The sequence below is a fragment of the Dipodomys merriami genome, unplaced genomic scaffold, assembly GCF_024711535.1.
Source record: "Dipodomys merriami isolate MVZ:Mamm:240054 unplaced genomic scaffold, mDipMer1.0.p SCAF_3, whole genome shotgun sequence".
Classification (NCBI taxonomy): Eukaryota; Metazoa; Chordata; class Mammalia; order Rodentia; family Heteromyidae; genus Dipodomys; species Dipodomys merriami.
In genome coordinates this window covers 73,900,014-74,027,320 of record NW_027204492.1, presented here as the reverse complement: position 1 = coordinate 74,027,320, position 127,307 = coordinate 73,900,014, and the positions used below count along the sequence as shown (strand labels likewise).

The 127,307-nt window shown below is 44.0% G+C and overlaps 2 protein-coding genes across 5 annotated transcripts; one reads left to right on the top strand and one right to left on the bottom strand.

The window, feature by feature from the left end:
• Positions 1-7,350: 7,350 nt before the first annotated feature.
• On the bottom strand, positions 7,351-100,298 carry Nhsl2 (NHS like 2). 4 transcript variants are annotated; one of them, XM_070040327.1, is made up of 8 exons: positions 85,962-86,684; positions 21,918-22,073; positions 19,720-19,847; positions 19,241-19,433; positions 16,482-16,613; positions 12,763-15,090; positions 9,913-10,045; positions 7,351-9,129 (listed from the first exon to the last, which is right to left on the bottom strand). In XM_070040327.1, exons 1-8 carry the CDS (start codon positions 86,002-86,004, stop codon positions 8,805-8,807), a joined length of 3,438 nt encoding a protein of 1,145 aa, XP_069896428.1. In that variant the 5' UTR covers positions 86,005-86,684; the 3' UTR covers positions 7,351-8,804. The 4 variants fall into 4 exon arrangements, with proteins under 4 accessions (XP_069896428.1, XP_069896429.1, XP_069896430.1 ...); XM_070040328.1 differs by lacking the exons at positions 16,482-16,613; positions 19,241-19,433; positions 19,720-19,847; XM_070040329.1 differs by lacking the exons at positions 16,482-16,613; positions 19,241-19,433; positions 19,720-19,847; positions 21,918-22,073; positions 85,962-86,684 and adding an exon at positions 100,232-100,298.
• On the top strand, positions 22,228-26,806 carry Rtl5 (retrotransposon Gag like 5). Its single transcript, XM_070040331.1, has 2 exons — positions 22,228-26,003; positions 26,421-26,806. The coding sequence occupies exon 1, from the start codon at positions 22,619-22,621 to the stop codon at positions 24,341-24,343; it is 1,725 nt and encodes a 574-aa protein (XP_069896432.1). The 5' UTR covers positions 22,228-22,618; the 3' UTR covers positions 24,344-26,003; positions 26,421-26,806.
• Positions 100,299-127,307: the final 27,009 nt, after the last annotated feature.

Sequence of the window (127,307 nt, the reverse complement as noted above, 5' to 3'; positions counted from 1 at the left end):
AGAGAAGATCAGGAACTCTAAGTCCCTTCTGGCCTAGCCCTGTGCCAGAGCTCTGAGAATGCTGGCTGGTGTTCACAAGCGTGTGTGTAAGTGTGTGGTTTGTTAGGCAAAATGACCCTCACAGTCCAAGTGGAGAAACCTCACTTCACACAAGCATACAGCTTCTCATCCCTCCTACAGTATGGTAGGTGGAGTTGAAAGCTGGGAAGAGAGAGAAGTAAAGGTTTTAAGACTCACCTTAGAGGTTTAGAAAACAGGACAATGTGGTTTGCTAATGTCTCCTAGCTGTGGTGCTGCATGGGCACCCCTAGGTGCCTATCATGAAGGTTTAGCAGCCCAAGGGATAGGTACCCCATAAGTTTTCTTGTGAGTACTGAGTGTGCTGTCTAGCACTAGGTACAAATGACATGCAGAAACAGACACACACAGCCAGGTGCTGGAGGCTCAAGTCTGTAATTCTAGAAACTCATGAGGCTAAGATCTGAGGATCATGGTTTGAAGCTAGCTGGAGCAGGAAAGTTTGTGAGACTATCTGTAACAAACTACCAAAAAAGCCAGAAATGGAGCTGTGGCTCGGGTGGTAGACTGCTAATCTTGAGCAAAAAGCTCAGGGACAATGGCCAGGCCTTAAGTTCAAGCCCCAGAACCAGCATACACACACACACACACACACACACACACACACACACACACACACACACACACACACACACACACACACACACACACACACACACACTCAGAGCCTTAAAACCAGCTTTTGGAACCTGAAAAGCTGGTGATTTCTCTTGGAAATGATAGATTGGACTAGAATCTAATGGCGCAAAGCTACCAAGCTTTTCAAGGCCAGCTCTAAACTTGGGATGGCAGCATGGGAAAGGACAGGGTGGCCCAACATGTTGGCAGAGCAGACATTGAGGGGGAAGGAGAGCAGTCAGAGGACAAAAGAACTGAGAAAATTCAGACTCCTATTCTTTCCTGCCAGCTGACCCCAAACCTGGGGAAGCAGAGGCCATTGAAATGACAAGGACTGATCCAGAGAAGAGAATAAGAGAATGAAAATTTCTACACTGAGGTAGTCAGTAATGAAAGTGAGTGTGAGAACCAGCCCACAAAGGATACCTTACTGAAGAGTAATATTTGTTATATGCAGCCCCTCTTCACCTGTCCATGTGCAGTCAGACTGACCTTCCAGAGATGTAAGGCAGTAAAACCCAGCATGTGGTAAACATGGGGCAGGTTGCAGAAATGCCTGTCCCCAAATAGTCTGGATTAAGGGGTCAACAAACCCTGACAAGTGGGCCAAATCAAGCCTGAAGCTTTGCCTGGCCTACGGGCTAAGAATGGGCTTTCATGTTTTCCCGGGGTTATATAATAACATTAGCAACAAATAAAACTATGCTTTAGGGACTTCATGTGCTTCAAAAAATATAAAAAAATGACTCTGGCCCTTCGCAGAAAACTGTCAATGCCTGGGATACATGACGGAGAAAATCCTCCCAATCTCTAGGGAGAATCCTCATAGCATGAATGAAAAGGGAAAGTAGAGGAAGTTCAGGAAAAATGGGAATAGAAAGAACTAGAAATAAGGCTCATATGATTAGCATAGCACTCAAGTTGCCTTGCTTGTGTCCATGGAATAGCGAAGTACACATGAACTATGGAAGTAGCCCCAAGAGTACGTAAGAGAGTCACATTAAGGAACACTAGGCAAAGAATGTTCTGGAAGAGAGATTCCATGTAGTGTTCCGCATTAATTAGGAAACTTTGTTACTATCTAAGATGGAGAGGAAGTTTGAGCCCAGGGATTGAGAAAATATCAAGCCAGGTGAAATTTCTTGAAGATAGTTCATGAGTACTTAACCATATGAAGACTTCTCAAAAAGGATTAGGAAGGGAAGGTTATAGTAGATTCTAAAAATGTTAATATTGGTTTGCCCTACTTTAAATAAACATCAAATACAAAAGTTCTCATTTTAAAAATAAGTAGAGACATTAAAGGACAATGATAGTAGGCATCTTGATTTTTTAAAAGAAGCTCTCAGAAGATTCTATTATATTGGGAAGCTTCCCAACTAAAAATAAAGTTTGATCTATAAAAATCCATTCTTTATACAATTTTTAGGGAAAAGATTCATTGTACAAAGTAGGGCACAGATACTGAATGTGGAGGGAAATTGAAGTTTTTAAACTGAAATAAAGTTTATCTTTGGATTCATGAACTAAAGAACTTAGCACATTTTGGTAAAGTGCATATGTGTGTGTGCGTGCGTGTGTGTGTGTGTGTGTGTGTGTGTGTGTGTGTGTGTGTGTGTGTGTGTGTGTGTGTTGTTATACCTGGGAAATTCATGTCACAAAAATAGAAGCCAGCTGTGGTGTTTTTAAATAACTGCAATACTTTAAATGACAAAACAGCCCAGAAGCAGGAGACCTGGAATTGGGGCTGGGTCCTGCCTCAGACTTACTGACTTTAGGTAAAGCGACTAGACCTTTCTGGGCCTTAAGTTTCCTCATCGATGCAATGAGAGAAGTTGGTCCCTTTCACTTCTAACATTCTGTGGCTACAGATAAATACAGAAATAAGATAAATACAACAATATAGAAGTAGGAAATATTCCCCCCAAAGTAATCTTTGGAGTCAGTAGAAAAGGGTAGCAATGAAATATAATAAAAAGAATAAAATTTTAACTACTAGCCAGAGTAAATATATCTCATTTAAAAATGAATGGTAAGGATTAAAATTTACAGTTCATCAGGAGACATGGAAACACACATTTTGATACTTTTCACCATCTTACACACGTGGAGGAAGGAATGGATTTGAGGTGACAGTACACCGAGCGCAGTGCCGCATTTGCATGCATAACATTTTATAAAATCAGACATTTAAAAAAAAGCTCAAGACCACATAGGAATAAATTTCTATAAAGCTTGGTATTACAAAGAGGATTGACTGGGTGTCCTGGTTTCATTTTCTCAAGGGTTCATTACTTCCAAATTATACCCTTTAATCTTAAAATCCAAGATAATGCTTTGAGAGCTCTTCTAGACACAGGCCATGATGGGCATTTATGGGTGGGCAATTCCAAGCAAGCCTAATACCTTTCCCTTTTCTCTACATCTGAGCTAAAAATATTAGGGGTTGGAGGTGTGGCTCAGGTGGTAGAGTGCCAGCCAATGAGCAAAGCCAAGTGTCAGCGAGCTCGAGTCCCGGTGGTCTCGGACAAAAAATATTAGGGCAAATGTGCTGGTTAAGTCAAACCAAAGGTTTTGCAGCTTGAACAAGGATTTGATTTAATCCAATAATTTTTTGTGCCTGTCTTGGGGCTTGAACTCAGGGCCTTGGCATTGTCCCTGAGCTTTTTTGCTTAAGGGTAGAACTCTATCACTTGAGCCACAGCTCCACTTCAGGATTATTGGTGGCTAATTGGAGACAAGATTCTCACAGACTTTGAACTGTAAATCCTCAGATCTCAGCCTCCTGAATAGCTAGGATTACAAGAGTGAGCCAATGGCACCTGACTCCAATAATTTTTTAATACCAGAAAAATGGGTGCCTGACCAAGGTAATGGTGTCCATCTCTTGGCCAGAGATTAACTAATTACCATAATGACAGACAAAACAATGGGAAAGATTCAGATGCTTAGGTTGTTGTGGCTATAGTGATTCAGGGGCTTGAAGAACTAACACCACTGGATCGTTCCTTCTCTCCCTTTTCTACTCCCTCTCTCCCCAGGGATGCTGCTGTTTCTGGTCCTGACACACTTTAAGAACCCCTGATCTAGATTGGGGTTTTACTGAAACATATAGACCTCCTTCCCCTAACCTACTACTCATGTAAAATTCTTTTGGCTGTACTTATTAAAGTGCCTCAAATAGGAATCTGTAACTATAGACTATTTCAGACAGAAATCTGTTTCAAAGTATTCTAGGACTTTGCTTATTTCATATCATTGTTTAAGTCATTACACTCAGTTTTCCCTTTGACAAAGGCACTTCTTTGTACCTCATCACCACTCTCTTGTCTTTTCAGATCCTTAATATCTTTGCCACTTCTAGCTGAAATACATGCAAAAGCTTTGGAGGAACTGGGGCTGTGGTGTAGACATGGTCTTGTTCTCTCACCAAGTTGCAGTGATGAATGGAAAAAATGTGTGTGTGGGGATGGGTGGGTAGGGACCGAGGCCTGTAGATTCCATAAGGTTGTTCTGATAAGTTTAGTAATCACTGGACGACTGGTAACAATTGGACAGTTTCACCTCTCACAAACAGGATACATTTTTTTTCACAAACTCTTTAAATCTTTGTGTTCTTTTACTCAAATGGTAATTAATTGTATTTATGGAACCATGTTAATGTACAATATGAAGGATCTAGGCTTTCTCAGTGGCTTTCCAGTAGCTTATCCTGAGAGTTCATTGGCAGTAACCATATTGACTAGCAATGAATATCTGGATAATCTGACCATCAGCTATGAACTACAACGATTTCCAGAAGACAAAGATATTTTCACCACTCTGCAGGGAGCTGTCAGAAAATCTGGCCCTTCCATGGTACAAAATGGACTTCTACAACTAGCTGATGCCTAACATTCTGCAAGCAGCACTTCATTCCTTTGGCTTAAGGCTTTCCCCCTGTTAAAATACAAGTGACCCGGGGCTGGGAAAGTGGCTCAGTGGTAGAGTGCTTGCCTCGCATGCATGAGGCCCTGGGTTCGATTCCTCAGCACCACATAAGCAGGAAAAAACCGGAAGTAGTGGGGTGGTTAAAGTGGTAGAGTGAGTGCTAGCCTTGAGCTCAAGAGCTGAGGGACAGCACCCAGGCCAGAGTTCAGGCCCTACCACTGACCAAAACCCCCCCCCCCCCAAAAAAAAACAAAAAACAAAAAACAAGCGACCCTCAAGAGAGGTAGCATTAAGCCTCATCATCTCAAAGTAAATGAATTTATCCCTTTCCTGAGAGCATGTTTTTCTTAGGAGGAAAAGAAAGTAGGAGGCACTGAGGAGAGTTGGTGCTGGGACATAATGATTAGGGAGCATGGAGCAGAAAGAGACAGGATTGTATAATAGAATTCATTGCTTAGCTGCAGGCTATCCCTGGGGGTTGGGGTGGGGTAACACCACTGAAACAGGTTTTGGAGCAGGTTACCCCGAAATCTGCTGCTTTCTGATAATACTGAAAATTCTTTAATGCATAGGCATACAAAGGCTTCTTGCGATGAATGAAAAAATAGCAATAAAACATTTGGTGCGACAATAGATAGGGAGTTATCTCCCCCAAATCAGAACCACCACACTGGGAAGAAGAGAAACTTAGGCTATGTTACAGAGTGAAAAATCACAGGGCCCGGACGAGGCTAAGGCACTTGCAGGGCCCTGAGAGCAGGCGCCTCAAATTTTGTGCTCTTGTAGGCACCTAGGTAGCCTCACCTTAGTCCTGGCCCTGGCAAATCATATTAAAGTGAAAGCTCACCATTGGCAAACATGGAAGGCTGAACCAGTGAGGAACATGGCATTGGGCTTGAACTTGTCCTTTTCCTAGTTCAGGGATGAGGAAGGGGGCAGGTGCATGGGCAGATATGTTCAGAGATGGGTACACAGAGATCAGATCTGTGTCATTCAAGTGGGTGTCAGGCAAAATGCTTGTTGGAAGAGCCTTAGAGACTCAGTTATTGGTCACATGATCAGATTGGTTGATCAAAGTGTAATCACTGGGCTAATATAATCTAGCTGACTGCCTGTGACCTTGCCTCATTCACATAGTTGAGATATTGACCATAGATGTAGTTCATGTGGGAACAAGTCGGGGGGGGGGGGTCAGGTAAGAGGTCTAGGCAGGCCAAGTAGTACAGGAAAAGGAGAAGAGACACCAATCAAGCCAGCCTTACTCCTTACACTATCTTGCTTAATACTACCAAGTACAATGCCTTTACTTCTGATTAGATTGAAGCCAATCTAGCTGCTATTGGTTGGAACTAGAGGACAAGAAAGGGTTAGGAAAGTCTTAAAGTGGAAGCTGACTTCCTGGGGTCAAGTTCGTTCTCTCCAACCATATTCTACCTTTAGAGATTAGTCTCATAATTATTTGTACTAGTCATAGTGGTGGCAGGAGCTTCTTTGAAAGCTTTCCTAAGCAGGGCTTGTTGCTTTTCTTCTCCAGCCTCAAAAGATACAAGTGGCCCAGAAGTGCCTGGGTAGGGGAAAGAGCTAGGTTTATGCTAATCCAGGGTAGAAAAGAGGTTGAGTGTCAGGAGTAGGAAAGGTGCTTGCTAATCAATGACTGGTAGTTTTTTTAGTTTGGGGTTGCTTGGGGCTAGGTCCACTTGCCACATAATATTAATTTAATATTTCCAGTCTTAGCTGTTATGTCTGACTGTACATTCTGTTCCCCAAATCCTCTGCCAATGGGGACACCACTGGGCATTTGGGAGACAGTGATTTTACAGAAGATATTCTAAAATTTCCAGGCAAGAGAGAGTGAGGGAAGGAGTGACATTGTCCAAAAAGAAATGTACTCTTTGCCTGACTTATGTAACTGTAACCCCTCAGTACATCACCTTCATAATAACAATTAAAAATTAGAAAGAAGTTCTAAGCAAATAGGAGTTTATAGAGGAAAGCAGGAATGCGGGTGATGGAAAAACATCAAGGTGTCTGGGCATTCAGCTTTAAAGCTTCCAGAAAAATCAGCAGAAGTACCAAGTCTTAGACTATGTAAGTTCCATACTTGCATACTTGAAAGTTCAGCTGTTCATACTAGTTTTCAAGGAACAGGACCTGGCAGCCCTTCACTTTTGTGAGACAAAAGCATAAGCTCCTTCATTTCCCTACAGAGAACAATGTTTCATCCTTTGGAACTCCGAGTCCAGGGCAGATAAGTGAAACATTCATGTACAAATGAAGGCCTGGATATCTTATTTTACTTCTAGCAACACCCCCCCCCCTCAGAAACTTGGTTAAGACCTTCAAACCAAATAGTTCAAATAATTGTAAAAGCAGCTGGTATTTCCCTAGATGTTTATTAAGTGGCTTCTTTCTAAATGAAAGTGCTGATTGCCAGGCAGTTGGTAGGCTTGGCCTATTCCTTATTGGTCTAGAATTCAGAAGCAGACCAACCAAGAACCTGGGCCTAAGGCTTCTACATGAGAGTCAAGTTTCAGTACTTAGTATGGTTTTTCAGCTGTTTCATTTAGCTAGAGCATGGGTAGTTGAACTAAGAGCTTGCTTCTCATTGGTGGGAATGTGATCTATCAAAAGAGAGAACTGCTTGTCATTGAAAGTCTGTGTCCTCTCTCCTTGCTGACCGCCCCCCTCCCCGCCCGGCCTCCCCCTTCCATCCCCACCCAGGAACTTGACCAATTTGTTGGGTCAAGGAACATTCTTTGTGAAGTGGGCTACAATCTTGTTTAGTTTTCCTTTTGACCTCTTGGGACTCATATAATATATTCCCAACACTGATTAGCAGGTTTTCTTTGTTCAATGCTTCATCTGTCTTTCCACAACTCTCCCCCATTGCAGAAATCAGGGTTATGGAAATCAGATGAACCATTGTTCTTGCTCTGCTTAGAAAACTGACAAGAGTAGTTAGCGCCTGTTAGAGTTGGAGGGGAAAGAATCACAATGATTATTTTTGGAACTCTTACAGCATTCCATTTCCCCAAGTTCTAACATTCTCCTCCAATATGGTTAACTGAAAGTTGGTCAACTAGCAGCACATAAATGGCAAAAAGTAGCCCTTTTTGTGTTATGGGCTATTGTAATTTGTAAGGCTGCCTTTTAGACTTGGGTAGATCTTTTTAGTTTATAAGTTCTTGATTTTTGGAACAGAGTCAGATGATTTCCTTTTATCTGAATTGAATATGTGGGGTAAGATGCACTTACTTTCTATCCTCCTTGAGCCTTTGTTGATGCTGATCGTTCACCTAAGTACCTCCTGTAATGAATCCTATATGCAAATGAAATGCGTTCTTGGAGTGCAGCATGAGCTGGGCACAGATCCTGGATGTCCACGATGTCAGACATTTGAAGGACCTCAAGGAGCATTTGTGAGTTATCTTGGTTAGATCAGAGTGAACAAATTCCTGGTCCATTTGTTGGCTAAGCTTGGTTCATCCAAAGCCACCCAGTCAGGCTCTTTCCTAGCTAATGGTGGGGTGGGGGAATTTAAAAGTTTATTGAGACTCATCACCCTGATCTCCGCATAGACAATCAAACTGAAAAAGGCATGAAGTTTCAGGACAGACTCACATTCATATTTTGCACCACAAAAGCCATCCAATCAACCTCATGCCAAAATAAGAGCACACTTGTGAAACTCTCACTAGAAGAGAGCCACACTGTGGTTGAGGAGGCTTAGGTGTCTTTCTATGACCCTACACAAGAGAGTGGATAATTGGAAATGATGCCTTCTCCCACCTGCCCCTGTTGGGCAGGCCCTAGTCTGCTCCCCCATCGTGCTTCTCAGGGATAGGACTCAAGGGATAGAGCAGCCAGGACATTGACTAAAAAGGGGCACACACACCCTCACGTCAGGATTTCTTCTTAGTTCAAAGCACTGGGGGAGAATAAGGAACTCCCTAGTCACTCATGACAAGGGTGTAAGAGTGGGAATGCAGAATGTCTGAAGACTTTTCAAGTGCTTGATGATCTCAGCTCTAGTTGAATTGGCCTCTCTGCCATCCAGAGTGTGAGTTAATGTAAAAGAAATGTAGGCTATTTTGTTATGCTTGTGGTTTCTTTCTAAACCCATTTCTCTTCCCCCTTCTGTACTCAAGCCTAGTAAGCCCTGCTCTTGAAGCTGAGGCTTATGTACTAGGGTTGTCGGTGGTTTCATAGTCTTTTGAAAACTGAGCAATGATTCGTCGAGCCAGTGGGTTAGTGGTCTTCAACAGCTCAGCAGCTGAGGGGCGGGACCTGGGAGTTGCTTTACTTCCCTTCTTCTGGAGCAAGGCCTTGAAATCATCATTTCTGCCAGCATCTAGGCTGGTGCTGCCACTTGGTCCTGAGGCAATGGAAGAAGACTCACTGATGGGAGAATCGGCTGTGTTTTTCACTGGTGAGTGGGAGCTTGGCCTGCTGCCTGCAAAACCCTCTCCAGGCTCCTTCCAGCCAAGCAGCTTTCTTTTGGACCTAAATAAGAGACGATCTGGTCTGAATAAATTCTGGGAACAAATATTTAGCAATGCTTTGTACAACTCCTTGCCTAAGGATGTGCTTGAATACATGCACACGATAGTCTTGCAAGCATACTATTGATCAGCTTTCTTTTACCATTAGGTCCCCAGTTTCCTCATTGTACCCCTCTCCTGCCTTTCAATGCCCACAGCTGGAGTCATTTGACTAGTGCCTGCAAGGTGAGTCCTACCAAGCTTCTGGGACCAGGCCAAATGTATGGAGTTGAGGCTAAAGGCTTAGATTAGGGGTTAATCCTGTTCTGAACTGGTGTTCCAGCTCTAATAACTGGGCTCTTAGATCAAGGTTCCTTGTCATTGATCCCCTACCTTGTACCCCTGTGCCTCATCTGCTCCCCCTTTGCCTAAGTCCCTGCTTTGGCTTGCTGCCCAGTGCCCCACATTACTTCTTGAGATTTTTGTGCTACTAGGAATTCTGTAAAGGGTTAAATGTCTCTGACTGCAGACAGAACTGTGAGAGCAGATGGAGCCACAATAGGCCAAGCAGTTGCTAGGAGACAAGGGGCCTCTCTCAGCACCTGGTCCTCCCTCTTCTCCCCTCCTCCACTTTACCCAAAGACGTCAGTGAATTTGAGATGTGAGGCCCCAGACAGGGCTCACATACGTGGATATTTGGGCTCCAGTTGCAATTCTAATGGCTGCTTAGAGATAGCAGTTTTTCTTTAGGTAGAAACAGGAAACGCAATTGCAATTAGAACCAAGAACAAAAAATAGTCCAGACCTGTGTATCACAGTAAACAAATCTTCAGTTGTGCGTGAAGCCACAAACACGTCATCCTCTTCCTCCGCAATCCATTCAGCTGTTTTATCACTGATTAAACTTTTCTCTTCAGTGTTTGGTTCCACAGTACTCCCTAGGCATAAAAACCAGAAGGCGTGACTTTGACCACAGCAGATATGGCAAAGCACATCCATTTTCATGTTAGTTCATTTGCTGTTTAAAGCATCTCTGGAAGGGTAGCAGAGAGGGGATTTTTAATGTCTCCATTTTAAAAAGAGAAACATGAAGTTCTTTTTATTTTATTTTATTTTTTGGGGTCTGGTCGTGGGGCCTGAACTCTGGATCTGGGCACTGTCCCTCAGCTCTTCAGCTCAAGGCTAGTGCTCTACCACTTGAGCCACAGCGCCACTTCTGGCTTTTTTCTTTTTGCTTATGTGGTGCTGAGGAATCGAACCCAGGGCCTCAGGCATGCAAGGCAAGCGTCTACCACTGAGCCACCTTCCCAGCCCCAGAAACATGAAGTTCTGAAGGTTAATGATTTGCCCTCAGTGGAGTGGGGGGGAGGGAAGGAGGAGGGAGGAGAGACAGAGAGATTGGTCAGTCATTCTCACCAACAGGTGACATTTTTTTTTATTTGTATATTTGTTTGCTTGATGCTGGAGATGGAATCCAGGGCCTTACCCATGCTAGAAAGCTCTCTCACTGAACCACACCACAGTCCCTTATTTCATAGTAATATACCATCTTAAAAAAAATTACAGGACCAAATGCCAGTGGCTCACATCTGTAATCCTAGCTACTTAAGAGGCTGAGGATTTTCATTCAAAGTCGGCCCAGGTGGGAAAGTGGTAGAGATTTTTAGCTCTAATTAAGCTCCAAAAAGCAAGAAATGAAGCTGTGGCTTAAGTGTAAGAACAAAAAACAAGCTCTGAGTTCAAGCCCCAGGATGGGCACAAAAAAATCACAGAGCTGAGGGTGGGTATCAACAGAAGTTTAACAAGAATGAATATTGTCCAAGTCATTTATTTGCATATAATAACACAGAACAATGAAACATGTTGAAATTGTTTTAAGAAGGAGGGGAGAAGGGAGAATGATAGAGGTGGTGAAGTTGATGTATACATGAACAGAAATGTCACAACTAAACTCCCTCTGTGCACCTAAATGCTGATACAAAACTTTAATTTAAAAAATGCCCAAGATAATAAAAAATATCACTGAGCTGAAAGCAATTTAAAGTAATGACTCTCCCATAGCAGGTGAGAGAGGAACTTTTCTGAATCTCAGAGGGAGCCCGTGGAGTCTTAGAAAGCATATTCTAAAATAACTTGTGGCTTTGATGTGGTTGCTTGTTTTAGTTACAGTGATTAACTTATACTAAGAGTCCAGATGAGCTTAAAGAAGGCTAGGAACCACCAGAAGATGCTCATGACTGTAATCCCTGCTACTCAGAAGCAGACAGAGATGGGAAGAACTGTGAGTCAAGATCACCCTGAGCAAAAAATTAATGAACTCTTATATCAATTAATAAACTGGGGGTTGTAGGTATACCTATGATCTAGCCTCACTATGCTTGAGGCCCTAGGTAGGAGAATGAATCACTGGTCTAAGTCTGGCCCCAGGCAAAAAAATGACTAAAACCTAAAGGGCTAGGGGTTTGACTCAAGTGGTTGAGAGCCTGCCTAGCATGTGCAAAACCCTAAGTTTCAAACCTCAGTATCACCAACCAACAAACCAACAAACAAAAGAAAAAATGTCATGGGATTTTGATGTTCAATGTAAAAATTTCAAAAAGGAAGAGAAACATGGATGGGTCTTGAGAACATTAAGTAAAATAAGCTAGTCACACCAAAGAAAGACTGAATCCACTTATCAGAAGTACACAGTTATCAAACTTACAGACTCAAGAGTAGAATAGTAGCTAGCATCCAGAAGGAGGAGGAAAGGTATAGCACAGGAGTATGGAATTTGAGTTTTGCAAGATGAAATGTGAGTGTATATAAACAGGAATGGACTGCATGCTTAAACTTGTTACAGGATTATAATTAAAACATCATCACAAAAAGAGAGGAGAACAGTGAGGCACCAGTGGCTCATGCCTTTAATCTTAGCTACTCAGGTGGCTGAGATCTGGGGATCAAGATTCCAAGCCAGTGTAGGCAGGAAAGTCTGTGAGACTCTCTATCTCCAATTAACCACTAAAAAACTGGAAACAGAGCCATGGCCCAAGTGGTAGATTGACAGCCTTGATCAGTAAAGCTAAGGGACAGTGTCTAGGTTCTGTGTTAAAGCCTCAGTACCAGTACAAAAAGGAGACTAGCCTAGTCTTATGGGTTCAGGAAGAATCAGCCTCACACCATCTAAAGAAGTGAGCTCCCTTTCCTCTGGAAGGCTCCAGGAAAGGGTGGATGCCTTCCCATCTGCCATGACACCGGAACATGTTCTGGGAGGGTACTGAGTCAGGTATCAAACTGAATTTATTGCCCCTAATAAAAAAAAAACTATTGTGTGGTGAGGAGGTGTCCTAGGACAGGGAATGCACACCAGTTTGAGTAGATGGGATCCTGAAGTTCTAGGATGCTAAGGCCTAGCTTGATTTAATCACCTAGCACTTGAACCAAGGGTTGGCATTGGACACCTGGGTGTCCCAGGTAAGTCCTGATGCCAAGGGCAGTAAAAGGGTGACCTGTGGTTCCTGTTCCGAGTAATTCATATCCTCAAAAATACCCCTATTTTTTGGCCATGGATGAGGATGACTATTTTGAAATAACTGCTACTGTTACTGGCATTCTACTCTCATGCTCATCCCTCCTGAGATTATAAGAAAAAGGTGGCAGCCAGTTTACTAACCTGAAGAGTGTGCCTCTTGCCCCCTGTCAGCCTGAAGAGTTGAAATCATCCTTTTACCAGGAGATGGAGGGTCATTGCGAGTGGGGGGATGCTTGCCTTCTTCCTCTAGGGTGATGATGGGGCTTAGAGGCAGCCTTGTTTCTACCACATAGGCCTCTAGCTGAGCTCCAGGAGAGGTGAGAGGCAGATAGAGCACACTGGGCTTTTTTGGTACTGGAGGTGGGATCTTGCTGGTCTTTTTCTCAGCTTCTTCCTGGCTCTGGAGGCTTATTCTTTGAGGCAATGCTCTCCCTTTGGGGCTATCATCCTCCATGCTTGCCCGGGGAGGCTGTTGTGTTCCTGAGAAGAAAGCACCAGAGGAACTGGCAAAAGGCGTGAAAGCAAGAGAGGAGAGGACAGTTGACTCCCCTGGGCTTCGTCCATCGGGGAAGCTGGAGGACTTTGGTTTCCTCAACACTGTGTAGCTGTCTTGAGAGAGTGGTCTCACATGTTGAATAGAACTCTTAGGGGTCATAGCCAAAGTTGGTGAAGCTAGTGGGTGTTCCTCAGGGACTGATGGCGGCTTGTGGATCAAGCTTGGAGGCCTTCGGGCCAGAGGGGGCTTCTCAGCTACAGGAGGTTTCACTTTTCTCTCAGGCAATGTGAAGACTTCTTCGGCTCCAGGTTCCTCTGGATAGTCTGGGATCTCAGTGTCCTCTTCTGGCTCAGATTTGCTGACTGACCTCAGGCGAATGGAACGAAGGTCAGACTGAGTAACCATGGGCATGATGGGCTGGTTGGGGCTAGTTTTCTGGGCCAATTTGGCTCCAAAGTTGGTATCAGAGTGATGACGGCTCACCTTGGTTTTACTGCGAATGGAGATACTCATCCCGGATAGATCCAGGCTGGTCGGAGAGGTCAGTGGTAGGTCAAATGACAGGCGTGACTTGGAAATTTTCTCCATTGGTGATGTTGGAGGCAGTGATGACTTCCTCTCGGGTACCACTGGACGTACTCGAACACTGCTGCTTGGAGGGGGTAAGTGGCCCAAAGTCAAGGACATGGAGACTGTGGGTGTAGGTGTCTCTGATTGACTGGAATAGCCACTGGAGGGTGACATCAGTCCTGTAGGCCTTCCTGGAGAGGATACCTCCCTAGCCTCCACCTCAATGGAGAGTTGGGAAGGTGTTGTGGCTCTGGAGGTGGAAGGTGAGGCAAGAGACTCAGAGCTGCCCTGAACTTGAGTGCACTCGATGACTGTGGTGCCAGTGGCAGTGCTAGAGCTAGACAAGGATTGATAGGTGTCACCAGACTTCCAGTCAGTAAGATACCAGGGGTGGGAGAAATGAGTACCTTCTGGATCTTTGAGGGTTGGCACCGCTGGGTGACCCTGAGCATCTGGGTGGAGTGAGTGAGGATGTCCTTGATTTTCTAAGGACAGGCAAAGGCTCCTGGGTCTCTGGTCCTTGAGCAATGCTGTTCCACCTTCTGGTAAGAGGATGGGCTCATCTTTGACCAGAGAGACACTGCGCATTGGTGGGCAAGGCTTCTTTTTGGCCTTCTTGAGTGAGATGCTTTTGGACCTCTGTCTTCTGTGCCGGGCCTCTTGCTCGGCATTAAGTGACATGATGTTATCAGCACTGTTACTGCCTTCTGAGATTGTGCTGGCATACGGTAGGGCACAAGCCTCGCTGGTCTTGTGCTCTTCATCATAGCTCCCTACTGTGGTACCTGAGTCTGTGGGCACAGACAGTGATCGCTCCCGGAATCTATTGGCTCCACCTGGGCCTGTCTCTAGCCTCAAAGTACCACTGGTCAGAAGGCCAATCTTGGGAGGTCTTCCTAGTGTTTGTCTTCGTTGACTAGGATGCTCTGAGTATTTGGTTACCCCACTGCATCCTGCCGGGTTATCATGAGTGACAAAGAGAGTAGCAGCCTCCTTAGGAACCAGAGGTTGGAAGGTGTTCACCCAAGAATTCCCCAAGGAAGGAGCTTTTCCATTTTCATTGACTTGATTACTCTGGTTGTTGGCACTTGGAGTCATATAGGTGAAAGTATCTCCCTTCCTAGAAGGGGAGAACGTTGATTCTGTGGGTCCATTGCAAGAACTGGGGACACTATATACCATCCCCCTGCTCTCCATGCTGGGAAGATCTGGATCTCCACGTACTTGGTGAGAGTCCCCGGACTGACTGGAAGGATTTCTCAGTCCTGGTGAAGTCAAATTTGGAAATCGTGCTTCTTGCCCAATGGTAACTATTCCATGAATCCCTGGTGGGGCCGAGTGGCTGGGCCTGGCATCCGAGGTGGCAGAGAGGGTCACACTGTCTGCAGGGCTGTTGCTGTGACCTGAAAGAGGAGGGAAAACATAAGAGCATTATGGAGAAGCAGCAAACGATACTCCCCCATCAGCTGTTTTGAGATAGCAGCAGTTACTTTTTTTTTTTTTTTTTTTTGCAAAGAAGCATTTGCCAATAGCTTTGTCAGATTTCCTTCGTTCTTCCTTCTACAAATGAGTATGCTAGGAGACTTGGTCTTTTGCCCACCACTACATAATGAGTCACAGATTGCCCTTGGATTGGCCAGATAGCTGCCAAAGTCTTTGTAGCTTTGATTATTTCTTTCAGAGTACAAGTGCTATGTGGGACTACCTTGGATTTCCCCGTCTGCTCTCCCTCAAGCTCTTTGAACCATTATAGACATCATCGTACATCAATCCTGGTGACAAACTGATTAAGAACTTTTAATCCCAGCAGTGAACCAGGAGTCCATTATAATTGAACACTAGGTGCCCAGTTGAGATTCTGGAATCTGTTACTCTTAATCTTCAAAATATACCTACCAATGTGATGACACCATTCAGATGATCTCAAGTTCAAGAACCTTTCTGATATACACAAGACTGTTCTATCATTATTATTATTGCTGCTATGATTACTATCTTTGTGATGATAATTTAGACTAACAACCACCATTGATAGAACAACAACTATATCTCAGGCACAGACTCTACAACAGCTCTGAATCCTCACCAAGACTCTCCTGGGTTGATATGATCCTCACAAGATGTAGATGGTGAAGCTGGGGCTCACAGACTATATAACTTGGTTAAGGCCTTATAAAGAGACTAGGACGGGGGCAGGGGGAGGATGGGATGGGAAGGGGAAACAAAGGAGGAGGCTACAATGCTTGATAAGAAATTTATTCATTATCTTACCCATGTAATTGTAACCCCTCTGTACAGTGTTTTCACAATAAAAAAAATAAAAAAATAAAGAGACCAGGGCTCATACCAATTTTTCTCTTGTCTGAGTATTTCCTTCTTTCTTTTCAGTGATGGGGATGGAATCTAGGCCCTCATATATGCTAAGCAAATGTTTTACCACTGAGTCACACCCACCCCCAGCCCTGATCTATGCTTTTTGGACAGCAATGGTCTGTTAAGATGGTATTTTTAGTCATGATCCCTTTCCTTATCTATGTGCATAAATTTGGCATATGTGGTTATATTACATTTACAATGGAAGACCATCATGTGATGACTTTATTACCCTACTCTCCATACTTAGTTGCTGAACTTGACCTTGGTTGTCCTTTATCACACTGGCTTTCTCAGGACATTCAAAGCCCCTTTCTTCTGAATTACTCTTGTTCCTCATCCTCATAATGTTACTAAGTGGCAGGACTAGTTGAACAGTTGAGGTAGGGTCTGGGAAAGGGATCAGCCGCATTGGGGTCACCTTGTTCTCGCTGGGAAAAGTTAGAGATTCCAATAATGGTCCGCCTCCGCCTCAGGGTGGACTTGGGGTTCACAGCTGTCTCTGTATTAAACAACGAGTGTCGCAAACTTGCATGTTTATCAAACTGCTGCCCTGTAGCCAAAATAAAGACACTTGGATGCATCCTGGTTTCTGTTTAAAGTATAGTGGAAACTGGCCTTAAGTAGAGAGAAGGGATGATGGCAGTAGCATAAGCATGAATAGCATCAATGTGGTTGGCACGTCTTCCCCATCCCTCCCAATTAGGTGGTGGGTATTTATGCTGGGTCTCAGAGGTACACCCAGGTCACCTATAAGTTTTTAACCTTGGCTTAATATTAAAACTAACAGAAAGCTTTGAAACCCCTAAACCGGATTCCATTCCAGAAGACTGAACTCTCTGGGAGTAGAGTCTAGATAGAAGTATTTTCTAAGAGTCTTCAGGTGATTATTCAGTTGTACAGCTAGAAGAGAAACATAAATACAAAGTGATAGGATGAGACTAGATTTACTTGTGTGTAATCTTTTCTCTTTTTCTTATTTTTGCATTGCTGGGGATGGAACATAGATAGGGCCTTGCTCCTGCCAGGCCAGTCCTCTTCAACTAAGCCACACCCTCAACCCTTGGTTTTCAGAGACAGAGTTTCACTATGTTACCATTGATGTATTATTTTGGTCAGTTGTGGGGCTTGAACTCAGGGCCTGGGTGCTCTCCCTGAGCATCTTGTGCTCAAGGCTAGTGTTCTACCACTTGAGCCACAGCACCAATTCTCAGGGTCTCACTATGTAGCCCAGGCTAGCCTCAAATTTTCAATCCTCTTGCATCAGCCTCTCAAGGGCTGAGATTGTAAGCTACAATGTCTAGTTTGGTTGTGATCTTTTCTCAGTTAAAAAAAAAAACTTATAGGGGCTGGGCGCTGGTGGGCTGTCATCCTAGCTACTCAAGAGGCTGAGATCTGAGGGTTGTGGTTAAAAGCCAGCCTGAGCAGAAAGGTCCGTGAGACTCTTAGCTCCAATTAACCACCAGAAAACTAAAGTGGTGTTGTAGCTCAAAGTGGTAGAGCACTAGCCTTGAGCTGATGAGCTCAGGGACAGCTCCTAGGCCCAGAGTTCAAGCCCTATAACCAACAAAAAATATCGTTATAGGGGCCAGGGGAAGCTTGCAATCTCCAAGAAGTTGTCCCACTGACCTCCACACAAACACTTGGTCACATTCAACCCAAACTGGCTGCTTCAGGGTGTGTGAGCCCTGTCTCTCTTAAAGTACTGGATTGGCCTTTGGCTCCTGAGAACTTGCTGGGACAGTGACAAGGTGAGGTGGGATATGGAGCCATCCATATATGTGTCTCACCTCCTTGTCTCCCAATTAGCAGCTGGCTTGGCAGACCCTTCCTGTCCAGCTGCACTATTGCATGCCTTGCTCAAGTACTTAGTTCTTTGGATAAAACTCAGGAACAGCCTCATTGAGAGTAAGAGGTTTTTAGAAAATGAATTGCTTTGCAAGTCTCTTCTCTTATGACCTTACATTTCTTGGCATACTTCCCTAGGCTATGGGCTCTACTTCATCGTCTATCTTCTCATTTTTTTCTAGATGAATAATAGCAGTGGATAGCCCCATATTCAGGGAACATCATCACAAATGCCAGCGCTGTTCTCCTTTACGTTGACCAACTTTTTTCAGCATTGCAAAGCCAGTGCTGGCTTGCACACTCCCTGTAGGTTCCTTTGGGTTAATAAAGTTTGGATTTCATCAAGTCCCTCCTTGTCTCCTTCTCTGGGTCTGGGATCTGTTTATTAGCTTTTTTCCTCAAGGCTGGGTGCTTTACTACTTAAGCCACAGCCACAATTCCAGCTTTCTTGTAGTTGATTAGAAGTAAGTGTCTTACAGTCTTTCTTGCCACGTTGTCTTTGAACCTTGATCCTTATATCTCAGTCTCCCAAGTAACTAAGATTACAGACCTGAGACATTGGCTTTGGCAAGACCCTTTTTCTATTTGTTATGTAGGGCATGAAGTGGGGAGCAACAATGAATATGACAGAGGCTGGGAAGGTGGCTCAGTGATAGAGCTCTTGCCTTGCATGCATGAGGCCCTGGGTTTGATTCCTCAGCACCACATAAACAAAAAGAAAAAAGCCGGAAGTGGCACTGTGGCTCAAGTGGCAGAGCACTAGCCTTGAGCTGAAGAGATGAGGGATAGTGCCCAGGCTCAGAGTTCAGGCCCCATGACTGGACCCCCTCCAAAAAAAATGAATTGACATAGTGTTTCCCTAGAGTCATAGCCAGAAGGGTTACATACATTGTCTTCATATTATCCATATCCTTTAGTATGTTTGGTATTTTTGGCCTTCAAACCTTTCCCTTTCCTCCTCCTACTTCCTCTTTTTGTGTGTGAAAAACTTACCAAACAAATTGAAGAGGCCTACCTTCTTGGAAGAGTTAGTATCTAATGAAAGAACAAACTAAAGATAATCCACAAATTTTGTTTCCATATAAGCTTCTAAGGGCATTCAAGTTCCTAACATTGTGGAACATTCTGTTCCACGAGAATGAAGGAAGAGCAGCCAGAGCCCCCTCTTCTGCATTCCTTCATTCCCTGACAAGAGCCATGATTGTGACAGTGCAGGGTGAGCTGATAGCAAAGAGAATGGATCTCCCTCCCCAGCAGTTAGTGAAAGTACATTTGGAAAATGGGTTGTGGTGGCACGGAGAGAAGCAAATAGATGATGCTAAGTAACTCTACCAGAAATGTTGATGGGCACAAGATCAGACTGAGTGGAGCAGGGCTGAGGCCACCACTTCCCTTCCAAGATTGGCAGAGGGAAGGGGCCATTCCAGGCAGTTTGCTTGTCGGCTGGAGAAAGGCTCAGGGGGGGTTCCAGGGCCCTCACACCCTGGATAGTAGTCTCATCCTCACTCAGCTGCCGATTTGTAGTCTGTTGGGAGAGAGGGTGATATTTGAAAGGGTGTGCTTCTGAAGTGATCAGTGCTCTGACAGGATGACTGCTTAGGCAGTGGTAGGAGGCTTGATCTGGGAGGAAGGAAGAAGGGACAGGTTGTCAGCTGAGTACCTGCTGTGCAGGGCTCATTCTGGCAGGGTTTCAGTTAGCTCTGCTGGTGAACAGAGGTGAGCAGCAGCTCTAGGTGGAAATGTAAGCATTTCAAGGTTCCCTGTCAGTGGGTGCACGCTGGCTCTCCCAGGTGGGGGAAGAGGCAACTCACCATCAATACAAACTCCAGACGCCTGGCAGACTGGGGCCTTGTGTTGTGAGTGAGGTCAGGGGCCTCATCAGAAGAGCGGAAGGTCTGCCCCAGAAGTCTGGCCTCGGAGTACTGTTCCTCATATTCTTCTGAAAAATAGCACAGTGGAGACACACTCTAGGGGGCCGTGGCCAAGTGCTAGGCTGAGGAGGACCATAAAGACAGGGTTCCTGCACTAGCTGCTAGGACTGACTCATATTGCTTCACTGGGTTATTTTCCTGGTGTTTGAACCACTTAGATGTGGAAGTGAAAAAGTCCTGCTTCATAAATAGCCAGAGAAAGAAAAATATGAATAAATTCAAGCCTTGTTGCTTTGAGGACCAAACCGTCATCTCTATGACCCCCATACAAGTGCTCTACACAGATGCAGAAGATATTGACTTTTTCTTTTTCTTTCTTTCTTTCTTTCTTTCTTTCTTTCTTTCTTTCTTTCTTTCTTTTCTTTCTCTCTCTTTCTCTCTCTCTTTCTTTCTTTCTTTCTTTCTTTCTTTCTTTCTTTCTTTCTTTCTTTCTTTCTTTCTTTCTTTCTTTCTTTCTTTCTTTTTGCTACAAGGTCTTCTCTTTGAAGCTCTATAGTTCTTCAGATTTTCTGCAACACTAACAAGGAACTGATCTTTGTGAAAGAAGAATTTGCCCTGGGAAGTTATCTGGAGCTTTCTCTTTGGAACCAAGAACTTTTTAAAAATTTCTAATACAGAACTTTTATTTTTAATTTTAAGGCAGAGATCTCACTATGTAGTCAGGCTGGACTTCAACTTGTGATTCTCTTGCCTTAGCCTCTCAAGTGCTGAGATTATAGGGATGCACCAGCAAGCCCAGATGCAAGAACTCTTACTTGAGCTTTTGTACGCATTGTTCCACTGTGGGTGGGGTCAGGACTAAGAAGGAGAGGGAAGATAATTGTGCAGAAGAAGGTGAAGTTCATGGGCATCATCAAAGAGTAAGAAGGATGCATAAGATTTGAATGGGGTTGACTGAAGTGATGATGTAGATAAGAAGGAAGTACAAGAAAAGAACATTCATGACTATGTACATTTGAACAGATATCTAGTATTATGGAGATTTGGGCTTGTTCTCGGGGGTCTCCAGTTTAATGCCTTATTCTGTACTCAGACCCCTTCTAAGATGTTTATCCAGCCTCAGGGCACATACCTAAAGGGAGGGAGGCGATTCCCCCCTCCAAATATGGCTCACTGCCTCTATGGACAATTGGGTCTGTCCAGCATGTTAGAAAAGTTTGTTACCTGGAGGCAGAATCTTCCTCCCTTTGGGTGTCTATTCAATGGCCTTAACTTTACCCCTGGCAGCAGCACAGAACATACTGACTCAATGTGTGGTGACACTTGGTTATCTGAACACAAGGCTTGTGGTGTTCCTTGACTTCTTGTTGAGATTATGATGGTTGGCAGTCCAATTGGGAGGCTCACTTGGCATCATTGGGGGGATGTAGCTCCATGCCAGGTGCCTTTAGAAACCCAAGGCTAGTACCAAGTTGTTCATTTATGAGGTGCTGAGGATGGACTCCAGGGCACCCCTGGGCTTCTGACATGCTAGGCTAGTGCTTAAACATTGAGTTACATCCCCAGCTCAGAGATGTGATGTACTTGGAGAAGCTCAGTCTGGCTAGGAGTACAATATAGGAAACTTTGGGTACTATTTATTGGCCTTAACATTGGTGAGGCAGTAGCTACCCAGGAGATATGTGGACAAGCCTATTGTAGGAGCAGAGTGAAAACCAGAGTTGAAAATCCTGACATTGATGTTCCTTTTATGTTCTGGTGCCAGGATTCCAAAGGCAGGGGCAACTGTGGAGAGGTCTGGAGGGCCCATATTGTGGAATTTTCCCAAAACACCCTGTTCACACTAAGAAGGACTTGACTCATTGCCCTGCCTCAGCTGCTACCCTGTTCCCTCATGGTCTACTGAGTTGAACAATGGGGGAGCGGGTAGGACAAACTTGGAAACAGAGTCATTTAGAATCATCAGTCTGGAAGGTGAAAAAAAGAGATGGAAAACATGTGCTTTGATTTTCGACAGCTATGAAACTGTTCTTCTTTCTCTCACTGGTCACGGGACTCTTTTTTCTTGCCTCCCTCCTGCTGCTGTGCTGCTCAACTGGCCTTTGGGCTCTGGCAGCAGCCCCCCTCCCTCTCAGTACCTTGTAATAGGCTCTGGAGATTGAGCTGCGCCTCGCGAAGCAGTTCCTCTACACTCGGGGGCCTGCCCGAGGAGAGGAAAACGTTCACTGGCTGTTGCCATGACGACCTCGAGTGGGCAGTCGCTGTCGAATTTTCCCGACCCGAGTTAGCTGCAGCTAGGGAAGGAGAGAGTCAGTGAGAGGCACAGCCGAGGGGGGGGAAGTATTGGGTGGGTGGGGGAGCAGCGGCCCCAGCCAATGGGTGTTCATGGTTGCCGATGATCCGCCCCTTATGGGCGTGGCGTATGTAGATGCCTGGCTGCATTTAAAAGGCCCAGGAAATCGCGGTCCGCAAGATTTTTCCTCGACAGATCCTGCCGCAGTCCGCTCCCTCCCCGCTGTGCCGGCATCGGAGCTTCGGTACTCCTGATCGCTACCACTGCTACCGAGTCGCCACGCCAGTGTCCAATACCTCATGCCTGCTGGCCTGCTCTGCCTTCTGTGAACCCGCCAACGAGGTAACGCGTCCAGGGCCGAGCGGCGGGGCCCTGCGCCCCCAAGCTCCCTAGGTGCTCGCCCCAGTGGGTGTAGCCCGGCCTCGCTGTGCCCCTCCGCCGCACTTCGGTCTCCTCTCGCTTCCTGCCACCCCATTTCTGCCTGCTCCAGCGGCCCATAGCTCCCTTCCCCCACTGCCAGAGCCTCAGAACCCCAAGCTAGTTGAGATGTCTGAGGCGGCAGGAAATCTCAATAGCCTCCGCATGGCAAATGTGGCCCTGCGAGAAGAATTAAATGCCCTTCGTGGGGAGAATGCCAGTTTGGGCCTGCAGCTAGGAAGAGCCCTGGCCGAGGTTAATTCTTTGCGGAGCAATGTCTCAAGCTACATACGCTGGCCAGTGCCCATAGTGCCTGTCCTTACTGAAGAGAACTTTGAGTTCCCGCTCAATGAAATTGACCCCACTCCCGAGGAAGAAGTGCCCTTCTTGTGCTGGCCTCCCCCACGCACGGATCCAGAGTATGTCTCAGATGATCTTTTGATTAACGTGGTACAGGATTACACCAACCCTGACGGGTCCACTGACCCTCCTCTGTCAGTCAGTTCATCCCCCTCTGAGCTGCTGTGCCCTGTGTCCAAGGAGCCGCCCCCGCAGGCCCTTCTGCCACTCCTGGAGCGGCCCGACATAGAGCCTTTTTCAGGCGACCCAGTCTATCTGGCGGAATTTCTGATGCAGTTGGAGACCTTTATAGCTGATCATGAGGATCATTTCTCTGGAGGTGCTGAAAAGGTGGCCTTTCTGATCTCCTATTTCACAGGGGAAGCTAGGGACTGGGCTATCTCAGTTACCCAGGAGGGAAGCTCCCTGCATGCCAACTTCCCGCTCTTCCTGGATGAAATCCGTAAAGAATTCTGTGGCCCCATCCCCCCGCGTGTGGCTAAAAAGGCCATCCGCAAGCTCAAGCAGGGAGACTGTACCCTGGGCAGCTATGCAGATGCTTTTCAGTTTCTAGCCCAATTCTTGCCTTGGGATGACTGTCGCCTCCAAAACCAATTCCTCAAAGGCCTGTCGGAATTCTTCCGAAAGGAGCTTTTGTGGTCCACTGAAATGGCTGACCTGGATGAGCTGATTCTCGAGTGTGTGGAAATAGAAAGGAAGGTACGTGTACCCAAGCCAATCCCACTTCCTGGGGTTCGCAATGTCTTCTTCTCTTTTACTCCCAACCCCAATGAGGATGAAAATGAAGATGAGGAGCACTACTGTGAGGATGAGGGTGAAGAGGAAAGTGGTAACAGGCTTTACCTGAAGGACATGGGGCAACACATGAGGGTTTTCCACCAGGAGATGAGGGAAGAGGAAGAGGAGGAAGAAATGAGGAAGGAGGAGGAAGAAATAAAGGATGAGGAGGAGGATGAAGATCAGGATGAGGAGGGGGATGAGGAGGAGGAGGAAGAGGAGGAAGAGGAGGAGATGAAACAGAAAGAGGAGATGAGGAGGATTATGGATGATGATGAGAATGAGGATGAAGATGTAATTGAGGTGGGGAGCGTGGATCCAGAGCAGGAGCAAGAGAGTGTGGAGATCCATCACTCAGCCCACCATCACTACCATCACCACTACCACCATGGCTTACCAGAGGAGCTGATGGAAATGGAGGAGCCTGTCCTTGTGGACACTTCTACCCAGACTAGCTCCTCAATTGGCTACCATGCTGAGAATTTCCTGGTCATGTCACCTCCCATAATACATTCCAGCCGACGGAGGAACCAGAATCGAGTCCCACTTCTGGAGGGCCTTCCAGGTACCAATTCGCCGTTTTATAGCTCTCCACCACTGATTCGCCGTGCAGGTCGCTTGGGTCAACGCCAAATTCGAAGGCGCCCTCCAGTGCTATTTCGCCTCACTCCAAGACAGGGGGGCCACCGAGCTGCTCGTGGCCGAATTCGCGTGTGAATGCAGGGGTGAGTTGGCCACCCAGAACACACCCTTCTATTGCGTCCCCTGCCCCTGCTACTGCTGCCAGATCTACCCTGACTACTGACCAGTCCTTATAGGAGTTCCAGGCTTGCAGAACCTGAAGAAGACCTGCAGAATTTCAGACCGTCTTGCAGCCCTGACCAGAGAGTGACATATGTCCAGCTAAAGTCACCTGGGAAAGGAGAAGTCAGCAGTAGCTCTCTTCTTGCCATGTGTTTGGCTCATTCCCACTACAAGCTGGAGAGCAAGTTTCTGGGCCTCAATGAACTGGTCACTCCTTTGTGTCCCCCTCTAGTTGTTCCAAACCCTTGCCTCTCGTGACTTTCTCTGCCCTGTGTTCTACACTTTTATCCTGATTGGCTGACTGAGACTTCACCCAATGCCTCACTGATCTGCCCCAATGATTGAAAGGACAGGTTACACTGAACTCCCAAAGCTGCTGTGGCCACTCCCTAGATAGAACTGATAGCAAGCAGGATGGAATCAAGAAATATATCTAGAAGCCCACACTTGTGTCATGCCATACTTTCAGCCAAAGGGTCTTGGAGAGAAATCTACAGTGAGAGTATACAAAGCTGTATGCCAAATGGACACCTTGACTGAGACTTATTTGCATCTGGCTGACTATGGCAGGCTGGATCTATTTCCAGTTTCTGCACTTACCTCCTCTCAAGACTCTTATCAAGGCTCTTGGGCTAGTTTGGCCAAACATAGGGCCTTCTATAATCACACTGACCTCCTGGACACCCCTCTGCAGACAAAGCTCAACACCACGGTCTCCACTCTCTTTCTTGATGCTGCCTAAAGGGGGTAGGCATTTGGGAGTGGGCAAGGAGGAGGAAGAGGCTGCACAAGTAATTTTGACATTCCTAAGGGTGACTCTTGCCTTATGGACAGGGTCCTCCTCCTCCTGCCAGGCCTTGGACTGCAGCCCCCAGCTGAAAGCCTGTGGCAGGAGCCTGTCTCCTAGAAGTGGTAGAAGTGGCTCTTGCTGTAGAGAGAAGCCACACTGACAGACAGAGAGAGAGAGCCCCCTCTACAACCTGCTCTGAGCTTCTTCCAATTCTAAGGATTCTTAGATCTGAGGGGAGAGAGGAAGGTTGGTGCTAGAAACTGCATCACTGCAGCCTTGTGGCCAGATACATTCATGGCTCTCATTTGAGGGTCAGTCCCCCAGTCTACTGCTGCACTTTGATTTTCACAGCGTGGCTTAAGGGGTGACTACCTAGTGGCTTAAGGGGGTGACTGTCTTGTATGCAATGCTGTAGCTTCTGGGAGCAAATGTAGATACCCTTATAAACAGATCTCCTGTTCACCAGAAAACACTGCTTCTTCAGTGAAAACTGCACATTTACTATGTCACTTCTAGTTGCAAAATGCCAGCCAAAACTACTGCTGGCCTGGCTTGCCCCTAGACACTGAACTGTCTGCATAAGTGCAACCCAAGTGTCTGACTAGAAAGAAGAAAGTATAGTAAATGGAGTCTCTGTGCCCCACTGGAGTCTGACAGATAACTTCAGCCCAACTTTAGGATTTTGGGCCTGGAGGCCAGAGGAAGGAGCTGGAGGAAGAGGAGTCACAGAGAGACCCAGTCCTCAGACTGGTTTTGGGTGAGATCTCTGATCATCTATAGGAGGTAAGACTCTTTTTTTAATCACTTGTTTCTCAGCCTGGAGATCAGTGGAATTAGGCTCCTATAACTTGTTGCTGTCTTTTCAAAAGGTCTCACAAATAGAAGGGTAATATATAATCATTATAGAAAATTTGGAAAATAGGGAACACTCTTAAGGACAAAATATCCTCCCCCATTAAGAATCCCACCCATAGATGCATACTTGCTGCGTTTCATTCTAGCATGTTCTTTCAAAGTTGAGATCATCTTGCCAGCTCTAGCTGCTCATCAGCAGAGTTTAAAATGGCTGCCACCAATGTAATTGGGCAAACTGAAGTATTAAGTAACTTCTTGTTAGACATTTAAATGGTCTGTTACTCCCTCATTCCCACTAGAGCAGGAGTGAACAACCTTATGAAAATGGTTTTGTCTGTTTTTCAGCTTATTTCCTCAGGTGAGAATTCCAGAAGGGGAACTGCTGTTCTTCAAAGCTGTGGACACTGTTTGCTGATGTCATCATGCTGGCCTTGCTGCCCATGTGCTTGTGGAGATGTGCAAAGGACAGGTGCCTTGCACTCCCCTCCAAGGACACCTCAGCACAGGCCCTGCCTGTTCCCATGGTGCTTCTCACCCTGAACCTACATAGCCTCAGCCAGGGAGAGAGCAGATGAACAATGAGCTGGTATCCAGACCTCCGGGGACAGAGAGGGCTTGGATTTTACTTTGACTTTTTTCTCCCTTTCCCAGATCTTCAATACTTGTTGTGATGTGACAGCCACAAGAGCCGTAAGAAGAACTGTGGGCTTTGGGTACTTCCTTGGGTTTGAGGGAGGGTTGAGGGTGGGCGGGTGGGAAATGCATGCAAGGGGATGGGAGCAACCCAAGGATTCCCAGAGGCTCGGGAAGAAACCACTTTGAAACAAATGTGTTATTGTTACTATTGTGTTATTGTTGTATTACTTCCGTTGTGAAGATAAGAAATTGCTCTGTATGCTAAAGCTTTCTCTCCTCAATAAAAATATAAAGGGTGTGTAATGATTGTGTCTGTCTGTGTTAGTGCTTTTGTTGTTGTTGTTGTTGTGGGGCTTGAACTTGAGGCCTGGGCACTGTCCCTGAGCTTTTGTGCTCAAGGCTAGCACTCTACCACTTGAGCCACAACTCTACTTCTGTCTGTGTTATTGAGCAAACATAGACAGAGACCAATACACAGAAGGTGGTTACTTTCTAGGCACCTAGACCGAAGCCGTGCTAGATGGGGGCCTTGAAATCTTGAATGAAGAAACTGAGGCCAAGATAGGCTCAAGGGACCAGCTTACATCCTATACATAAATGGGTAGTAGGGAAGGAAGGAAGTTGTTGGGAAGGAAGTGGAATCACTAGACACACACACACAGACACACACACACACACACACACAGACACACACACACACACACAGAGGACTTGGAGTGGGAGGGAGGAAAATCAGGAAGGGAAGGCGCTTCCATTTTTGGGCAGTAGATGGCGCCATGGGATGCCAATGAGATAGCTAGAGCTGATTTGGATGCAAATCCCCAGAGCAGTTCACACAAGATCTCCTTGTTCCAGGCAGACTGTGCGCTCAGAAGAAACTGAATCCCATTCTAGACTTTGCTTATGTTTCCAAGACATAAATTGGACTTTTTTTCCTGGAGAAGGAGGTGGGAATGAGTCCTTACTAGTTACTTGTGAGTGCCGGGCTGGGCATTTGAAGTCTATTATCCTATTTCAGCCTCATAACCATCCTAGGATAGTAGGCCCTATTTTCTCCCCTTGCCCCCATCTCGCAGATAAGTATATTGAAATTTAGAAGTCATTACCCACAGATGTCAACTAGGAGTGTACACAGCTCTGCTCATTAGCTCCAGGGACACAGCCTCATTCAATGCCCTACTGTCCCCCCCCCAGGAACAAAAAATAGTTTTATATCAAATACAATATCAAGTTGTCATTGCATGTAAACACAGTGATTCTTGGTAAAGAGCTGAGGCCAAAATACCACAAAAATGGCCATGGAGTAATTACCGCGTAAAAAAAAAAACACAAAAAAACAACAAAAAAAAAAACGTATAAAAGACCAGAGTCCCCTGACCCTTCCTCCTGCGGATGCCATCCCATGGAGAGCACCAAACCAGAGACAGCAGGTAGCTGTGGAGAGGCTGCTCAGCGGAGGCCCCCGGATTGGGCAAGGCCCGTGGCCGAGGGGTGGATCACCACAGCCCTTCCTGTCCATGTGGAAGCTCTGGTGTGTCTGCCTCCTGGAGCCAGAGCCGGAGTGGAGCTGGAGCTGGCACTGGCATCTGCTCCAGGTGGGTCCTGGTGCTGAGGTCTGAGGTCCCTTTGGATCAAGGGTTGTCTGGGTTCTCCTGGTTTTGGACCCTCCCCAAACCTGGCAAACCCAAGCAGGAGAAAACCTCAACACTGGCATGCGGGCCTACCGAGGGTGGCAGAGGTGCCCGGAGGTTCACTACGCCTGGACGCCAGGGAAGGGCGCATGCCCTACTGTCTTAACAGGCTATGTTGGTGTCCTGGTTCCTCCCTTCCCTGCCTCCTCCCTACTTCAGGATTCTAGTTAAAAAAACCCTAGTTTCACAGGCATGTCTGCTTTGGCACTCTGAGAAGAAGGGCGGGGGAAATTAGCATGCTTCTGGGTAGATGTTCTGCATTGCTAGAATCATTTAATTACGCAAGTAATGGTGTCTCCTTTTAGAGATCTTATGTTCCATAGGGGAACCTCAGACTAAAAACGAAGGAACCAGTCAAATGGTAGTTCTGTCCTTTTGGGAAGCTCTTTCCCAGTTGGACTGGTCAAGTGTGAGTGCTGGCCATAGGGCTGACTGGGCCTCATGGAGAGAGGAAGGGATAAGGGGCCATGACTGTTTCAGTAATCACTTAGGCTCCCTTGGAGGCTTCAAGGGTGGGGATCAGAAAGCTATCCAGTAGGGAGGGAAGGGATGGTAGGGGAAAAACAAAGGAGGAGGCAACAATGATTGATAAAAAATGTACTCATTACCTTGCTCATGTAACTGTAACCCCTCTGTACGGTATTTTTATGAAAAAACTTAAAAAAGCTATCCAGTAGCTCTGAAATTTCCCTTGATGTGGCAGGTAGGGGTAAGTGAGTCCAGGCTGTGCAAGGGACAATCAGATCACGTGTGGTTAAAGTAATAAAAGAGGGTGAGCATTGCCTCAGTCCTGCAGCCATAAGCACTGTGGGGACAGGGAAGAAAGTTCACAGTTCCAATGCAGTCCTGCAACTGAGTCCAGCTGGCATCTTACACAGTACCTTTCCCTCTTGGGTCACACCTTCCTAACTTGATTAGTCACCTTGAGTCCACAGGATGACAATATGTGGCAAGTAAGCAGTAAATCTCAACACTGTGGTACAATAAATAAATAGATGAGGAAACAGGCTGCTGGATGGAGACCTTGAGGGAGCCTGTTAAGGAAATTTAAGGATGGAGTAAAGCTTAGAGGACTGGAAGATTCGAACCACAATGGAAGTAGGGGCCAAAATATCTCTTTCATAGAAGACTTAGAAAACCAAATGCTTATGCACTTCTCACTCTGCCTGAGTGAGAAGGGTGAGTGAGACAAGGCTGAGCAGAAGCTCATGAGAAAGAGCATATGATGGCTGGGAGCTGGTGGCTCATGCCTATAATCCTAGCTACACACGAGATTGAGATCTGAGGATCATATTTCAAAGCCATTCCAGGCAGGAAAGTTTGTAAGACTCTGATTTCCAATTAACCACCAAAAAAAAAAAAAAAAAAAAAAAAAAAAAAAAAAAAAAGCCCACAGTGGAACTATGTCTCAAGTGGTAGAATGCTAGCCTGGAGCAACAAAAAGCTCAGGGACAGTGGCCAGGTCCTGAGTTCAAGCCCCAGAACTGGCACCAAAAAAAAAAAAAGAGAAAAGAAAGAAAAAGAAAAAGAAAAAGGAAGTGTATGATCATGGAGGCAGGCAGAGCTCGGTGTGTACCAATGGACTGGTGGGCTTTCCAAGCTATTAATGCCTTCCTGGGCTACTGTCACTATCCAGAGGTGGTAAGGTCCCAGCTGGGGTCCTGGCTGCCAGTCTCCAGGTACCAGATGGCACTTCACAGAAGCCTTTACCTTCCATGAGTAAGAAATTACCAGAACACAAGAAAGAAAGAGGAGACCAATGCGAGCAGTACAGGGGTGACAAAAATGGCGAGGGGTTCCCCAAACCCTGTTCTCAATACATAGAGGAGGGCAGAGAAAATCTGTAACACATTTCTCTGTTCTTTTTACTGAGGAAACAAGAGTCTATGAGGTCAACCTAATGGCTCAAGGTCACCTCCAAAAGTCTGACATCCAGGATCATAGCTCTTCCATCATTTAGGCCCATCAGATCAGAATTGCCTAGAATTCCATTTTTCAAAAGCACTCTAAGCAATTTAATGCCAGCCCAGCCCAGTGTAGAATAGAGGCTTGGGTACAGGTATCCCAGGTGACATTTAATGGCTAGTTTGGTTCTGAGCCTTCCCATATAACTCTTGAACAGAAATGGACCCAGAGATAGAGATCTAACATATAGTAAGTGATCAGGAAATACATTTATATATACACACACATCTATATGTCTATAGACATCATATGTCTATATGTATATCTAAGTATGTATCTGTGTGTATAGGTACTATGGTTTGATATAAGCTCACCATAATTGGACATTTTCTCTTCTTTTTTTTTTTTTGCCAGTCCTGGGGCTTGAACTTAGGGCCTTCTTTTGCTCAAGGCTAGTTAGCACTCTACCACTTGAGCCACAGAGACACTTCTGTTTATGTAGTACTAAGGAATCGAACCCAGGGCTTCATGCATGCTAGGCAAGCACTCTACCACTGAGCCACTTTCCCAGACCTAATTGGACTTTCTGATACCCTCCTGAGAAAGGTTGCCTCAGAATGGGTGCAGATGTCTGGCCCCAAGAAGCCAGGTCTACTGAAACCAAAACCTACCATTATGGCCAGATCTGGCTCTTGGGACTGGAGGAGGGCCAGCAATTACAAGACTATCTCCAAATGGAGGGAGGTGGGCACCACCTCTGGCTAGCACTTCCTGTATCCTTCCCAGATGGTGAAAACTTAGGCTACTTCTCCCCAGAGACTCCAGGGAGAAACACAAAGCCCTGAGTTCTCACTTGCCTGGGTTGCCTTGGTAACAGTAGGACCTACTTAGAAGAAAACAGTCTCTTAAAGGCTTTAAAGGGTGGATATTTCCTTTGACAGAGCTGACCCTGCACTGATCCCTACATCTCCCTCCTCTTCCTGTCTGCCACGCACCGAGGTGGAACCTGGGCCCCTCACCTCAGCCTATCTCCCCAAGGGGTTAGGGCAGATGATGCACTCAGGTCCTGGCTGCTCCTGGGAGGAAGAGGCTGATATGCAAGACAAGTTCTGGCAATGGCTCTGTGTGGCTCAGGAAAGTCATGCCTTCTCTGGGGGACCTGAGGACAATGGAACCCAAGGAGGGCAGTGTCCCCAGCAATTCCTGTCTTCCTACTTGCTGTGCAGGGATGAAGCCTGTTTGGGTGTGGGGGCATCTAGAGAGTTACTGAAGTTTCAGCCCCTTTTCGTCTGCCCCTATCCCACTTTAGTCTTTCTTCATTTTCCTTCTGGACCATTAAAGTAGCTTTCCATGTCCTTAGTCTATTCTGCCTCATATGTAGCCTCTATAATCTCAGCTCCTTTGGATCCATCCACCTTCCATTAGCCTGGGTGATAGTGTTGCAGAGGTGTGTGTGTGTGGGGGGGGGTGGTGTGGTCCTCTGACCTCACAGATTTGGTCTTCAATGGACATCAATGTCCTTCCTCAGGACAAAGCTTGTGAACCTAATTCTGGTGTCCTTTGCTACCTGAACTACCTATGCTGACTCATTTGCTCAGGCCATATTCCTTCCTTCTTCTATTAGTCCTAACTCCAGATACTCTGAATTCCTTCATCTCCTCATACATGCCTCTGGACCTTTGCACATCTCATTCCCTGAATCTTAAAAAGTCACCAACAGCTGGGCACTGGTGGCTCACGCCTATAATCCTAGCTACCCAGGAGGCTGATATCTGAGGATCACAGTTCAAAGCCAGCCCAGGCAGGAAAGTCTGTGAGACTCTTATCTCCAATAAAAACCACCAAAAACCAGAAGTGGCACTGTGGCTCAAGGGGTAGAGCGCTCACCTTGAGCTGAAGAGCTGAGGGACAGCACCCAGACCCAGAGTTCAAGTGCTATGACTGACCCCCCCCCCCCACCAAAAAAAGTCACCAGCAGCTGGGCACTGGTGGCTCATGCTTGTAATCTTAGCTACTCAGGAGGCTGAGATCTGAGGATCGTAGTTCAAAGCCAGCCCAGGCAGGAAAGTCTGTGAGACTCTAGTTAATCACGAAACCACCAAAAAGCCAGAAATGGAGCTCTGGCTCAAGTGGTAGAGCACAAGCTTTGAGCAAAAAAGCTCAGAGACAGCACTCAAGTCCTGAAATCAAGCCTTAGGGCTATCATACAAAAAATTACAAACATACCAATATGGTAACACATGCCTGTAGTCTGAGTTACTGTAGATTCAGCTACTTGGGAGAGTGAAGCAGGATGGTCACTTAAGCCCAGTAGTTCAAGAGTTGCTTGTGCAATACAGCAAGACCCTTGTTTCAGAAAGGGAAAAGGGAAAGGGAAAGGGAAAGGGAAAGGGAAAGGGAAGGAGAGGAGAGGAGAGGAGAGGAGAGGAGAGGAGAGGAAAGGAAAGGAAAGGAAAGGAAAGGAAAGGAAAGGAAAGGAAAGGAAAGGAAAGGAAAGGAAAGGAAAGGAAAGGAAAGGAAAGGAAAACTGCAAATACTTCTGGCCCCACTCCAACTCAAAAATTTAATTCAAAGATTACTTCCAGCTGAGGGCTGGTGATTTATGCCTGAAATACTAGCTACTCAGGAGGCTGAGATCTTAGGATTGTGGTTCAAAGGCAGTGTGGGCAGACAAATCTGAGAGACTTTGATCTATAATTAGTCAACAAAAAGCCAGAATGAGAGGCATGGCTCAAGTGGTACAGCATACAAGAGATGAAGGCAAGCAAGAGCTGAAGTTGAAGACCCAGTACTGACACACAAAAAAGAATAATAAGGAATAGAGATCTGAAGCTTCCCCATGAATGCAAATGTTTCTGAATCCTACAGTAAAATAGGCAAAAGTTTTGTAGCTGTATATGAGATCTGGGTGTGGTAACCAATGCTTGTAATTCCAGTATTTGGGAGGCTACACAGCAAGATCCTATCTCAAAAAAGCAAAAAACAAGGGGTTGGGGATGTAGCTTACTGGTAGAGTTACTTGTCTAACATGAATGAAGCCCCAATCAAATCTTCCTTAGTACCACATAAAGAAAAAGCCGGAAGTGGTGCTGTGGCTAAAGTGGCAGAGTGCTAGCCTTGAGCAAAAGAAGTTCAGGGACAGTGCTCAGGCCCTGAGTTCAAGCCCCAGGACTGGCAAAATGAGCAAAAAAACAAAACAAAACAAAGCCTGTAATCTCAGCTACTCAACAAGGAGAGAATGGGAAGATGGTTCAAGACCAGTGCAGGCAAAAAGTTAATTAAACCTCATCTCAACCAACAAGTTATGTATGGTAGTTTATTTTTGTATTCCCAGCTTCAAAGGAGACATAGGTATGGGAGGACTATGATTCTATGCTTGTCCTAAGAAAAAATGGGAGACTCTACCTGAAAAACAACTAAAGCAAAAATGTACTGGAGGCATGATTCAAATGATAGATCACATGCTTAGTAAGTGTGAAGTCTGAGTTCAAATCCTACCATCAGGAAAAAAAAAAGAAAAGAAAAGGAAAATAGAAAAGTAAAAGGCCCAAGGAACTGGAGAGCTCCAAGATCCAGGGCAAAGTCTTCATTTTTTTATTGTGAAAATACCATACAGAGGAGTTACAATTACATGGGCAAGATAATGAGTACATTTCTTATCAAGCATTGTTGCCTCCTCCTTTGTTTCCCCTTCCTATCCCTTCCCATCTCCCCAAACAAGACCATAGTAAAGCTACCAGCACAACTATGTTTATTGCAGCATTATTTACCATAGCTAAGATATGGAACCAACCCAGATGCCCCTCAGTACATGAATGGATACACAATGGAATTCTATGCCTCCATCAGAAAGATGACATTGCCTCATTTGTTAGGAAAAGTCTTCATTTTTGTGGGACATGTACTCCTCTGGCAGTGTAGTGAAACCTCTGGACCCCTTCTCAAAATAATGTTTTCACATGCATAAACAAAAATACATCAAATTACAAAGGAAATCAATCATATTGAAACTATCATAAAACCTTATCATTTTGTAGCCAGTTATGTCATTACTAATGTATTAATCACAAGTGTATAGATGAGAAGGTGAGGTGATGGGTTTAGTGACTTTTGAAGTTGCAACAATGTTGATGTGATTTCTGGTGATGATCAAGTCACAGATAAAACTTTTTTTGGTGCTAGTCTTAGGGCTTGAACTCAAGCGCTCTACCACTTGAGCCACAGCTCCACTTTCAGCTTTTTGGTAGTTAATTGGAGGTAAGAATCTCATAGACTTTCCTTCCTGCACTGGCTTCGAATGGTGAACTGAGATCTTCAGAGTTAGAGTTACAGGTATGAGCCAATAGCACCCAGCTTGATACTGTTAATACTTTCATAGTTTCCTGCTTACATTCCTAACTTGAGGAAATGCTCAATTTCTGTTGATGGTTCTTGGAGAAACAATCAAATCACTTTCGAATCCACATTTCTAATGGTTCCCATACATAGCTGGAAGTCTATGGAGAGCAGTTTAAGAAGCTCTGACCCAGAGTGTTAGACAAAGGACAATGGATGTCTTGTGGGCTGTGGGGACAAGCTGGGGGCTGGCAAAAGGACAACTGTGGTGGTTTCTCTTTCAAGACCTGTTTACAGCAATCATGAGGTCTGGCAGTCCCCTCTTCCTCTTGGTCTGAAGTCAAGGGTGGGAGTGATGGTAGTGAAGGGTGGGGCATTACACTTGGTTAAAGTTTCAGGCCCACCACACACTCATCCCAAAGGCAGACTTTTGCCATTTCCATGCCAGGGAATGTTGCTAGGGTTTGCTCCATTTTTAAATTGAGACCTGTTTTGTAGGGGCAATTGATTTCTCATCAGTCTAGAAATAATCTTGAAGTGGATTTGCTATTGGCCCTGACATTTTCTGAAATAAGTGTTTTACTCTAGCACCCAAGCCAAACTTGGGGTTTTCAGAGAGAGTGGGTGGGGAAGATTATCAACGGGGTCAGGTACCCCAGAATACTTGTCATAATCAGCATTTGTGCCAAATCCCAAATGCCTTTTCCTTATTTCCTGACTTTCCCACCTATCAGCTGAGTCCCTTGCTGACCAGGGCAGTATCCTTTGGGCTGTGATCAAGTAGACATATGGTCAGAACAGCAGGAGGACTTGGCTGGTCTTACTTGTCTTTGACCCCATTCAGAACTCAACTTTGCCAATTCTCAGAAAGACCACACCCCCAGATCTTCCCATGATACTTTGCTGGGGGGGGCACGTGGCCTGGACCTGCTTCTTTCTGCTCTTCTGCAAGCCCTCATACATACTTAGAAATGAGCACTACTTGGCTGAGGGACAAGCTGCAGCTCGATTCCCACAGTGAGAGGTTAGGATTGTGACAGCCTTGTGCACTGGAGCCATTGGCTAGTAAAGAGGCTAGTTCTCAATGGAATATGCCTCAGTTAGCACAGAGCAGTATACATTGGGGTTCAGGCTGACAGCTCCACATGCAGAAATGTGAAGGAGACTTAACTTTCTTTTCTTTCTTTTTTTCCCCAGTTGTGGGGCTTGAACTCTGGGCTTGGGCGCTGTCCCTCAGTTCTTCAGCTCAAGGTGAGCGCTTTACCACTTGAGTCACGGAGCCACTTACGGTTTTCTAGTGGCTTATTGGAGAAAAGAGTCTCACGGTCTTTCCTGCCCGGGCTGGCTTTGAACTGTGATCCTCAGATCTCAGCCTCCTGAGTAGCTAGGATTACAGGTGCGAGCCACCAGTGCCCGGCTTAACTTACTTTCTTGACTATAAAAGACACATATGCATATTCTTATTTTCTGAAACATAGGCAGAAGTAGGCTGAATGGGATTTTGAAAAAACCCTGAATTACCAAGATTAGTTAAGAATAAATGAAGGAAGCCACCCCCCTCCAGTCAGTACAATCAGAAGTGAAAGAGAGGACATTATAATTGATCATATAGAAATAAAAAAATATTAAGCCAGGTGCTAGAGGCTCTTATCTGCAATTGTAGTAACTCAAGAGATTAAGACACAGTAGGTCACAGTTTGAAGCCAGCTTGGATAGAAAGTCTATAAAATTACATTCTAATTAACAAGCAGAACCTGGGGTAGAGATGTTGCTCAAGTTGGGTAGAGGTGTTGCTCACTGAGCAAACAAGCCCAGCAAGTGTGAAGTTCTGAGTTCAAGCCCAAGTGCTGACCAAAAAAAAAAAAATAGAAAGCAATATACTACAAACAATTGTATGACAATAAGTTAGACAACTTAGATGAAATGGCTAAATGTCCAGGAAGACACAAATTATCAGAATAACTAAAAATAAATGGAAAATCCAAATAAACCCACAAAAACAGAGATTGAATTATTAATCAAAACTATGCACTAGGGACTGGGAAGGTGGCTCAGTGGTAGAGCGCTTGCCTTGCATGCCTGAGGCCCTGGGTTCGATTCCTCAGCACCACATAAGCAAAAAGAAAAAAGCCGGAAGTGGCACTGTGGCTCAAGTGGTAGAGCGCTAGCCTTGAGCTGAAGAGCTGAGGGACAGCACCCAGACCTAGAGTTCAGGCCCCACGACCAGACCCCCCCCCCAAAAAAAAACAAACAAACAAAACCCTACACACTAAAAGGCCAGACATAGATGGCTTCATTGGTAGAATTTACCAAACATTTAAAGAATTCCTATTCTTTACAAACCTTTTCAAAATATAGAGGAGGAGGTAATACTTCTCAAGTTATTATACTAGTCCTGTCTTACTGTGATACCAATAATGACAAAGACATCACAAGAAGAGCTCAGAGCAATAGCTATTATGAATCGATGCAAAATCCTCAACCAAATACTAGCAAAGAAAAGTTAGCAATATATAAAAAAGCTTATATATCATGACCAAGTTGGATTTATCCCAGGATGCAAGGTTGTTTTAACACTAAAAATCAGTGTAATGCATTATATCAATAGAATAAAAACAAAAATATGATCATCTTGGTAGAGATAGAAAAAGTATTTGTAAAAATATCAAGATCCGTTCATGGCAAACTACATCCAACAAACTAGAAAAGACAGGAATTTCCTCAATCTGACACGTACTATTCATGAGAAAGCCACAATAACACTACATTTAACATCACTTTTAATGATAAAGTACAGATGTTTTCCTCCTAATATTAGGAACAAGAGTGCTCACACTTACCATTTCCATTCAACATTGTACTAGAAGTTGTAGAAAGAATAATTAGACAAGAAAAGAAATAAAAGCATACACATCAGAAGGGAAGAAGTAAATTATTCTTGCAGAGATGTCACGATCTCATACAGAGAAATTTATAAACATTCTATTAAAAATCTATTAGAACTAATGTTTAGTAGGGCTGCAAACAATGAACTTAATATAAAACTGTATTGCTATATACTTGCAATAAACAATTCCATTCCCAGTATCTCAAGAGAATAAATATATAGGGATATGTTAAAAAAAAAAACAACAACTGTGAATACTGGGCTGGTAGAGTGTTTGCCTAGCATGCACAAATCCCTGGGTTTGATTCCTCATTACCATATAAACAGAAAAGGCCGGAAGTGGTGCTGTGGCTCAAGTGGTAGAGTGCTAGCCTTGAGCAAAAGAAGGTCTGGGACAGTGCCCAGGCCCTGTGTTCAAGCCCCAGGACTGGCCAAAAACAAAAACAAAAACAAAAAACAAAAACTTGTGTACAGTGAAAGCTATGCAACATGAAAAAGTTAAAGACTGAACCAAATGGAAAGATATACCACGTTCATGGATCAAAACACTTAATATTGTCAAGATGCCAATACTGAAATTGAGTTATACATTCAACACAATTCCTATCACCATGCTAATTTCTTGATAAAAATGGACCAAATGAAATTCTACAGTTCTACAATTCTGAAATTCTACAATTTCAGAAAAGAACAGATAGATGACTCATACTTTCCTATCTCAAAATTTATACATAGATAGAATAAATAAAATAATGTTGCTCCCAGAACTTGAGGGGAAAAGGGTGAAAAAGTGAAGCAGTGGACCTAACTGGACATTAATGGAAGTGAACTACACAACTTGTGGGTGGAGATGGGAAGGAAAGACTGAGAGAATGAGGGAACAGAAGACACTATAGGAAAGGAAATGTACTCATACCTGACTCATGTAATTGTAATCCCTCTGTAGATCACCTCTATAATAACAATAAAGTAAATTAATTTAAAATAACAAAAATGTTGCTAACCCAAGGAAAGATGTATAGATCTATGTAACAGAATTGAGAGTCCAGAATAAGCCATTATATCTATGATCTGTTGATTTTTGAAAAGGATGTCAATCTCTTTCAATGGGAATAGTCTTTTTTTTCCATTAGCTTACATTAGTTATACAGGGGAGTGATTTAAAATGAAAACTTTCTATTACAAATAATGCCATAAAGAAAGTGAAAATAGAATATGAAAAATGTAAGAAGATATTTGAAAATATGCAGAACATAAGAAATTAATCTGAAAAAATCATATGCCTGAAAAAAGACCATGTCTAGAATATCTAAACATCTTTTACAAATCAATAATAGTAAGACAAATAACCCAAATAAAAATTGGCAAAAGACCTTAAAAGACATTTCTCCAAAGAAGATTCACATTTGGTCAACAATCCCATGAAAAGATGTTCAACCTAATTAGTTATCAAGGAAATAAAACCATAATGGATACCACTTCACACACACTAGGGTAACTATATTCAGAACAATCAGACATGTAGACAAACTGAGATCCTTCACATGAGATGGTTAAGAATGGTGCAGCCACTTTAGATGAATCTGGAAGTCCCTCCAAATCTTAAACACAATTAGCTTTTGGCTCAACACTTCCATTCTTAGGTTTATACTCAAGGTACCTGAACATACAGTTCACACACACACACACACACACACACACACACACACACACACACACACACACACACACACACACACACACTCACATAAAGCTGGGTGCCTGTAATCCTAGCTACTGAGGAGTCTGAGATATGAGGATTGAGATTCAAAGCCAGCCAGAGCTGATAAATCCAGGAGACTTATTTCCAATTAACCAGCAAAAAGCCAGAGGTAGAGGTACAGCTCAAGGGGTAGAGTACCAGCCTTGAGTGGAAAAGGCAAGTGAGAATTCCAGGTCCTGAGTTCAAGCCTCAGTCTTGGTATACACAAAGTAAGTTCTACTATAACAGCACATCTATATTAATAGGTATAAGACCATTAAAAAGTGAAAATGAAGTTCTAGTATATCACAATATATCCATATTAACAGGTATAAGACCATTAAAGAGTGAAAAGAAATATAGGGTAGAGACAAGGACCACATTCAGACCTACCACTTGAGCCACGATTTTACTTCTGTTTTTTTTTCTGATTAATTGGAGATAAGAGTCTCATGGATTTGCCCTGCACAGGGCTGGCTCTGGTTTCAAATCATGATCCTCAGATTACAGCCTCCTTGAATAGCTAGGACTACAGGCATGAGATACTAGTGCCCAGTGTTTTTTAAACTTCTCAAATCACAGGAACTTTATTATCTAGTTAGACTCATGAATCACTATTATGCTGAGGGAGAAGACATAAGTCCCATGTACCATTATTTCCAATAATAACAGTTGTTAACGTTTATATATACAGACCTTCCAATATTTCAGACATGGCCCTAGCCACAAATTTAATCTCTACAACACCCTATGAAGCAGTGCTATTATTTCCATCCTATCACAGATAAGAAAAGGAGACATTGAACAGTGAGAGTGCTTTTCCAAGGTCATCTTGCTATAACTCAGAACACTGGAACCAAAGTTTGTGCTTAGAACTCCTTCAGATGATATCAAACTTTAGCATTCATGACAGTTTCTGGGGAATACATGAGCTGATTGTATGGTTCAAGTGGTAGAGCACTTGTCTAGCAAGTGCCAGAAAAGCACAGACTATGCAGCACAACTTTCAGATACTCCAAGTGAGGAAGACTGCTGTGTTACTGGAATGTGTGTGTCTAATAGGTTACCAAGGAACCCAACACCAAGGTTGCTTCTGAAAGGGTCAATTTTTGAGAATTATTAAGCTATTTTGCTGTCCATCCTCTAACAGTAGCACACAGGTCAAACCAGTACTTGCAGTATTCAGGAAGGCAGCACAACTTCTCATCTGCCTCACCCTTGCAGAATGTCCCTTGCACAGCTCCACATCAAGGGCGTTGTCTTATTCACACCAGCCTCAGACTCAATTAGCTAAATGCAATCTCATCCATTAAAAGCATTGATAAATCAGTCCCTGGCTGTCAGGTTGCCCCAGCTGCTGCTGAATTAATGCCCATGCTGTCACTTGCCTGGTGCCTACAGCCAATTGATCTCACAGGTTAATAAGATTAACTCAAGATTAACTCAGCCAGACTGCCTGCAGCCTCCTGTGTCCCCCAAAACTTAAGGAGGTTCAGGCTCATCCTTGGAAGAAGAAAGCTGTTTCTCTCTAAAGAGAGTATCATTCTAGGAGAGTAAAGGCTCCTCATTTGACTAGGAAACAAACTGCTTACAAGTTTGGGTGGTGTCTTCCTAGGGAAAGAGGGCAGCAACCTTGGAGTTGGACACATCTAGCTTTGACATGCTACTTCAACATGACCTAACCTGTCGTCTCTGAATTGAAGTTTCCTCATTGATAAAACAGGTCCATAGTCTGTATCTGGCTGGTCTGGATTCCTAGAAGGGAAAGGATCATAGGGCCCACAATAATATTGGGAATACGGTATCCATGATCCATCAGTGTTCTTGACAATGAGTTTTCTCTTTAAAAAAATCTCTTGAAGCCAGGTGCTGGTGGCTCACACCTATAATCCTAGCTACTCAGGAAGCTGAGATCTGATGATCACGGTTCAAAGGCAGCCCGGGCAGGAAAGTCAGTGAGACTCTTATCTCCAATAAACCACTAGAAAACCAGAAGTGGTGCTGTGGCTCAAGTGGTAGAGCACAGCTGAAGAGCTGGAGGACAGCGCCCAGGCCCAGAGTTCAAGCCCCACGACCGACAAAAATAAAAATAACAATAAAAATAAATCTCTTGAATGGTGGGGCTCTGGTGGTAGAGTTGAGCCAGTCTTGAGCAAAAAAGTCAAGAGAGACTGTAAGGCCCTGAGTTCAAGCTTCAACATTATCATAAAAAAAGATTCAAAATTCAAAATCCCTTAGGCTAAGGAGATCACACACACACACACACGAATCTCCATAATATTTGCCTAAGACCTTATGGCCTTGCTCATCATGGCGGTCATCTCTGCTAGGCAGTCCTCAGAGAGTGGATGTTTTCATGTTCCACCCAGGTTCCACCTCAAGGACAAATGACTTACTTTTCTAACTGGTAGTGAAGGCATTTTGTTATTAATCCTCTTGGGGAATCACCTTGTCAAATGTCTCTCCTGCTTCTCCAGCAGCAACTTCACCCCAACTCAGAGCAATTCTAGGGGATTGGCTCAGCTGCATAGTTTCCCCTCGGGCTAACAGAGGGCTATTGCTGGGATAATGTAGTAATTTATGTAGTCCTGATTCCTCAGCCATTGCTCCCAGTTGAGGATCCCAAGAGCCTCCCAAACAAACTTCCTGCACACTGAAGTTAGCCTCAGATTGCTTTCTGGGGTGTCCAACGTCCCTTGGCAATTTGCAGGGTGAAAGGTGAGTCAACACACATTCTGCCATTGGCCCAACACAGCTCAGAGATACAGCTCACTGCCACTCTACTCTCTTTACCCACTAATGGTTTGTAAGCAATTTCTCTTAAAAATCAACTTAAGTGGTTCATGCTTGTACTCCTACCCACTCTGGAGGCTGAGAGCTGAGGACAGTGACTGAAAGCCAGCCTGTGGAGATAAGTCCATGAGATTCATATCTCAACCACTAAAAAGCTGGATGTGGAGCTGTGGCCCAAGTGGTAGAGTGCTAGTCCTGAGCAAGCAGCAAAAAAGACAGTGCCTGGACCCTGAGTTCAAGTTCCAGAATTGATATATACACAAAATAATGTCAACTTACCATTTTTCTATCATACCTTTCTTTTTTATTCTTATGTCAAAACCAAAAGATATTTATCAGAGTTAAAAATCAGGACACACTACCTGGAAAAGGATTATTGTGCACAGTCCTACTATCATAGACAAGTGCTGCTGAGACCTTGAGTACATCCTTCTGGAATGTTTCCTAGGCTTCACAAAGATGAGAATACTACTGTAAATATTGTCTTGTTTGCTTAGACTTTCTCTCATGCCTGTAATCCCAGCTAGTTGGGAAGCAGAGATAGGAGGAGCTAACTTTAAGGCCAACCTGGGTAAAGAGTTAATAAGACCCTATTTTGAAAACAAACCAATTGTGGTGTCATATACCTATAATCCCAGGTGCTTGAGAGGCAGAAGTAGAAAGGTATATTCCAAGACTTGCCCTGAACAAAGTCAAGAGTATATATAAAATAAATAGAGCAAAAAGGGCTAGGGACATGGCTAAAACTAGTAGAGTCTCAAGTTCAAACCCTATTACCCCCCCCCCCCCCCCCCGCAAAAAGAGACTGGTCTTGGTTGCTCATGTCTGTGATCTCAGCTTCTCAGGATGCAGAGATGGAGAGGAACTAAGTTCAAGAATATCCCAGACATGGGAAGTGGTGCTGTGGCTCAAAATGATAGAGCACTAGCCTTGAGCTGAAGAGCTCAGGGACAGTGTCCAAGCCTAGAGTTCAAGCCCCACAACTGAGAAAAAACAAAACCAAAACAACAACAAAAAAAGAGTAGCCCAGACAAAAAATAAGAAAAACCTCATAGCAACAATAATGAGGATGGATATGGTGACCCTGGCCTTTCATTCTAGCCACTCAGGAGGCATAAGTAGAACAACTGTGGTCCAGAACTGCTTGTGGGAAAAATGAGACCTTTTCTTAGAAATAGACAAAGTAAAATGGGTTGATGGCATGGCTCAAGTACTAAGTGCAACTTCCTAGCAAGCATGAGACTTAGTGTTCAAATCCTAGTATGGCAAAAAGAAATGAAAAGACAAAGACAGAAAGACAGAAAGACAGACAGACAGACAGACAGAAAGGAAGGAAGGAAGAAAGAAAGAAAGAAAGAAAGAAAGAAAGAAAGAAAGAAAGAAAGAAAGAAAGAAAGAAAGAAAGAAAGAAAGAAAGAAAGAAAAGAAAGAAAGGAAGAAAGAAAGAAAGAAAGAAAGAAAGAAAAGAAAGAAAGAAAGGAAGGAAGGAAGGAAGGAAGGAAGGAAGGAAAGAGAGAGAGAAAAAAGAAAGAAAGAAAAAAAGAAAGGAGGGAGGAAGGAAGAATAAAAGAAAGAAAACAGAAAGGGTGAATGTGATTAAAGTACATTATATGCATTTATGAGAATTATCACAATGAAATTCCTATACTACTCAATTAATACGTACTAATAAACATGACTTTTCAAAAAGAAAATAAAGCTGGGGTGTGTGGCTCAACTAGTGCAGTACTTGTGTAGGACACACAAGGCCTTAAGTTTAAACCCTAGTATTGCCAAAAAAAGTATAAGATTTTATTCTTTACCACAAGGAGTGATCTGGAAGCTTTCTCACCAAAAATAGCGGGGAGTATTATTGGGAAATGCCCAGATGAAGCTGTAGCCATTAAAGAAATGTGAAAAGGGTACATATACAAATGGAGAAATTATTTGTTAGTCATGTATCTGGTAAAATATCTGTCTAAAGTATCACAAAGAACTTTCACATTGGATACCAGTTGCTTACACTTGTAATTCTAGCTACTCAAGAGGCTGAGATATGAGAATCCCAGTTTGAAGCCAGCAGTAAAGTCCACAAGACTTATCTTCAGTTAACCACCAAAATCTGGATGTGGCTTGGGCCTACTTATAGGAAAGTTTTCTCTGCCCCCTGCCTCCTGCCCCGTGTGCCGGTATTGGGGACTTGAACTCAAGGCTTACACTGTTTAATGTGTGCCCTGTACTGGAATTTAAGGTCTTAAATATTAGAGAGCACGTCCATTTTGATCACTGGTATATCCACAGTTAGTGGAATGTCATAGGTGCTCAATAAATGCATGGTGAATGAGAAATGAAGGTACTAGATACAAGATACAAGATACCACCAGGGTTCTATTTCTGCTGCAATTCTTCTTCATCTTTGCTTTTCCCCCTCTTTCTTTCTTTCTTTTTTTTTCTTTCCTTTCCTTTCCTTTTTTTGTTTTGTCAGTCTCAGGGCTTGAACTCAGGGCTTGGGTGCTATCCTTAAGCTCTTTCTGCTCAAGGCTAGTGCTCTACAACTTTGAGCCACAGATCCATTTCCAGTTTTCTGGTGGTTAATTGGAGTCTCATCGACTTTCCTACCCAGGCTGGCTTTGAATCGCCAAGCTCAGATCTCAGCCTCCTAAGTAGCTAGGATTATAGGCGTAAACTACCAGTACTCAGCTTCCTCCCTCCCTCCTTCCCTCCCTCCCTTCTTTCCTTCCTTCCTTCCTTCCTCCCTTTCATCTCACCATTTAGTCTGGAAGGCATGATCATCCTCCTGCTTCCATTTTCTGGCTGCTAGGATGGCAGACATGCACCACCACACCCAGTTCCTGTCAATCTTCAATTTAGTTTTGATAGAGTTTACCACAAGGTATCAGCTGCTACCCAATCACAGACTAGCATACTGGCTGCAGTCTCAGATATAGGAGACTGTGGTTGACAGCTAGCTTTTGTCCTTCCCACTGGTTGGGAACCTCCTGAGGTGAGGGGGCATAGGCATCATCTCTACTGAAAGGATGCCTGCCTAGCAAGTTCAAGGCCCTCAGTTCAAATCTTAATACCATAAAAAACCCAGAGAGTAGTTATTACTGTTTTAATTTCAGCTTCTGCCTATCTTTCCCTGATTCCAGAAACCTGAGGTTCCTCTTGCAGCAGAGCACAGCATCCACCTGCTCACATGCATATGGGGTTGTGCTGGCCCCCTTGGATGGGCATCCTCCTCAGTTACCTTTGGTTTGCATGCTCCTTAACGGTCTCAGCATGTATCTCCACAGGAATGGCGTGGAGAGTGGCTCCCTACCACTTTGGACAAGGCCACCTGGGTGGGGCAGTGGGATCCTCAATTGGCCTTCAGCCTCATTCCCTGGGCAGAGCCAGGGGCTGGAGAAATATATCTACAAATTGTTTGTCAGTATCTGGAAAATTCTCAGTCCCCAAACATTGCACATAACCTCCACGGCCAAGTTACTTTCCTAATTCTGGTTGCCATGACAATGTGACTTAATGATGGAGCAATTTTTTTTCTTAAAATAATTCCACCCGTTTCCATATCAACAGGGATTTATTTTGGTTCCGCACACAGAGAGGGCTTGATAGCCAGCACCTGACAGCCCTTTCTGCACTTAGAGAGGAACTGAGATTTCCAGGGGACCATTTGAGAAGTGGCACAGGGACCTTGGTATACCGATGTGGCCATGGCTTTTGAAGAAGATAACATACTGTGGGCATCTCACAAATTCCTCTTTGGAGTTGTTGAGGTGAGAGGATGAAAAACAGGGAAGAAAAAGGCTGTTCGGGTGTATCCCGAAGTCTAGGACTTATATAAAAAAATGTCCTGAGCTGGGAGTGGTGGCTTGTGATCCCAGCACTTAGGATTGAAAGTTGGAAGACAGTTTGGGCAACATAGCAAGACTCTGTCTCAAAAAAAAACAACAAACAATAAAACCATAACAAAACAACCTGCCCTATTGCTGGGTCTCTCTCACGAGACCACAGGACAGGAGGGGTGACAAGAGGAGGCAGGGCTGCACAGTGCCCATAGCAAGTGACCATCTGTGTTTAAACTGGCTTTATGTGACAATTCCTTCACCAACTAACTCAATTCACCAGACATTACTAAGAAGCTACTAGAGATCAGCCCTATGCAGGAGAATGGGGATGGGAAAACCAAGATGTATCCCTTCCCTTGGGAGCCACAGTATGGTGATAAAGATTCTACAGGTATTGGAACTCCTGAATCCCCAAGGGAATTTATTGTAAAGCAAGCTGGGATGTATTGGGTGTTGTGCAGAATTCTGCCTTTCTCACATGCTCCCAAGCCCTCATGGCTTTCTTTGAGTAACCAAGAGCTAGGCAATTCAGACACTGGTGGACAAAACAGGAAACATTTCCCCTTCAGTTCCTACAATCCTTTGAGGAATGCTCTGTTCTGTGGATTTCAGCTATACAGTATGTCTGCTGGAATGGGCAACTGCTGTCTGAGCAGGGAAGTCTGCTTTGCTTTCTGAGGTACTTCTCTAAGTCTCTGGGGGTTTAATAAATAAGGAGAATAAGATAGAACTGCCAGGGTAGTTAACAAACCCAGCTGTTTGGCTGCGAGGCCAGGAAATTGCTGAGGAAGTCTAGGTCAGTGATCTGAAAATGTCTTCAAATTCAAAGCCCTGGACCTTCTCAATAACCACTGTGCTTGAATGCATACTTTGGAGTGCTTCATTCTGAGGGAGCTATGTAACCCAGGAGTGAAATCCTAACCCTGTCTCTTCCTGAGTATCATAATCTTGAACAAGTAGTTACTGCTTGTGCCTTGTATACAAAATGTACATAATGATCGCATCTATTTTACAGGAAAGTTCTGTGTGTGTGTGTGTGTGTGTGTGTGTGTGTGTGTGTGTGTGTGTGTGTGTGTGTATGTGTGTGTGTGTGTGTGTGTGTACGTGTGCGCACACTAGTACTGGGCATTTGAACTCACTTGGCTTTTTTGCTCAAAGCTGGCACTCTACCACTTGAGCCACAGCTCTCCCTCTAGCTTTCTGCTGGTTAATTGGAGATAAGATTCTCACATTTTTTCATGGACTGGCTTCAAAGTGTGATCCTCAGATCTCAACTTGTGTATGTGTGTATGTGTGTGTGTGTGTGTGTGTGCACATGCGTGCAAGTGTGCACACATGTACTTGTCCTGGAGCTTGAACTCAGGGCCTAGATGCTATCCTTGAGCTTTTTTTGCTCAAGGATAGTGCTATACTACTTGAGCCACAGCTCCATTTCCAGTTTTTTGATGGTTAATTGGAGATAAGAATCTCATGGATTTCCTTGCCTGGGCTGGCTTTGGGTAGTAACCTTAGATCTCAGCCTCCTGAGTAAGTAGGATTATAGGCGTGAGCCACGGGAACCCAGCAGATCTCAGCCTCTTGAGGAGCTAAGGATTATAAGTATGAGCCATCAGTGTCCAGTTATAGGAATGTTCTTAAAGATTAACTGAATTGGCATTTATAAAGGGCCTGACACATAATAGGTACCAAAATAATGAGTTCATTCATTCAACAAATACAGAATACTATCTGAGCACTGAACATATTAACAATGGGGACATGACAAGGAAGAGGATGGACGCTCCTGCCCTCATGGAGATCATATCATATCAGAAAGATGCAAAGTATGAGGCAGCCATAAAGACAGGGGATAAAAAGAGCATGTTTGTCAGGAGAAAGCAAGTGCAAAGGCCCTGTGGTGGGAAGGGAAAGCATGACTGTAGGAGCCAATACACTTTAAGCTGTGAGGGAAGGAGAGCATGGTATGAAAAGATGACTCAGAGGTGGGCAAAAGCCATACTACTTGAAAGTCTTGGATCAGATCAGATCTAACTTGGATCAGATAGCTAGAACTGCTTAATGCTATTGGAGGCTCTGGGTTTGGGATACAAATGTGACCTGAGTGCTCTCCATCATGGCCCACAGTGCTAGGAACCATACTCATCATTTCCTTCTATACCTGGTTGACTTCTCCCCAAGTTTCTTGAACTTGAAAGCCCATTGGTGTCAAGTGTAGCTGCACAGGGTGCATGCATTACTAGTCTGCTACAGTTAGCTAGAGCTGGACAGCACAGGTTTGTGTTCCAGATTTCCTCTTCCAGCCTGTATGGAACCTATGAACATAGGTTCAAATCCTTGCTTTCACTTATTAGCAGTGTGGCTCTTGAAAAATCATATCAACCCCATAGATCTCAGCCTGCTCACCTGTGGAATGGTATACAAACGATCTACTCACAGAAGTTGTGATGATTAAATGAGTGACAGTGAGAGAATTGCAGTAGCCCTCTCCCTGATGCCTATAAAATGTTGCTGAAAGCCTGTGGCCAAGCGGTGGGTAATCTTTGGTTTTGTGACTGAATTGTTAAAGGATGGCGAGTGCTGCCGGGAGTCACAGAACCCCAGAAAAAGGGCAGTTAACTGTGGTGATCACGAGCACAGAGAACATGCAGTTACCACAGTGTGCAGATTTTCCCTTTCATCTTTAGGAATCTCCAAAACGTGTCCATCAGACTCTAAATCCCTCTCAAATCTCTTCCTTCTTGCATTCATTGGTATGTCCCAAAATTAAAACCCTGTTTGTTCTCATGTAAACAGTTGCAAGCCAGGTGTTTGTGGCTCACGCCTGTAATACTAACTACTCAGGAGGCTGAAATCTGAGAATTGAAGTTCCATGCCAGCCAGGGCAGAAAGGTCGATGACACTCTTAATTCCAAATAATCAGCAAAAAACCTGGAAGTGGAAGTGTGACTCAAGTGGTAGAGCCTCGAATAAAATGGACAAGTGAGAAAGCAAGGTCCTCAATTCAAGCCGCAGTACTGGTGTGTGCATATACAAATATGCACACACAGAACAGTTCTAAGAACTTCCTGATTACTTCTCTTCCTTTATCAGATCTTGTGCTCCTGCCATCCAGCCTCCATGGGGGCCATGAGGAGGCATCTAGACACATGAGTCATATGAGATCATTTTTTGCCTCAGGATAAAAGCCAGATCCTCCACCCAGCAGCATGGCCTCCCCAACCTGGCCTCTACCTCTTCTTAATACCCCACACTACTTCCTTTGAGAGCCCCACTCCTGCCCCAGCTCTTTCCTTGCCCCACAATGCTTTTTCCCCCACCCCAACTCTTTCTGCACTTAGTAGCAGTTTATCCATTCTCTTAGGATCTCTTTAAAGGTTTCCTAACTTAACCTGATTGCACTTGGTGATTCCTTCCTCCTGAACCCCACAGGACTGTCTTCTCTTTATTGGTGCTCATGGATCCTTGTCTTATACCAGGTAGTGAGACATCTGAGAACAGAGAACAGCCCTGTGAGCAGAGCTACAACATGGTACATCATCACAGTCCCAGTATTCAAGTTGAACTGGAAAAGCATCAGCCCACCCACAAGGGGCAGCACTCCTCACTTTTAACTGATGCCTCCATTGCCATCTTTGAGTCTTTTTTAAAAGTACATTGCCAATTAACAAATTTGTAACATTATTTTGGTACTGGGGATTGATCCATAGGTTTTGCACGTTAGGTGGATTTTTTTTGTGCTGGTCTTGGGTCTTGAACTCAGGGTCAGGACACTGTCCCTGAGCTTTTTTGCTCAAGGCTGGAGCTCTGCTGCTTAAGCCACAGCTCCACTAAAGGCTTCTTGGTGGTTGAGATAAGAGTTTTACATATTTTCCTTCCCTGGATTGGCTTTGAACTGTAATTCTCAGATCTCAGCCTCCTGAATAGCTAGGATTAAAGGAGAGAGCCACGGATGCCTGGCACCCCAGATTAAACACACTTTTTGGGGTTTTAACTCAAGGTCTTATGCTTTCCAGGGAGGTATTTTACCACTTGAACCAGCCCTATTTGGCTTCATTATTTTTCAAATAGGGTCTTGCTTTTTGTCCAGGCTAGCTTCTTCTATTTATACTTCCCTCATAGCTGTGATGGCATGCACGTGCCATTATGCCCAGTTTTATTTCCTTTCAGTTCTAGAGTTTGAATTCAAGGCTTTGGACTGGCAGTCTACTACTTGAGCCATGAATTCATCCTTGCTTTTGCTGGTTATCTTGGAGATGGGTTCTTTGAGAACTTGTTTTTTGCCCGGAGTTGGGCCTCAGATTGTAACCTTCCATATCTCAGCCTCTTGAATAGCTAGGATTATGGGCATGAGCCACTCATGTTTTCACTATGCCCAGATTTTTATTGGTTCAGATGAGGTCTCATGAGAACCTTTTGCCTGGACCAGCCTTTACCCGTGATCCTCCTGAATAGCTGGAATTACTGTGTCTGGCCACCCCTGGATTCTTAAATTATTTTTAATCTATGTAGACCACAAAAAACCTGACTCTTTATGCCACACTTGGACTTTCAGCCTATAAGTTTGCAAATTAAGAACCCATTTTTGTGTGTGAGTGGAATGAAGAAAAGAAGAAAGTAAAGGAGAAAGGAAGGAAGGAAGGAAGGAAGGAAGGAAGGAAGGAAGGAAGGAAGGAAGGAAGGAAGGAGGGAGGGAAGGAGGGAGGGAGGGAGGGAAGGAGGGAGAGAGGGAGGAAGGGAAGAAACTTATCTGGTTTCAGGTTTCCTATTGATACTCTACATTTCAAACGTTGGGGAGAATTCATCCCTAGTCAGTTCAGAAGCTATTTGATTTGCCGTTTTGGTGCAAGGACATGAAAGTCAAAATCAAAAGCCCAATTTTTCTATTATTCCCTTTGAAAATAAAGCTTAACTTCCTTTTACTTGGTGGTTCTAACAATATCAGGTCTTCTGTCAACCCACAGGCCTTGAGAGCAGGCTAACTGCAATGCCGTGTCACCCTCGTTTTGAGATGTGAATCGCCCTAGAAAGGAAGGCCATAGAGGACACAGAGCCCATTTCTCTGCTGGTGGATTTGCTTAGCCTGGTAATCTTGTATGCACAAATTGTGCAGAGGATAGCAATGGTCCCATTCTTGCCAACTCTCCCATCCCATGCCAACTAGTTACACCCCAAACGAGAGCAGCTGGAGCTGAGGTATCAAGGACTTTCATTCCTTTCAGGATCCAGATCACTGCCCGCCCCTGACGGAGGGGGAATCCCTTAACTTACTTGGTGGGATAACCCAGAGGTCTTCAGGAGGGAATTTCATTTCCTATAAGTCTGGCACAGCAGACAATGAGCTGCTGTACCCTGTTTAGGGTTCAAGACCAGGTCCTTGTTTCCCAGCTGGCAGAAGGTGTTAGTGAATGGCCCAGAGTGGAGGCAGTCACCAAGGTCACCCCCACTCCCTGGGGAGAGCCTCAAACCAGAGTCTAGTCAGTAGGTTGTAGCATGGATAGAGGACAGGCCCAGCTTCTTGGTTGCAGTGGGGATCATGTGAAGAACCACTGGAGCTCCAGAATTCCCCACGGAGTGGGGCCTCTACAAGACCGTTCAACTCCAGCCTCTAACAAATCCTGCTCCCTACTCTTTTCAGGGACTGTAGAGTAGCCTACTTTTTAGACTCTAACAAATCTCCTACATGCTCATCTGTTTTCTGGAGAAGTTAGTGTATGGTAGTGACCTGCCTTGGCCCCTTTTCTCTCTTGCCCTTTTTCTTTGTTGACTGCAATTGTTCTAAATGATTCTGTGATCATCTGGAAAAATGATTCCCAAATCTTCTCAGTTGCCATGGCTGCTGTGCTCCCAGTCTGCTCACTTGCATCTCCCAGAGCCTGGGGGACATCTTCACCTAGGTGTCTATTTCTCTTAGTCTTAAATTTACTGCATTAAAGATAGAACAATCTTCCACTACCCTAAACCTCCGATTCCCTGATGTCTCTATTTCTGCCAGTGCTGCTCCACCTCCTAGATCCTAGGCTGGAGAGCTCAGTATTATCCAGAACAGCCTCTTGCTTAGGCTCATTTAGTGTCACCTTCACCCCTACAGAACACAAAAGCCCACTTCTAAGTATTCAGGGTCCTCTGTCCCTATTGACCCCAATCAGCCAGCTTTCCTGCCAAACATATAATCTAAGATTTCTTAACATTTTGTGGCTTGGTTTCCTTTGAGAGTCTAATGAAACCTACAGACTCCTCCTCAATGTTTTTTACAAGCATAAAACAAACACATTGGGTAACAAAGGAAGACAGTTGGACTTAAAATTGTCACTATAAATGTTTTAAAATTTAAGCTTGGCATCAGCAACTCACATCTGTAATTGTAGCTATTTTGGATGCTGAGATCTGAGGATGGTAGTGAAAGCCAGCCTAAGAAGGAAAGTCCCTGAGACTCTTATCTCCAATTAACTACCAAAAAGCCAGAAGTACGGTTGAGAACACTATTCTTGAGCCAAAAAGTTAAGGTACGGCACTCAGGCCCTAAATTCAAGCCCCAGTACCTGCCCCCCCCACATACATTATGGCATAGTCACATATTTTTCATTATTAATATATTAAGTAATAGGATTTAGTGGCTAGTCCAGAACTATAAATATTTGAAGTATTCTTGAGTGAACAAGATTCAAGATGTCAGCAATAATATAATGTTAACTATTAGACACAGGCACAGATACTGCTAATGTTGCTGTAGTGTTCTGCTTGAGCTTCTCATGGAAGTAAAGCTAAACTTTAATCAGAGGTTCATAGAATTAAAAGATGTCACTTTTCTTTCCTATTCAAGTATATGGAATCCTGGCTTGGCACCTATGTGCCATGGGGGAATCTACATGGTGGCTTTCACTTCATCTCTGTATTTCCTTAAACAAATGCCATAACATTTGATGCTGGAATCTGGCATTTGGCACTGGGCCAAGTTGGCCCCACTTTCCATGCAGAGCTTTCTGCCACAGTTTAGGGCTGGGACCCACAGCAGCACAATCTTACTGCCTGCCCAGAGTAGAACTATCAGGGCAGTTCTCACAGGCTAGCTTTCCCACCCTTCCTGCCCTAAGAGTTCAGGCTCAGTTTCAGTGGCTTACTTCTCTCCACCCACACAATCAAAATGACTTCCTCAAGGCCACCAGGCTAGTGTGAAGCATCTGGTTGAAGTAGTCATCACTAAGATTCCATTCAGAGCTATGGAGATCCCACCTTTCTGCCTACGTTCTTCTCCCAATCCTGGCAGCTGGGACTCATCCAGTTTAGGCTTACAGGGTGATTTTGATACTTAGCATATTGTTTGGCAGTACCAGAATTTGAACTTTACACTTGCTAGGCAGGGGCTCAACCACCTGAGTACATCCCTGGATTTCTTTGAGGAGGGTCTTATATCTATCCCCAAGCTTCTGTGGACTGAGATTTTCCTATTTAAGTTTCACATGTAGCTGGGATGACAGGCATACACTACCATCTATTTGTATCTTGCTACCAGATGTAAAGTGTCCAGCAATACATGAGTTAGTTCTGTTCAATAAGTAACTCTTACTCCAAGTGACAATTGTGCCCTAAGTGGAAATACTAAATAGACACTGCATAGAAGATTGCTTAGTGCTTCAGGAATCCTTGTTGGCCTTGGTATCCCTCCCAGCTTCCCCTGATTTGAAATCCCCATGAGTTTCCAGCTTGCATAGGGATTGACTAACAGATAGATGGGGAGGCAGAAGTCCCTCTTTCATTGTGGCCACTGAAGTGATTAGTTCCAAATATAAACTTTGTCAGGCCAAGGCCTTTGCTAAATCAAGAGATGCTACCTGGGCTGGGCTGGGTGCTGGTGGCTCATGCCTACAAACTTTGGAGCCTGAAATCTGAGGATCATGGTTTGACATTAGCCAGGGCAGGAAAGTTCATGAGACTCAAGTCCAATTAACCACCAAAAAAAGGCCAGAAATGGAGCTGTATCTCAAGTGGTGGAGCTTGAGCAAAACAAACAAACACACAAACAAACAAACAAACAAACAAACTCAGGGATAGAGACCAGGCCATGAATTCGAGTCCCAGGAGTGGTGCCAAACTAATAAAGAAAGAAAAGAAAGAGAAAGAGATGCTACCTGGGCCTGACAAATGCTACCAGGGAGGGTGAATGTGGCAGATAGCAGCTTCCACTTTCTGTCACCTGGGAGCACTGAGGGCTCAGCTTCCAGAGAATGAAGATCCATTTTGGGAAGCTTCTGCCTTGCAACCAGAGCCAGGGCATGGGTACCTTCACCTGGGCTGCAGATATGCTAGCTCTTGCTACACTCTTGGGAAGGAACCTTTTCTAAGTAGGAGCTGTCATGAGCTACCCTGATGCTCAACTCTTGGCTTTCCATGAACCAGTGTAGTGGCCTAAAATATTTGGTCCCCATTTCCCAGGCCAAAATGATCCAGGAAATACGTGAAGCCTCTGCTTGGTAGAAAGGGCTTCTCTTATTTAGTTTGATCTGCATTCTGATGGAAAGGATTAGTCACTAATTGCAGAAATAATATTCTGTCACTTTCAAATCATGTCTCTGACACATAATGAATACTTACATAGGGCTACTTATTATGGTGCATTCTAAAGCACTCTTTTATATTAGGTCAAAGCACATGAAATTGCAGGTATTCGATGGCTTTAAGAAATTCCATAGGACTCAATATAATACGTTTATTTTTTTGGCAATACTGGGGATGGAACACAGAACTTTGTGCTGTCAGGAAGATGTTCTGCCACTTGAACCACACCCCAACCTTTTCACTTTTTTGGGGATAGATCTAAGATACTCTTATTCGCACTTTCTGTACAGCTGAGTTCATAGAGATTCATCAGCATGCCCAGTTATTGGTTCAGATGGGGTCTTGTTAGCTTTTCTGCTGAGTTGTCCTCAAACCACAATCCTCCTGATAGCTACCTCCAGAGCAGCTGGGATTACAGGCATAACCCATAGCTCCTGGCCTTAATGTAATATAGTTTTTCATCTGTTTCTCACAGAATTCCTGGATAGGTACATTTAGCCCTATTTTACAGAATACTAAATCATGGCAAGGTGAAAAGATTATATGATAACTGGTAGTCTTAAGACTTTAATTAAGTCTGTCAACCTTCATGCTCTCAATTCTTTTTTTTTTTTTTTTTTTTGTCGGTTGTGGGGCTTGAACTCTGGGACTGGGCGTTGTCCCTCAGCTCTTCATGGCAAGCGCTCTACCGCTTAAGCCACAGTGCCACTTGCGGTTTTCTAGTGGTTTATTGGAGATAAGAGTCTCACAGACTTTCCTGCCTGGGCTGGCTTTGAACCGTGATCCTCAGATCTCAGCCTCCTGAGTAGCTAGGATTACAGGCGTGTCATGCTCTCAATTCTTGAGATAGCATAGAAGACTCAAAGTAATCATGTGAGGAGAAATAAGGCTTCAAGATTAGTTTCCTAGCTAACGCTAGAAGTTACCTGGCTGGTTTTTCTTGTGACTTTTTTAGAGGAGAGGATGCATGGGGGCCTGCCATAGAAGGCTCCAAGGTGATGTGATGATAAAGTTAGTTTGCGGGCATTAAGAGCAAGGCAGTATTCAAAGCTAATCCATGGATGAATGCCTCCATGTGGGCATCCATCCATGGAAGAGAACTCCATTGGGAAGCTCCCATGTACATGAAGGGCAGACATTAGCCTGACTCTGTCCCCTGGCCAGCTGGAAGAGGGGGCTGGAAAGGTGTAAGCTCAGGGGCGAAGCCACCATATGTCTGGGATTTTGAGTTTCTATGAGACTGCCCTGTTTTCCTTCCATGGGCCTGATTTTTCTAGGAGGCTACAGCCTGTGGGAGCAGACACAAAGAAGCCGGGTTGTGGCCTGATGATTCTTTTTTTTTTGGGGGGGGTCCAGTCGTGGGGCCTGAACTCTGGGCCTGGGCGCTGTCCCTCAGCTCTTCAGCTCAAGGCTAGCGCTCTACCACTTGAGCCACAGCGCCACTTCTGGCTTTTTTCTTATGTGGTGCTGAGGAATCGAACCCAGGGCCTCAGGCATGCAAGGCAAGTGCTCTACCACTGAGCCACCTTCCCAGCCCATGGCCTGATGTTTCATGAGTCTGGTACCCCTGAGGGGTTTCTGACTGGAGGGTAAGAGGAGGAATGGAGGGATTGTGCTGTACTCTCCAGGCAGTGGAGGAACTGGGCATATTGGGCTAGTGACCAAAAGCTCCCTTCCAGGCTGCCAGGATGCAACTCTTTTCTACTAAGGCAGAACTGCTCAGAACCCCTGGCTAGCCCTTGGCTTGGTACTGATAGCCAGCCAGCTGAGGAGGGCAGGGCAGGGAAGAGGGGAGGTTTGGAAGTCACCAAGCAGTGGGCATGGGGCCACCACCTTTGCCCAAGGACTGCAAGTGGCATTTCAGGGGATAATCACATTTCTCTACTTCTTGCCAACCCCAGGGGGCCAAGTCCTCTAGCCTATTGGGGTGTTCAAATGCTTTCCAAACCTGGCTTGGTGAACTCAAGCTAAGGTCAAAGCTAACTGCTCTGTCCCCAGACTCCACCCACACTGCCAGCACCCGACAGACACCAGACTCCAAGAGTAAGTCCCCTCACAGCACATAGCCGTGCCTCTGCTCACCATTCCAGGCCTCCATGGCTGTCACCACTGCCTCCCAGGATCACACAGGCTGAAGATTTCCAGGCTGAGTAACCTGTGATGTGGGTTCCTCCCACCACACCCTCCAGGGCTTTCTTCATAGCCTAGTTACCACACCATTCTGCTTTTGAAAAATAAAGGAACTGAGCCTTGGGGCTTGAGAACAATAAGTGCAAGAAGCTATGAAGAGAGACTTCTGGATGCAGAAAAAGGGGAACCTGTGACAGGCCTCAGATCCTCATCTCCAGAGAACCAGCCCTTTTTTCTTCTCTGTGACCAGAGCAGAGCCTGATCAGTGCAGAGGGTGGAGGGAGGTGAGGGGTTGGCCTGCTGTGGGCTCTTCTGCTCAGCATTCAGCATATGGGGTTCATTGGAGATCCAAGCAAGGCCCCAGGAGTTTCCCAGAGTAGTAAAGTTGAGTTTTTTATCCTCAGCATCTGTCTGCTAATCTATTCTTACCAAACATAGAGGCTCGCAGCCTCATTAAAATTTTTTTCTTGCCAGTCCTGGGGCTTGAACTCAGGGCCTGGGCACTATTCCAGAGCTTTTTTTGCTCAAGGCAAGCACTCTACTACTTGAGCCACAATGTCACTTCTGGCATTTTCTGTGTATGTGGTACTGAGGAATCAAACCCAGAGCTTCATGCATGCTAGGTAAGCACTCTACCACTGAGCCATATTCCCAGACCTCATAGCCTCTCACTTTAGACCTCTCTGCTTACTTGACCTCTGTCCACTCCAGTAGCCAACTTGACTTAAGATGCAACAAAGAATGTAAAATATCTCATAAATAAATTCTTCTACTTAATACTTTGGATCTTATTTTTACATACTGGGTCAAATAAAATATTATTAAAATTAATTGTACCCTTATTTTTGCAGTGCTGGGGATGAAACCAGAGATAGACGAAACACATGCTAATCAAGCACTATACTGCTGAGCTGTAGTACACTCCCAGCTCTCTTCTTAGTTTTTACTGGAGATGAGGGGTATTAGAGCCTAAACTTGCATGTGGATAGATGAAAGAAAATAACGGTTCCACACCAACTCTGCCCATCTAATCACTTACGTGTAATAAAGGGGATATTTCCAATCAGTGGAGGAATATGTATGTAACTAGCTCTAGAAATGTCAGACTTTTCTATGTGGCTTGTCCTTGGGTTTACATCATACTTCTAGGGGCCAGGGTGCTGCATGTCCACCAATAGGTAGGGTCTACATGCCACCCACATGGTGAGATTACATGAAGAAAGGTAAAGGCTGGCGCTGAAGCTCAGTTGTAGAGCACTTGCCTAGTTAACAGTAAGTTCAAAAATAAAGGGAAATCAATGGGCCAGTGTGTAGATAGGGCCACTTCATGTGTGGATATATGGAGGAAACATGGCTAGAAAGACTCAGGAATTGTTCTCATTTGGACCTGTGAAGACTGTAAGATGGGCTTGGAGGGAGATAGAAGAAAGACGGACATTTATTTATCAATTAAAACTTTCAGTACTATTTGGGAGTACTAGGTTTTGAACTCAGGGCTTCAAGCTTGCTAGGCAGATGCTGTATTGGTGAGTCATGCCTCCAGCCTTTTGTTACACTAGTTATTTTGTAGGTAGGGTCTTGCTTTCTGCCCATACCACAATCTGCTTATTTGAAGTTTCTCAAGGTAGCTGGGATGACAGGTGTGTGTACCACTATGCCCAGCAATTGACTGAAAATCATGTAAATTTCCCCCCTCATTTTTGAAATTTTTTTAATTTTGATTTTTAAATTAGCATACTTTTTGTCATTTGAAGGGGTTTCAGTGTGATATTTCCATACATGCACACAATTCACTTTGAACAAACTTCTAAAAATAGCCTTTTAATTCCTGGTACTAGAGTTTGAACTTGGGCTTCATATTTGCCAGGCACTGCCACTTAGCTTTCTTCACTCAAAGCTAGCTTTCCTCCACTTCAGCCACAGTTCCACTTTTGGCTTTTTGGTGGTTAATTGGGGTAAGAGTCTCATGGGCTTTCCTGCTTGGACTGGCTTTGAACCACGATCCTCAGATCTCAGCCTCTTGAGTAGCTAGGATGATAGGTGCGATCCACTGGTGCGTAGGTTGGCCCTAACCTTTTACCCCACATTGACCTTGAACTGTGATCCTCCTGATATCCTTCTGAGTAGTCTCAGAATCATAAGCAAATGCCACCAGTTCCTGGTGCCATTTGTTATTAAAGCAGAGATAAACTTGCCCAATGCAAATTCATCCTACCATTTTGTCACTTTCATGTGAATGTAGGCTTACTTAGAGAAAAATAACAACTCAGGAAAGTAAGTTTGTGTGTGTGTGTGTGTGTGTGTGTGTGTGTGTGTGTGTGTGTGTGTGTGTGTGTGTGTGATCTTTTTCCTTTGTTGTTCCAGGGGTGGATAAACTTAGAGTAAATGCAGGGGACTTTGGAGAGTGGCTTGATCTAAGGTCGGGAAACCAATTTAATTGCCACCTGCAGTTAAAAATCACTAAGAGGGACAAGTGTCCTGAAAAGAGAGTTACAGAGGTTGGAAAAGGAGGAAATCCCTTCAGCTTCTGCGAAACAGATATAACCAGAGATTTGTTTGCTCCAAGGAAGATGGGAACCTCAGCCCTTAGAGCTTAATTGAAAGAGGAAAAAAAAGAGGTCTGGAGTGATTGCCAAATATATAATAGCTTCTGAAGGGTAGGCCTGCCAGGCTGGAGACATGGAGGCCCTTCCAGTGAGTGAGGAAACAGGCCCTGTGGGAGAAGGTAAAGTTTCTTTACATTCTTTCTCAATGCACATGGAATAAGCTGCTTCAGATAAAGAAGGGCCTTGACTGTCTACTGAGACTTTTCTACTGATCCCAAAACCCTGCCTCCACCTCACTTAAAAAAGAAAAAAACACCCCCAAAAGACTCAGGAGCCAGCAGTACAGTAAGGAGCAAGAACACTGGACCAGGAGTCAGGGGACTGCTCTGGTCCTGAACTTGCAGATGATATACATAATAGGTGCGAGAAATTGTCTTGCAATCTTTAAAGGGTGGCTAACTGGAGTTAAAAGTGATGAACTGTTATGGAACTCAAGTTTGTCTGTGGCCCTTCCTGTCTCCTTCCTGTTCAGACCCTCTTCTGGCCTCTTACAAGAAAATCTCTTGGGCTAACGGTTTAAGAGAAAATTGAGTTGAAAGAGCATATATTGGTCCCCTGAATATATTTTTTGTTTTGGTACTGGAGCTTGAATTCAGGGCCTAAGCACTGTCCTTTAGTTTTTTCACTTGATGCTGGTGCTCTACCCCTTGAGCAACACCCTCACTTCCAACTTTTTTGGTGATTGATTGGAAATATAAGTCTTATGAACTTATTTTCAGTAAATGTTCAAATCTCAGTTTTGTGAGTAGCTAGGATTACAGGTGTGAGGCACCAGCACCTGGTGGAAACTTAGGAAGCAAAGGCTATAGCTTTAAAGGGAAATCTAACTCAAGTAGTAGAGCATCTGTGCAGCAAATGTGAAAGCCCTGAGTTCAAATAACTACTGGCCAAGGTTAAAAAAAAGAAAGTGGGGAGGAGATATGTATCTAACATACAGCCACAATGTAATATATTTGGCTTAATTATTCTCCCAAAGGCACACTTTACTGAATGCTTAGTGAAGATCAAATCTAGCAACTGATTAGCAGACTGAAAGACTGGCACTTCTCTGCTTTAACAAAGAAGGGAAGAAATGCATTCTCCTCACAGTGTCCTTCAAGAGGTTTCTGTCTCACTCCTCAAAGTCAGACTACCATCAAGTTCTATTGATTCTACACTGAAAATCTATCTATTACCCAACCGTTTCCCAGCAGTCCCTTGTCTAGGCTACCATTTCAGCCTCCTTTCCTTCCCTCTGGCTCTGCACATCCATCACAAACAGCTTTTATTCACTCATTTGTTACTTTTTCAATGCTGGGAATGTAACCTGAAACATGTGTTAGGCAAGTGCTCTACCACTGAACCATCCCCACCCCATCCCACATGAGATCAGCTCATTATCATTTTTAAATTGGTGATAAGATTTGAATTTACGGTCTTGCTGGGCAGGCATACTATTACATGAGTCATGTTCATAGTTAGCTTTTTCAAATAGCAATCCTGCCACATCTCTTTTCTGCTTGCATTTTTGCATGAGATGATTCCTTGGGTAATGTACGCCTACTCTCCTGGGTTGAAAGCTCCCATGTGAGGCAGGGACTGTCTGTGTTGCTCACCTCCAGTTCCCGGGCTCAGCCTCCTGTTTGGCATATAGCATAATATGTGTATATATATATATATATATATATATATATATATATATATATATATATTTCTTTGTTGAAGTAAGGGATTGCTGCTAACAGCTTACATTCACACAGTGCTTTGTGGTTGTTTCTTTTCCTGAGATCAGAACTTCAACTTGGTATCTGATACTTTCACTCATTGGCTGGTACTCTACCACCTAAGTCATGCCTCCAACTCCTCACACAGTGTTTGGAAAGCAAGAAATATCTAATCAAATGTGCAAAATAGCTCTGTGCCTAGCTCTTATTTGTCTGGTTTTACAAATGGTGAAATTGTCTACATGGTCAGAGTTAATGCAGCAAATATAAAAATCCAGGTCTGTGTGTGTCAAAATTTTTCCTGCTATACCATGCTACAGAGGTGCAACACCCATAGAAACACTTTGAAATTATGAGCTATCTAAGACAACACAAGTCTTCAGGACTCAGACACAGGTCCTGTGGGGACTTCCTGCTAACCAGAGGGGGGTGTCTGATTCTAAATCAGGCTTTCCTGGATGACTTAGAAAGGCAATCTAACTACAGTGACCTTATTTTCAGAATCTCAAATTAGGATTCTTGGTCTGAGACTACTTGAAACTGGGACTTTTCTGGAAAATCCAGGGCAAAGATTTGCTGTATACATTCTACCTGGCTGCTACATAATATGCACTTCTGAGCAAATTCTTTCCCAGCCACTTTAGTTCATCACATCTCAAAAAATATTCTTTAAAAAAAGAACAAAAGAAGAAACAGGAAAAAACAAACCTGAACTGCTTTCTGGGCCTTGCACCAAATTTTTTCCACCTACTCTTTCTATGTGTTTGCTTAATTACTTCCTTCATTTCTCTAATCTTTTCTCTTACAACTTTCTGGTCTGCCAGAGGACCTAGAGGTCCTGCTTCTTGATGGATGTCATAAGTGGTTGAGAGAAATCCTAAGTGAAATCGCCTGGAGACCATTGCAACAGAGGCTATAGCAATGGGGGCCAAGCACTGAGACAGCCCTTCCTATCCTCCTGATTTTGGCTTTGGACCAAGTAGTGCTGATCAGCCCTCATGGTCCTATAGTCAGTCCAATCAGGTGACACTGCTTGCAGGAGGCATTGTGGCAACATATTGGTTCTAGAAGAAGCTTTGCAATGTTGTTGCTTCACTGTACACTATGTTGAAATGGTGAACTCATGGTAAAGGCTGTTGTCAAATTGAGGGTTAGATCTAACATTTGCTCTAAGCACTCTGTATATGTGCACACACATGAGCACCCATGCATGTGGGCATGCACCAGTACTAGGACTAAAACTCAGGACCTTGCACTCTCACTTGTATTTTTCAGTCATAGATGACGGTATACCACCTGAGTCACACCTCCAGTCTAACTTTTTGCTGGTTAATTGGAGATGGAGTTTCTTACACTTTGCTTCGTGGTCTGGCTTCAAACTGTGACCTTCAGATCTCAGCCTCCTGAGTAGCTAGGATTATATAGGTATGAGCCACTAGTACTTGATCCAAGCATTCTTCACATTTAGTTCACGGATACCTAGAACCTGTCTGTGCCTCATTTTTTTTTCATGTACAACAGAGGAGCAGTAGGGATGGAGGCATGGTTCAAGGTCCTGAGTTCAAAACTCAAGTGCCACCAAAACAATTTGGCCAGAAGTGGTGGCTCAATCTACAACCCCAACTACTCAAGAAGCGGAAATTGGGGTGACATTGTTCAAAAGGAAATATACTTATTACCTGACTTATGAAATGGTAACCCCTCTGAATGACACCTTAATAATAACAATAAAAATATATATTAAAAAAGAATTGGAAATGGATGGGCCTAGAACAAATCATGTTAAGAGAGGTAAGCCAAGCTCAGAGAGACAAACATTGCATGTTTTTTCTCATATACAGAAACTAAATCTAAAATATAATGGCACATGATAAATTATATAGGACTCTAGGCATTTACACATAGTGAGACCAAAGGAGGATACTCTTAGGGGAGGAACACAAAGGCACAATGCCTGTGTATCTCTGATCATATAATATAATATTTATCAAAATGAAAATAAAACATGGAGAATGGGAGTACCATAGTTTGAAAGCAACCCGTGCAAAAAGTGAGATATACATAGTAAAGAAATAAGCCAGGTGTAGTAGGACATGCCTGTAATTGCAGGGTTGTGCTTTAAGTCTGGCCCAGGTAAAAACAGGAGACTGTATTAAAAAGGGAATGACCAGAGTCCCCCACCTGCAGGGAAGGTGAATTTATTGGCAATCAATTCCAAGGAGAAAAGGGAAATGGTTGAGAGAAGAATATACAATTCAACTTATAGAACTATCAGAGGAGACAGAATTTGGAAGTATTTGAAAAGAACATTAGCAAGCTGATGAGCTGTGGTGCCTTGTCTCAACACTAAACATCTCACAGAAAGAAAAGGCCTTCTCCCTTTAGTTAGGAACAGCATAAGTGGAAATGTTTGTGGCTTTAAGTTGACTGGGAAATCCCAAACTAGTACCTAGAAATGCAAGCATGTTTGCATTTGTGAAAGCTTAATGGACTCAGGATAAAAAAGGTTTAACTTAAAAAAATAAAAACAGCTTAGGATGATGATGGTGATCCATGCCTATAACCCCAGCACCCAGTAAGTTGGGGCAGAAGACTCACCAAGTTTGAGGCCTTTCTGTTATGGGAATGGTGGAGTAGAGGGTATTTGGCTGCTGAGGAGGTTCAGTGGAGGCTTTTGGCATTATCTGTGACAAATAGGATTATATAAAACTAAAATGCTTCTGTACAGCAAAGGAAATGATTAACAGCATGAAGAGACAAAGGATGGATGGGAGAAAATATTTACCAATTACATATTTCACAAGGGGTTGGTATACAAAGTTTAACAAGGGAGAGAAAGAGAAGAAGAGAAAGAAACAGAAATCAGAATGTGGAAGAGGAAAAGGGAAGAAAAAGTAAAGAAAAGAAAGAGAAAGAAAAGCTTGGTGTGGTGGTTCATGCTTATAATCCTAGTTTCCCAGGAGGCTGTGATTGAGAGAATGGCAGTATGAGATCAGACTGGGCAAAAGGTTCAGTAGATTCCATCTCCCAACCAATAAAAATATGGGCTTGGTTATGTGTACCTATCTTCCCAACTATGCATGAAGCATAAGTAAGATCATGGTATAGGTCAGCCTGATCAAACATATGAGATTTTATCTGAAAAATAACAAAAGCACTAATGGCTGGGGTTGTGGCTTAAGTGGTAGAGCATCTACCTACAAGTGGTAGAGCACTTCAAGTGTTAGAGCACCTAGCAAGTTCAAGGCCCTAAGTTCAAACCCTAGGATCACCAGAAGAAAATGGGCTAAAGAACTGAATAGACAGCTCTGTAAGGATGATAAGCAGAACAACAAAGATAAAAGGTAAAAAATACTGGTGAAAACGGAACCCCTGCACGCTGTTGGTGAGAATGTTAAATAACTACAGCTATTATGAAGAACAATATAGAGGTTCCTCTGAAACTTAAAAACAGAATTACTGCTGGGTGCTGGTGGAGCATGTTTGTAATTCTAGCTATTCAGAAGGTTGAGATCTGAGGATTGTGGTTCAAAGCCAGCCCAGGCAGGAAAGTCTGTGGGACTCTTATCTCCAATAAACCACCAAAAAAACAGATGTGGTGCTGTGGCTCAAGTGGTAGAGTGCTAGCCTTGAGCTGAAGAGCTGAGGGACAGTCCCCAGGCCCAGAATTCAAGCCTCATGACCGACAAAAAAAAAAAAAAAAAAAAAGAAAAAGAAAAAAGAAAAATTAGAAGTACCACACAATCCAGGAATCCCACGGCTGGGTATATGTTCAGAGGAAATGAAATCAGTATTCACAGAGGAACTGACACACCCATGTTTATACCAGCAGTATTCACAATAGCTGAGGGGATAGAGGCAATCTTCGGGTCCATCAACAGATGAATAGAGAAAGAAAATGTGGCATATACTCAGAATGGAATAGTATTCTCTCTTATAAAAGGAAGGAGTAACAAGTTCAACAAGAAATATACTCACAACCTTATTTATATAACTGTAATCCTGTATATCACTTTGACAATAAAATTAAAAAAAAAATAAAAGAAAGTCCTGTTATTTGTGGCAACATGGGTAGACCTAGAAATAAAGGTTAGTAAAATAAACCAAACACAGAAAAACAAATACTGTATGATTCCACTTATATATAGAATCTAAAACAAGCTCTACATCTATGAGCTGTAGATGTAGAGAGTAAAATTAAGAGTTAGAATAAAATTAAGAATGAGGAGGGTAAGGAAAAATGAGTATGGGGAGAGATTGGTTAACTGGCCCGAAGACACAGCTAGTTAGGAGGAAGAAGTTCTGTTATATTAGTATGTACAAGAGTGGTTATAATTCGTACTGGATCCAATATGCTAAGGATGTAGCAAAATAATAGAGTATTTTCCCATCCCCAGCACCACAAAACAAAACAAAGCAATATTGTACCATGTAAATTAAAGTACCTAGAAAAGGGTATTTTGAATGTTCTAATCAAAAAGAAATGACAAATGTGTGAGATGACAGATACCCTACATAGCCCAAGTTAATCATGACACAATGAACAAATTCACCAATATACTACATACTATGGCATTAATGTGTACACTATTATCTGTCAATTAAAAATAAATAAACAGGCCAGGCACTGGTGGCTCATGCCTGTAATCCTAGCTACTCAGGAGGCTGAGATCTGAGGATCGCAGTTTGAAGCCAGCCCGGGCAGAAAAGCCCGTGAAACTCATATCTCCAAAAAAATCTGGAAATGGTGCTGTAGCTCAAGTGGTAGAGTGCTAGCCTTGAGCATAGACAGGCTCAGGGACAGTGCTCAGGCCTTGAATTCAAGCCCCAAGACCAGCAAAAAAAGAAAGAAGGAAGGAAGGAAGGAAGGAAGGAAGGAAGGAAGGAAGGAAGGAAGGAAGGAAGGAAGGAAGGAAGGAAGGAAGGAAGGAAGGGAGGGAGGAAGGGAGGGAGGAAGGGAGGGAGGAAGGGAGGGAGGAAGGGAGGGAGGAAGGGAGGGAGGAAGGAAGGAAGGAAGGAAGGAAGGAAGGAAGGAAGGAAGGAAGGAAGGAAGGAAGGAAGGAAGGAAGGAAGGAAGGAGGCAGGCAGGCAGGCAGGCTGGGAGTACAGTTTGATGGAACTGTGTTTGTCTAGCATATGCAAAACTGAGTTCAATCCCCAGCATCACAAATAAATACATAAATTTATTTAAAAATTCAAATGCACATTCCTGTTTACCACTAATTCTAACTCTAAGGAATTTACAGTACTAATATATAGAGATGCTGACCAGCTGGGCATGGTAGCTCATACATATAATTGCAGCATTAGAGAAGCTGACATAGGAAGATTGAGTATAAGACCAGTTAGGGCTCATAGAAAGACACTATCTCAAAAGAAATGTCTTGATACATGGCTAAAAATATGCATTAAAGTACAACATGTGATAGCAAAAATACTGGAAATAACCCAACTTCAATCAAAGACATGTGGGATGAGCTGTGGTCTGGCTATATCATGAAATACAGGGCAGGTGATATGGAATAGTCTGAGATGGAGTTATATGAAGAAAGTAAGATGCATTGTGTTATATAGAGTATGTTATCACTGTTGTCAAGTTTTTCCCTTTCCTCTTTTGTCTTTATATACCCACACTTGGAAGGATATAAGGAACAGGAACTGGTGGCTCACGCCTATAATCCTAGCTACTCAGGAGGCTGAGATCTGAGGATTGTGGTTTGGAGCAAGTCCAGGCAGGAAATTCTGTGAGACTCAAGCCACATGACTGGGGAGAAAGAGAGAGAGACAGAGAGAACAAAGAGAGACACAGAGAGAGAGAGACAGAGACACACACACACACACACACAGAGAGAGAAAGAGAGAGAGAGAGAGAGAGAGAGAGAGAGAGAGAGAGAGAGAGAGAGAGAGAGAGAGAGAAACTGGACTCTGTCATTGTCTCTTGAAGGAGGGACTGTTAAAACAGAGAAGAAAACTAAGGGTAAGCAAGAGAATTACTGAATATAATGTTTTCCATTGCATGTCCATTGCATTGGGAATTGTAAGTAATCTAGAATTGATTTTGAAGCAAAGGGGAAGATGTATGTAGGCTGCAGCAAATAATATGCCATTTAACTGAAAGGATTGAAGCATTTTTTGGTCAGTTGTGGGGCCTGAATTCTGGGCTTGGGCACTGTCCCTCAGCTCTTCAGCTCAAGGCTAGTGCTCTACCTCTTGAGCCACAGCGCCACTTCCAGCTTTTTCTGCTTATGTGATGCTGAGGAATCGAACACAGAGTCTCATGCATTCAAGGCAAGCATTTTACCACTGAGCCACCTTCCCAGCCTGGATTGGAGCAATTTTGAATTTTGGTATTTAGGGAAGGTTATGAAGTCAATCCTCTGAGGACACCAAGGAACAACAGTATTTTATTTCTGGAAAAGACATAAATGATGAATACATTATGAAGCAAAAAAGCAGCTCTGATCTCCTGGGAATCTGTATTTTAAAACTTGTCTGTTCAGCTGGGTGCCAAGGGCTCATGCCTGTAATCCTATCTACTCAGGAGACAGACCTGTTTTGATGCCAGGCTGGGCAAGAAAGTCCACGAGAGTCATTTTTTTCCAGTCCTGGGGCTTGAACTCTGGGCCTGGACACTTCTCTGAGCTTCTTTTGCTCAAGGCTAGTGCTCTACCACTTGAGCCACAGCACCACTTCAGCTTTTTCAGAGTAGTTTATTGGAGACAAGTCTCATACACTTTCCTGCCCATGTTGGCTTTGAACCTCGGTCCTTTGATCTCAGCCTCCTGAGTAGATAGGATTACAGTTGTGAGCCACTGGCACCTGGCATCCATGAGACTCATATCCACCAACCACGAGAAAACTGGAAAGTGACACTGTGGCTCAAAATGGTAGAGCACTAGCTTTGAGTGAAAGAGCTCAGGGACAATGTCTAGACCTGAGTTCAAGCCCCACAACTGACAAAAAAAACTAATACAAAAAAAACTTACCTTCTCCACATGCTCCCTGTTCAGGAGCCTTGGATAATACAGGAGGCCTCTGTGAGTTGGGGTTAGGCTTACCTGGCCTTCCCTCCCAGAGCCTCTCCACACTTCCCTATATATATTCTAAACTGATTGTCTCGCCAGCCTCAAGCTCCTGTAATTCAATTATTTCCCTCCTGTTCCACACCTTGATCCTGCTCAACACCTTTACAGCTTATGAAACTTGTTCTTCTGCCTCATGAGTCATTTGCCCTGGCAAACCTTTTAGGATTCTTCTGCTCAGACTGAGTACCACAGGCATTCATCTGGAGTTTGAGAAACTGTCTTGTAACAAAGTCTACTTGCCCATCTTGCACTGCTATTTCACTTTCATGCTACCACAGAACTAAAATGTGGATCTAACTTTCTTGTTTCCAAAGTACTTGTACAATATTCCTGACTTATTTAGAACACTTGCTCTTGTTCTGCCAGAGCCTAGGGGACAAGGAGTGGGTCTGTAATGGTCTGTGTACTCTAGAGAGCATGGGGAAAGCTATAAGCACTGGGATAGGAAGCTTAGGAGGAAGACAAGATGGTCAGTCAACCAAGGGGAATGTAGTAATTCATATCACTCAGCCGTGAGGAAGAAAGAAATTCTGTCATTGGTAGGAAAATGGATAGAACTAGAGATTATCATGTTTAGTAAAATAAACCACACTCAGATAAACATACGTTATCTTTCATATGCTGAATCTAGATTTTAAAAAGATTGAAAAGTAGAAGGGGGGATAATTGGGAAGAGGAAGGGATCTAGTGGAAAAGGGTTAGAGAGGGAAGGACTGACAAGTGGTTAATAGGGAGTGAATATGATAAAAATACATTATATGCATGCATGAAAAATATCAAAAAAGGGGAAAGGAGTGGATGTCGGTGCACTATGTCTGTAATAGCTATTCAGGAGAAAGTCAGTTTTGGAAAAAAGTTTGAGATTCCAACTCCAAAATAACCAGTACAAAACTGGACTTAGAAGAATGGCTCATGTGGTAGAGTGCCAGCTGTGAGCAAACAAGCTGAATGAGAGTGTGAGTTCAAGTCCTAGTACTGGCAAGAAGCAAAAGCGTGCAGAGAAGGGGAAAAGGGTATGTTGTAAGAGTGGGTATATAGTGAGACCTTGCCATGTGCCTAGGTCAGAGTTGTATGCTGGAGGGAGGCCAAGGCTGCTATCTTCATGTAAGGACAAACACACCAAACAGAATAAAACCAAGCAGGAAATGAAGGCCCTGAGGTGGTCATCAGTCAGATGTGAATACCACAGTTTGGACAAAAAAAGCATAAACAGGGAGATTCCCTGTCCCTTTTTTCTTTTGTTTATTGGTACTTGGGATTGAACTCAGGCTATGCCACTTGCTAAGCAAATCCTCTTCCACTTGAGCCCCTTTATATGTTGGTTATTTTCAAAGTGGGTCTCACTTTCTGTCCAGGCCAGCCAGGGCTGCCAACTACTTATCTATACTTCCCCCCTTTGCTGGGGATGATAGGCTTATGCCACTGTGCCCACCCACTGGTTAGATGGAGTCCTGTGATTTTCTTTTTGCCCAGGCTGACTTGGAACTGTGATCCCCCAAGAAGCTATGACTACAGGCTTGAGCCACCATGCTCAGCCAAAGGGGATTTTTTTTCCCATCATGAGTGCTGTCCCTGAACTTGTTTTGCTTAAGACTAGCAATCTATAACTGGAGCCACAGCTCCACTTCCATTTTTTTGTTTTGTTTTTGGTGTTTAATTGGAGATAAGAGTCTTAAGGACTTTCTTGCCTGGGCTGTTTTTGAACCATCATCCTCAGATCTTGGCCTCCTGACAAGCTAGGGTTATATGCATGAGTCATCAATGCCTGGATGGAAGATTTCTTTTAAAGTAGCAAATGGTAGAGGGTAGAGGAAATTTGCAACCATCAGTACACACAGATGACTGAGATTTGGGACACACTAGCTCAGGCCTATGTGGTGGCTGGGACAGGCCAGGGCCATTCTCAATGAAAGTATCTGCCTGAGTAGATACCACTATCAATAGGGGAGATCCAACAAGGATGGGAGACATCAAGTTGGCTGACATCCTGGAGGGAGGACTCTTGAGACTCCCTTCCAAATGTCTAGCTAGATTAGATTGCAGTTCCCTAGATCAGGAATCATTTCAGCTCATGTGTGCAAGAGAAACATAATGAAAGTAGCACTTTGAAAGGTCACTCTGGTAGTGATATGCAGTTTAGACCCACAGAGGTCTAAGAAGTAGCCCCAGAAGTCATCTGCATGCTTGTGAAAGCCAGACTCTGAAGCTAAGGTCTGAATGTACAGGCTCTTTTCTGGACATTCACAGGGGAGCTGCTCTTTTGTCATGTGGCAAGAAAAATGATCAAAAGGTGAACAACAGCTGGGTGCTGATGGCCCACACCTGTAATCCTAGCTACTTAGGAGGCTAAGATCTGAGAATTTCAGTTTGAAACCAGCCCAGGCAGGAAAGTCCAAGAGATTCTTAGTTCCAATGAACCGGCAAAAAAAAAAAAAAAAAAAAAATGCAGGAAGCAGAGCTGTGGCTCAAGTGGTTGAACACTAGCATGATATTTTTTTAAAAAGCACAGAGACAGGGCCCAGGCCTTGAGTTCAAGCCCCAGGACACACACACACACACACACACACACACACACACACACACACACACACACACACACACACACACACACACACACACACACACACACACACACACACACACACACACCCCTGACAAAGGCAGGTGAGACTAGTATTCATATAGACAATGGATATACACGTTGTTAGCAAGAAAAGCATGCACCCTGTGAAGATGGAAAGGGATGGGAAGGGGAAACAAGGGAGGAGGCTGCAATGCTTGATAAGAAATGTACTCATTACCTTGCCCATGTAATTGTAACCCCTCTGTACGGTATTTTCACAATAAAAAATTTAAACAAAAAAGTTAATTAATTGAAGAATGATAGATTGCAAATGACTTTTGTCTGATAGAAATGAAAATTAATTGTTAGTGGGAAAGACAGCTGTAAAGATTAGTTATATTACCTTGTAGAATAACCTAGTTTTGTGCCCAACTTTTGAAACTTGTTGAAGCATTCTTTTGAAGTCTCTTGTATCTTTTTTCTTTTTAAGCTATTTTTGTTGAAGTAAAATATCTGTAAGATAAAATTAGCCATTTGAAGTATTTCTGCTTTGGGGGAGGAGAGTTTGGGGATGAAAAACAGGGTCTCATGCATGCTAAGCTGAAGCATATCTTCTGCCATTCCAGTTCTCACCTTAATTCCACCCCTCCTCCTCTTTCTCTCTAAGAGGTACTGGGGTTTAAACTCAGGACTTTTCCATTGCTATGAAGGCACTCTACCACTTGAGCCACACTCTTAGCCCTGTCTGCTTTAGTTATTTTTCAGGTATGGTCTCACATTTAGACCCAGGTAGGCCTGGACTGTGATCCTCCTATGTATCCTTCTCACACAACTAGGATGACAGGTGCACACCACCACACCCAGAACTTGAGTTCTGCTAATCTCACGCTCCTGAATACCTAGAATTACAGGTGTGAGCCACCTGCACTCAGTTACTTTGCTAATCTTCAAGGCCTAAAACTGATCCTTGCTCTCCATTTTGGTCCTCATTCCATATTGCACGCTTGTTAAAAGTGGTAAAGAAAATAAGTAGAAATGAGGGTTCCCCTTGCTTAACTGATAAAGCCAGTATGGTATTTTGGTGGTTCCAAAGACAAACGAAATCGTAATTAGGGTCTTGTGGCAATGACAGGAAATGAAATCAACGGCACAGCTACAAGAGATGTGCAGTTTTGTTTTTGATAATAGGAAGTATTTTCTCTTCTGAAATGCAGAGGAGCTGTTAGATCTGTGTATTGTAAAAGCTTCTACTGGGAAAACTTTGGCCTGGGGTTTAAAGAGAGTAGGTACAAAGATGGGGGAAAGGGCCCCACAGAGGGGAAGAGGTAAGGAGCTGGAAGTGGCTGCCATATGTATCTGTGTCACATCTTCTTACAGGGACTCTTTAGGATCCTGGAAGTAGCACTGTACATCCTCCTTCCCAAAGAAATCTCTCTTAAAGCAGTGGTCACATGTGAAATTAGAGAACTCTTTTTTGTTATGCCAATCTTTGGGTTGAGGGCCTGGGCACTGTCCCTGAGCTTTCTGTTCAAGGCTAGCTCTCTACCACTTCAGCCATGGTTCCACTTCCAGCCTTTTTGGTGGTTAATTGAAGATAAGAGTCTCACATACTTTCCTGCTCAGGACGGCTTCGAATGACAATTCTCAGGCTCCTCAGTGGCTAGGATTTCAGGTATGAGTCACCAGCACTGGGCTCAGAATACTCTTTATTACATATATTTTTAATGTTTCAAAACAAGAATGTTTGATTTTTTTGGAGTTAAGACTGAAACATTATAAAAAGAAAACAAAACTGCTATCTCCCCTCCCCAACCATAGCTCAATGGAAAACCAACTGGATTTTGATCAGTTTTCTCACTTTTGAGGCAAGATAGGGGAGAGCACATGGGTACAAAAAAAGAATTTCACAGGTGGTTAAGAATGTGTAGGGGATAGAGGCAGAATCAAAATGAATGCCAATGATATAAATATGATCTGAATGAATCTATTTCTGAACACATACCAAGCAGGTTGAGAAAATAAAAGGAGACACCTACTTTCTTCTTTTTTTTTTAAACTTATGAGGATACTTGGGGCACTGATGAGCCTGGGCACTGTCTCTTAGTTCTATCTATCTATCTATCTATCTATCTATCTATCTATCTATCTATCTATCTATCTATCTATCTATCTATACATATAGCTATAGAAATCTATCTATATACATCTTTATTGAAAAGCTGATGAACGGGGGGGGGGTTACAGTAAGGTAATGAGTGCATTTCTTTTTAAACAGTGCTATCCCCTCCTTCTTTTTCTCCCACTTACCCCTCCATCCCCCCAAATTGTATAGTTTATTTCCAACATAGTGTCAAGTATCATTGTTGCATTAGTTTATCCTTTGTTCTGCTGTGATTCCCTTTCCCCCTTAGATTTTTTTGCTCAAGAATGGTGCTCTACTATTTGAGCCACACCTCCACTGCCAGATTTTGAATGGTTAATTGGAGATAAGAATCTCTCTCAAATTTTTCTGCCTGGGCTGTCCTCGAATCTCAATCCTTAAATTTCAGTTTCCTAAGTAGTTAGGATTACAAGTGTGAGCCACCAGAACCCAGCTCCTACTTCCTTCTGACATCCTTATTTTGCTATCTTACAGACAGGTTTATGATGAAATATATGTAGTAAGACTTCACACCTGGGAGCTAGTGTCTCACCCCTGTAATCCTAGCTATTCAGGAGGCTGAGATCCAAGGATAGTGGTTCAAATCCAGCCTGGACAGGAAAGTGTGATCTCTTATCTTCAATTAACCACCAGAAAACTGGAAGTGGCACTGTGTCTCAAAATGGAAGAGTGCTAGCCCTAAGCAAAAGGGATCAGAGACAATGCCCAGACCCCAAATTCAAGTTCCATGACCCACCATAAAAAGCTATCCATATCTGAGTGGGAGGCTGTACAGGCTAGAAACTGGCTTGTGTTGTGAAGGTATGCTGTGCTGAGGGATTTGACCTGCAGTGCAGTCTGGAGCAAATCCTGATGCTCAGTTTCCAGATGTGTGAAAGGCCCATAATCATGCCTTAAGGGAAGGATGGGAAAACAAGGCTTCTAAGAGAGAAGCAAGAATGATGAGCAGTAGAAGTCTGTGGTCCTCATTACACAACACAGATGTGGCATTTACCACATCACTCTAGAATAGTGTCCTTACATATCTGCCTCTCTCAATTGCAGCACACATTCCTTGGGACTCATTTGCCCTTATATCTTTCAAGTGTCCTACCTAAGTATTCATTCATTTTTTAAAATCTTTATTGTGAAAGTGATGAACTGGGGGGTGGGGAGTTACAATTGCATAAGCAAGGTAATGAGCCCATTTCTTTTTCAACAGTGTTTCCCCCTCCCTCGTTTTCTCCCACTTACTCCTCCCTACAACCCTCACCCCACCAAGTTGTATAGTTCATTTCTAACATAGTGTCAAGTGAGTATTATTGTTGCATTAGATCATCCTTTGTCCTGCTGTTTCTGTGATTCCCTTCTCCTCCACGGATTGGATAAACATATATAAAGCAAAGGGTATAGAAAACTAAAACAGAAAAGAAGAAAAGAAAAGAAAGGAAATAACTGCAGACAAATCATAATAATAACCTCTTTTTTCCAATTCTTTGGCATTCATGTTGATATGTTTCATTATATATGGTCCTATGCACTAGCAAGTGGGCTATTGAGATCTCCTGTTAAGAATATCATAGACATATTCCAGTATTACAAATGAAGGAAACTATAGTTTTCTTTAGGCCTGGCTTACTTCACTTAATATATTTTTTCCAGGTCTTTCCATTTCCTTACTAATGGGGCAATGTCATTCTTTCTGATGGAAGAAAGCATAGAACTCCATTGTGTATATATACCACATCTTCTTGATCCATTCACCTATGGAGGGGCATCTCAGTTGGTTCAATATCTTAGTTATGATAAATAATGCATACAACACACAAGGGCCTCTGAAATATACATAGTTCAAAAAATTAAATCCCCCAATAACAAATCCCCAAAGAAACAACCATCCCAATCACAAGTGGGCTAAACACTTAATGAGAGACTTCTCTGAAGAGGAAATAAGAAAGGCCAATATACACATGAAGTAATGCTCAACTTCTCTAGCCAGAAAAGAAATGCAAATAAAAACAACATTGAGATTCCACTTCTCCCCAGTTAGAACGGCTATTGAAGGGTTAAAGTCTTGAGGCAGTGACCACTTGTTGCTTGTTTAAGATCAGCAAATTCTGTCTAGCAGAGCAACACATGTGTGGTAATCCAAACACCTGGGTGGTTGTGTGCCTTTATAGCCCTGCAAATCTTTAGCTCGGGGCTCTCCTTCTAGGCTCTGCTGTGTGGGAGTGTAGGATGAGGCCCGAGCAGCAGTCTGTCAAAATAAAACCTTAAAAGAGCTGTAAAGTCTGACTCTTGGTGGTCTTGGTGGGGGTCCTGCGACCTGGGCACAACATATTAGTGGGGGCTTGCCTGGGATCCCCCAAAAGATCCCCCAAGACCTCAGACTCCAAAGGTAAAACAGCGCTGTCTTTGTTAATTTGTCTTGTCCTGTCGTTTGTCTGTTTTACTTTCCTTTTCCTTTGTGAGGATGGCTGTTCCATTTCGTATTGTGTAAAGGGTTGTCAAAGCGGATGCGCTTGCACGACAACCATGGAGGAACTGGGAGAAGTCCCAGATCCTCTTGTGGGGCGGGGGTCCTTAGAACCCTGCCGTGTGGAGCGGGGGGGGGGGGGGAGTCCTTGGAACCCCGCTGTGTGAATTGTGGGGCATGGGTCATTCGGTGTTGGGCTAGAACTGACCAAGAAGGCCTCCTAACCAAGGCCCAACTCGCCCACTGTGGGTCCGCTCCTTCTGCTGTGGGGCGTGGAACCCAGCCGTGACAGGAGTCAGCAGACCAATTAGGGAGACCTCCACTTCATAAGCTTTTTTTTAAACTGTCAGGCCTGCATGTGTTTTGTTTTTACTGTTTATTGTTTTTTCTGGACTGTACGACTGATGGGACTGGAAACCATGGGCACCACTCCATCTAGCCCCCTAGACTTACAAAAAGAAACTGAGAAAGAGGAAAAGAAAAGGTACCCCCCAGTTTTTCAGGGAGATAACTTGGAAGAAGAACTGTTTCCTCCCCCATACTCCCCTTCCCAGGTTCCTTTTTGCAGAACCTGAGAATGATCAAGAGGAGGAGGGAGCTATAGAACCAGAAGCTGAACCCTCAGCACCTGCTCTTAAAGTTTCTGAGGGGCCAGTCACTCGACGACGCTGTGGGATCAGCCCCCCTTCTAATGCAGCTGTTTTTCCCTTACGCACTGTAAGTCCTGTGGATGCGGATGGTCCACAACAACTCCAATATTGGCCATTTTCTACCAGTGATCTATACAATTGGCGCACCCAAAATGCCCCCTTTTCTGAGAAACCCCAGGATTTAATTCATTTGCTTGAAACTATTCTCTTTACTCATTAGCCCACTTGGAATGATTGTAGTCAGCTTATATATATATATTATTGTGAAAATACTGTACAGAGGGGTTATAATTAAATGGGCAAGATAATGAGTACATTTCTTATCAAGCATTGTAGCCTTCTCCTTTGTTTCCCCTTCCTATCCCATCCTCCCCCCCCACCCCCCCACCCAATCAGCTTTTACAGGTCCTTTTTACCACCAAAGAGAGAGACCGTATCTGAGAGGTGGCCCGGAAACATATCCCTGGCCCCACAGGAGCGCCCATCACGGATCCTGCCCTGATCACTGCCCATTTTCCTGAGATCCGACCAACATGGGACTACAATAAGGTTGAAGGTAGGGAGCGACTCCTCATCTACCACCAGGCTCTGTTGGCAGGTCTCAAGGCGGCAGCTCGCCAACCTACTAATATGGCCAAAGTTTATGATGTTAGACAGGGAGGAAGTGAAAGTCCGGTAGCATATCTTGAGTGGCTCATGGAAGCTTTTAGTCAATATACCCCGTATGATTTTGAGACCCAGGAGTCGGCTCAGATGATTATGTTTGCCTATATAAATCAAGCTGCACCAGACATAAAGCGAAAGTTGCAGGCTCTAGACAGACTTGGTGAAAAGTCTATTAGGGATCTAGTAGCTGTGGTGGAAAAGGTTTACAATAAGAGACAAGAGGAGCAAAGACAGAAAAGCAAGGACAGAGAATGTGAAATTGAGCGTGAAAAGAGAGACCCGGCCAAGGAAAAGAGGCCAGACTTGTAGGTCTCGCCACTATCGCATGTCGAGCATACCTGGTTCACAGACGGCATCAGTTTCATTCGAGAGGGAAAAAGGTATGCAGGCGCAGCAGTCACCACGGACACTGAGATAGTGTGAGCAGAAGCACTCCCCCAGGGAACGTCTGCACAAAGATCAGAACTAGTGGCACTAACAAATGGGAAAAGGGAAGAGACTAAACATTTACATGGACAGTTGGTATGCTTTTGCCACTGTGCATGTCCATGGAGCCATTTACCAAGAGAGGGGGCTGCTGACAGCTGAGGGAAAGACTATTAAAAACAAACAAGAAATTTTAAGCCTCATCCGGGCCTTATGGGAACCAGCAAATATTGCCATTATGCACTGCACTGGCCATCAAAAGGGAACTGATTCAATAACCAAAGGAAATAACTTGGCCGATCAGGCAGCTAAGGAGGCGGCCCTCCAGCCCAGAGCAGAAGTACTGACTCTAGTAGACCCTGGGCCACGAGCTTTGACTCCTGAGCCTCAGTACTCCCAAGAAGACTTGGAGTGGATAAAGAAAACTCCCATGGCCTATAAACCCCCAGACAGAGAAGGAAACAGACTGGTGGAAAACTGGTGAGGGGAAACTTATCTTGCCACAAAGATTGGGCAAGGGGATTCTTAAGAGAATCCATTGGGTATCTCACATGGGGACCCGAAGAATGCAGGACTTGCTCCAACACTCAGAAGTAAAAATTAGGCAAGGAAATCAACTCATTGAGGACATTGTTAAAAATTGTAAAGCCTGTCAGCTCACCAATGCCCCCAATCAACCGGTTACAAAAAGAGCTTGGGGGGCTGGGAAGGTGACTCAGTGGTAGATCGCTTGCCTTGCAAACCTGAGGCCCTGGGTTCGATTCCTCAGCGCCACATAAGCAAAAAGAAAAAAGCCGGAAGTGGTACTGTGGCTCAAGTGGTAGAGCGCTAGCCTTGAGCTGAGGGGACAGCACCCAGGCCCAGAGTTCAGGCCCCATGACCGGACCACACCCCCCCCCAAAAAAAAGCTCGCCTCCATGGAGATAGGCCAGGTGTGTATTGGGAAGTTGACTTCACAGAAATTAAAACTGGAAAATTTGGATATAAATGTTTGCTAGTTTTTGTACCAAATGTAGATGGGTTGAAGCCTACCCAACAAAGCATGTGACCACAAACGTCGTGGCTAAGAAGATCCTGGAAGAAATCCTACCCAGGTAAGGCTTCCCATCCACTATTGGGTCAGACAATGGACCGGCCTTCGTCTCAAAAGTAAGTCAGGGAATAGCCGCGGCACTGAGGACGGCTTGGAAATTGCACTGTGTTTATAGACCCCAGAGTTCAGGGCAGGTAGAAAGAATGAATTGGACTCTAAAAGAGGCCTTAACTAAATTGGCCTTGGAGACTGGTGCAGACTGGGTATTGCTCCTTCCTTTTGCCCTGTTTAGAGTAAGAAATTCACCCTATCAGCTTGGCTTTACTCCTTTTGAAATAATGTATGGACACCCTCCACCCATTATCTCTAGCCTTCAGACTGAATTGCTTGCTGATTTGGATGATACTGAATTTCTGTGTAATCTTGATTATTTACAGCTGGTGCATAATGTGGCCTCAACTAAAAGCATTATATGATTCTGCTTCTATTCCTACCCACCCCCCATTCGTTTAAACCAGGGGACTGGGTGTTTGTTCGAAGGCACAACTTGAGATCTCTGGAACTACGGTGGAAGGGACCTTACATGGTGCTACTGGCTACACCCACTGCCCTTAAGGTGGATGGCATTGCTGCTTGGATCCACTGCTCCCATGCAAGACCGCTGACCCCTTTGCCCTGGATGACCATGGGGAAACATGGGAAGTCTCCAAGCATCCTACCCAACCACTCTGCATACGCCTCAAGAAAAGAAAAATGCACTGATTGTTATTGGTATTGTTTATGGCTAAGGTCAGAGAGGGAGAACCCATTCAAGATTGAGAGCTGTTGGAGTTTAGTTTTGGGCTGGAGCCACAAGATTGTGTCTCAGGACCATAAGTCAAGGGGGGAGAATGAAGGGTTAAAGTCTTGAGGCAGTGACCACTTATTGCTTGTTTAAGATCAGCAAATTCTGTCTAGCAGAGCAATAGGTGGTGGTAATCCAAACACCTGGTTGGTTGTGTGCCTTTATAGCCCTGCAAATCTTTAGCTCGGGGCTCTCCTCCTAGGCTCTGCTGTGTTGGAGTGTAGGATGAGGCCCGAGCTGCAGCCTGTCAAAATAAAACCTTAAAACAGCTGTAAAGTCTGACTGGTCTTCTTGGTGGGGGTCCTGCGACCTGGGCACAACAGCTATAATCAAGAAATCTAATAACAACAGATGCTGGTGGGGAGGTGGTCAAAAGGGAACACTACTACTTTGTTGGTGGGAATGCAAACTTGTTCAACCACTTTGGAAAGCAGTATGGAGGTTCCTCAAAAGACTCCACATAGAGCTCCCCTATGACCCATCAATCCCACTCCTGGACATTCATTCCTTTTTTCACATTAAAAAATTATTAAGGCAGAGCACTGGTGGCTCACGGCTGTAATCCTAGCTACTCAGGAGGCTAAGATCTGAGGATTGTGGTTCAAAGACTGCCTGGGCAGGAAAAGTCCGTGGGACTCCTATCTCCAATAAACCACCAGAAATCTGGAAGTGGCACTGTGGCTCAAGTGGTAGAGCGCTTGCCTTGAGCTGAAGAGCTGAGGGACGTGCCTAGGCCCCATGACCAACAATAAATAAATAAATAAATAAATAAATAAATAAATTTATTAAGGCCACGGGCTATGGCTCATGCCTGTAATCTTAGCTACTCAGGATGCTGACATCTGAGGATCCTGAGTTCCAAGCCAGCCTAGGCAAGAAACTCTGTGACTCTTATCTTCAATAAACTACTCAAAAAAGTCAGAAATGTCACTGTGGTTCAAGTGGTAGAGTGCTTACTTTGCGCAAAAGAAGCTCAGGGATAGCTCCCAGGCCCAGAGTTCAAGCCCTAGGACCGGATGTGTGTGTGTGTGTGTGTGTGTGTGTGTGTGTGTGTGTGTGTGTGTGTGTGTGTGTATTAAGTAGATTATAATTCTGTTAATCAGGTTGTGTACGATGTTTCTTAATGTCACCCCTTCCATCACTACCCTCAGGTTATGCAGTTCAATTGCTATAATTGTTATTTAAATTTTTATTGTCAAGGTGATGTACAGAGAGGTTACAGTTACATAAGTAATGTAGTGATTACATTTCTTCTCTAACTTGTTACTCCTTTCCTCATTTTTCTCCCTCTTTCCCTCCCCTTCAATCCCCCCCCCCCAAGTTGTACAGATCATTTCCAACATATTGTCTTATAAATATCACTGTTTCCCTTTTGTCCCTTTGTCCTTTGTCTCACCATTTTATTGTCCCCCTTCCCTTCCCTAATTCAGATAAATGTATATACAATACCCAGAGTACCAAAATTGAATGCAGTGACAACAGGGGATAAACCACAAGGGGGAAATCACATAGTATGTTGAGAAAAACAACAAAGAAAAACCTCTTGTGTCCATGTCTTGGAGTTCTTTTTGCTTAGCATCATCTTATATGGTCATATGTACATAGCTGTTGAGCTATTCTGCTTATCTGCTAAGATTATCCTAATTGTATACTAATTAGTACAAATAAGGGAGATCATGGGCCCTATGTTTCTTTGGGTCTGGCTTGCTTCACTTAACATGATTTTTTTTTCCAAGTCCATTTCCTTACAAATGGGGCAGTGTCATTCTTCTTGATGGAAGCATAGAATTTCATTGTATATATATACCACATATATAAGGTATTTTGAATATAATGACTGCATTTGTTCACCCTTCCTCCATTTCTACTTTCAGGTATTTATTTTAATAAATAGTTCATTAGTGGTTCAGAAGAGTTAGCATTTGGGCTCCTTCCCTAAGTATATTATCCTTTAGACACTTCTTCTTTTAACAAAAAATTAGTGGGCCCTGCTAACTATTAGCCCTTGATAGCCGCTCTGCCTTACAGACCCCCATGGGGAGGCACTTTGACATGCCAACCCGGTTCCCTTTAATACTGAAGGCCTTGCTCTTATGTCTTCAGTTGTTCCTTAGTCTCCTGTTCAGATAGAGCTGCCTTGCTCAAGGCCAGACTCCCTTGCTGGGGAAAGCCTGTAGCTAACGACTGGTTCCCTCATCCTAACCTGAACAACTCTGAAGGGACAAATCAGCTCCAGAGCTGCCCAAGGTTATCTGAGGTTGTCATTAGATGACATTTCAGCCCAGCTTCTCTCTTAAACAAATCTTGCATCCCCCTTAAATTCTAGATGTCTGCCCCAAAGGCACTCCAGGCTGGGTCTGTGGCCTGTGTCTGAGTTCTGTTTGTACATCTGAGAAACCTCAATTCCATGTAATCCCAGGAGATGGACAGTCCCCAGGGTCCAGTTAGTCATAGGCTTTCTTTGCATTTACATTTTAATTCCCAACCCCCTCCAAGTTTTCATTATAAAACGCTTTTGGAACCCAAAGGGTAGGAGATTTGGTGATGAATACAGTCATGTGACAGAGACGGCAAAAGAGATCACTCACACTGAACTCAGCAAGGCCATTTGGAGGAAAGCTTCCTAGAGGAGGACTCATTTAAACTGAGTCTTGGAGGAAGAACTGAGGTTTGATTGGTGGGCAAGGAACATGGGAAGGATATTCCAGACAGTACATAGCATTCTGGGAGACACAAAAGAGTGTAGGTTGTGGGAGGAAGAAGGAGGCGGCATAGAAGTATGAGACAGTAGTAGAGGCAGATCATGCAGGACCTCTCGTACCACACAGAACAACAACTTGGAGCTTAGGAAATATCTGTCACATGAATGTCACATTCCACTGGTGTTTGTCAAAGTTCATCTCGATTCCACTTGAACACATTTTGCTTTATCTGAGCATCATAGTTCTATTTACTATTCATCTAATCTTTGCTTCTAAATAAATGTTTTTGCTTAAATATTTTTCCATAAAAGAAATATTTTAGGCTAAGTTCAATGACTTACACATGAAATATTAGGATTCTAGAGGTAGAGATCTGGAGGGTCATGGTTTGATGCCAGTCTGGAAGGAAAAAACCTTAACACTATCCCTTTTCAATCCAGCAAATGAGCATGGTGGCAATGCTTGTCATCCCAGTTACATGGGAGGATCACAGTTCAGGCCAGGTCAGGCAAAAACTTGACACTCTATTTATTTTTGTTTTTGTTTTTTTTTGTCGGCCGTGGGGCTTGAACTCTGGGCCTGGGCGCTGTCCCTCAGCTCTTCAGCTCAAGGCGAGCGCTCTACCACTTGAGCTACAGCGCCACTTCCGGTTTTCTGGTGGTTTATTGGAGATCGGAGTCTCACGGTCTCTCCTGCCCGGGCTGGCTTTGAACCGTGATCTTCAGATCTCAGCCTCCTGAGTAGCTAGGATTACAGGCGTGAGCCACCAGCGCCCGGCTTCTTTGACACTCTATTTAAAAGAAAAAACCAAAACAAAAATGGTTAGAGGTCTGACTCAAGTGATAGAGGACCTGCCTAGAAATTGAAGGCCCTGAGTACAAACTCCAGTACTACCAAAAAGAAAACAAAATGGAAGAAAAAAGGTAATTTTATTTGGCAACCCCCAACCAAACGCAAACAAAGGCTGTGTCTTAGTGATAGAGGGTATCCAAGTGCTGGGCTCTGAGATGATTCTCAGACTGCTCAAATAACAAACAACAATGACAACAAAAATCAAAAGGCTATCCCTTGCCACAAGTAGAAAGTAACTGTAAAAAGAAATACACTGGAAAGCAAACAGAGGGATTCCATTCTGGAGAGATATTGTGGTCAATGTGTGTTTTGGAGTCTGAGGCCTGCTCTACCTCTGTTAGTATAGAAGGTTAGCAAGTATTGTAGAGGTAGGAGAAGAGCTGCACATGGAGATTTTTTTCTTGAGGTAATCAGAAAGCTGTAAAGAGAATCATTTTCCCACCATGTAATTCAATGTTCTTTACAGTTGTACCGTGCACTGCTGAAATCACCTTGGAGTCCCCTCTCTACCACTCTGTCAAATGTAACAAGTTGATAAACACTAAAGGGCTATTACTTCCACACTGTTGCCTTGTCCACTAGTAGTTCTGGAGCAATCACTTGGCTCAGTGATGGTTTCTAAACCTGTGGTTGTAGTGACCTTTCCCCTATCCCATGGGGGAGAAAGTAGCAAGGGCAGGGATGGGTGGAGGGACACAATTTGTCCCAGGCCACAGAGAGAGTTATTATTAGCAGTCTAGGGGACAGACATGAAAAATAGAATAGTAGAGCTTATTGCTTTCAAATGGGTCCCAGTAGCTGTTTTCTAGAAGGCAGCAGAGAACAGACTATGGGAGAATCCAGCCCATGATCCTCAAAAACAATGGACACCATCAAGAAACCCAAATGGCTGGGTGGGGTGGCACATGTCTACAATCCCAGCACTCCAAATAAGAGGCTGAGGCAGGAGGATCAAGACTATGACAAAGCCAGTCTGAGGTACTTGGCCCCATCTAGTCACTTCACTGGTTATTTAGAATTCCATGTTAAGAAATGAACAAACAAAAGAAGAAAACAAAAATGACTGGGATATGTTCCCCAGCTAGGGGTAGAGGTGAGAAAGTGCCTGTCAGGGACTCAAGTGTTTACAAAAACAACCTGAGGATGTGAGGGAAGCCAGGAAATTGGTACTGCCCCACAGAGCAGTGCCAATTCAACTAGGGACCTCCTGGGCCTACAGAGCAATGAGGCTTTGGAGATTTCTAGGTATTGGGTTGAGTCCAGTTCTGTCATTTTTATCTATGTATGGCTTTGGATGGGTCACTTAACTCCGTGGAGCCCCAGCATTCTCCCTGGAGTGCATATGGTTGCTTCTAAGTCACAGGCTTTGTTATGAGGGCCACACCATGCAATGCATACATTTTTAGTGTACAGCCAACACTTTACTCCTCTCTTGTGTACAACCAGACTCCTGACAATACATTCTTCTCTCCTGGCCCACCACCCACATTGCCAGACTCTGTGCTATCTATGCTTCTGCTCACTGGTCATCCCACTTCTTATCCCAGCTCTGAGGGGCAGTCAGTGAGAACTCTTCCAGTCATCTGCAGCTACTAATGTTGAGGGAGCACATGGTGTGGGAGGGCAGTTGGGGATCCCTGCCTGGGGACAGAAGAAAAAGCTAGATTCTGGGATGGAGAGCTGGCTTTTCTACTGGAGGGAGAGGTTGGCTCTGGCCTTCCAGGATTGGAATGGGCTGGGCCGGCAGAGAACAAAGACTCCTATCTCCTGTGGCGTTAGAAGCCAGAGCCTTCAGTAAGTGCCTCCATTAAAAGCTACAAGATGGAAGGTTAAATATAGCCCTTTCCAGTTGTCTAGGACATAGATTTATGAAATGTCAGAGCGGCATTAGAGTGAGAAATGATCTTATCTCTGCTCCATTTTTAGAGTAGAAAGGCGCAACAGAGGAGAAGAAAGAATGGCCACTTTCACCAGAGGGTGATGGGAGGCCATTGGAGCATTTTTTTTCGAGCAACTAGGTCTATTTTTCAAAGACTTGATCTGGCTGCACAGTACAGAATGTTCTGGAAGGTGGTATCAGGGAGCTCATTGAGAGGGAGGGAGATGTGGGGGCCAAGACCAGGAGAGCTGATGCAGAGGTGGGAGAAGGGTGGCCCTTCATTCTCTCTTTCCATTTCTTCCAGTCTCTCTTCCTCTTCCATATGCCCTGTCTTCTCAAGCACTCATCCTCTGACTGGGGAAAAGGCAACCAAGATTTCATTCCTCTTCAAGGCTCTCCATTGCATTCATGGAGTTCCTTCTTGTCAGCCAGATAGTTGTGAACCCTTGTCTAAATCCCAGCTGCTTGGGAAATAGAGGAAAGAAGATGGCCAGTTTTAGACTGGCCAGGCAGAAAGGTAGCAAAGCTGTCTCTCCAAAACAATCCAAAAAGCTGGCTGCTGGTGGCTTACGTCTGTAATCCTAGCTACTCAGAAGGCTGAGATCTGAGAATAGAGGTTTGAAGTCAAGCCAAGCAGACAAATCTGTGAGACTTTTATCTCCAATTAACCAGCAAAGCACCAGAAGGGGAGCTGTAGCTCAATGTTGTAGAATACCAGCTGTGAGTGAAAGAGTTGAGCAAGAGCATGAGCTCCTGAGTTCAAATCCCAGTATTGGCACAAGAAAAAGAAACAAAAGGGCTGGAGTATAGTTCAGGCCCCAATACTCTGCCCCATCTAGTCACTTCACATTGTTTGTGACAGCCCCTCAAAGATGTGAAAACTCAACACCACTGCTTTCCTCTGATTTCTCTCCATGCTGAGTTGCATGTGATTCTCATATGGTTTCATTTTTCATTGCATCATGCTGGTGCTTTCTAAACCCACTCCTGCCCTCAATGGCTGACTCGAATTCTAAAGACCTCCATGTGGTCTCCTGTATTGCTGCAGCCTCTACCACTGGAATAGTCACTTCCCTTATGTTTTCAGGAATGGAACTGGGGTATCAACATCCTAATCCCAGGTTATCCTTGTTGCTGAAAGCAGCCAGAAAACATTCCTGGTATGTCACAGGTCCCTTTGTGCTATAAGGTCTGACTTGAACTGTGCCTAGAAAGCACTCAGTCCCTGGGTAGGATCTATGATGATCAGTGATGCATTTTTTCCTGCTTCTCCCTGTTCCCACGTCTTGCCATTGAAAAAAAAAAGAAGAAATTCAACATTTTAGTAGAAGCCTAGGAGATCAAGCCACCAAATTGACAGATTCATCGGCAAGCCAAAATTCCAGAATTCATGCTGACTTACAGAAACTAAGAGATGTGTACGTATACACACTTGTGCACACACAGATATACACACATGTGCACACACTCAGACACACTTCCTCAGTCACTTTTATAATTCCTTCAGGATTCTGGAATGTTAGATATGTGATGAGATTACATCCACACTTTTAACTGCAGAGCAGATCCCCTGTGTAAACTTGGTTGCAACCCTTCCCCTCTCCCCATCCCCGACCCGCCAGGGCACTGCTAGTACTGAGGGACCCACTCCCTCCCAAGGCAGCCAAGCTCACCACAGCACAAATCCTCCACCAAGAGCCCGGATTCCTTCCCTTCTCCCCTATGCTGGGAACAAGAGCCCTCCTTTCCCAATGACTCACCTCCCCGGCTCCAGAAGAGGGAGAGAGACTCCACTCTCTCCATCCTAGCGATGAGGATAAGCAAGGATCCACCTCCAGGCAATCCTCATACAGCAGAGAGGCGTGTGGTTGACCCACACCAAGGGGAAAAGAGCCAGGGGGCTTCACGTTGTTCCACACCCTGCTTTCCAGCACGTTGGCTGGGTCAGTTTGTCCCCATCAATCACCTGCTCCCTTGCCCAGGGAAGCTGTCTGCAGACAGCCCAGCCCAGAGAAAAACAGAGGATTCCAAATGCCAGATTCTCTTCTCTCTCTTCCCACTCCTGGCCCTCCACCCACAGCCACACTGATCCCTGTCCTCCCCAGTCACAGAGGACCAGGGAGGGGAGGCAATCTGTGACTTGGGCTTGTCTTTTGGCTAGGTAAAGTTCTCGGTCAAAAATTCGATTTGCAGCTAAGCCACATGGAGGGCTGACTGACCTCGGCTCTGCTGCTGTCCTGCCGAGAGGGGAAATGAACAGGAACTGGCTGTCTGAGTCAGCGCCCCTGGTCTATTGTCACTGTGCAGGCCCCTTCCTTCCCAGAGGAGAGACGTGCACAGAGATAGGCCTTGTTTTTTTTTTTTTTTATTTGCAAGTCTCTCTTGCAGTACACTTTCTCTCTTGGGTCTATCACGAGTCTGTGAACTATGGCTGGCTGGATTCAATTTAATTCAATGCAATTTTCCCAGGTCCTAGACAGGGTCTAAGAGTCATCTCAGATCATCCTCACCACAGACAGCCAAGCCAGGTGACCTATCACATTTAACAGAGGAGGACACTGAGGCTCATTGGGGGCCAGAGGCCCTGTTAGGGCACACTGAGGCTTGGAGTGCAATCTGCCTTTCCAGAGTGTTAGGAAAAACCTGCTCACTTGCCTCAGTCTCTTACCTCCATTTACATGAGCCAGAAGACCATAGGTTCTAGCAAAGCCTCTTTCCCAGGGCCCAAAGTATGAGACACTCTCTGGCTTAAAAACACTGAAAACACATCTTGTTCAAATTTGTTTTCGTGTGTCTAGAAAGAGAAGAACCCAGAAAAATGTTGTGTGTGCCAGAAAGGGATCACAAAGGGACTTTGTTACTTAGTAGCAAATGGCTATCTTGTAAATGCCCAGGGACAAGGGACTGAGCCTGTGTCCCAGTAACTTTCCTCTAGTGAGAAGAGAGGCATCACTGGTTCTTGCTCACAGAGTGGAAAGAGACCCAGTATGAGCTTGGCTGTTTTTTCTTTTTCTGCCAGGGACACAGACAGATTGTGACTCAGCTTGTGGGAAGAAGTTAGTGGGCTCCCCTGGGGAGAACCACCTGTAGTAACAAGAGTTTCAAATCTCTTAGGACAGGGCCATAGGCTTCTGGGCCTCCTACTTGCAGGATGAATTTGTACAACATGGTACAAGAGCCATCAGACAAAGTCCAAGGTGAAATCTCCAGACAAAGTGAAGGTGTTGTTTCCCTGAGGTTAAGGGAGGTATGGTTTCTAGGGGTAATGACTTGTTCACATGGCTGCATTCAAGACTCTCATTAGAAGCTAGTGCAGGTGGCTCACTCCTGTAATCCTAGCTACTCAGAAGGCTGAGATCTGGAGCACTGCAATTTGGAGCCAGCCCTGGCAGAAAAGTCTACAAGACTGTCTAAAATAAGCAATAAAAAGCTGGAAGTAAAGGTGTGGCTGAATGGGTAGAGCAACCAACCTAACACTTAGAGGTTCTGAGTTCAAGACCCCTCCCAAATCAACAGACAAAAAAATGGATCTCAGAAGACTGAGCACAATAGCTCACATCTGGTAGAGCTACTTGGGAAGCTAAAGGTCAGGAGGTTCAAGGGCATCTCTGGGAAAAACATGAGACTATTGAAAAAATAATTAAAGCAAAAGAGATGTGGGTGTGACTCAAATGGTAGAGTATCTGCCTAACAAGTATGAAGTCCCGTCTTCAAGTTTTGTTCCTTTTAATGGTATGGAAGTAGGCTATACCTGTTTAATGAGGTTATATGAGGCCAGGTGTGGTACCTCATGCCAGTAATCCTAGTTACTCTGGAGATGGATATCAAGAGGATGAAAAATCAAGCTAGCCTGAGCAAAAGTTAGCAAGACTCTATCTTACCTAATAAGCCAGGCACAGTGGTGCTCACCTATGATCCCTACTACACAAGGAGGTTGTAGGTAGGAGGTTCATGGAGGCTATAGGTAGGAGGAACTTGGTCTAAGGCCAGCCCTGGACAAAAACTCTGGACTCAGATAAATAGCTATAATGGAAAAAAGTCCATGGCTGTGGCTCAATTTGTAGAGTACTTGCCTAACAAGTATTCTAGTACCACCTCAATCACAATAACAATAAAATCCTTTCCGTGGGCTGGCATTCAAATCGTGATGCTGGCTTTAGCGACACTAAGGGGGTTGACCTTGGCAAATATGGCTTTTCAGAGGTCACAGTACAGCAGGTTAAGGGAGGGAAATGGGAGGGGCTTGAAGACACCTTACAGGTAATCTGGCCGTAGTTTCAGAGGAAAGAGCTGGAGAGCAAGACAGCTCTATGGAGGGTAGCTAAATGTTTGTCAGCATGGAGAAATGTCACATGCTTCCAAGTACATGAGCTTGTGTGAGACCCTCGGAACCACCCTAAGTTCTGTGCTCTTTACAGGCTGCACAGGGAGGAAACTAGAACTTCTGAGGGACAGGGCCCAGGTATCACTATCATTTTCAATCTCCCTGGTTGAGAACCAGTACATGAATTCTTGGAAGAGATTAAAATCCAGTCTCAAATCCTAGCTAGCAAAGAGAGCAAAGACAGTCTCATCTTGGCACATTAGCCTGGGGGTCAAGGCAACTGTGTGGAGAAGCCTAGGAATGAATCTCAAGCCTTTCCCTTTTCTGCCTGTGTTCCTTTGGTAAACTGCTTAATCTCTTAGACCAGTTTACAATATAGAGTTTCTAATCTGTCCCATTTAGAGATAATAAAATCACACATACCATAAAGTTGTTGTATGGCCTGAAAGAGTTACTGTCTGGCTCAATCAAAACTGGTGGATCTGGCCTTAGCCTTGGCGTCTGTCTGCCATTGTCTGTGACTTCTGATGTGCCTCACACTGGCCTGGGTTTGCCATCATCTTTCTCAGGTTCCCCTGCTGTGGCAGTGACAGGAACAACCATCACATGTGACCAAAGTTGCATTGTTTGTGATTCCAAGTCTCCACAAATTGAATATCTAGTTTAGTTTTTGGGGTCTTTTTTGCCTTGGACAGGTCCCTGGATGGGGAAAGAGTTGTTGTGAAGAAGTTTTAAAAGCACAGACTTCATGATTGGAGAGCTGGAGGCCTGGCATTCGTGGCAGGTTGGAAGTTGTCTTCATTCTTAGACCAGAATTGTGATTCTGATTGTGGACCGTGGTTGACTCTGGTGGCCTGGTGGGTCATGCCTGTAATTCTAGAAATCAGGAAGATCAGATTTGAATATTAAGATTTGAAGCCAGCCTCAGCAGACAAATGTGAGAGACTCTTATCTCCAATGAACCAGCAAAAAATACCCAAAACTATAAGTGGAGTTGTAGCTCAAGTGATAGAGTGCCAGGCATGAGCAAAAATGCCAGGCAAGAGTTCCAGACCTGTGTGTGTGGCATGGAGAAGGCAGAAGGAGCAAGGTTGAGCCATGGAATGAGAGAAGTCTGAGGAGCTAGGCCTGGGAAGCCAAGAAAGCCCATAACTAGTAGCAAGGTCTTAAATACTCCTAGTTCTTAAGCAAGAAGGATGGCTTACATTCATGTATTCCTTGCTTGTTACACAGCAGACATAGCCTCCAGGCTCCAGGGTACTATGGTCACAGCACAACTTCCATCTTAAAGGGCCACAGGAGCACCACCCACCCACTCTGCCAAGGGCACAAAAGGAATTCACAGAGGTGGCTCTGTGCCATCCTCCCCCATGCCAGGAACAAGGTTCAAATAACATACTCTACTGAAATGGCAGGGGGCAACTGGGAGCCTCATCCTGCTACTGGGACCCCACACCCTTCCATCTGTGCTGGGACAGAATTGGACAGGAAACTGACTTCCAAAATAGAAAATATGCTATTGAGAGAAATGAAAGTTTTTATTCAAAGCCCATTTACTCCATAGGGACACAGATGGCATTTAGTAGGCTGTGCCAGCCCAGCTCATTTGAAGGTAAGATCCAGGAGTGATGAGGAGCTGGTCTGTCAGTGTGTAGGACCTCCTACCAAGGACATCTTTCTCTGTCATCTCAAGCATCATTTAGGAGCCCTTTTTGGTTTCTCCCAGCTGGACAATGGTTACACTGCATGGCCAAGTAGCCCAAGGAATCCTTACTACAGTTCCAAGAAGATCTCAGAAGTCACAAGAACAATTCTATGGCAGTGATGGCAGGAGTGGTGGGGGAGCAGCTGGACTGGTACCCACATTAATTTCTGTGACCTTGGGTGTGTCTGAGTGACCTTGGTAATGTCAGCTCATTTCTGTGGACCTATGAAAAGAAAACTTTATAAGGGATGAGTGGCTTTCAAGTGCCCAGTCTCACATTTATTAAAATAACTGGGTTCTTCAGCACTGCAACACATGGATAAAATAAAATGTCTGGGTTCCAACATGACACAGACAAAAGTGTGCTTTTTTCCTTAAAGATATCTTAGTGTTGGCATAAAAAATGATACAGCTTGGGCTGGGATGTAGCTCAGTGGCAAAGCGCTTGCCTAGCAAGTGCAATGTCCTGGGTTCGATCCCTTGTACCAAAAAAGAAAAGACAAAAAATACAGTTAAAAAAATAATACAGCCAGATGTGGTGGCTCAGTCCTGTAATCTTAGTTAGGAGACTGAGAAGGAAGGGAGATCACTGATGAGAGAAGCATAAATAGGAGGATCATAGTCCAAGCAGACTAAGCATAAAAGCAAGATTTTATTCAAAAAATGGCTACAAGTAAAAATGGCTGGGAATGTGGGTCCAATGGTAAGGCAAGCATAAGGCTCTGAGTTCAAACCCCAGTACAACCAAACAAATAATAATGAAAATCACAGGGGGGGGGGTTGGTGATGTAGCTCGGTGATAGACTACTTGCTTAGCATGTGCAATGCCCGGAGCTCCATCCCCAGAACACATTAACATTTGTACACACAATATATACATAAATATAACACAACTTCTGTCTTCTCTCTTTCTCTCTCTCCCCACTCCTCTCTGTCCCTTTCCTATACAGTCATGGCCATATATAAAGCTACTCCTCCAAGACTCCCTCCACACTCATTTTACCCTCTGTGGAGATGGTTTCACTGTTACAACCCTTTTCTTTGAAAGAAGCACTGACAAGGAAGTACTGGAAGCTGAGAGATACATCATTTGGAAATAGCTAAGTCTGGCTGAGAATCTGAGCAGCTGTGAAATTCATCATGTTATTCATCAGTTATTCTAATCTCCCTTGCAGAGTTTAAGTATTTTAGAGCAGGAGGGGAAAATCCATAATATTTTTATGTTTATTTCCCTTTCAAAACTAAAACCAGAAAGCTGTACTCTCTGAATCAATTTCAATGGCACTCTCAGTGCTCAGAGAAGACAAAGCTTCTACCACCTGAAGCAATCCAGCAGCACAGGCCCCATTGACTTTATTGTCAATGGAGGCAGGGGTCATTTTAAACACAATACCTGTATTAGTCTGCTTTCTGTTGCTATCACAAAATACCCAAGGGAGGGTACTTTATGAAGAAAAAATTATTCCACACTTTTGGCACCTAAAGTCTAGTACTGGGAGGCCCCATCTGTTGGGCCTGAAGTGAGAGACTCCTTAGCTATATTACAATATAGCATATGGTGGGAGCGTGTATGAAAAGGATAAATCACAGGATGACACAAGAAGCCAGACTGATGCAGAAGTAAGGCTTGCTCTTATCATTTATAACTATTTGTTCTTGTGGGAACTAACTGGGGCCTCATGAAAACTATGATAATCCTTTCCTAGAAAACACACTAATGACCCAACTACCTCATATAAAGTCTTTTAAAGGTTCCACTACCTCAATACAGCCATACTAAGGACTAAACTTCTACTACGTGAAATATTAGGGGATAGATTCAAACCAAAGTAGTACTAACAGTTTTGCTTAAAAATATTTGTATACATATGGTGAGGATTTATGTGCAGTATTTGACACCACAAGGCCCTGGAAAACATATTGGATAATTTGCTCTTGACCATAGCCTTTCAAATGGATTGTCATTATTGCCATAAGCCTCCCACTACAGACAGAAAAATCTTAGGATACAGTGGATGAAATAATTTCTGCCAAACTCCTAATATAAGGGTGTGAGCTTGCATTCTAACATGGAGTCTCATACACTAACTTCACTGTGTTGCTCCATCCTTTGTGGCTCCCTTTTCCCACAAATTAAGGATCCTAATTTTGTACTGTTGTCTTTCAAAGGGTGCTGTTGGCTCAAGGAAATATGATTTGGTCTCTCGGTTTGACTGAATGATTTGCCAGTATAACTGTTCTATGTTACTTGTCCTTAGTATTTATACAAATAATATTATAACATTAGTGGAAATCTAAAGGAAAGAAAAATTCACCAAGTCTGCCACTCACACTCGGTAAAGTTCTAATTTCTCTCCATAATTCTCTTCTCAATGTGTAGGTATATATTTTGCAGGTATTATTTTTCCCATGCTAGGGTTTGAACTCAGGGCCTTCTACTTGCTAAGCAGGTGCTCTACTGCTGAACAGTACCTCCAGTCTTCCCCCAACCTTCCTTCTTTCCTTCCTTCCTTCCTTCCTTCCTTCCTTCCTTCCTTCCTTCCTTCCTTCCTTCCTTCCTTCCTTCCTTCCTTCCTTCCTTCCAGTCCTGGGGCTTGAACTCAGGGCCTGAGCACTGTCCCGAGTCTCTTTGTGCACAAGGCTAACACTCTACCGCTTGAGCCACAGTGCCACTTACAGTTTTTCTGTTATTAATTGGAGATAAAAGTCTCACAGATTTTCTTGCCTGGCTGGCATTGAACTGTGATCCTCAGATGTCAGTCTCCTGAGTAGGTAGGAACACAGGGCAAGCCCCCGGCACCCGGCTAGATTTTGCCTCTTGTCATAGCTGGGATAACAGGTGTACTGCCATATCCAGCTTCTTCTTTTTACTGGTCCTAGAGTTTGAACAGAGGGCCTGAGAGCTGTCCCGAGCTTTTTTTGCTCAAAACTAGCACTTTAGCACTTGAGCCATTGCTCTATTTCTGGCGTTTTGATGGTTAGTTGGAGATAAAAATCTCATGGACTTTCCTGCCTGGACTGGCTTCAAACTATGATCCTCAGATTTCAGCCTCCTGAGTAGCTAGGATTACAGGCATGAGCCACTGGTGCCCAACTTCAGCTTCTTCTTTTGACATGGAGTCCATGAACTTTTCCTGCCCAGGCTATCCTGGAACTGTGATCCTCTTGATTCCAGCCTCCCACATGCCACTGTGTCTCAGTTGTTGGTTGAAGAGGGTCTCATTAATATTTTTTTGTCCAGGCTGCCAAACTGTAATCTTTCCACTTTCAGCCTAGAATTCCAAATACTTAGGAATGTAGATGTGATCTACTAGTGCTAGGCTCTTTTTCATATGGTGTTTGTGTAACTAACTTAGCATAGAGATAGTTTTTTACTCTCTCTCTCTCCCGATGTCTCTCTGTCTCTCTCACTCTCTCCTTGAGCCCCAATTGACTTTCATATCAAGGATAGGGAGAATCAAATAAATTTTCAAAGAGGGAAAGGTCAGACCAACTGCAACAGGGCCTTGTACATGAAATCAGATGGCTCTCTTTTTATTTATTTATTTATTTATTTTTTTATTTTATTTGTGAATATACTGTACAGAGGGGTTACAATTACATGGGCAGGATAATGCGTACATTTCTTACCAAGCATTGCAGCCTCCTCCTTTTGTTTACCCTTCACGTCCCTTCCCAGCCTCCCCCCTCCTCCCCTCAGATGGCTCTCTTAAGCTGAGTGCCATTGGCCCACATCTATAATCCTAGCTATTCAGAGACTGATATCTGAGGATCCTGGTTCAAAGCCAATTAGGTCAGACACAGATAAACCCAAGAGATTCTTATCTTCAATTTACTATCAAAGAGCCAGAAGTGAAGCTATGGCTCAAGTGGTAGAGTACCAGCCTTGAGTGGAAAAGCTAAAGGACAGCACTCAGGTCATTAGTTCAAGTTGCAATACTGGTACACATACACAAAAAAAACCTCCCCTAATAAATGGATCTCTTGTTCTGTTTATGTTAAAAAATGAAGACTAAGAAGGAGGGGGAGTGTGCATATTGAAGCACAGGTCACCTTGCCACAGTGTTAGTGCATCTGCTTTGGAAGAGAGGGTTTCTAGAAAACAGCATGATACCGGTTGTTTCTGAATCTGAATCCTGGCTCAACACCTGGTTTAGGCCTAAATCCAAGAACTCTTCACTTTCTCCCTAGCTCAACATACTCCATTTTAGCTTCCAGACCCAATACGGAGCCTCTAATAGTTCAATTATTCCAACAATACAAACATGCCATCAAACAGGCATATGGTGGGACTTCTACCAAGCTAGGCATTGCAGTTTTTGTTGCTATAGAGATTTGCTTGTCCTACCAGAATGGAGCCATAGTCCCCTCCCTTCCACCACATCTGGTCTCCAGGGTTACCATCTCCTGTCCCAGCTGTAAAGATACTGAAAAGCACATGGCATGATGCAAGACTCAGGCCTGAGATGTAGACAGACCTGGGCCCAAATCCTAGCTCCACAACTTACTTATCAGATCATAGAACACTAATCCCTCTGAGTATCAGTTTTCTCATCTGTAGAATGACATTAGTAATCCCTGTCTGGGGTTGTTCTAAAGATTAAGCAGTGGCTGAAAAGTATTGGCATATAAAAGTATATGCTGAATCTTAGCTCCCCTTTCCTTGATTCAAATTTATGGCTCCTATAGGCACAGCTCTGCACATTCTTGGTAGTCATGAGCACACACACATTCAGGATGACAGAACTGCACCTATTTGAGAGGAAAAGGGGCTTTGAGAACTGGTCAGAAATCAGTTATAGTTTGTGAGCCTGATAATCAAGGCCTTCCAGTAGTAACACAACTTAAAAGTCATTTTGAGATTCCACATGCTGCACCCATCCCAGCCATCCTCATCCCCTCCTGCTATGCAGCTGGCTTCTCACTTCTAGCTGGACCAGCTGCTGGGCTTGGCTCAGCCATCTGCTTTCTATAGTCCGACAACCATGCAGGGCCCATTTTTGCCTCCAGTTTCAGTGCAAAGGCCCACAGTATTTCTCCCACCCTCAATCATCACTCTTCTTTTCAGCTTTCTTTTTTTTAATTTTAATTTTTTCCGTTTCAGCTTTCTAAAAGTTTCCCTAGCCTGTAATCCTAACTACTTGGGAAACAGAAATTGGAAGAATGAAGATTTGAGACCAGTTCAGGTTAAAAAGCTTGTGAGACCCTTATCTCAACTAATAAAAAAAAGTTGGACATGGTGGTGCATGTCTCTCATTCCAGCTATGCAGGAAGTGTAAGTAGGAGGAGTGAGGTACAGGTTGTCTCAGGAAGAATCGAGAGACCCAACAGGAAAAAAACCAAGGCAAGAAGCCCTGAGGGGGTGTGGGTCAAGTGGAATAGCACCTACCTAGAAAGCAAAAGGCCTTGAATTTAATTCCCAGTACCATGCAAAAGATACAATAAAAAACAAAAGCTTCCCTAAGTAGTCCAGAACACATTCTCCAAATTATTCTATGAATGTGCTCCGAATCCCCTACCCATGGATTCCTAGCCCTTTACAACCAGAGGATAGAGGTAGCAAAGGTAAAGGACTTGTGTGCGATCATCACTGAGGTTTCTAGACATGAGAGGTGAAGCTATGCCTTTAGTCTTGGCCAGTGGCTCTCTCCCACCTTTTCAAGTTGTAGCCTTTGAAAAGCTTACAGGGGAAAATAAATATTTCCTAACAACTGGGGGATGTAGCTCCTGATAGAATTGCTTTCCTGGTATGCAAGAGGACCCATGCAGAAACAGGAGCCAAATTTAGTACAGAGAAGAGAGTGACCAGTTCCGTGAATTAATTTGGTATGGTGGATGGCAATCAGTCAGGGAATATTTCAGAGAAGTGACTCTACATGAAAAATTTGAAGGATGAATAGAAAATTGCCAGGAAAAGATGTGTGTGTGTGTGTGTGTGGGACTCCTGCTGCCAAATATGGCTCTGATAGAGTAAAGTGCATTTTCCAAATCACACAAATGGTGATGAGTGATTCTTGTTAGCCATCACCATGAACCAGCCATATTAAATTCAAAGAGAACAGCATCAGTAGGTGAGGCTGGCAAAGCAGGTAGAGCCCAGGCATGGAAGGAAAGATTTTCACATTGTGCAAAGGAATCTAGACTTTCCATAGGAGCTGTGCTCTCCACTATTGCCATTTACCTGCATATATCTTTATTTTTAAATTTTATTTTATTGTAAAGATGCTATGCAGAGGGGTTACAGTTAAATGAGTAAAGCAAATTTCTTGTTGAGCATTGTTACCCCTTCCTTTGTCATTCTGCCATTATCCCTTTCCTCTCCACCTTCCTCACTCCCCCCCCTCCTGAAGTTGCAAAATTCATTTCCAATATACTGTCTTGTGGGTATCATTGTTGCAATGGGTCATCCTGTGTCCTTGTTTCAGCGTCTTGTTTTTCCCCTTCCCCTCCCCAAATTAGACAAATGTATATACAAGATGAAGGGTACCAAAATTAAGTACAGTGACAACAGGGGATATACCATAGGGGAAAGAACATACAAAGGAAACAAAAAAAATCACATAGTACATTAAAAACAACAACAAAGAAAGACCCCATATCTTGGGGTTCATTTCACTTAACGTCATCTTATATGGTCTTGTGTGCATAGCTTTTGAGCCTTTCTGCTCACCTGATAAAATTATCCTAAATGAATACTAATTACTGCAAATGAGGGAAACCATGAGACCTATATTCGAGTCTGGCTTACTTCACTTAATATGATTTTTTTCCAAGTCTTTCCATTTCCTAACAAATGGGGCGGTGACATCCTTTTTGATGGAGATATAGAATTCCATTGTATCTATCTATCTATATACACTACATTTTCTTGATCCATTCATCTACTGAGAGGCATCTGGGTTGGCTTCATATGTTAGCTATGGTGAATAAACTCTGTACTATATCTTAATCATTTTAATATAAAGGACTCACTTTACTTTGCCTTAATAAAAAATGATGAGAAACACATTTGATGTACCAGTTATATTTTTCTAAAACACTTTAAAATATATACAGAATTCAAAGGTAAAGTTTTCCCTGCACTAGTCACAATGATCTAGACCACCTTGAATCCACCCTCACATCTTGGGGACAATTTTGGTTTCCTATTCTCATACTAGCAAATCTTTAGTCTATAGCAGAAGAGTGCCAGGTAAGATCACTCTGTGTCAGGCACAGCAAAAAGGTTGAAAGTAGAGACTAGGACCCAGTTCTAGAACAAGAAAAAGTGGCCAAAGTTCAGAACTTACACATTAGCAGGGGGATAAGAGGAGAAGGAAGCCTCAAAAACAATGAACAAGCCAGGTGCCGGTGGTTCACACCTGTATTCCTAGCTATGCAGGAGGCTATGTTCTGAGAGTCATGGTTCGAAGTTCATGAGACTTATTTCCAATTAACTACCAAGAAAGGGTCAAGTGGTCTTGAACAAGAAAGCTCAGGGACAGCACCCAGGTTCACACACACACACACACACACACACACACACACACACACACGTGCACAACCAGAACTGTTGATTGAATGGATGGATGGACAGATGAGTGTGAGGTAAAGGACAGAGAAGAGTGATAGATAACTCCAAGGTTACTGATTTGACTTCCTGGCAATATGATGCCATCAAGAGAAAATGGGAGACAGAGGGATCAAGGAAAAAATGATAACACAAGATATGCTCAACTGACTGTGGGATACTTGTGGGACAACATTCCATTGGACATAGAGCAGTTGGCTGGCAGTAGATAGAGCCCAAAAGAGAGTAAGCCTGAGGTGGTCACCTCAGGGTGGCCTGGGATGCTAAAGGGAGAGGGAGAGAATGAGAAGAGACACCGGGCTAAGACAGAACTCAGGAAAGGCCATTTGCATTTAAAGACAGGAAAAAAAGAGGAAATGCTTCTCCCCCCTCTACTAAACTTTTCCTAGTCCCTACAGGACTTCCCATAGCCAAGCTTTTGCCTTCTCCCTGAGAGCATGAGCTGACTGATGTGCTTGTTTCTCCCTGGACCAGCTTGTGAGCAGGCTTTCTTTATGTCCTCCCAGTGGGAGAGAGTGTTCCCTCAGGGCTTCAGGGACAGCTTTGGGATGGAAAGCTGAGCAGGCAGGGTGCTGGGGAAGGTGAGGGTTAGGAGGTGTCAGAGGGAGAAATAGTCATGAGGCCACTTCCTCATGTGGCCAGACACTACCTTGACAGCTACTGACCCTGAAGTGGAGCTGGCATGGAGAATGCAAAACAATTTCTTAGAAATGAAACAGTCTTCAGTAACTATTCCAAGCTGTAGCAACAGCTAGTATGGAAAGTTATCCTCTGGTTTTCAGAATAGGCTGCACAGAGCATGCCTGTGTAATCCCAGCAGGTTCTGAGCCTCCAGGTCCCTGGCAGAGAAGCTATGAAGTGATACTTGAGCCATTTACCTATCAAAAGTGGCCTTAGAAAAATGTGTCTCCAGAAGATTCCAAGGACACTTCCGCACCCAGAATCTTTATCCTTGGCAAGTCCATGACAGAAGCCTAAATTCAGCTCATCTAGTTGGCCAAACAAAGCCCTACTCTGACCATATGTGCCCTAGTGGAGTTTACCTGGCCTTCCAACACACTCCAAATCATTTTCCTGTAGTTTCCTTCTCTGTTTATTCGGTGAGACACCCTTTTCTAAAAGTTCCTCCAGGACTTGTTGACCTTGACTGATTACCCTCAAGTGCATGGCCATTGGAGACTCCAGGAAGAATCAGAGACAACCCTCTGGGCCTACGCATGGAAGGCACCAATCCAACTATTGCTTTCTTATGGTAAACTTGTGTTAGACTTGGCACAAACTTTCACTTCCTTTCCACTGGTCTAGATGGTAGATGAGAGTTTCCCAAATGGGCACAAGAAGACTATAAGTTCCTTCCAGATACCTGTGAGGGGAGTGATAAGAAGGGAAAATGGTACCATCAAGACCGAGGGAGGCAGAGAGGCTGGGGATGTAGTTCATTGATAAGAGTGTTTGTCTAGCATGTTCTGGCTTCCATCCCCAAGACTAAAGACAAACAAAAACAAAAAGAAAATCAAGAAAAGAAAAAGAATAAGGAAAAAGGGCATGGAGAGAAAGTGTCTCTGAGCTTGGTGCTTGAGGCGCAATGCCAGGTAGCAGTGGAAGGAGTGGCAAAGGAGTAGGAAGGAGGGGATAGAGTGGGGGTGTGCAAGGGGCAAGAGAAATTGCTTCTATACCTTTTGTGTACTGCCTTGTAAAAGCAAGCTAGGAAAAGTTATCTCCTACCCTGATTTCCATACTGTGAGTACCTAGGAAGAAGTTGGGGAAAACTATGCTAGCATTCTGGAGTCCATGTGTGAAAGGGCACAAGGGACAAAGCAGAGCACATCCAGGGGTAAGACAGTAATGAAGTCAAGGCTCAACACTACTCTCCTGGGACTATGCAGGAAGAGGAGTTCTGCCAGGGTTGGGGCAGGGAGGTGGGGGTGGGGCATTACACAGCAAGAAACCAATTCTTCTGGCTCACTCAGTGCCTGCAGCATCTGAGGTACAGCCAGGAGAGGTGTAGGTGTACTTGTGTGGGGAGGGGATGGGGGCTGGAGGAGTCAGAGGTTTGAATAACAAAGGAAATTCAGAAAGGATAAGCTTTGCAGGTTCCAAGACTGCCTACAGGAATTAGGGAGAAAGCACAGACCTAGCCATAAACTTCAGTCACTGGCACGTTGCTTACTTCCCTGACACTCCAGCCACCCTGCAGAGGCTATACAGGGTGGCTGGCAAAGCAAACAGCCCATGCCAGCTCAGGGAGCTCTGACTTATGCAATTCATCCTGGCACAGCGGCCAGGGAGTTGGGAGTTCACCCACATCTCGCATAGGCTTTCTCCCCGCCCCCTGCCACCCCAGCAAGTCACACCAAGGATCAGGGGCTCTATAAGCAGCAGAGGCCCTGGCTGGAGGAGCCCAGGAAAAGAAGGGAAGGGAAGAGAGTACCTGTTGCTGAATGCATCCTGCTTTGGCTCTTACTCCTCGGTTGCTTGTGGTGAGAGTTGCCCATCATTCTGTTCTGGACTGGCAGCCACACCACACTGGCCGCCGCCGCCGCCGCCTCCACCACTGCCGCTGCCTGCCTCCTCCCCCCTCCTCCTCCTCGTCGTCCTCCTCCTCCACCTCCTCCACCTTCTCCACCACCTCCTCCTCCTTGTCCTCCTCCTCCTCCGCTGTGCTCCTCCCCAGGTGCTTACATCACCTCAGCTGTGCTCCTCACACACATGGCTCTTGCAAATCTTACTTATGCGCCTGGCTCAGTATTGTCCAGATCTGACCCTCTCACTTGGACTAGAGCCTGCTAGGAGTCTCTCTCTCTCTCTCTCTCTCTCTCTCTCTCTCTCTCTCTCTCTCTCTCTCTCTCTCTCTCTCTCTCTCTCTCTCTCTCCTCTTCCTCCTCCTCGCTCCTCTCTTCTCTCTCCCTCCCTCGCTCCCTTCCTCTCTCTCCTCCTCCCTTCCCCCTCCCCCTTGCACACTGTGCTCCACTCAGGTTGAACCTCCCAGGTTCCAAAAAGGAAGCCTAGCGCAACCAGAGTGCAGTCCCCACCTAATCTGCGCGTGCATTTGGGGCCAGTCTTGGAGCCCTACAGGGATCCCACTCTGCCGCCCTCACTGGCCCTGGCTGCCTCTGCTCTCTGCACTGTCATCCCTGCTGCCACCGGCTGCCCACCCGCTCGTTCACTCGTTCGCTTGCTCTGCTTGCTGGATCGCTTGGTCTGCAGAAGCTTGCAGGAGCCAGAGGCCAATAACAGAGCCTAATCCGAGAGTGTGACAGGGACCAGTGAAGGAATGTGCTACCCAGGAATTCTAAGTGACACAGCTCCCTGTTCTCCTGGGGAACGGATCCAATTCTGGAAGTGACAGCTGCCAGTGGTCTCTGGGCTCCAGTCCTGACAGAAACCTGAGAACATGTGGGCAGAACACTAGGCTGCTAGGCTGCAGGGCTTGACATTAACACAGCCAATGCATCTAAAATGCCCAATGCGGACACCAGGCATACCTGCTTTCTTGGCAGACACACTTGAAGCCTCTCCCCACTTTCCCTCCCTCGCCCCGTTTTGCCTCCCCCCTGGGAGGGGCTGAGCCTGCAACCCAGAGATTCTCACACTGGATCTGGGACCCTCGGCAGCCAATGAGAGGGCTCCTTCCAAGTCCCACCGAAAATCCATCCGCGTACCGCATGCGCGTGCTCTCACACAGCCACAGCCGCAGCCGCTTGCCACAAGTGCTGCAACCCTGAGGGATAAGTGACATGGGGCATGTGGTGCTGGCTCAGCCACCTCCAGCCCCAACAGCCTGCCAGTGAGCCTGACTCCTGGAACCAACTCTGCTCGAGCCAATTACTCAGCCTTGAGTGACTTGCCTTACTTAGGAGTGTTTTGGAACTGCTCAATGCTGATGTCATCAGACTCACAGGAACAGGAGAACTGTCTGTCCGTTACAGCCACAAAGCACTGTAGGTGTGGGTCAGCCTATAACTTCAGTCTTACACATTTTGGACACTGAGGCACATGGAAATCAGAGCTTTGTGACTTTGAGGCAGGAGTCCTAAAGTGATAGCTATCCATCCATCTATCTACCTACCCTCCACCCACTCAGTGGTTTAGGAATTCTGTCAACAGTTCCCAGGGATCAGCTCTGACCAAGTCTTGTACTAGTCTCAGAAACAAGAGAAATAAATTACCATCTAGGAGGGGTAATCAGAACATGCACAGACCATGACAATACAAGGAAGAATCAATAATGTTGAAGGAGCATCAAAAAAAAAAAAACTATCTAGGTCTGGCAGGGCTTGAGGTACTTCCCAGAGGAGATGACACTGGCCTGGGTCATGAAGGATAAAAAAGAATTGACCAGCCGGGCGCTGGTGGCTCACGCCTGTAATCCTAGCTACTCAGGAGGCTGAGATCTGAGGATCCAGGTTCAAAGCCAGCCCGGGCAGGAAAGTCCTTGAGACTCTAGTCTTCGATAAACCACTCAAAAACCAGAAGTGGCGATGTGGCTCAAGCGGTAGAGCCCTCGCCTTGACCTGAAGAGCTGAGGGTCAGTGCCCAAGCCCAGAGTTCAAGCCCCACGACCACAAAAAAAAAAAAAAAAAAAAAAAAAAAAAGAGTTGGCCAGACACAGAAAGGAGTAATTATGTGAACTGTTAGCCCAAATGGAATCCTCTTTCCATTTCCTTCAATAATTCCACAAACACTTATCAAACCACTGACTTCAGGCTCTCCCAGACTGGTGAGGAAGTCTTAACTATACAATTACAGGAGGATGTGACTTCTATCTGGACTTTGCAGTTCACTGTGGAATGTGGCAGGAGGATTCCAAGGGCATCAACTTGAGGCCAGAAAAAAGGGTGTAGGAATCAGCAGTCCCATAGTAAGGGAGAAAGGTCAGAAGCAAAGCATCTTGGGAAAACAGATTTGTGACTATAGTACAAATCATGAAGATTAATAAACATGGCAAAAATATTGAATGTGACAAGTTTCGGGTTGGGAAACATTTGGTCTCTGTCTTCTTATCCACTTGTGATGGGTACTTAATATGAGTCCTGTTAGGTTCAAGGCTGTAAATAGGGACTAACAAAACTTAGAGTGACTGGGAAAGATAGATCCATGGCATCTTGAAGTGGTTCCAAAATATGCACAACACTGAAAGTAAAAAACAAATGCAAGTTGACTGGGCTGCACATGTAAGAGCCTGGATTTTATTGCCAAAAAGGTGAGGAAGTTTGAATAGGAACAGGCAGGTTTTGAAAGTGTTTGGGGTGTAGAGATGGGAAGATGAGGACAAAAGGAGTGAGTGGTCATAAAGTGGACATAACCAAGTCACCTAGCTGAACATGATTAGGCCTATAGAAGCCTCCTTAAAATAATTTTCTTCTGTGGCATTGAGGATGGAACTCAGGACCTGTTAAGTGCCCTACCAATGAGCTATATCTTTAGCCCTTCAAAATACATTACAAATCAGATGTGGACTAGAACCACCTAAACTGAGATCAAATGAGCCTTTCTTCCTTATAAGTTAATTATCTCAGGTTCTCCCCTCCCCCATAGTACTGGGGATTGAACTTAGGGCGCTGGCACTTCGTAGGCTAATGCTCTAAGATTTGAGCCACACTTCCAACTCACTTTTGCTTTGATGATGATGATGATGATGGTGATGATTTTGGAGTTTAAACCTCAGGGTCTCATGCTTGTTAGGCAAGTATTCTACCACTGAGCCACACTTCTAGCTTTTATTAGTTATTTTTGTGTGTGCCAGTCCTGGAGCTAGAACCCAGGGCCTGGGCACTGTCCCTGAGCTGCTTTTACTCAAGGCTAGCACTCTACCACTTGAGCCACAGCACCACTTCTGGCCTTTTCTGTTTATGTGGCACTGAGGAATTGAACCCAGAGCTTCATGCATGCTACATAAGCACTCTACCACTAAGCCATTCCCAGCCTGCATTGGTTATTTTTTGAGGTAATGTCTCAATTTATTCTGCAGCTGTCCTGGGCTGCAATACTTCTTCTTGTGCTTTCTGGAGTCACTAGACTCAGGAAAAACCTAATCCCTCTTCCCATTTATGCTGGGATACTCATCTTTGTAATTTATACAGCACATACACTATTTTCTTGTTTTTATCACTTGCTCCTGTAATTTATCACTCCGTTGTAAAAGGAAAAGGCTTTTTAGTCAGAGAAACCTTGCTTTCAAAGACTTACTATTTCTACCTATGTAGAAAGATGACCTTCCTAAATTGTTTAACCTCCTCAGCCTTGATTGTCCTCATCTATATATTAGAAAGAGAATTAAAAAGGAAAAAAAGAACACTGACTTGTAAATGACAGCCGCAACCCTCTTATCCAGTTTTACTTTTAAAAAAAAAATCAGTGGTGGGCATGAACTCTGGGCCTGGGTGCTGTCCCTGAGCACTTTAGCTCAAGCCAAGTGCTCTACCATTTGAGACACAGGACCACTTCCGGTTTTCTGGTGATTAATTGGAGATAAGAGTCTCATGGATTTTTCTGCCCAGGCTGACTTTGAACTTCGATCCTTAGATCTCAGCCTCCTGAGTAGCCAGAATTACAGGAGTGAGCCACCAGCGTCCAGCTCCAGTCTTACTTTCTCAAGTTTCTGTTATTCGTGGTCAACCAAATTCCAAAAATATTTAATGTAAAATTTCAGAAAAGAAATAATTCATAATTTTTGGTGCCTTTCCTGGGGCTTGAACTCAGGGGCTGGGTGCTGTCCTTGAGCTTTTTTTCTCCCACAAGGTTAATGCCTTGAGCCACACCTCTACTTCCAGCCTTTTTGGAGCTTCGTTAGAGATAAGAAGAATCTCACACCTTCTTGCCTGGTCTGGCTTCTAATCATGATCCTCAGATCTCAGCCTCCTGAGTAACTAGGATCACAGGTGTGAGCCACAAGCACTAAATTCAAATTCATAAGTTTCAGATTTTGCCTCATTCTGAATAGTGTAATTAAATGCAAATCATCCCATAGTACAGCATATCCATGCTGTATACTCTACCGACCCATTAGTTACTTGGTAACCATCTCAATTATAGATCAAATGTCCTCGTATAGAGTGCTTATTTTCTTTTTTAAGTATAATTTTATTGTTATTATTAAGATGTTGTACAGAAAGGTTACCATTCCATAAGTCAGGTAATGAGTACATTTCTTTTTAAAAAATTAGTTTTATTTATTTTTTGTTTATGTGTTTACCAAGGAATCAAACCCAGGGCCTCATGCATAGTAGACAAGCACTCCACCACTAAGCCACATTCCTAACCCAATGAGTATATTTCTCTTTTTTTGTGACAATGTCACCTCTTCCTTTGCTTTTCCCCAGTTTCCCCCTCCTGTCCCTGCTCACAAGTTGCACAGTTCATTTTCTACATAGTGTTTACTGACTATCATGCCCGCATTTGTTCATCCTTCCTCCCTCCACTTTTGTATCCCTTCTTGCCCCCCCCACAAGACAGGAAAAAACTAAACTAAACTAAAAACAAAAACAAATATCAACACCAACACTATTATATACTGCTTTTTTTCAAATAGCTCTTGTTTTTCTTAATAGTGGATTCAAAGCTCAAGAGTGATGAGGATGATGATTTTTATATGCCGAGAGGCCACAAAGTGCTTCTATTAAATGAAAAGGTAAAATTTCTCAGCTCGATGAAAGAAAAAAAATTATATGCTGAATTTTCTAAGTTATGTAGTAAGAACAAAACTATCTATGGAACTGTGGAAGAAATTCTTGCAAAAGTAATTACATCTTGTAGCCAGATGCTGGTGGCTCACACTTGTAATCCTAGCTACTCAAGAGGCTGAGATCTGAGGACTGAGGTTCGAAGCCAGCCTGAGGGGAGGGGCACAAAAGTCCATGAGACTTTTATCTTCAATTAACCACCAAAAACAGAACTGGATCTGTGGCTCAAGTGATGGACCCCAGCTTTGAGTGAAAAAGCTAAGGGACAGTGTTCACACTCTGAGTTCAAGTCCCTAGTACAAGAAGAAAGGAAGGAAGGAAGGCAGGAAGGCAGGAAGGGAGGAAGGAAGGAAAGAAGGAAGGAAAGCTGGAAGGAAGGAGAGAGAGAGAAATAAATAAATAAAGAAAGAAAGAAAGAAAGAAAGAAAGAAAGAAAAAAGAAAGAAAGAAAGAGAGAGAGAGAAAGAGAGAGAGAAAGATAAAGAAAAAGAAAGAGAAGTCAGGAGGAGGGAGGAAAGGAGAGAGAGAGAAAGAGAGAAATAAAGGAAGGAAGAATGAAAGAAAGAGAAAGACAAGAGAAAGGGATGGGAAGGAGAAACAAAGGATGAGGCTACAGTGCTTGATAAGAAATATACTCATTATCTTGCCCATGTAATTGTGACCCCTCTGTACAGTAGTTTCACAATAAAAAAGAAATAAAAGAGAAAGAAAGAGAGAAAGAATGGGGAGAAAGAGAGAGGGAGGGAGGGAAAAAGAAAAGAAGGAAGGAAAGAGAGAAACAAGGCTAGGAAGAAGAAAAGAAAGAAAGGGAGACAGTGACAGGAAGGAAGATATGGAAAGGAAGGAAAAAGAAAAGGAAGAAACAAAGAAAAAAGAAGGAAGAGAAATGAAGAAAAGAAAGATTAAATTTATGGAAGTTATAAACAGAAAACATGTTTCAACTGCTAGCAGTGTGTGGCACCAGAAAGTTTTGAGTCTATGTGAAAACTTCAGCAAGGGATCCCTTGAACTTGTGATAAGCCACTCACTACAAATAGGAAAGGTTACACAAGATTAAGGAATAATTTTGGACTGAAAAAAGGTATGTTACAGGAAAGGCTGTGTCTGCCAGTATAGAAACTGTGGCCATATTTCCAAGGTTGAAGCAGTTAATTAAGGATTAAAGATACCAACCAAAGCAAGCTTTGGTACCCAGATCAAACCCACCATCTTGTGCATGCTATGTAAATGCTGTACCAATTAGCCACATTTATAGTCCTAAAGCAAATCTTCAATTGCAGTAGGGACAGTTGCTTCTGAAAAAAAGATGCCCATTAGAACCTATATTTGTAAAAGTGAAAATGAGTCACCAGGGAGTAAAATATGGAGATAAGTCAGGCTTGTCAGGTGGCTCAATCCTGTAATCTCAGGAAGCTGAGACAGAGGATCCAGGTTTGAAGCCAGACGAGGCATACAAATCCCTGAGATTATCTCCAATTAAGAAGTAAAAAGCCAAAAGTGGAGGTGTGTTTCAAGAAGTAGAGTACTAAGTGGAGGTGTGGCACAAGAAGTGGAGTGCCAGCTTTGAGGGAAAAAAAAAAGCTGATCAAGAGCATGAGTTCAAGCTTCAGAACTGGTGCACCACAAGCACAACAAATGGAGACAACTTCTGATCACAATATTCTTCCAAAGGGCTTTGGCAATGAAGCTTTCAACTATTGGGGATATTCCCAATCATGAATATCTGATTTTGACATCCAGACATTGATATTGTCATAGCTTTTGACCTATTTCTAGAAAGTCATTAGTAGCCAGATGGTACATCATAGTGCCTATGTCACTTTATTGCATCACATGGATTTTGAATGTACTCATAATACAAGAGCAAGTATAATGTTATAAAATACTGTGGCAGAGACAAAGATCCCACATTTATGTGTTTTTGTATCTGTTGATAAATATTGTTGAATTGTTGTATTTTATGAATTACTGCTCACCTCTTACTGTGCGCCTAGTTTTTAAGTAAACTGTGCTAGAAACATGTATGTATTTACAGGAAGACATATATACAATATATACAGGGTTCAGTACTATCTGTGACTTCTAACTTCCACTGGGGGTGGGGATTGAAACATATTTCTCATAGGGAGGACCACTGTAATGTGAGGCTTCCATGAGTTAACACCAGACACCCTTCCCACTGCCTCTCCCTCCTATTAGTCCCAAGCCTCCAGGTAGTTCCTCTAGCTCCAGCTCAAATACTATTACCCCTTGAAGGCCCTCCAGACACTTCCAGAGTGCAGAGTAACTCCTTCTGAGTACTTTCAGCTCTAGTTTGTCTGAGCTGTTCACTTGCCCCTTCCTTGGATCTGTTAGACCTCTTCCACATGTTCCAGAACCTTCCCTTGTCCATTACCTTGTGAGTTCTTTTAAGGACAGCTGGGAATTTGTTTCATGAGGCTGTCCCTTGTGTAGGGTCTGGCACAGAAGATGATGCAGTGAGTATCTGTCAATCAAAGACTTTGGGCCAAACTATCCTCACCTGAAGACCTTCTCTGCTCCTCTTCCTTCCACCTGTCCTTTTGTCCTTGATGACCCCTCTGAAAGCTCCCCATATCCTAAGCCTCCATCCACCAGAGACCTCTCAGTCTTCTAAAGGAGCTTCACCTTGGAATTCACTGCTCCTAATGGAACTTCTTACTCATCAAGGAAGACATCCAGTTATGCAGGGTTCTGATGGATCCACTGATGCAAGATAGCTGCCTGGGAGAAAGGTCTAGGAAATTTATTTACCCTTGTATCTATGCACTGTGCTCAAGTACACTGCATTTCCTTCAAGTGCAGTGGCTTAAGAGGGGCTGAACCTATGTGCGCTTCACATGGAATTTGGAAAGGAAACAGATTCTCTCTCAAATGTGCTCAAGCTGAGCTTGGTCAGGGGTAGCCATGTCTGTAAGGAAGAAAGGGCCAGACTCCATAATTTGGCCAGCATTCTACCCTACCTGGTGCCTTAGGTATACCAGGAGAGGAGACAGAGAAGTTTAAATCATTTTGCCAGTCCTGGGGCTTGAACTCAGGGCCTGGGCACTGTCCTTGAGTTGCTTTTGCTCAAGGCTAGCATTTTACCATTTGAGCCACAGCTCCACTTTCTGCTTTTTCTGTTTATGTGGTATTGAGGAATTGAACCCAGGGCTTCATGCATACTGTCTACCACTAAGCCACATTTCCAGCCCAGAAGTTTGAATATTGTAAGAAACAACTCTAGATCTGTGTCCCCCAAGTTAATGAATTTAAGGTTCATTGTTATGACTATATTAGCAAGGTCTACCTGTACTCAGGATGGGAACAGAAGGACAGGGAAGTAGGGGAGATAACATTCACCAGGTGGTAGGAGGCAGGTGACAGACTGTACCCAGGAGTCCAAGAGCAGGGACAGGAACTAGTGAGTCACGTAGTCATGGGCTTACGCACCATCAAGTATGGCTCACTGGGTCCCAATTTTTGAGATGATGCAATACAGCCTGGGTAAAGGGATGGAACTATTAAGTGGCATAGCTGTGCCTTGAACCCAAGGTAGGCTGATTCTAAGCCTGGCTCTTCATTACTCTACTGGCCCTGTCTGCCATGACCTGCACATGCTCTATCATGGGCAGGGATTTCTGGTTACACGTTTCATTATAATGCAGTGAATTCTGAGACATAGCCCCAAGGGTGACTCCAGCAGGCTGCAGCTTACCAGAAGCTTACCCTTCATAGTGCTCTGTGCTCATGTCATCTTGTGCAAACTCACTCAGCCCCGTTCCCAGAGACATTGTCCAACTTTGCTGCAGTTACAGTCAAGCCAGAAACATGTGTTTCTCTTCCAGCTCAATAAAGTCTTCTCTATTTCTCTGGCTTGGAATACTTTCCCTTTTCATTTCAATAGGTGCTTAGGCAAAGCTGTACTCCTCTCTCAAGACGCAGCCCAAACATCTCTTCCTTCACCATACTTTCTTGGAGCTGTGCAGCAGAATAAAGCCACCTCTGCAAGGCCATAACCATCCCATAAATTTCAGGTCCAGTGTAGACATCCTGTGTTATACATCGTACTAATTCCCACTGTACAATGCCACCCCCCCTCACCTGTAAGATGTATCACAAATTTTGCTAATTATATGAGCTGATAGTACAAGGGAGACTTTTAGAAGTACATGAATAATCTTTGTAAGTTTAATAGCTGTGTATTTATCCTAATGTGGATTAGAATCTAGTAATAATTAAGAAAAAACATGGGCGCCTAAAAATTGTAATTTGTTGAATATTTGAGGCAGAATTAAATGAGCTTGTTTAAAGGAAAATAATTTGGTGTGTGTGTGTATGTGTGAATTGGATTATGCTACTATTAGGGCTACTAGAAGGAAGATATATAAGGGATGTTAAGGCTGTTGTAAGAAGAGCTTTTAGAGGCTTGGTCCAGGTCTACTTCTCCACCTGGGAGTAAGTGATCACAAACTTGTAATCATTTACCAATAGGTACATGCATGTAATTGTCCATAAGAGTGGGGATTTTGTGCTGGAGCTTGACTTGGGGCCTGGGTATTCTCCCATAGCCTTTTCATTCAAGGCCAGTGCTCTATCACTTGAGACATCCTTCCACTTCTGGCTTTTTGCTGGTTACTTGTAGATAAGAGTATCACAGGTTTTCCCATCCTGGTTTTGAATCTCAATCTTTAGATATCAGCCTCTTAAGTAACTAGGATTACAGGTGTTAGCCACCAGTGCCCAGCTTATGCAATTTTTACAAACAAGTTTATGATGCTGAGGAAGTTGAACACTTTGTATTTGAAGCCCAAGTGAATAGAAGAACAGTGATGTCATTAATATCCAAGGATGGGGAGGGTGTGGGTGCATAGACAGGCAGGAGGAATTGTGATTCAGGACATATATTCTTTTTTGGCTCCTGTCCCAGTAAGAAAGTCAGATCACTTTCTGAGAGCTGGTGTTGAGTAGTAAGCCAAGGGCAAGGAGGTGGAAGCAGCCAAGGCTGAGATCATAAATGAGTATCCATCCTAGGTGCCAAGCAGAAAGGCAGGCACAGGGGAATTTCTGGTTGTAGATTCATGACCTTGAGGGGCCCTGGACTCTCTGAGCCCCGAGTAGATTCTATCTGGGCAGTGAAACATATGGACTCAATTGTTCTAAGGATTCTCTTAGCTCAGACAGTTGGAAGAAGTGGAATTAGTCAAGAAGTACATTCTCCAATCATCTGAGCAACCACCTTCTTTTAGACTTTGTTCTAGTTACTGAGAACACAAGAATGGCACACACCAGTGGCTGCCCTAGAGGGGCTTCCACACCTCCATCTTTTCCATAAATTAGCTCCAGGGGACAGACCAGCTCCAAAGTATAGAGCAGAAGGTTCTTTAGAGACTTATGAGGGAAATCCTCCTTAGGGTTGACACATGTCACCAAAGGTTGGGAAAGGCAAGGTCATTTGTGAAGGTCAGCATAAGCTATAGGATGAGGAAGACCTGGAACATGCCCATTGTCACCCCCACCCTAGTGCCCAAGGCATTCCACTTCCATTCTGGGAAAACTCTCTATTGGTTCTACTTAATTTGTCTGTAAGTTACTTTCTGCCAACTCTGTCTACTTGTTTCCTGGTTGTTATGGTCTCCAAGTGCATTTATTTATTTATTTATTTATTCTATTCATTTGTTTATTTTTGTTAGTCTTGGGGCTTGAACTCTGGGCCTGAGCACTGCCTCTGAGCCTCTTTTGCTAAAGGTCAGCACTCTACCACTTGAGCCACAGTGCCACTTCTGGCTTTTTCTGTGTATGTAGTAATAAGGAATTGAACCCAGAGCTTCATGCATGTGAGGCAAACACTCTACCACTAAGCCACATTCCCAGCCCTCCAAGTGCTTTTTAAACCTATACCTCAATATATGTATGTTTACACACATGTAATAGTATGCTAATTGGTTTTATAAACTAGAAAACAGACAAACATGGAAAATAAAATATGATTAAAAATTAGTGTTCATGGAAATTCTAACACTTTCTTCCTGGAGTCTAATAAAGGATGCACTCTCTGCTTTGAAGGCCACATGTCTAGCAAAAACTCCAATGCCTTACAATCAGATATAGGAGAAGGCAAAAAACTAGATAAATCTGTATTGTGCTTTATTATCTTTCAGGCTTTGTATTCAATGTTCTGCCTGCTTCATCCATTCATTTATTTATTCACTCAATGGACTTTATTGTGCCTATTATCTTTAAGCACTGTGTTGGACACTAGGGGAGAGAAATGAGTAAGGCAGATGTAGATAGAGAGTTTACAATCCAGTCAGAGGAGACAATAACCAAATATGCAAATAAGCAAGGGAGGGGCTAGCTTATGAGCAGCCAAGAGGATGTGCCTGGGAATCAAGGCTATTATGGGGAGTTGGTGGACGAATGATCAGAGAAGGTCTTTCTAAGCTAAGAACTGAGTAGGGAAAAAACACTAATTGGGGGAACAAAAAACTTTCAAGTCCATATGCTGAGAAAGACCTGGATGTCTGCAAAATGGAATGGAGGCCAACATGACTAGTTTAGTGGTGAGAGGAAGAGGGATTAATGTACTTTAAAACCCTAATGAGCCAAGTACCAATGGCTTGCACAGCACAGGTGTATGCACACATGTGCACACACATACACACCACACATACAGAAACACACTTAGAAATGCACAGAAAACCTAGTGGTCTTAAAAGCAAGGATATGACAGGATGTGTGACTCCTCTGTGAGTATATATGTGTTTTATTGGGGATGGATCATATGGCTTCACATATATGAGGCAAGGGCTCTACCACTATGCTACATCCCCAGCCCCAGAGTGTGATTTATATGTCTGGATGATCCTTGTATCTGCTATGTGTATAATGGGCTAGAGGGGTTCTAGCACAGGTGGGGAGATCAGGAGGCTGCTGTATGGGTGTGGTGTGCCAGGATCAAGGAGAAAGAAATATAAGCAGGCAATTGCAAGATATATTTAAGTATCAGAACCTAATGCCTACCACATGCCCAAGTAGATCCAGATTATCATCCCATTGCATCTAGAAGGAAACTGAGGCCTGGGGAAGTTCAATAGCATGTCCAAGATCCCACAGTGTGGAAGCAATAAAAGCAGGATTTACGGGGCTGGGAAGGTGGCTCAGTGGGAGAGTGCTTGCCTTGCATGCATGAGTACCTGGGTTCGATTCCTCAGCACCATATAAGCAGAAAAATCCAGAAGTTGCGATGTGGCTCAAGTGAGCCTTGAACTGAAGTGCTGAGGGACAGCACCCAGGTCCAGAGTTCAGGCCCCATAACAGGAAAAAAAAGCAGGATTTACCTAGGGCTGCCTGACTTCCCTCCCAGCCTACTCAGAATTTGAATTTCATTTCCTGTTTCAGGGAATTATTCACCAGGACACTATAGGGTCTTCCTGCTTCAATCCTGAAAAATCCCCAAGCATTCCAAACAAAGGAAAAAGGATGGAGGACTATTTGACCTAGCAGTCAGCCAAGGGTGTACAAGTGATTAGAATAGTGCATTCCTCCTGGTTTCATAAACATTTTGAGCTCTAAGTGGGGAAAAACCATTCTTTCCTGTGGAGGGGGAGGAGTGGACAGGAGGAGGGTGGTGATGGTATATTTGGAAATAGAGAAAAGAAAAAGCTGCCAAGTTTTGCCTTCAAGGAAAACCCAGGGGTGCAGGCCAAGGCAGGGGAAGCAACTTGCCAAATCCCTCCTTACAGCCCCCAGAGTTATTCATGTGAAAAAGAAGGCATAATTGTCCCTGCCAAAGACATGAAGTCCTTTGCAGAGCACTTTGTTAGCAAAGCCTAGCATCCCTGTTACTATGCAAAGAGTGCTGGAATGTTGCCATGGTAACAGGCAGCTGGGTCCCTGAATCAGCTCCAGGCCTGCCTCAGCAGAGAGGCCCAAGTCTGTGGGGGCATCTCGTAGAGACCAGGAGGGAGGGGAGATGGGTCTGTGTTTGGTGGTGATGAGCCCTGAGTTCCTTTCCAGGTCACTGGGTTCTAAAGCCCGTGTCTTCAGGAAGTATTTCCTGAGATTCCCAAATTCCATAAGCAATACAGCTTGGAACCTTCTAGTTCCTTTTCCTAGTTCTCCCCAGGCAAGTTCCCACATCTTTTTTAGTACAATGTTGGGGATTGAACCCAAGACCCTGCCATACATCAGTCAAGCACTCTACCAGTGAGCTGCATCCCTCCAACTTCTCTTTTCATTTTTGAGTGGCTACATAAGGAGAAAAAATAGAAACACCCAATTGCTGTGAAAATAAAATCTCTTATGTCACAAGTGCAGGAACAAACCAAAGCCCAGAGAGAGAAAGTGCCGTGCTGAATATTGCACAGCCTTTCCATGACAGCGTGACAGCACAGCTGCCTTGTCTCCTAATGTGTGTTTCACCAAACCACGCATTTTCCCTGGATGCTGGGGAAGGAGGAATATGAACCACCTACCGGACTCATTCATGTTCCTCAGTTTACCTGCATTACATTACAAACCCGAAAGAGAGCTATTATTACTCCTATTTTATACATTAGGAAACTGAAGTTCAGAGAGTTAAGGGATTTGCTCAAGGTCACACAGCTAGATAGAGCTGGTGTTTGACATCAAAGACTACCTTGGAACCTCATCACATATATGTCCTTGGACTTGACATATCAAATGCACTTTTTTTCTCCTCCATGTGAAGGAGAGGCACAATTTCTAAGGGAGGCTGAATGCTGTCCTTACATTCCTATTTATGACAACACAGTGTTCTACAATAGACTACCAAACTGCTGTATAGTGACGACCAGCAAACATTGATATGACTTTGGACTCCAGTCTCCTCATTTCTATGGTGAATAAAATGCTACTTTGGGGTTGCTAAATAGATGAAAGCACAATGCATATCAAGGACATAAGTGCTCAATTAATATCAGTTACTAAAAGTAAAAGTGCCAGGCACTGGTGGCTCAAGCTTGTAATCCTAGCTACTCAGGAGGCTGAGAACTGAGGATGTCGGTTCAAAGGCAGAAATTCTGTAAGACTCTTTTTTTTAAATTTTTTATTGTGAAAATACTGTACAGAGGGGGTACAATTACACGGGCAAGATAATGAGTACATTTCTTATCAAGCATTGTAGCCTCCTCCTTTGTTTCCCCTTCCCATCCCTTCCCAGCCTCTCCCCGCCCCCCAGTCTGTAAGACTCTTATCTCCAATTAACACACACACACACACACACACACACACACACACACACACACACACACACACACACACACACACACACACACACAATGAAAGGGGATCTTTTGCTCATGGGGTAGAGAATCATCCTTGAGCAAGAAAAGGCTAAATGACAGTGCCCAGTGGAGGATGGTCTGGGTGGAACAGGGAGAGTGAAAAGACAGAGGAGTATGGGCATTGAGGCTTTGAATTGTGACTATTGTGTCTCTGCTTTGCTGTGTGATGATAGCCTTCTTCACATACCTGTACAACGATTGTGAAGACAACTAGCATGCAGGCCTGCACCTTGGGATCCAGACACCTGGAGCATGGAGATGGTGTGCATGTGCTCATGCACAGGGTTTTTTTTACCAGCTAGGCAGTCTATCAGCCCAGACATCCCAGATTTTCTGCAAAAAAATCTGTTGGATCATAAAGAATTAAGGGGCAGGCAGAGAAAGCCTTAAACATCATGAAATTGTTACGCCTCTGGTGGCAGAAACTAGTTTTGTAACATTCAGTTTTTCACTGGAAAGTTCAAAAGTTATTTTTAGTAACCAATATCGTTAGCTATTTTCTTTGAAGTGACAGGCTTGCTTCGTTTATCTTGGAGAAAAATATCTATCAGACACCAAGCCAACTAAACATGATCTTGTATGAAGGGGCTTGACAGCACTGACCTAGGGACTCAGCCTCCAACAGCAGGGCTCTTCAATCATCCCATTTCCTTACACAGCATGTTAAATTTACATACACTCAAGGGCCAAGATTTAATAAAGTTAATAAATTTCACTGCTTTATCAAAGCAACAGCTTTTTAAAATTTCTTTCTCTGACAATATGGAGGTGATAAACGAACTCAGTGACCCTGAAGATAGCACAGTTGTCATCTTCATGGAACTGTGTGTGTATGTTAAGTACGTATATATTAAATCATAGTAACTGTAATAAAGGTAGGGTATAGGATCCAAGAATGTATGCTTGTCAGACTACTGATGTGGTTGGTAGGTTTGTTGGAGAATAGAAATTCCATCCTTGGCTGTGTGCCAGTGGCTCATGCTTGTAATCCTAGCTACTTAGGAGGCTGAGATTTGAGGAGCATGGTTTGAAGTCAACCCAGGCAGGAAAATTTGTGAGACTCATATCTGATTAACTACCACAAAACTATTATCTCTAATTAACCATTATGAAAAAGCACTGGCTCAAGTAGTAGAACACCAGCCTTGAGTAAAAGAAGCTCAGCACTCAGGCCCAGAGTTCAAGCCCTGGAACCTGCAAAAAAGGAGGAGAGGGAGGAGAGAGAGGAGGAGGGGGAGGAGGAAGAGGAGGAGGAAGAGGAGGGGGAGGAGGAGGAAGAGGAGGAGGAGGAGGAAGAGGAGGAGGAGGAGGAAGAAGAGGAGGAAAGAAAGAAAGAAAGAAAGAAAGAAAGAAAGAAAGAAAGAAAGAAAAAGAAAGAAAGATTCCTTTCAACAGCTGTATACAACTTGCCATAATCTACTTAGTCTCAGAGGGCATAGAATAGTCCCTCTTTACCTTATAACCAATGTGTTTTATTTTGTGCTGGTATTGGGACTTGAACTCAGGGCTTCTTGCTGGGCTTTTTCCACTTACAGCTGGTATTCCACCAGTTGAATCACACCTCCACTTCTGGCTTTTGGCTGGTTAATTGGAAATAGAGTCTCTTGGACTTTTCTGCCTGGGCTCACTTTGGAACTCAATCTTCTGATCTCAAGCCTCTTTGGGTACTCATTTTATTACTCTGTGGGCACTCATTTTATTACTCTGTGTGTGTGTGTGTGTGTGTGTGTGTGTGTGTGTGTGTGTGTGTGTAATTGGATATATGTACACACACAAATATGTCTGGGTATAATTGTATATGTGCATATATATTTATATATTGTACATGTATATATGTGTGTACATACGTACACATACACATATGCTCTGTACTGGGGTTTGAACTTAGAGCCTCATGGTTGCTATGCAGGTACTTGTATCACTTGAACGATGCCTCCAGCCCTCTTAGTATACATTTCTAAAAGGAAAATTGCCAGGTCAAGAGACATACACATTTTTCTTTTGGTCATGGGACTTGAACTCTGGGTCTGGATGCTGTCCCTCAGCTCTTCAGCTCAAGGCAAGTGCTCTCCCACTTGAGCCACAGCGCCACTTCCAGTTTTATGGTGGTTTACTGGAGATAAGAGTCTCACGGACTTTCCTGCCCAGGCTGGCTTTGAACTGAGATCCTCAGATCTCAGCCTCCTGAGTAGTTAGGATTATAGGCATGAGCCTCCGGTGCCCAGAGGACATACATATTTTAAAGTCTTTTAAACACACTGCCAAATCCGGCTTTTTTTTTTTTTTTGAGTAGTTTGTTGGAGATAAGTCTCTCATAGATTTTTCTGCCGGGATTGGCTTCAAACTACAATCCTCAGAACTTAGACTTCTGAGTAGCTAGGATTACAGGTGTGAGCCACTGACACCCAGCAAAATATGCTTTTATTGGTTCAAATAACATGATGAGTGGTAAGAATCCAGAATAGCAGATTTTTAGTCTCAAAATTAGGCGTACTCATGTTTCTGTTAAGCACCTGATTTGCTTTTATCTGTAAATTTTATTTATTTATTTATTTATTTTTATTGTGAAAATACTGTACAGAAGGGTTACAATTACATGGGCAAGATAATGAGTACATTTCTTATCAAGCATTGTAGCCTCCTCCTTTGTTTCCCCTTCCCATCCTCCCCCTGCCCCCCCAATCCTCCTCCCCCCACCAAAGTTGAAAAGTTCGTTTTCGACATAACAACTTGTACATCTCATTGTTGCAATGGGTCCATCTGTATCCCTATTTAAATGATTAATTTTATAACGATCATGTCAACTTTTTTGTTATCTACCATGGGAACTTAAAACTACATTTATCAAGTGAGGACTTGCAATAATCACTTTCTTTAGATACTTCTTCCACCCTGTTTTTCCTTTGCATCATCTTTCTTCTTTATATATATATATATATATATATATATATATATATATATATATATATATATGTAATTTTTGGTTCTAAATATTGGAGATACCTTCATAAGCTGTCTTAATTCTTTATGGAGTAAGTCAAAGTACACATATTTAAAAAAATTAAGCTAAATATTTGAGCCTTGGATGTAGTTGTCTAGAGGCATAGGTTAGGCACAAGTAGAAAGATGCTTAAAGAAAACAACAGAAACCTAATTGGAGGTCAATCGATTTCTGGGCTATGCACATCAAAGCTGAGGTCTTCAGCTTCCAATGCGCAAAGCAATTTTGTGCTGGTGTTCCCATGGCAACCATGCCAGCTCAATGAAGAAGATGCAGCAGGCCCAGTCTGGCAGTTGCTGGGGGAACTCGGCTTCTGGCCGAGTGACTTTGCTCAAGTCTGAAAGTTTAGATGCCCAGGGACTTTCTATTAACAGGAAGCTCTGGATTTGGGCCACTCTGAAGTTGCTGAGGAAAGGTGAAAAGTGCATACTGGAGTAATGGAATGATAGCTAGGTAGCTTATAATACAGTTACATTTCAATTTTCTTTTCCTCATTCTCTCCTTATGCTAAGGACATAGGCCAGCAAATGAAAGGTCCCACCGCAAGCTGTCCTTTTTCAAAAGGGTTGAAAGAAAGACTGGGGACAGATAGGGGAGGGGGTTTTGACCTCATTAACATATTTAAGGCTCCAGCCAAATTGATTGCTTTGAACCTCCACTAAAGAAGTGGTGTGTTGATTGGGCTGGGAAGGTGGTTCAGTGGGAGAGTGCTTGCCTTGCATACATGAGGCCCTGGGTTTGATTCCTCAACCACATAAGCAGAAAAAGCCAAAAGTGACACTGTGGCTCTAGTAGTAGAGCACTAGCCTGGAGCTGAAGAGCTAAAGGACAGTGCCCAGGCCCAGAGTTCAGGACAAAAAAAAAAGTGGTGTGTTAATTACAGGGAGGAGGGCTACCTCCACACTAGAATCTAAAGAGGAGGCCCAAAGAATGGGGTAAGTAAATGAATTTCACCTTTTATCAGGAAGAATATAAAAATATAATATATAATAAATATAATATATAAATTTATATTTATTTTTTATATTTATTTATTTATATATATTGATATTTATATATATAAATAAATATAATAAAAATATAAAGGAGTGAAACTTCCTTAGTATAAAAATCACAAAGCAAAATGACAACTTTAAATGATACTTGGCAGCATCATTTAAAAATGTTAACACATCCCAAAACATAATATACCAGTAATTTAATACAAAACAGAAAAGAAAAGAAAACCAAATCTGCAGAACAGGACAGAAAAGGAGTACTACAAAGAGCTTTAACTAATTATCTCCTTACCAGTAAGTGAAAAGCCACATGTTTTGTTTTTCTAAACACAGGAAAACAACTCTAAGGACAGAAAAGGTGAGAAGAACATGCTGCTTCTCTAAAAGGGAAGTTATGAATCACAGAATGTGGATCAGCACAAACAGCTACAAAAGTGACTCAGGGAGGCTGAGGATGTACTCAGTAGTAGAGGGCTTGCTTTAAATGAATTCATGCATGAGTAGGAGGCCCTGAGTTTCATCTCTAGTACCCCAAGGGGAAAAAAGTGGCCCAGGAAAGGGATTGTTTGACAATGATCTGAGGATTGATGTTGAAATCCAGCCTGAGTAGACAACTCCAAGAATCTCTTATCTCCACCTTATGGAAAAGCTGGACTTGGAGCACCAGTCAGACATGGAAAAAGCCAAGTGAGAGTATGAGGCCGTGAGTTCAAGCCCAAGTAGCAGAACACAGACACAGACACAGACACACAGACACACAGACACACACAGACACACAGACACACACATGCACACACACACACACACACACACACACACACACACACACACATACACACACACAGGTTTCTTTTTGAACACAGAAGAGAGAAAAGGAATCTCTTAAAACTTGCCACATGGATGTAAAAGCAATCATTTTGGAACAACCTACTGATATTACTGGAAGCAGGCATAGAACAACAGGGCAGTGACTCATTCCATTGAAGCAACTCCTTGGGTAGAAGCCTGATCTAGAATAGGCAGGGGCATGAGGCCTGACCAAAGCATCTGTAATGGTCCTTCATGATAGTCAAGTCCACAAGTGGAGTCCTTACCTTCAAGGCAGGCTGTCTTACCCAGCATTTCACAGACACCATCAGTACCCACTGTGACTGTCTTTCCTAAGTTTGGGTTTGGGTTAGGTGAAACAGACTTAGTGTGTATTGCTGTTGCTATAGATGGCAAGACTATAACTTTTCCTTCCAAACGTTGCTCAGCATCCATTATGTGCTGGTAATTAGATGAGGGGGGATACATGGACTCTTTCCAATAAGTGGAGGAGCTTGTTGTCTAGTTTCCTGTCTTGAGAAGGAGATGATAAAATATTCAACTTGTGAAAGAAGCAAAAGCAGCTTTTGAAATGGGCTTTGAAAGCTGAATAAGTTGAGGTAGTTGAGGAAGGTGTGAGAACTAGAAACTGGGGGTTGCAAAGATTTCTCCTTCCCAACCTCCATATCATCCTCGATCACAAAACCTCTGCAAGATTCTAGACTTGATTTTCTACCTGTACTTGTCTCTACTATGTAGAAATAATAATTTGAGAAGCATCCAAATAAAGAGAAGATAGAGAAAAAGAGAAAAGCCTCTTCCAGGCATTTTTTAACTTGTGGGAGGCTGCTCCAAATTTGGGAAAACAGTGCCTGGGGTAGTAGGGAGTTACTATCCCGTGGATGGAAGGGTGAGAATCAAGGCAAGCTAATTGGGATGGGCCCAGCAGGCAAAGGAAATGGCCTGAAGCCTGCAGCATGAGGAGAGTGGCCACTCCCAATTCCTGCTTGGAGGTGCCCAGGACTCCCTTTCACTTAGACCCATTAGTTACCCTTTACAGGGATCTGTACTATTTTCCATTTCCTTTTCCCCGTTGGGAACACATTGTTATATCCCCAATCAATTGGCAAAGGCAGGAAATGTTTCTATAACATGCTCTCATTAGGTCCTATGTTTTTGTAAATGGAACTCAAGCCTCCTTCAGAAACTAAATTTCAACATGTGCTAATAACATACAAATTATTCCTTTTGGTTATCAGCTCACCTGGCCTCTGGAAGTGTCTGTGGAGGGGTAATGGAAGGGACCCCATTTTGATATCTTTGTTCTCCAGCAGTATGGGATGACAGCCCCTCTGGGGTGAGGGAAGCTTGGGAGGAAGCCCTTGCCTTTCTACTTGCAACCTGGAATAAAGACCTGAAAGCCACAGGGTCCTTGCTTAAGCAGGTTAGGCCAGGTAGGACTGTCTTATTTTCTTCCCATGGGACAGGGGAGAGACACTGGTGGGGGAAGCTGCCTTAAAAGAAGCTACAAAGTAGCCAGGCCCCTGTTTGCTCATCCCTTGATCCCCATCTCCTTCAGTTGAGACGCCTCTCTTTGCTTCACAAATCATGTGGCCTTCTGGCCAACCCCTGGGATCTGACCTCTCAGCGCTTCTATGACCTAGCTAAAACCCGGTTCTCCTTCCTCAACTTTCCAAGTGTTCTCTACTACACAGGAAGCTTGTCTCAGCCCCTACTTGGTGCTGGGGGCACTGAAGAGAGACAATGAGAATGGAGCATCCAGCCTGTCACATGTGCTTCAGAGGACCCAGAAGACCCACTTTCTAGAGGATGCTAGCCACTCATGTTGCCTCTCATTCACTCCATCTAGTCTTAAGTACCAGAAAGGCAGCTGTGTCACCTGTCTCCAAGTACCACAAAGACAGCAGTTTCTCAACACTGCTCAGTGCCAAGCAGAACAGGCATGCAAGACATTGTTTTGATTTTCTGAAGGGATTTTAAGCAACAAGACAAAATGAGATCGAATTTGCCTTCCAAGCAAGGGAGTTGAGAGGCTTAATGTCTGATGTGTATAAGCGGCAGGGATAAATACTGTAATGAAGAGATAAAGCACAAGGGAGCTAGACCAAGGTAGCTTAAGCCTGTAATTCCAATGATGCCTATAATCACATCACTCAGGAGGCTGAAGCAGGAAGATGGTAAATTTGAGGCCAGTTTGGGCTCCATGGTGAGACTGTTTCAAAACTAACACCTCAAGAGCCAGGCATGGTCCCAGCTACTTGGGAGGAAAAGGCTGTCTGGGGCAAAAACTTGGAGACTTTTCAAGAAAATGACTAAAGCAAAAACTGTTGAGGCTGTGACTGAAGTGGCAAAGCTCATGCTTAATGAGCCTGAGTTTAAATCTCAGTACCAAAAAAATTCAGTGGGAGTTAAGGAATGGGGTGGGGGAGCTTTGCCTGGAGAGGCTTCTAGAGAAAGGTTCATCAAGGCATATCTTGAGAGCTCACTGAGTTCTTGTCCTAGGTGGACAGGAACATTGTGACTAGGTGTATGAATAAAAGTATTCAAGAAAAGATGGAATTTGTGGTCAGGGGTCCTTGGAGGGTCCCAAGGCTTCCTTAGAGCTTGCTGGGCTGGTAGCAGAGATGAAGCTGGCAAGTTGGCTTGGAGCCATCCAGCAAAGGGCCTTATATGCCAGCTGGTGAGGAGTTGGGACCATATGCTGTGAGGACATTTGAACCAGACTGTCCTGGCAGTGACCTGGGATGTGAGAGAGGTGATGACAGTGTTCTGGCAGTGACTAGAATGTTCAGTGGGTACACAGCTGTTAGAAAAGAGGGAGATAAAGTATGAAATATTGCTGGAGACAAACTTGTGGAAATAGGGTCTCTCAAATATCCCTGTACAACTTATAGCCAGATTAAAAGGCAAGTTGTTCTAGAATGTTCATCAAAGCATAGGTGGTAATGGTGAAAAAAAAACTTGCTTGCCACAACCTGTTTCTCTTTCTCTTTTCTCTCTCTTTCTTTTTCTCTCTTCTCTCTTTCTTTCTCTCTCTCCCTCTTTCCCTCCCTCCCTCCCCCACCTCTCTTTTGGAGAGAGTGTGACTATGTAGCCCAGGCTGGCCGAGGAATTTTTATCCTCCCCAGTGCTGAGATTATGTGTGTGAGCCACCAAGCCTAAGGACGAATCTATTTTATTTTTTGCTGTGCAAAGAATCAAACGCAGGGCCTTGTGCACACTAGGTAAACATTCTACCACTGACCTATATCTTCAGCCCCAATGGTATAATATATAGCCATTAACATGAACAAGCTCCATCTACAGGGAAAAAGAATAGATACCAAAAATATAGCACTGAGAAAAGCAAATCTTCAAAAGGTGTTTCACATAGAATAATATCACATGATAAAATTTAAATAGAAGCATGAATTTTCCCCCATACCATATGTGGGCACAGAAAGCATGGATCTGTATATTGAGATTGAAACAGTAAGGGATGGGCATTCAGAGGAGAACACAAGGACTTCCTGTGGTCCCTGCAGTATTTTATTTTGCTAGCAAAACCTCAGGCAAACTGTGACAAAAGTGCTAACATTTGTTCATTCTCCATAGACGGTACATGGTCATTTGCTCTGCTGTATTATTATCTTGGTATTTTGTAAACAAAGAAGGAAAATACAAGAGAGGAGGAGGGAGGAAGACTAACCTTGCCACTACCACATAGAGCAAATAAGAAGCCACATACCCTTATTGAAGGACGCCTTAATCAGAAGCAGGAAAAATAACAGGAAAAATGACCCTACAGTGTCAAATCAATGCTGTATCTCAGAGCCTGGGCTTGGTGCCACCCTCTTTTGTTGGCTCAGTCCAGAAAACAAGAACTAAATAGTGCACAAAAATGACCATGATGTAGTACAGTGCTTATCCTGGTTCTTACTAGGCCTGGAAACAATGCCACTTGGGAGAGCAAAATTGACACATTAAATCCCCTACATGACAAATTGTGCATGCCTGCCTAAAGTCCAAGGACTATAGCCAAAGTATCATGGCCAGCCTTTGCCAGGGCTGAGAGAGGGCCTTGTTGAAGGGAGAGAGGAGGAGAGCTTCTAAGATTCTAGGACCAAGAGAGAGGAGTATGACACTCACTTCAACAACAATATAAACTCCAGGCAAATTTATTTGTATTTTTGTTAACTTTAGTGTCCCCATTACCTAGAACAGTGCTCATCAAAAGAGACACTCAGTGAATACATGTAGATTGAGTGGTAGGGGGTAGAAGGGAGGAGCCCCAGGTGTTCCTAACTCTGTCATATTGATTGCTCAACTGATTAAATTTCCAGGGTATCAGAGCCGGCACTCAGTGTTTCTAGTGAATTTCTATGGCTGCCAGGCCGGGGCTTGCCATATTGGCAGAAGAAATGGTGACAGAATTGTAGAGGAGTGAGGTTGCGGGAAGAATAATGAGCCAGGAGGCTTAGGCAAGAAATTCTTATTTTAAAAAACCCTGAATATCAGCAAAGCGAAGTGGTACATACATGTAATCTCAGAACTTAGGAAGAGGAGGTAGGAAGATTAAGAATTCAAGGCCAACCTGGGTTGCATAGCAAGACCAAGTCTCAAAACCAACTAAAATAAAACAAAAAAATCTGCATGGGTAGAACTAGGTTTGGGGAGAAGGGGAGCAAAATAGATGAAAGAGAATAAAGAAGAGAGAGGAGTTCCCCCACTGGGCATTGTTAGTTCTTGAAGTACCTTTGTGCAAACCTGAGAAAGGCACTTACCACTGGCTGCACAGCTTAAAAGAATTGCAATACATTTCAGACAACTAGGACAAAGTGGCCCCAGGACTTAGGGCTTTCCTAATGGATTATGGGCTGGATCTTATTCCCCATCCATTTTGATATCCTTCCTTGCACAGGGTAAATTTACACAACTGTGCACAGCAGTCTTGACCCCAGACTACATTCTAGGCAAGCAGCTTCTTCCTAGTTTCCAATCAGTTAGCAGTCCATCGCCACCTGCTGGGAGCAGTGCCATCATCTTGGCTGCCTTCCCTACTTCACAGCTCCTGCAGTACCACTCTTCCCAGGACTATAGCAAGACCTTCCCTAGCAGGAAGAGGTTGCTCATAGACAAGCATCAATTTTCAAATGAATTGTGAATTTTATTCGATGTGCAAAGATTGCTCTATATGTCAAGTTAGGGAGGTTCTAGCTTTCCAACCCTCCCAGAAAAGATCAGGTAAAATCCAAGCAGGGAGAGGCTGTTGTGCCCCCTGGTGTTGCCTAGAAGAAATGCTGAGGACATTTTTCCGACACTATAGAGAAGAGAAGCTCTCTCCTACTATCCTACTTACTGTATGTGTGATTCTGAGTCTCAGGGCACAGGCATGCTATACGGTGGTGGGGTACATCCGCAGTACCCTTCTCCGGACCCCAATGGCATCAAATCACTCTGTCCAACTAAAGAATTCAGACTCCCAGTTGGTAGCTGTTGGACAAGAGCTCAGTTACCCTGCTGGTTTGAATCTGACCCTGTTCACCATCTTTCCTAAGGGATGATCCTCACCACCCACTCTCTGGATCCTATCCCATCCTGAGAACCACCTTTTCCTTGAACTTACTGGTAGAAAAGTCAATCGCTCTAGACCTCAACTTCCTCATCTTGATTATGTAGAGAAAAATGATATTTCCTTCACAGGGTTGTCATGAAGATTGTATGAGTTAATCAATAGAAAGTGTTTGCTTTAGTGCCTCTTATACAATACACACCTAATAAACATCCTCATGCATGTGAAGACCAAACTAGTCTGGATGGCTAGGTCTGGGTTGGGAACTTGTAACATCAGGGCTTGTCCAGGATAACCCCTCTCTGCGCTCCTGTGCTCCCCCCCCCCCCGCCCCATACCAGAAGACTTCTGAAACTGTTAGGTTGGCTCCTGGAGCCCTCAGGATACCTTTCTCTGACTTGCAGTGAGCAACCCTCACCTCTTGATGCTCTGACTTCCCCTCTCACTTCCCCTCCACTCTGTTTAGACTGACCCAAGCTGGCTGCTGGCATTAGAAACTGGCCTCAGTGCCTCCCCACCCCCCACCACAGTAGGAGACTAGGCTTCTCCATTTCCAGCTGAGCACACAGAGCCTTACCACCCACTGTTAGGAGAAATCAACGGATGGGATGATCATAGAGACTCCCTGGGACCCTGTTTGTGGACACAACTATTAAGCTAAAACATCTGCCATCAAGATTAGACTCAGTGTAGGCTGATAGGATTTGGGGAGCAAGAGAAGGACCTTAAAGTGTCTCTTCTGTTGTATAGTGGCTGTTAGCAAAAATTCTACCATTAGAATACTTCATCTCATGGCCAGAGCCATTGTTCCCTGGGAGAACACACAGGTTCTGAGAATTGGAGAACAGTGAGTCACTTGTCAGTGTTGATGGCCTCAGTAGGACAATTTACTAAACAAAATCTCTGAGGCAAGTACCAGAGTCCCTCTCTATCCCTACGCCTACCTTTCCTCACACAGGTAAGGGGAGGAGAGATGGTGGAGCTCAGGTGAGTGGTGTGTGTAAGGGTACCCAGGTATGTTCTAACTTTACCACCTTCAAGGTGCATGACAATACACTGCATTTTTGATTTAACAAAACTAGGCTGAGTTTTATTTTTTAATCTTTGCAGTGTTGAGGGGATCAAGGCTAGAGTTAAACACATACTAGGCAAGTGCTTTACCATCAAGCATAACAGGATTTTTAATCCTAACTCTGTCCCTTATTAGCTGTGTGACCTTGGATAACTCCCTTAACCTCTCTGAATCTCAATAACCATATCAAATTGATAGTGTTTCAAGGATGATGTTTTAAAAAGACATACAAGAGTTAGTAGCCTAGTGCCTGGCACAAGAACACCCATAGATTTGCATATTTGTTGCATCTGAATTTTACTCTAGACCAGCAATAGGGACTTCACAAACATACTGTATAGAAGAAACACAGACCGAAAGTCATTCCTGCACCTTTGTATTGTTTTTGTCCTTGAAATGCTTTCAGAGAAGAAAACATAATCCTTAGTCCAGGCTGTAGGAGCCAGAATCCAGATGGCGTGGCCCATTTATCAGCACCACCAGACTCTCAAGTTTAATAAGCTTTCTGCATTGGTAACCACAGGAAGAGGAGGAAATGGGCCAGATTCCTTAGTGATAACAAGTACTGCCAGCTCAATTTTACATTGGCCAAGTGTATCATGATCACCCTGATTAGCTAGTTCTCACATCAGCTCAGAAGTAATGGGACATTTTTCTCTTTGTTATAAAGACAGAAATTGGTAAGGGCGAGCTATCTGCCATTTCTAGCCCTGGGCCCAGCCTATCTTTCTTCTACGTATATGGAAAACATTTAGAGATGGATTTTTATTCTACTGCCATTTGATACCTGTCTAGAAAGGAAGGCTGCCTGGAGTTGTCTAAGAGACTCTATCCTTTACCTATCATATGAGGTTGTGGGCAGCTTGTAGCAGCAAATAAACTCCAAAACCTTAAAAGGTTAGGAATGCAGGACCCAGAGAGTTAGGAGAAAGGACCAATGAAAGCACTTAGCAACATCCCTGGACCAATGGGACGTGAGCCTCTCTGTTGCCATGAGGCAGCCTTGATTTTCATTGGTCAGGAATATGAGACTGTCTCCCTGAAAGGGGTGTAGGGCTGGGTGAGCTCCT

Coding starts and splice junctions, on each gene's coding strand:
- Nhsl2 (XM_070040327.1), bottom strand. CDS start 86,004: ATGGAGAGAGTGGAGTCTCTCTCCCTCTTCTGGAGCCGGGGAG. Junction 19,848..21,917: donor TCTCCAGAGCCTATTACAAG/GTACTGAGAGGG, acceptor GCTATTTTTCAG/AAGAATATGAGGAACAGTAC. Junction 16,614..19,240: donor TGTGCCCATCAACATTTCTG/GTAGAGTTACTT, acceptor TTTTGGCTACAG/GGCAGCAGTTTGATAAACAT.
- Rtl5 (XM_070040331.1), top strand. CDS start 22,619: ATGTCTGAGGCGGCAGGAAATCTCAATAGCCTCCGCATGGCAAATGTG.